Source organism: Bombus pyrosoma, linkage group LG7 (assembly GCF_014825855.1).
Source record: "Bombus pyrosoma isolate SC7728 linkage group LG7, ASM1482585v1, whole genome shotgun sequence".
Classification (NCBI taxonomy): Eukaryota; Metazoa; Arthropoda; class Insecta; order Hymenoptera; family Apidae; genus Bombus; species Bombus pyrosoma.
In genome coordinates, this window is record NC_057776.1 from 6639852 (window position 1) to 6742399 (window position 102548).

The 102548-nt window shown below is 33.4% G+C and overlaps 13 protein-coding genes and 1 long non-coding RNA gene across 33 annotated transcripts; 6 read left to right on the forward strand and 8 right to left on the reverse strand.

Annotated features, from left to right (window-relative positions):
* Positions 1-10351: 10351 nt before the first annotated feature.
* Positions 10352-12179, reverse strand: LOC122569640. The gene is made up of 3 exons (XR_006317532.1): positions 11614-12179; positions 10790-11186; positions 10352-10728 (listed from the first exon to the last, which is right to left on the reverse strand). It is a non-coding gene; the product is annotated as an uncharacterized LOC122569640 (long non-coding RNA).
* LOC122569629 lies at positions 10816-13639 on the forward strand. The gene is made up of 3 exons (XM_043730963.1): positions 10816-10877; positions 11796-11890; positions 12123-13639. The coding sequence occupies exons 1-3, from the start codon at positions 10854-10856 to the stop codon at positions 13630-13632; spliced, it is 1629 nt and encodes a 542-aa protein (XP_043586898.1). The 5' UTR covers positions 10816-10853; the 3' UTR covers positions 13633-13639.
* Positions 13640-15504: 1865 nt separating this feature from the next.
* Positions 15505-21759, forward strand: LOC122569627 (methyl farnesoate epoxidase-like). Of its 15 annotated transcripts, none has more exons than XM_043730954.1 (14): positions 15746-15756; positions 16000-16122; positions 16264-16927; positions 17228-17337; positions 17416-17492; positions 17594-18327; positions 18514-18765; positions 18870-19158; positions 19288-19526; positions 19605-19816; positions 19939-20025; positions 20096-20237; positions 20577-20778; positions 21174-21374. In XM_043730954.1, exons 6-14 carry the CDS (start codon positions 18240-18242, stop codon positions 21208-21210), a joined length of 1548 nt encoding a protein of 515 aa, XP_043586889.1. In that variant the 5' UTR covers positions 15746-15756; positions 16000-16122; positions 16264-16927; positions 17228-17337; positions 17416-17492; positions 17594-18239; the 3' UTR covers positions 21211-21374. The 15 variants fall into 15 exon arrangements, 14 of the variants coding, with proteins under 14 accessions (XP_043586896.1, XP_043586889.1, XP_043586884.1 ...); XM_043730949.1 differs by lacking the exons at positions 17416-17492; positions 17594-18327 and having other exon boundaries at positions 16264-16504; positions 16582-16670; positions 16764-16927; XM_043730950.1 differs by lacking the exons at positions 17416-17492; positions 17594-18327 and having other exon boundaries at positions 16264-16504; positions 16582-16621; positions 16764-16927.
* Positions 21525-26864, reverse strand: LOC122569630 (probable cytochrome P450 305a1). The gene is made up of 8 exons (XM_043730964.1): positions 26594-26864; positions 25357-25611; positions 23979-24216; positions 23355-23514; positions 23149-23260; positions 22705-22882; positions 22230-22486; positions 21525-21901 (listed from the first exon to the last, which is right to left on the reverse strand). Exons 1-8 carry the CDS (start codon positions 26682-26684, stop codon positions 21723-21725), a joined length of 1470 nt encoding a protein of 489 aa, XP_043586899.1. The 5' UTR covers positions 26685-26864; the 3' UTR covers positions 21525-21722.
* Positions 26865-27340: 476 nt separating this feature from the next.
* On the reverse strand, positions 27341-37134 carry LOC122569625 (small subunit processome component 20 homolog). The gene is made up of 11 exons (XM_043730945.1): positions 36972-37134; positions 36624-36904; positions 31271-36523; positions 30944-31199; positions 30258-30863; positions 29622-30185; positions 29346-29528; positions 28944-29271; positions 28442-28872; positions 28087-28356; positions 27341-28005 (listed from the first exon to the last, which is right to left on the reverse strand). Exons 1-11 carry the CDS (start codon positions 37014-37016, stop codon positions 27856-27858), a joined length of 8367 nt encoding a protein of 2788 aa, XP_043586880.1. The 5' UTR covers positions 37017-37134; the 3' UTR covers positions 27341-27855.
* Positions 37135-37273: 139 nt separating this feature from the next.
* On the forward strand, positions 37274-38868 carry LOC122569635 (telomere length and silencing protein 1 homolog). 2 transcript variants are annotated; one of them, XM_043730973.1, is made up of 7 exons: positions 37274-37356; positions 37550-37665; positions 37729-37837; positions 37909-38054; positions 38123-38341; positions 38434-38567; positions 38660-38868. In XM_043730973.1, the coding sequence occupies exons 2-7, from the start codon at positions 37550-37552 to the stop codon at positions 38824-38826; spliced, it is 891 nt and encodes a 296-aa protein (XP_043586908.1). In that variant the 5' UTR covers positions 37274-37356; the 3' UTR covers positions 38827-38868. The 2 variants fall into 2 exon arrangements, with proteins under 2 accessions (XP_043586908.1, XP_043586907.1); XM_043730972.1 differs by having other exon boundaries at positions 37303-37455.
* Positions 38869-39663: 795 nt separating this feature from the next.
* Positions 39664-43631, forward strand: LOC122569632 (flotillin-1). 2 transcript variants are annotated; one of them, XM_043730966.1, is made up of 11 exons: positions 39664-39864; positions 40184-40259; positions 40403-40493; positions 40586-40729; positions 40826-40945; positions 41183-41191; positions 41510-41725; positions 41820-42007; positions 42069-42279; positions 42365-42529; positions 42600-43631. In XM_043730966.1, exons 1-11 carry the CDS (start codon positions 39813-39815, stop codon positions 42615-42617), a joined length of 1290 nt encoding a protein of 429 aa, XP_043586901.1. In that variant the 5' UTR covers positions 39664-39812; the 3' UTR covers positions 42618-43631. The 2 variants fall into 2 exon arrangements, with proteins under 2 accessions (XP_043586901.1, XP_043586902.1); XM_043730967.1 differs by lacking the exon at positions 41183-41191.
* Positions 43632-43913: 282 nt separating this feature from the next.
* On the forward strand, positions 43914-45353 carry LOC122569808 (ADP,ATP carrier protein-like). Its single transcript, XM_043731410.1, has 4 exons — positions 43914-44070; positions 44135-44393; positions 44450-44681; positions 44744-45353. Exons 1-4 carry the CDS (start codon positions 43917-43919, stop codon positions 45026-45028), a joined length of 930 nt encoding a protein of 309 aa, XP_043587345.1. The 5' UTR covers positions 43914-43916; the 3' UTR covers positions 45029-45353.
* A 140-nt stretch (positions 45354-45493) lies between these two features.
* Positions 45494-47048, reverse strand: LOC122569807 (uncharacterized protein CG1161). The gene is made up of 5 exons (XM_043731409.1): positions 46394-47048; positions 46204-46322; positions 45990-46104; positions 45789-45929; positions 45494-45692 (listed from the first exon to the last, which is right to left on the reverse strand). Exons 1-5 carry the CDS (start codon positions 46451-46453, stop codon positions 45543-45545), a joined length of 585 nt encoding a protein of 194 aa, XP_043587344.1. The 5' UTR covers positions 46454-47048; the 3' UTR covers positions 45494-45542.
* A 297-nt stretch (positions 47049-47345) lies between these two features.
* LOC122569806 (syntaxin-7) lies at positions 47346-50793 on the reverse strand. 2 transcript variants are annotated; one of them, XM_043731408.1, is made up of 6 exons: positions 50439-50793; positions 49733-49857; positions 49598-49667; positions 49352-49526; positions 48421-48633; positions 47346-48347 (listed from the first exon to the last, which is right to left on the reverse strand). In XM_043731408.1, exons 2-6 carry the CDS (start codon positions 49839-49841, stop codon positions 48099-48101), a joined length of 816 nt encoding a protein of 271 aa, XP_043587343.1. In that variant the 5' UTR covers positions 49842-49857; positions 50439-50793; the 3' UTR covers positions 47346-48098. The 2 variants fall into 2 exon arrangements, with proteins under 2 accessions (XP_043587343.1, XP_043587341.1); XM_043731406.1 differs by having other exon boundaries at positions 50445-50791.
* Positions 50794-51572: 779 nt separating this feature from the next.
* Positions 51573-63745, reverse strand: LOC122569803 (adenylate cyclase type 2). 2 transcript variants are annotated; one of them, XM_043731402.1, is made up of 20 exons: positions 63444-63745; positions 59211-59345; positions 58382-58602; positions 57540-57696; positions 57123-57272; positions 56929-57050; positions 56599-56846; positions 56162-56511; positions 55709-55989; positions 55446-55622; positions 55190-55370; positions 55024-55107; positions 54847-54945; positions 54600-54743; positions 54416-54511; positions 54208-54331; positions 53923-54132; positions 53664-53844; positions 53456-53591; positions 51573-53373 (listed from the first exon to the last, which is right to left on the reverse strand). In XM_043731402.1, exons 1-20 carry the CDS (start codon positions 63549-63551, stop codon positions 53209-53211), a joined length of 3369 nt encoding a protein of 1122 aa, XP_043587337.1. In that variant the 5' UTR covers positions 63552-63745; the 3' UTR covers positions 51573-53208. The 2 variants fall into 2 exon arrangements, with proteins under 2 accessions (XP_043587337.1, XP_043587336.1); XM_043731401.1 differs by having other exon boundaries at positions 54208-54327; positions 54834-54945.
* Positions 63746-63757: 12 nt separating this feature from the next.
* Positions 63758-77471, forward strand: LOC122569809. Its single transcript, XM_043731411.1, has 3 exons — positions 63758-64219; positions 77128-77251; positions 77408-77471. The coding sequence occupies exons 1-3, from the start codon at positions 64096-64098 to the stop codon at positions 77460-77462; spliced, it is 303 nt and encodes a 100-aa protein (XP_043587346.1). The 5' UTR covers positions 63758-64095; the 3' UTR covers positions 77463-77471.
* On the reverse strand, positions 69224-75325 carry LOC122569804 (importin-4-like). 2 transcript variants are annotated; one of them, XM_043731403.1, is made up of 15 exons: positions 75165-75325; positions 74705-74791; positions 74526-74633; positions 74306-74458; positions 74056-74241; positions 73685-73979; positions 73452-73609; positions 72776-73373; positions 72471-72706; positions 72175-72386; positions 71763-72103; positions 71525-71700; positions 71240-71442; positions 70836-71146; positions 69224-70738 (listed from the first exon to the last, which is right to left on the reverse strand). In XM_043731403.1, the coding sequence occupies exons 1-15, from the start codon at positions 75216-75218 to the stop codon at positions 70614-70616; spliced, it is 3243 nt and encodes a 1080-aa protein (XP_043587338.1). In that variant the 5' UTR covers positions 75219-75325; the 3' UTR covers positions 69224-70613. The 2 variants fall into 2 exon arrangements, with proteins under 2 accessions (XP_043587338.1, XP_043587339.1); XM_043731404.1 differs by lacking the exon at positions 75165-75325 and adding an exon at positions 74869-75107.
* A 138-nt stretch (positions 77472-77609) lies between the features above and the next one.
* LOC122569805 (forkhead box protein A4-A-like) lies at positions 77610-85532 on the reverse strand. Its single transcript, XM_043731405.1, has 2 exons — positions 83221-85532; positions 77610-79828 (listed from the first exon to the last, which is right to left on the reverse strand). Exons 1-2 carry the CDS (start codon positions 84425-84427, stop codon positions 79566-79568), a joined length of 1470 nt encoding a protein of 489 aa, XP_043587340.1. The 5' UTR covers positions 84428-85532; the 3' UTR covers positions 77610-79565.
* Between the last annotated feature and the right edge of the window lie 17016 nt (positions 85533-102548).

Sequence of the window (102548 nt, forward strand, 5' to 3'; positions counted from 1 at the left end):
AAGACATATACGATCACATGTATTACCCAATAGAAAGCGAATCGTTCATACGTTGGATTTGTGGCAATTGCGATCTATCAACATTTCCATCATAGGATTAATGACCGGTTTGAAAAAATGGCAAGCATCTTATCAATAATTTAACATTTAAATCTTGCGATATTGCTCTCTTCGTCAAGTCTAAAAAGAATGTTACTATGAGATGAATATGATAATGTGATAAATAATACTGATAACCAACGAAAAATAACTACAATACCTATTTTATAAATTTGTTACCTTACCTTAATTTCATTTTATATTTTTCTTTCAATAAATTGTATTTCAATAAAGCTGACATAATTTCATTCACGTGCCATTCAAAACTTTCTGTCATAATTATAACAATATAATTGCTTGTGTATGCACCCAACTACAATTAAATGCGGTTCTTTTGAATCTTTTCTTCGATGAAAAGAGTTCAAGTGTTTCTTTCGAAAGCTGAGCCTCGGTGCCTTTTAATCATTGATCAATTTTTCGTTCACTACGCAGAATGCGAAAAGGCGAAAAGTACGGTGTCATGATCAGCGTTTACTCGGCAAGGCCACTTTCACATGGCTTGCCGCGATGAGGACGAGCAGGTATATATTTTTCCTTTGTTCATCCTCGGATTTTTTATTGACAGCTCTTTTTAAATTTGCTTATTCCTGTGGCGAAAGTAGGATCCATAGATTAACGCATTTAATACGTATTTATCGAAGATTTAAGTACAACTATAAATGTCTTCTTCTTGAATTTCTTCAATTACGTAACATGAAAACTGAAAGACTATAAAACTTTGCTTGTAAAGTCAAGTATCATAAAACTTAAATACTTCAATATTTAGGCTTTATAAGTAGATATTCCAGAATTCAGCCACAATTAATGACTGGAAAGTACAGGTATCTCGACATTTGGATATCCTAGAACTTACATATTTTGAAATTTAAATGTTTGAGGTGCTTTTATATGTAGATAGAGAATTTGAGTACCTGCCTATTTAATGATTCGAAGATTCATTATATATCTTGTCATGTAAGTATCCCGGAACTCAGGCATTTCAATATTTTTAAATTCAAATATGAATTGCGACGAATTTTATTCTATAAAAAATTTCGCAGTTGATGTTTGCGACTTTAGGTACCTTGAAATACCTGGAAATTTTTAATTTTTAGTTAAGCTGTTGTAATAGTATACAAATATCTCATTTATAAAATGATTTGTTCCCAAACGTTCAGTCCCACAGTAGAATAGACACAAAAGGACTATCGATAGGATAGTTACGTGAGCTGTACCGTAAGCGGATAACTAGTTTATTTGGTTTTGTATCACATGTAACGTGGAATCATTTTGTAACGTGTATGAAACATACAGGTCAATGGTAATGATAGCTTACTTCGTTGCCCATTAGAAACGTAATTTCACCCAGATAACGCGCATCGCTGACCGCGAATCGAAGTAAATTTCACTTTCGAATTGAGATCAAACGCATTCTACCGCACGACCGTGTATCGTAATATAGTCGTCTTATTTGCTATTTCAAGAATTATCCACTCTGGGTTGTTACTTGAATAATTACATGTCCGTAAATACTAACTGAACAATAATTACGTCAATACTTGAGCTGTTGTACTGCATACAATTTTTTAATAAATAGTGGCAATATGTTTAAATCGTATTGTCTTCGACCAAGATCAGTATATATATGTATAGCCTACTATATAATTCGAACTTTATTTAAAATGGACTTTGGTGTGGTAAATTTATAAACTTATAAGACATTGCCCCACACTCATGCATGCCCTGTCTTCATTTACTATGTATAAACTACTTTACTAATATTGCATGTTTCCATTCGTATATCTTGTTTTCCGTTTCTATTCCTATAACTATTTTTATTCTTTCTTCTAGTACTTTTTTAATCTCCTTTCTTTTTTCATCTGTTCTACCTTTCTCAATCACTTTACCAAGAGCAATATTTGTTCGAACGTTTCATTATTTAATAGAAAATAACGACAACCCAACAGTATAATTTATTACTTTCTTATCCTAACGCTAATAGATCCTTTAAAACGTTTCTTTTTGTTTGTTTTCCTATCAACATAGTACATCAACGTAATGTAAAACACATATAATCTAATTTCGACGATCAAACAGAATTTCTAGATCAGAACCGTTCTGTGACATCCAACTGAACACCCAATTAAACATCGAGATTTCACCTGCTCAGGGCACATCGTTGATTACAGGAGTTGCATTTCACTTTCGAACTGAAATCGTCTCGAACGCATCGAGACACTGTGGGTCTATACGATGCAACCGCAGCTCTCTACCCGTATATGTGAATATCCCGGAAGTTTGACTCTGACAACTCGAAAAATAACTGAAGACAGGCGTTATAAAAAAGTTACAAGAAAATTCGTAGAAATTCCGGAAGATACTCGGATAATATTTCCGTCGGAATTATACGTGATTATATAAGTAATCTGGTAGATTTATAATCTACGTAAACATGGGAAAGGTTTACATTTGCTTGCATACAAGCCACGCGCTGTTATGCATTATTAATAAGTTCCTTTCAGAGAAAGCGATCTTTATTTCTTCCTCGAAAACATTTTTTTAACCATTACTTGCTATTCATGTAAATTGTAAGTTGGTTCTAGGTTAAGGAGATTTTGTTCAATGCTATCGAAACAATGAAATCGAATAACTATAAATAATAAAAAGAACCTGTATAAAACATATTGAATATTGCCTCAAGCTTGAAAAATTCTATTCTATTTTCTATTCTTTCCAGATTAAGTGAAAGCTCAATTATTTAGTTCTACATCAAAGTTTATGTTATTTAATTTAATATATGAGGTTAATTAAATACCTAATATATTTTTTAGTGGTGAAAAAAGCCTCCAAAGCTAAACAATTATCAAAAAATAAATTGTTCTTATATGTGATTGAAATATCAAAGAAATATTTTCCAATATTTTTTAATATTTTCCAAATATTTATGAGATATTTTCCAGTACTTTCTATGGATAATTCGATCTTTTTATTGCACGAAAGTGCCATTAATTTCTTAAGGTACCGGATGCATCCATGCGTACACCAGATCGAAAGCTCATGAATCCAGGCGATTGTTAATTGGTTCGATCACATTGCCGCGTTGAGATGTAAGTTTCACTTTCAACCCAGCACAGCCTGCAGCGTCTTCAGATGCATCTTCAGCTCTCTACTCATTCGTTATAGCGGAAGCATGCACTCACTCGTTTACAAGTCGAAAACCGAAGGCAGGCACGCGTTGGTTTTTTCCTTGCCTGTTTCATGCTAAAAGGATGTACCACCATTGTGACTTTCCCATCGTGGAAATTGCCTGTTCGGCTGGGAAGCAGGAAAGAAGAGGCCTAGTCACATGAGAAAGGGATAACTATCTGAACTTGGTGACCTGCAGGATACATGGGACACATTTCCTTCTCACTCAGCTGTTTCTATTTTCAGTGGCGTCGAATATTCGTAGAATTTTCTATTTTTACTCTGCAATAAGGTAGAATATAATATTTGATGTTTCTTTCCTACATGTTTACTCATGTGTTCTTCTTTATTTCCGATATGCTAAGTCATGAGATATATAAAATTTCCGTAATATATTATTTCCTACATAGTAAAGCGTGTATTTATTACAATCACTTACAATCACATTTGATATCACGAAGTAAAATAATGGTAGATTAGAAAGCAGGTATTATTCAAGAGTTTAATGACTGCGCCAATGCCTCTTATCCTTCCACACAGCTTTACTTCCACTGCATGAAATGTCAAGGAGCAACATAGAAATTCGCCAATCGTAAACGGGAAGATTTATATCTGTCACTGGTCAATGTCTCCTATAAAACTATTCTCCGGACAACTTCGTGATTAACGATATTACCACGAAAAACTTAAAAATACATGGAAGAAAGAACCTGAAACTGGAAGAAAAAAGATACAGTAAACTTTACCTTGAATCTCGAACCATGAAGTGAAATCCTTGTTACTTAATTTCGACGTGTTCAACATATAGCACATTATTTGGCATTTTTTTCATTTCACTTGCGCTCTTAATAAGTATCATGTACGAAGATACATGAGTGATTTAGTCGAGCGTTAAGTACAAGATATTTTAATACTACTCGTGAAGGTTAATGACAGGAGAAAATTCCATGGAATCGAAGCTTATTCAAGCGTGCTTGGGTAACCGGCCGTGATCTTAATAACTCTTCCTGCTCTCTGAGAACATTCCAACGTTCATATAGCTGTTACAATATGTGAAAGTTAATCTCGACGATTAGCGCATTCTGACACTCTCCCCTGTCAGTTCTAACAATTACGTTTTACGCCTTCCAGCGCTCCTTTGTTCATCCTCGTTTTCCGATCTCATTCAAGATCTCAACAGACAAGAGAAAAATCTTCAATGCTAGTTTCCTAAAATGTCGCTGGATTTCTGTAGAGAGTGGAACATCCGGTTTCTAATTTACGCTGCACGAGGATAAAGATATCTATCTATCGAAGTGTACGCAACTGCGTGCCAGGAAATCGAAGAGGATGAATACGTAACCCGTGGCCCGAAGAAAATCCATGCAATTTACTTTCAAACAAGGATGTGACAATACCTAACGCTTTCTAATGAATAGAACAGATGCTTGTGTTAGACGTTTATTGTCTACAAGTACTAACTACATGACAGCAACTCAGATACTTACTTTAGAATTCAAGTAATCGAAGATTCGGAAGAGAATACATACACGAGAACTTGTACATTGAATATTCAGGCACTCTTGGATTTATGTATTTGAAAGCTCAAGTACCTACTTCAGCTACCTCTGACTTCAGACATTACAAAAATTAAGTATTCTTGGATTCAGATATACGTGAACTCAAGTATTTTTTGTACCAGGTAGATCAAAATTGATACATCGGGAACTGAGATACTTTGGAAATTCAGATGTAGTACTAGCAACATTCGTACCATATATTAATATACAAAAGTAGCAGAAAAATACATATCAAACTTAAGAATCCTTTGTAATCAATCAATGAGAAGTTACGATGCTGTAAATTTTAAACAGTTCCTTTCATAATTTTCTTAAGTATGTATCTTAATTCTAGGATATGGACTATGAATGATGAAACACCTTTCACTGACTTACCCACTTATTAACAGGGGCGACCCATCGTAGTTCTAGAAGGCATTACGATTCGTAATGGAATCCGTCATGGAAGTCCAGAGTAAGGCTGTTACATCAATTGCCCGGCGGTATTTGTTACTTTCACTGAACTTCTACACGCCGGAACTGGCAGATATTCAAAGGATCTAACATTAACCCAACTATATAATGAACGACAGCATATACCAAGCGTCCTAATTGAACATCAAACACAGTTTTAGTTAAGTAATACTTGTTGAACGTTCGGTGAAAAAAAAAAATACTATGAAGTCCATCAACCGATAAAACCCTACAAAATGTTTCGAAAGTTTACTAAAGTTTTCCATGCAATGAGAAATAAATTTTCGCAAATAAGTAAATAAGATTAGTTCTGATTGAAATAAAATCTTAACAGAGATACTCCACATTGAGTTGTTTTCTAACACATTCCGGTGTCTTCACGCACAATTTTTCTTTCAAATCACGTGTGCCACCGGATAGTGCATGCTACTATTATACTTATCTGACAAGCGTTGAAAATGTCAGAAACATGAATGGAAAGTTCAGTGTGTACTGAAGACGATACACGTGACACGAACCCTGTCAAAGTTCATATTGAGCACTACATGAAATTTGGAACTTAAAACGTGATAGAACTTTTGAGTTAAACATAAATTTCTTTGTTTACTGCTAGCTCAAGATCGTAAAATACCGTTACAAATAGACTGCGGGTTTTTATGTAAATTCATATTTTAGAGACTACAGTAATCACAAAAGTAGAAAAAATAGCAAAATGGAAAATTGTTTTACCTATCGAATATTATAAAAAGCACTATATTTTATATATGTTTATATATTTATATATTTTATATATTTTTTTATATTATGTAATGTGCAATTATGTACTGTGCAGTTTTGTATTTTCTAATTCCCTATATTATTCGCGTGGACACTTTAATTGGTGAAAATCATGACGAAGCATTAATTGTTAATGGATGTCAGGTAACAAGGATTAGGTAACGTGATAATGTTTGTTTATATGGACATGCGAACGTGCGTAAACGAGCGTACGTGTATGTGACCATGTAGTATGAAATCACCACGGACACCTTTCACTCCCGAGAAATTAGATGGACAAAAAATCAAAGACAAATGAAAGATTTTCGAAGTAAAGAGACGTAATTATATCTTGAAGAAAATGATACTGTAATCATTTGATTTTATCGACAGAAAAAAGTTAGGATCGTGTACGAAACATCGGAATGTGTTCTTAGACGACTACACGTGTTCTTGTAAATAGAGTAACATTCTGATAGAGCAAGTTTTATATCTCTGCTTTTTAGAGACGAATTATTCCTTTAGAAATTCTATTTTCTTCAGTTTCTTAAAAACTAAACATTTTTAAGAATTCTTTGAATAATTAGTAATAAAATTCACTATAATTTTTATTTTTTAAGAAAATTCATATGTCCTTTTCTACCGCTAATAGAAAGCAAACACATTGTGGAATCAGAAGAGACTATAAACTCGAAAGATATCGTGCATAAAGTAGGAAGGATAAACTTTCATCTTGCATATCAGCTTGCTCGTTTCATCGATTATTGCCGACTATTTGATATATAGATGCAGTAAATAACACGAAGAAATCACCAGCGTAGAAATTCGTGTAAAGATTTAAACCGATTATCCATTACTTCAACGAAGGTGGCGGGAACATCTTTTCGAGTGAACTGCTGCACAGACAAAGTAGGACAAAGTATCACGCAATGAAAAACGTATTTTGTTCTAAATGAAACGAATATCATAAATACTTACATTACTCCTTATCATAAAGAACAATTTTCTAACAATGTGAGTTTTAGAAGAAGGAGACAGGTATTTACATCTCCACACTGAAAATAAGTAACGTAAATATTAATATTATTCTTAATTGTAGATTAATTTGTTAATAATATGGTACCAATTCTTTTATCTCTCGTGAATAAAATTTTTCTTTCTAACTCTCAAAGAAGAAAATAGGAGGAAGACCTAGTTTTACTTCTGATAAGAACTAAACTAAGACACCGTTTCCGGGAACATGAAGCAATCGTTTGTTTTTCGTAAACCTTTTTACCAGAGCACGTAACCCAAATATCGAAGAAGAGACATTTCGAGGAGCGAGACTACCTCGAGGGACGAGACGTTTAGAAAGCAAGCCGTAGGTATTTGCCCATAAGTCGACCATCTAGAGTGCAAATACAAATTTCTAAAATATTTCGATCCTCTATTTACCGTCGCGCCTTTGGAACGTCTCAAACGTCCTTTTTTACTTCTACCCACGCGCCAAATGATGTATGATATATTTCATATCATCTTTTCCGTTTCACACTCCTAGACATCCTTGCTATAATATATATGTACATACATCAATATTTGCGATTGCTAACTCACCTTCTAAAAAATAGGAAATTAATTAGCGAAACTTTGCCACATAACAGCCAATAAGTATTTATTCCGCGCCGGGCTTTTAAGTTGTGACACGCAATTATAGACGTACGAAGAACTGAAAGTTAGAACTTAATAAGAAATTCCAAGAATGATGGCTTTCAGCTTTGAACGTTTCAGGTTGGGCCTTTTTCTCAGGTTGGGTCAAAAGAAAATGCTAGTATCAAACGGAAACTAATATCGCAGACGCGGAGGAATGGTGAAACGTCGGTCTGGATTGTTCTCGCGTACGGGTTTGAAAATCTGGAGCAACCGCGCGACCAAATGATTTACGAACCGGAATAGTTGGAACATATCCTAGCAGTTTCGTTTGCTTTCAAGTGTTTGACTTCGTAGAATAAAGAATTCACTTTCATCCTGCGAATACGTGTACCTGTCGTTGCGTATTTCGCGCGAAGTTAGACAGTTATCACTTCCAGCTTGGCTCGCAAACCCAGTGGTGTAGTACAACATATTAACATACGAAATAACTTTGCAATACGTTGGATGGAATCGATATCCACTTCAACCCACTTAAGGAAATACCTAGATTAAGTAAAATAAAGACTTCATTGTCTAATTTACAGAGATATCTACTTTATCACATTTATTATTATTTATTATCATTCACTTATTCTTACCATATTTCAGGTTTTGCATCATTTGTGATGATCAAAGTGCGTCATCTGAAAATGGAACCAAAATAAAAGAAATTATCATTAAAGTGAAAGAAATATTTTTATATCATTTTTATTGAATATGCTTTCTCATAACATATTTCGTTTCCTACCTTCATCGTCCACTTTTGTTTCTCTGACACCCTCATTTGTGCTATTATTCTTCTAAATTACATATATTCCATTAAATTTGGAATGTTGACATATATTTCGCGATTACTAATGGTTAAAATCTCAAAGAGGTAACACGAGTCGTACTTTTTGCATTGTAATATTTTTCCCCACTTTAGCGTGAACTTTCACTGATGCAGCCGTCTGTGATTATGAGCTTTTCAAATAAAACGCAACGCCACCATAATCCGCGTTCGTTGTTTCGTTTCAGACAATTAAATCTTGCGAAAGTATGTAACATATAGGAATGTGAGTCCCTCTTTCAAGGAGCAAAATTGTATTGTACATAAAATTGTATATCTTAGACATATTTCAATCAATGACCTTGAGATGAGATATTAGATTAAATAAGAGATTACTATATTTCTGTTTGTCTCGTGACTGTTGAATAACTGAACGGGTAGTAAAATTGCGTAAACGGAATCTCATTCGGAAGTTGATCTACCCAAACCGTATGCGTAATTAATGAAACAGAACGTATTAGAAATCATTAATGAATAAGGACGCATCAGGAAATTTATTTTCACTCGATGTAAAGGCGAAACTACGATTGTGCCTAGCAGCAACAATTAGTTCCGCGATTTTCTATACGACATTTTTATGAATATGTACTTTTCCTTATTAAAAGAAATTACGGATTAAAGAATATAACTAGAGATTCTATAATTCATGATACAAATTTCTATTTCCACATTTCCATTATTCGCAACACTTTTTCCTTCAGCTCTTAAAAATCCAATTCCTTTTAGTCTTTTACAAGTGGAGAAACTTTTTCCTACTTTAATGTATGCTTCTCAATCGCTGAATCAAGTGGCAAAATTTGATGTGACGTCGATCGTACGCCTTCCGGCGCTTATCAACGATGACAGGATATGTGAAAGGAAAAACGATGCTGGTCCAGCCGCGGGGCCTTCCAGAAGAGAAACCAGCAGTGGACGTGAAATGGTTGGATGTTCCGAAATCGATCCGATCATACAAAGGGAAAAAATTTACATGAAACACAAAGTGGTACTGATCGACCTTTTTTTGCCACCACTTTTCCCTTCTCAGGTAATCTGGAACACCAGGTATAACCTTGCTACATAACCTTGCCTACCCGTGAACTTCGCCTTCGCTGGACAGAGCCGCGTAAATACCAAGAGAACGAAACCGTCAGGCTCGCCCGACCGGATCGTGTTCCCGATCACTTTCTCCGGAACGATAGCCCATCGTGGTATAAAGTAAGATCGCCAGTCTGGTCGTGGGAGGTGGACTGCGGCAAGGAAGAAGGAGAGCGAACGTAGCGATGGGATTAAGTCCCCTCTGAGCTTTGCAAATTATATTATGGATGCTTTTTGTTAGCGTTACTATGAAATATAGAATAGGATACTAATTATAGAATATACAATATCGATTATGAGGAGCGAAGGATAGGTAGAACAGATTTTGTAGCGAAATTAATTGTGGAGATTCCTTTTGAATTTTGTAAATAGTTGGGGTTAGGTTGGGGTAAAATACATATCACGTACAATATATAATCAATATTCTAGTAATATTATAGTTAGGCTAAAAATTTGTGTGACATGTATAACGACATTTTCTATCATATTAATTTTCGTAAATAATATAGCCAGTATCTTTATATTAAATGAAATATATTTAATTAAATTAAATTATATTAAATTATGTGGTAATATATTTTCATCAAAGAAAAATTGGAAATTTTAAATATTTGCAATATGCTAAGTGGAAATAATATATGATATATATAATTTAATTGATTAATAAATACAATATTCAAAATAGAGAAACTCTTACTCAAAAGAACAATTTATTCTATTAATTCAATTATCTCAAGTTCTACATAATACATAATATAATATATAAATTACGTTTTCCTCCTGATTATCTCCAAAACGACTACTTAGTTTAAGGAAGGAAATAGCATTGAAATTTGAAATATTGTAAATATAGATCCACAAAAAAGGAAAATCTTACAAGGACATGATAGTACTTTCATGTAACAAACTGTGGTCAGCCAACAGAAAAGAATAAAATCGGTTCCATCGCTAGGTAGTCAAGTTACGGGCTTTCCGTAACGTCGTCCCCTCGGAGCCCACCACCATCGCGTCTCGATTTCCTCTGACTATGTGGACTGCCTCCTCCACCAGGACGATTTTACCACCACCTTCACCACCTGGCCCAGGCGCACCACGTCCACGAGTCACCTTCCGACGATAGCACTGGGGGAGAATACGCGCCTATATAACTACGGCGTTCCGCTGATTGGACGAAGTAACTTACGTTTTCCTGCACTTAGGGAACAAGAGTACGCGGCCCGAGCCCGACGGGCGGCATTGCGAAAAATATGAGGATTCGCCCGGGATGCGTGGTTAGTTTTTCTTTCAAAATATTCGTTTCGATTAAGTTTCTCGATCTTATCTACAAATCGTGAATCTTTTAACTATCGCATCTGAGTAAGGTGGATGTTCTCGAACGATTTCATCGTAGCAAGGGTGCAAGCGAAATAATCGGTGATGTCTTTGAGATTCGTCATATCTGGAGTAAGTAGCGAGTGTCATGATTGAAGAATGGTGATCGGCTTGACTATTAAGATCATCGTACTTCTGAAGTTTCTGGTAAAGTAATGTTGATTACCATTTAACAATTGGGCCAACGTTAGACGCTCCACGTTATTTATCTGAAAAATAGAATCTATGGTTAATTTATATGGTACTATGTAGATCGTTTTTAATCATTTTGTTGTCTAGACATAATATAATAAAATATAGGTAAAATGTGCATATCCTTCATGAATAATTATAAATCTAGAAAATAATATCTAATAATATAATTTAAGTTTTAAAATATTTAATATTGCAGAAACATTGAACTAGATATTTCTGTTATTTATTATAATTTTAAACGATTCTGTTTTCTTCAATGCTCATAGTATTTCTCCTCAATGATGTATAACAATTTGAGAACAACGATGGACAGAACCGGAACTGTAGGGCGACAGTCACTATTTGTTGACAAACGTGTTACTTGATTATCGATCGACAACGAGTTTCGAAAGTGATGTACCATAAACGAACAGCGGTTAAAAGTCATGACTAGAATATTACCATTAAAAAAATCGAAATTTCCTCGTGTCTTGTATTGTATGTTTCAGTTTTCTTATCAAGATTTAAACGTGATTATATCTGGAACTCAAAAATAGTTAAGGCAGACAGCGTTAAATAGTGACATTTGCTAGTATGTTACTTATAGAGAAATTCTGTAATATCTGCAATTACGTTGTTCACAGGCTGCACTAGTAGTGCTACTGCAAGCCGCACTTGTGGCGAGCAAGGCAGTGGATCAGAATCAACTGCAAGAACAGAAGTCTCAGCAACAAATTCCGTAAGTGCACATTTTATTATTTTTACTAAAAACATAAATAGAATTTCATCAAAATCATTCTTACTATATACTATTTCTATGATCTTTCAGAATAAAAATATTTTTCTCTTAAACAATTCAAATACTGTAGTAAATGTCATAGTAATCCTATAGCAAGTTTACTAGTAAATTTAAATTGTATCAAAAAGTATTTTAAAATTATTATAGTTTTTTAAATAACTTTTGAACATAGATATGGCACAGCGGCACAGAAGAGATGGGGTGATGATTTGGGAGGCCATGGTGGCGGTTTAGCTACCGGTTACGGTGGAGATCTAGGTGGTCACGGTGGAGATCTAGGTGGTCACGGTGGTGATGCAGGAGATGGTTTTGGCCATTCTGGAGGAGGTGGCTTTGGTCACTCTGGCGGTGGTGACATTGGCGGTGGTTTTGGTCATTCTGGAGGTGACATTGGCGGTAGTTTTGGCCATTCCGGTGGAGGTGACGTTGGTGGTGGTTTTGGTCATTCTGGAGGAGGTGGTGGCGATGGAGGCAATGGAGCGCTCGAAGAACACCATGACGATCATCACCATCATCACCACGATCATGGCTATTGGAAGAAGAAACTGATTTGGAAACCAGGATGGAAGAAAATCTGGAAACCAGCAAAGAAACAAATCTGGAAGCCCGCGTGGAAGAAAATTTGGAAACCCGTGTGGGTACCAACGCAGAAGGCAGTATGGAAAGACATTCAGGTGCCAGCTTGGAAAAAGATTTGGAAGCCTGTGTGGAAGGAAATACAGGTCCCAGTGTGGAAGGACATTCAGGTACCAGCCTGGAAAAAGATTTGGAAACCCGTTTGGAAACCTATAAAGGTGCCAGCCTGGAAGGAAATTCAGGTGCCCGCGTGGAAAAAGATCTGGAAACCGGTTTGGAAGGAGATTCAAGTACCAGCGTGGAAGGAGATTCAGGTACCAGCCTGGAAAAAAATCTGGATCCCTGAATGGGTGAAAATCGGCATTCCTGGTGAGCACTTCCACGGAACCGATAACCATGGATGGCAGTACACTAGTCACGATCTCTGGAAGAAGAAACTGATATGGAAACCACTATGGAAAAAGTATTGGAAACCAGCGAAAAAACAGATCTGGGTACCAGACAAGAAGCTGGAGTGGGTGGAAGCCTGGAAGCAAATCTGGAAGCCGGCCAAAAAGCAAATTTGGGTGGATGACAAGAAGCTTATTTGGAAGGAAGAATGGAAGCAGATTTGGAAACCATCCAAGAAACTTATTTGGGTGCCTGATAAGAAGCTGGAATGGAAGGAGGCCTGGAAACAGATTTGGAAGGCTGATAAGAAACTTGAGTGGGTACCTGATAAGAAATTAGCTTGGAAAGAGGCTTGGAAACAGATTTGGGTACCAGCTTGGAAGGAAATTTGGGTTCCGGCATGGAAGAAGATTTGGAAACCAGTTTGGATATCGGAATGGTTCCCTGCGGACGACCACCATCCCCATCACCATGGTTGGGAAGACCGAAAAGATACAGAGACTCAAAGTTCTCAGATAGTTCCTTATAGTTCTGATGCTGCTTCAAAGCAGAACGCTCAGGCTCAACAACAGCAACATCGAATCGACGAGAACAAGGTTAGATGGGATAGATCTTCGAAGACTGAAGCTCCATCGATCAGTCAGGACCTGGTTCCACCACCAGCATCGAAAAATCAAAGCGGTCAGACAGTCAACTTTGGGTTTACCAATCACTGATCGAGCAGTATAAAAATCTGTAGCTTGTATAAAAACCTATTCAAGAGTATTGTAACATAAGCCGCTGTATATATTATCTTAGTCGTATAATAAGTTGTAGAGAGATAAGTTTTCGAAAGATTAATCGACTGACACGGCCCTGACCCTAACGCGTTCTATCTTTATGTATGTATATTTTCTACTCCCCCTTTTTATACAATGTTGTTGTTACTTTTGTTAACCGATGCCGTTACAAATAAAGTTGATTAATATTTTGTTAAGACAATTTTGTTATTATTTCACCTGATTATCACACATATTTTTTAAACGTATTACGAACGAAGATTATAGAAAATTATAGTAAGTCTACATAGCAAAGAAAGAAAAGCCTAATAAAGAAAAACTTCCTATTATTACAAATTTTCACATGGCATTGCTCCACGTTAACTAAGTAATATATAAATTCTAGAACCTACTCAAGATTAGAACATTCCGCAAAAAACAACTTTAATATTTTCTTATAGTATTTCTTCTCGCTTCTTTTTCAAATATCCTACATCCAAATCGTAATCTACACTAATACGCCGCTATTACCAGTACAGTTTGTTAATACATATTTCATTAACACCATCGCATTACTATTTCGCTTCGTCGTCCGAGGATCCACTCGACATGACGCAACGTGGCCACGCGGTTGTAGCCGCTGCTGCTACTGCAAAACCGGAGAAAGTTCGAATCTGTATGGAAGGAAGTCGTGTCGGGTTGTATATGGGAGACCTCGACCGTAGAGAAAGTATCCGTGCACCCACACATATGAGAGTAGTGCGGCTCACATGTACTCAGCGACATAAATTAATTCCTATAGTATACTGTATTCTCTTTGAGTTATCCAATTGCTTTATAAAGCCGGGTCTGCACCTGACGAATGAACGCAAACCAGTACAGTAATTCCACATTAATTGGTTGATTGGATTTTCCTTCTTTAACAGGACATTGCTACGCCCACCAGTTCTTCAATCCACCTTTGAGAAGTAATCCAATATCATTAAAATAAACAAACATAGATCAGGTATTTGTATACATATAATTCGTATTTAATACGGAAAAGCTACAGTCTCAGAAAGCTAGAAGTCTTATAAAAGTACTTGAACATCAACTATAGAAAACTTTTATGTAGGTATACATGTTATGCCAATTTAATATATTGTACCTATTAACCAATTTAAAATTTCATAGGCAATACGAGACCCGACTATTCTGATTATATTTGATAAAATATGAAATCAATCTAAAAATGCATATAAAAGTTACAAGTCTTTTATTGCAAACATATATTTAATAAAAAATTAGTACATACACATGAATAAGCATTTTAAACATGTAACAGGTGTTAAACATGCTCCCATTAGACACTGAAGATTATTAATACAATAGATAATTCACTGTTTAAACACTTTTATGATCTCTACGAAATATATAAGTACCCGCAAGACAGAATGTTTTGTAACTTCTATGTATTAGTTTCAGATTTGTTCAAAATGTATCAATATAATCATAATAGTCGCGTTTCATCACTTTTATCAATTTCAGAATCGTTTCGCATAACAAAAGAAGGTTTCTATAAATATTCAAATACTTTCGTAAGCAACTGTATACTCAAGGTTTTTTAGAACTCCTTTGTTAACTGATAAAGTTCACAGCCTAACCTAACCTATAACTAGTGGAAGCTTCATTGCAATTTAAATCACACTTAGTGTGTCATCTACTAACCAATCATGTTTGTTGATGCTTATCACGTTGATTCATTGATGTCGTTTATGTTTGTTCGTATCTGTTCATCAAGTATAAACTTGGCTTAATAGGTTGTATGTATGTGTACATTGCGCAGTGGAACCGGCCTCAATGTACGACGAGAGAAACTTTTGCTTTAATCCAACTATACCGCAGGGTCAGACTTTTCATCCAATGTGTTTCGCTCGGGGAAGAAAATAGAATTGGAGAAATGTCGTACATATATATTTTCTAATCGATCTCTTCAGCCGGCCAATGATTTCCACTTTCCTCCGGGTCTCTTTCTCTCGTTCGTTTCGTCACAATTTGCAACAACGTTTTATCTCCTTGACGTCCATAGGTTCGACGAACTAGGTGAGATTTTGTTAGGAAATAATATATTTGATTAGAAACATTTACCGAAAAATTTTTGTGAACCTAAAATATTTCATATTATTTACTTCAACTTACATGTAAGAAACTTTTTAATGCTGTTTGGTTTGGAATGATTAAGAGTTAGAAAAGATTTAACTAGAATTAGATTTTTCACCGTTTGTAGTTTCACAAGCTTTTCTTAAAAAATTGTTGACTTTTCTAGTAATGAATTCTTTTAAATAGCTCCTATAGGCTCTCCTAGAGTATTTCATCCCTGACCTATGTATTTGGAATAAGATGTGTAAAGATTATGATAAATACATAATAATGGAACTATATTATACTTGGTGAATGAGACAGATAGAGGTATGTATATATCTTGGTATGTATATATGAGATTTAATATTGTTTTACTGAAAAAATGAACCGGTTTTATTAATTAATTTTGTTACATTTCCTCTTAATTTTCTTTAATATTCAATTAACAGTAATAATATTATTTGCTAGGAATTTATAATAAAAACGAAACGAACCTTTCGGAAGAAGCCAATAGATACATATTTAGAATATCTTTCAGATGAAACGATTAAGTGACCAAGGTTATTTCCTTAAGAATATATTCTTTTCTACGTTTCTCAAAGTGATTTTATGGTTAAATGGAAATCTTGCGAATTCAATACCAACGATTACCACAATAGTAAGCAATTTTACGAGTTTACGAAAGCAACGAGGAATTAGGACATATTAAGTAAGTTTCGCGCGCATAAACAATGATCCATTTGCGCCGCCTTCGAGTAATTTCTAGCTTAAATTATGATTGGTTAGGATTGACGTGAATTTAATGACGGCGAAACCAAAAGTGGCCGTAAGTGATTTTTTCCTAGCAACTGTACATTTTACTCTATTAGAAAGCGGTAATAAAGAAAGTATTTCTATATATAAAGATTAAGTCTACATTCGTAAATACATAAAACTTATTATATTATTATTTTTTCCAAAAAAAAAAGAAAGCGAATGAATGAAGATTGAAAACATTTATGGAAAAGTTAAAAAAAAATGTTTATTGCCACTACTTCATCGACTTGTATCTGCAAACATTGATCATAAAACATACGTGTCCAAGCGCACGACGTCGACTTATGTTTGTTTTAAAATACATACTCGAACACGTGTAGGTATATCAATGTGTAAACGATTGTCTAAAAAGAAAATTACGATATAACATCTTGCATGATCATAAAATCTAATTAAGCGTCATATTAAATAATCACATGTGAAGCAATGAATATATTCCTATAATATAATATATTATTATGAGTAGTAATATATCAAATGATTAAACATAAGAGAAACATCATTGATCATTTTATATAACACTATTTTTGATTATAATATTTTTGATGATCGAAATTTGATCTTTGATTTAGAAAAAAGTTGTAGGTTAAAGTTACTTTCGAAAACTTTCCAACAGAATTATTCGAGATCGTGGGTGTATCAGAAAGTTTCGTGTTACTGCCACTTCATGTTACGGAAGATCAACAACAACACGACATTTAAAATACAGCGGATATGATATAATTAGTAGGTAACCATAAATTGCAACTTACAGAAATGTAGAACCTGTTGGATCGGTTAGTTTCAATTAGTTTATTTAACCAGGAAATAATTCAGCAGTAACTTCGAAAGTACAGTTTCTATGGCACCTCTTTTTTGTAAACTATAATGAAAATAAACAGGTAGTCGGTTCTTTTTATTTCAGTATGTTTCATTGACCTTAGTGAGCTGAATATAAGCTAATGGAACAATTATTATTTTAATTATCCATAATTTTTTTCAGGAATCGTATTTGAAAAGTAAAAAGAGAAAAAATATCTTTTTTACTTGTGGTTATTCTCTTTCATTTCGAGAGAAATTTAACCTCGTGTATTCAGTATTCCAAGCATTTTTCATAAGTAAACTGCTTATAAATAGACAAGTAGAAACCACAAGTAGAAGTATAGACCATTAACAACCACCAAATTCACAGATATACCGAAATACAATTTTCATTCTTCTTTAATCTTTTCAAAAATAGCGTTTCAAATTTGAAATCGTTGCTCTTCTTAAATAAACAATTCACAGTACTTTTCTTATGATCGAAAGCGTGGAGACTTTCGCCGAAGAATTTCTTCTACGATATTACATAAACGACGATGATTGTTAAGTTCAACTAAGCGATTTATCTCGCGTGGAGTTTTTGTTGTATCATAGTCTAAAAAAAAGAAGAAAAAATACAGATAACATTTTTTCAAACGGAGCACATAGTGAGAAGAGCACCATGAAAAGGATGTCTCAGACAAAAAGATATTTTTGTCAGAGGCCATGGGTGTCACGCCGATAATATCACGGAGTGCCAGTAGAATCGTTTTTGTTACAATACGTATATATGCTTGGTATAGTAGCTGCATTTGAGGTCCTGAGCTGAAGTATCAGTGCATTTCAAGATGCTCTACGCGACCATCTCTCTTCTTCTTATACTCCTTTTTATATTTGGCGTTTATGATTGCATCAAACCGCACAACTTTCCTCCTGGTCGGTGAACAGTCAATGTGTAATTAATAGCAAACATATTAATTCCTAACTTTAACGTTTTTTATAAAATCTAAGACAAATTTTATGAGAGTAATAACAATTGCTTAAACTTACTTAGTTAGTCTAATAAATTAAAATACTTCATCAGTTTCTTTAATATTCGCATTTTATTCAATATTCGGATAGGCCCAAAATGGTTTCCAGTGATCGGTTGCTTCTTCGCGTTTCGACGTTTGAAACTGAAACACAAGTACACTTACTTGGCTCTTCAAGACCTGACGAAAACCTATGGGCCGATTCTGGGCCTGAAATTAGGGAATCAGAAGGCCGTTGTGATTTCGACGTATGATCTGGTAAAAAAAGTTCTTCTTCAGGAAGAATTCAATGGAAGACCGGATGGATTCTTCTTCCGAGTCCGTGCATTTGGAAAACGAAAGGGTGGGTAATGTTAGTCTTTTTTTTCATTCACAATAAAATTACTTTAGTTATATTTAGAATATTCACTTCAAACTTAGCATATTCTCATTAATAAATTTTGATAGGAATTTTATTTACGGAAGGACCAATGTGGTCTCAGTGTCGTCGTTTCACGATGCGCCACCTCAGAACCTTTGGCCTAGGTCAAGCAATTATGGAGCAACAGCTGATTATCGAAGCTGATAATCTTGTGAAGTATCTTCTTCGTGCCAGTGTCAAAGGTCCAGTACCAATGCATACAGCTTTCGATATTGCAGTTTTGAATTCTCTTTGGTTTATGTTCGCTGGACACAGATTTGACTATGCAAACGAAAAATTAGTAGAAATTCTCGAGACCGTTCACGATGCCTTCAGGTAATTTGAAACAGATTTTTTTTTAATATCATCACATCGTAGTTAAGAGTGTATAAGGTGTATGTTATACGAATGTAAATATAAATTTGCATACTTCTCATGAGTATATTCGTATGCTTCTTCTCATAGATTGATGGACACAATGGGTGGCATCGTTTCACAAATGCCATTTCTACGCTTCATAATACCAGAATTATCTGGTTACAATGATTTAATGAGAATACTTCAGAAGCTTTGGAGTTTCTTAGACGAGGAAATCGACATTCACGAAAAACGACTGTCTGGAAATCAACCGCAGGATTTAATTGATGCTTTCCTTTTAGAAATTTCTTCAAAAAATACTGAACGAGGTGATTCCATTTTTGATCGTAAGTATCTCCTTTTATTTATACGTTTAAAATATGATAACCTATTTGTTACTAAACAATAATTTAATTGTTTAAAAGGGGAAAATTTATTGGTCCTATGCCTGGACCTCTTTTTAGCCGGTTCGAAGACTACGACAGATATTTTAGCGACCACTTTCATATTTTTATCTTTACACTCTGAATGGATTAAAATACTCCAGGAAGAACTAGATATCGTCGTAGGCAGATTAAGATCCCCTACTTTAGAAGATTATCCATCGCTACCTATGATGGAATCGTTTCTTGCGGAAGTAATTGATAATTGGAATTAATTATACTATAACCATAAGATACCGCGTTTTTTATTATCGTAACTACTGATCCATTGCACTTTCTTCTTTTGAATTATATAAACAGATCATTATTACGATAGGTACAGAGATATTTGATCTTGGCGCCACTTGGAGTACCTCACAAGACCATGAAGGACGTAACTTTCAGCGGATATAGTATACCCAAAGCAAGTATTACAAATATAAATATCCCGAATAAAAACATCAGCCTATGTATTCTTTATTATGTTATTTTAGAATACTATAATTCTCCTGGATTTCCATAGTGTGCTAAATGATCCAGCTTATTGGGATCATCCAGAAGAGTTTCGACCACAGCGATTTCTCGACGCAAATGGCCGATTCTGTCAAAATAATGCTAGCATACCATTCGGTTTAGGTTAGTCTTCATACACAAATCTTTTTCACTATAAAATTTGTATAAAATATTCTGTAAGAACTGGAATTTCATCTTGATAAATTTGATTCGTTTCTTTTCACTTGAAACATTTTCAAATCTCATATATGTATGCACACACGTATATACACACAGCTCATTAATCCAGAAATAATTCATCAGATAAAATCAAATTTTTTTAAGTTTATGTAGTTCTTATTGCTAAATAGACGTCATTTAAATAGAAATTCAATGGATAATGTTGTAGATGTAAATATTTGAAGTCTTTGCATATTCTGAAGTAAAATGTTCTAGAATTAATGATGTCGTTCTACCTTTTAGGTAAAAGACGTTGTCCGGGTGAAATGCTAGCCCGAACATCCTTATTCTTATTCTTCGCCTACGTTATACATTACTTCGACATTGAAATTTCACCGGAGCACGGCGAACCCGATTTAAATGGATATGATGGTTTCACTATATCACCGAAATCTTATTACCTCAAGCTTACGGCTAGATCCGACATTATAAACTGCACTACAATGTAAATATTATAGATAATTAGACTAAAATGTTAAGTGTAATATGTCCTATATGTTTTAATAATTTTACTGAATACAAATATGAAAACTGGAAATTATATAACTGAAAATTGTGAGTAGTCTTCTAAAAATTGCTATTCTGTGTATAATAATTAGGATATCATATGCTTAGACGATGGCGATTCTAGATAATTCATTAAACACCAAAGTCGATAAATGTGTTTTATATTATTTAATAGAGAAATGTTTTATTCTATTTAAGTAATATCTCCGGGTGTATGATTTCCTAATTACTTCAAATATATAATAAAAAAATTTTGAGAAGAAAAAGAATCATCTTCAATATTTAAATACAAACTACATAATTTTTATTAGCTTTGCAAAATCTATTTTCCAGTGACACGGAAATATTTGACAAGCATGTTGAAACCTAATATAAAAGGACCGAATCGCCACGTGGCGTGCGAGCGAAGGTACATTTGGACTTCTGCGAAACGAACTGATTTCGTCGAACACGTAAAACGACGCGTAAAGCGACTTTCACGCGGTAGAAACAATAAACAATATTCAAGAGAAAAATTTGTTGAAGTCAAACAAACCGAGCTTCTATCTACGGGTGGAGCTACTTCAAAACAGAGGAACGTCACATTTAACGTGTATCGGCAACATCTTTATCATTGAAACAATAAATCGAACAAATAAAAATAGGTATATCTAGCTTGGATACTAAAACAAATGTACAGAACAATATATTTTACCTTGTCTTTATTGTCTTATTCTTTATACTGATCAATTAGCATTTTTTTTATTTACCATGAACATTCTATTGAAATTTTCTGTAGGAATAGACGTACTTCCTATTAATCACGTGATACGTGGAAGTTATAAGTGTAAGAAATTTAGCAAGAAATTATACATATATCAAGAACGAGGATTGCAGGTATTATTATCGTGGCGTCACGAGTACCTCATAAGGCTTTGGGGACGATGTCAAGCCATATATAATTTCTATAGAATTTGGTCCTTTGCCGGGAACTGGACGTAGATTATACTTCTGCATTATGCCCGTAAACAAAATGAATAGTGCGGACTTCGCCAGTACTTCGCCTGGACATCGTCTTCTTCCTGGAGACAAACACGTAAAACTATAGAAAGTATCGATAAATAAAATCATCTTTTTGATGGTCATAATGAAATCAGTTTCTTGTGTCACTGTTTCGTTTGGCTCATAATGACTGCATTAATTAACTTCGTGAAAGGTATTCCTAACTTTCATGGAGATATCCGGAAATATGAATGAACAGCGCTATTATCTTATTTACGTTGTTATGTGCCTTGATAAAATGACATTGATGTGGACTACATATTTTAAGAAATTTTTACAATTCTACAATGGTAGAAGATTTTTGGATATTTGTAAAATACATTCTGCAAGTTCTAATCTATTTTATACCTCTTCCAAATTGCAGAGAATATGTATCTGGCTCGAAGACGTCGTTTTTAATAAACCTTTCAGGCATGAACTTGTCTGGCTCTGGATAGATATTAGGATCCTTATTGATGGAGTACATATTGACTAAAATAGTGGTATCCCTTGGTACCGTGTACTTGTCAAGAATCGTATCGTGAAGAACTCGTCGTGGCCCAATTATAGGGAATACTGGCCACATTCGTTGCACTTCGCTTATTACAGCCTCCACATATGGGAGCCTATAACAGTAAAAAATTTCATTTTTCTCGCATACTCCATTACTCTAATCCCCTCATCGAACATTCAACTTTTACTCTTCTACGCAGGAATTACAACAAAAATTGTACAAGAAACATAAGATAGAAGATTCAACGAAAAATTAAAGGAATTAGTAATTCCAGCTAAATTTACATTTTTACATAGATAAGTTCGAATATTTAACAGAAAATTTGATTACTTTGCTCTATCCTCCACTTCAGGAAGTCTGTCGTGTATCACCGAGTCGATTTCCTTTTGTACTTTATGCTGCACATCCTGATACACCGTCATAGTTAATAACAGAAAGTCCAAGGTTAGACTCGTGGTCGTAAAACCAGCAAGGAAAAGATCGATCAACAGTACCACCAATTGGTCATCTGAAAAATATGTTATGTAAGAAAACGAACTTATACGTTTGATAGGATTATACGTGACAACTTCTAATACTTTCTCTTTCGTGGATATTTCTATTAGTATATAACATCAGTATTCTTAGAACCGAAGGGAAATTTAAAATTATCCATTTTTCAGTTCCATGAAAAATACTAAAAATATTTTTTACACTAGATGAAATTCTGATAGAATTAAAAGATATGAATGTGTTTACGAATATAAATGAAATAACTTATAAACTTGATCGCACCAGTGAAGATAGGGCTAGATTCCCCATGGTTTTTCATTTCATGAAGGAACATGTCAATTACATCTGCTTCACTTCCCGGCTTGTATTTCTTCTTATGTTCAATGATAGTTTCCTGTACAAAAAAGACATTCACATATAACAGGTTGATTGTTAAACAGCGTATTTAATAAATGTAAAATTATAATTGATTTACATCGTGGACACACCATTAAGAAGTTCTTGAGTTCTCCGTTCAGCGTACACAAAAGATTGTATCCTGAGAACTCAGGTGCAATGTAACGAATCCAAGGGAAAGCGGAGATAAGTCCGCCCATCATGTCAAAGACTTGTGCTCGAGTTTCCATCAACTTGATAAAAGAATCTACTCTGCATTGGAAAGAACAATCAATCAGGATTGAATGTATTTCAAGTACGTGACCTACTTTATGTCTCGCTTTTAAATTCTTGCGAATCATTACTTTCGTTTCTATAATGATTTATTGCGTGATTTTTGTCCTTTCTTTCAAAGAAGAAATATAAAGGAATAATAATTCTTCCTAAATGAAGCGAATTTTACAAAGCAACAGTAAAATAAAATCATTTCTTTCCTTTCTTCTGTTCTATTTCTGTCTTTCGAATTTCTTCAAAAGATTTTGTAACAATTCTAAATGAAGAAAGTAAAACATGTTCTCATGAATAATATAATTAACTTACATTACATAGAAAAAAGAGGAATTTAAGCAAACGTGTAAAAGATTTCAACAAGTCGTTTATACGCATGGGAGACCAAATACGTGAAAATGGTGCTACACAAAGTAGAGAAATCCAATAGAACACATGTATTTATGTACCTTTTGCCCCGGCTGAATGATTCTCCCGTCGTCAAAAACCAGAGGACGTTTATCACAGTCGGTGTAATCAATGGTCTTAGTATGTGTGGACCCTCTGTACTCATCTCATCCAAAAGTAAGGTCAATTCCTTTTTAATCATTTGCGCCATCTCGCGTTTTCCAAAACCGAACACCCTCATGGTCCGCAACATCCAGCTCCGCAATTCTTTCCATTCTCCTCCGTCGTTCATTGTGATGCCTATCGATAATAACAGGAAACGATAATATCGCTAATATTCGAATCAAGTTGCATCTATTTCGCACATCTGCTATATTGAGAAATATTACAATACGTAGTTACAGCAGGACGTTGATTATCCAAATTAATAAAAATAAAGTTTCAACAAGCGATTTTTCATATAAGATAAGACAATTGGAAATAAAATAATTTTTAAAGATAAATGTTTATGGAAAATTAATTGTTGTAGCTAAATTTCGCATTCCATTTGAAATAGATATTTGTATGGCTATATATTTATTTGAGATAATATATTTCTTCTTGCGGTTTTTATTTTTATCGATATCGTAATCTCATTCGTAAATTTATTTTCTGAATATCTTTATAACTACAACTTAATTTTAGCATTAGAAGTATGAAGTATATATACCAAAATAGAAACATTAGTAAATAGATGTAATTCGGAATAGATACATATATACATGAATTTGAACACTCCTCATTTTTAAGTGGAATTATTATTTATGCAAAGTAACAAAATATAAAATTATTATTACATAAAAAGAAGATAACATGAGATAAATAATATATTTACTATTTATTCTACTTATTCTATTACTACTTATTCTACTTATTCTTTATGACTACTTATTCTAGAAATTATAAAAGGAAAATTCGAATTTTAAATCGTAACATTATGAAACCAAATATTTAAAATTTATTTATAGATTAAACGAATTAAATTTTAAATCAGGAAAAATAGTAAAAAGTAATTTTTTGCACAAAATTGTACAGAAGAAGATCATTAGAAATGAAACGTACATATTTGAAACTCGTGAAAAGACGAACGCTATTGTTTAAAGAAAGCATAAAGGGTCGAAAAACCGATTTTTCGCGTATTGAAAGAAACATAATGATTTTACAGAAAAGAGTTTCAATTGAGAAATGTAGGTATTGGGAAGATCTACAAAATGAGACCTATAAAATTAATATCAATCTATATGTTGACTTGCAAATGAATAAAAATCATCAAAATATGTTCTTTTTTTTATTTTAATGATCTTTCAAAATATCTTGTAACAAAAAATTGCTGTTTACAATTTTTTCCGATTCAAACACTAATTCAACAGGTCAATTATAAATAGTCTTCAACTCTGATACCTTGCTTTTTGCCCATATTTCGAAGTTTGATAAATTCGTTCCAAGGTCGTCCATCGAATTCCTCATTCTTCAGTACCGTTTCACACAGTTTGCTTCCGGAAACGATTAGTACCTTTTCATTGCCCATAGTGACGGTTATCACATCGCTAGCATACCGTTTCGAAAGTTCCAAAAACGCTTTGTGCTGCCCCCCAAATTCTCGAATCAAACGCTTCATTAGAAACTGGTTGCCGAAAATCGGCCACGAGAATGGCCCTAAAAAACAATAAAGCTTTAAAAAAAAGAGAAAAAAGGAATATGTTTCATGGTCTTACATAATAATCAATATATATACTATATACTATTATTATTATTAATTTTTTAAATTTTATATTCATTTATTCTTTCATAAAAAAATTCTAATTTCAGGAACAGAGATTAGAGCATTAAAAAATAATTATTTAAGCCTTAAGTAGAATAAAAAGAGATGAAAAATTCAAAGAGCTTTATTTTATAAATGCTATAGTAATTGAAAATAAATAATACTAATTTATTTATATAATAAAATAAATATGTACTAAATAATAGTAATAAACAATATTATAGATATCGATATTATGATAATAATATTTCGAAGATTTTATAATCAGTGTCGAAAACGTCTTATAGATCATTCTATTACTCTAAATTCGAATATATATGCGAATTTTAGTACAACATGTATTATTCTTTATATTTTGTATAAGGAATAAAAATTTCTGAAATTAATTCGCACAAAATTAGATAAGCCTCAAGAAGAATTAGTCTCATTAGAGGAACAATAAAGACGCTAATTTAAACCAGCTCAGTGACCCAATCAACCCGAGTAGTGTATACATCCGCATGATTTACATTCACCGCTAACCGCTTCATTGGTAGATTAACACTTTTAGTTCATTCATCTTGATGAAATATTAAATTAATGATTTTATACCTCAATAAAAAATTATAAAAACTTATGATTAATAGTGATCTAATATTTTTAATCTTCGTAACATAACACATTATTATTGTCAATTTTATTTTACTGTAAAAACTAAAAATTATAAATATTAGCAAGATAAAACTCTTAACTATATTGTATATCCGAAATAAAGGTTACGTTAAAATTATTTAAAAAAAATACTGATTTGGTGTATAATGATCCATACACTAATTTTGTAGGATGTCGACTAAGCAACGTAATTCGATATAATTGATAAGAAATAACTTTGATTACCTGGTGGAGTTTTCCTCGTATGTTGTCCGACTACTAAATAAATAATTAATAATATCAGCGTTACTATAGCTAGCAACACGGTAGCAAACATCCTGCAACGTCTCACACGAACTTACGATTCGGTACTCAAGCGATCAATGAAAACGTTCGAACTAAAATTGGTTCTCCCGAAGAACGACTGAGCGATAGATCGATAGGTTGAAATTTTTCATCCACAACTAATATGTCAATTCTCACGTTTCAATTCCGGTTTCAGCGTTTTATACCGACCTACTGCCGATAACATGGATTACCCGATAAGAACGAACACTACTAAACCGTAGTTAACCCCTTGTTTATAAATATGTCAAAATTCAAGAAATAAAAAGATCCCGGTTACCGATACTTCAATACTATATAATTAGACAAAACTTTGCATTTACGTGCATTGTTTTTAATGTATTCATGTGATCATGGTCACTTGATAATAAAAAGCTTTTTAATTATATGTATCCTTTAAAGAAGTTATTAAGAGCGGATAAGTGCCTTATTACAATACACAAATAAACTAGATTTATGTATTGTAAAATTAAATAGGTTTTACGATGTTCAACAATGTTTAAAGATTATTAAAACTGTAAACAGCCTTTTGAAATTTTTAATTCAAATCATTGATCGATGTGATCCGACATTTATAAAATAAATTACAGCAATTAAATTTTGAATATCTTTGTGTATAAGGGTAGTTATATGTATTATAAAAAGGTCTGATTTCAATTATATCGAGTTGAGTAGTAAATTCGTTCATCCTTCATCTTCACCACATATGGATGTGAAAAAATTTTATAAAAATTTGAACAATGTAAAAATATGCCCCTCTGAATTTTTTTTATAGAAGACATGATATTTATAGAAATTATGTTTATAGAATATTTAGGAACAAAATAAGTTAGTTCTTCATGAAATAGATTTTATCACATCTATATAGCAAAATGAACTTATAACTCAACCTAATATTTTTTAATATAATATAAATTACTGTATTTTTTTATTATACAATAAATGTTCATTTAGTATTATTGAAAAATAATTAAAGACATATATACATAAGTACATATTTATGTATAAAATTTACATATTATCTATTTTTAAAAAGATATAGTATGACGTAAATTGTATATGTATATACATTAGATTTGCAATTATTCTGAAGATACCGTCAAGCTGACAAATAAATATTTTCTTGATAAAATGTTTTATGGTAACAATTACTTCTAAAATATTTATATAATATCCAAATCGATTTCTTTTCTTGCGCGTTTTTTTGTCCTTTTCTTCCCTGTCATTCTCTCAGATTTCCTTTTTTTGGCTTCTTTTTTTTTCTGCTGTCTTGCAATTTTACGTTTGGCAGCTAATTCTGGATCCGTTACAAACTGTAATAAAAAAAATTTTAGTACTCTTAATCATTTCTTGCCACTTATTTCACAGAAAAGATAAAAATGTAACAAATTTACCTGCTGCGTACGCATCATCTTTCTTTCTGCTTTTTTAATATCCAAATTCTGTTGTATTCGACTCAATAATCTAGTATATTCTTCGCTATCTAATCGTTTCTTAATCATCACACTCGCTTCTTTAGCTAATCGTCTTAAAATGGTATTTTTTTCTTCTGTAGTAGATATTTCACGCACAATTGGTGACATAATATTAAAAAGTATCACATTTAAATATTCCATGGGTATTGTAGCCACAACACCGCCAACCCACTTAAAGAAAGCAGTCCGCTGAAAAAAGAAATATCACTTGTATTCTAATTATTTATTTAACATTATAAGGAAGTATATATAAGGATAATGATGGGTACTGTACCACAGTTATTGACTTAGGAGCTTGGGTTATTTCTATATTTACAGCCTTTCTCAGCCTTCTAACAAGCCAAGGAAGTGATAACTGGTTCTTATCTTTATCTTTCATTTCATTGACTTGATCTGAGGCAGTATTAATCTGTTTTACAGACTTTAATATTCTCGCGATAAAAATTAAATTTTTAACAGTCTGATCGGCTAATTCTTCTAACGTCATATCAGGCTGTAGTTGCGCAATTAGGTCTAAACTTAAACTTTTTATAACGGTAGTAGGATCGGAATACATGTAACTGGTTTCTGCTTCACATTTTCCAGGGTTTTCTAAAAGGTCTATAATTTTATCAACGTCAAGAACGGCTAAAATAAATCCGATCAGTTGAGACGCTGCTAAACGCACCCATGTATGAGGATGTGCCAATAAGGACTGACTATATTCTGAAATACACAAAATTCTGTTAATATTAAACACTCACGAATTAGGTAACATAGTAATACATTACACATACCAGCAAATGAACGAATAGCATTTTTATATTCTTCACTTTTGAGAAATGCCGTACAATTTGCCGATATTTTTAGTAACAATTGCAACACTTGAAACATATGATGATCTTTCATTCTTTCTGGATCTTTGATATAATGCTCTTTCTTTAATTGCATTTCCTTTTCTGTATGTAACTTCACGAAACGACCAGGTTCATTGCTATCATTAAAATCTGCATGAAATTGTTTCAAAAGAAGCGGTAATATTTCATCTAAACGAGACTTAAAAGTGTCCTTTTCTACTGTTACAAATATACCGCATAACTGAGCACCCAATGTTCGATGCATTACCTAAAATAACACGTAATCAAGTAATTTTATAACGTTAAATGTGTACTCTTAAGATTTAATTTCGACTAATTTACCTTAAGATCTTTTAACCACGCTACAAGTATATCAAAAAGTTTACTTCTGTTATTGTAAGGTATACGTGTAATCATTTCCTTAATACATTTAGCGCACAACTTGCGACATGTTGGATTATCATCATTTATCAATCTTACACCCACCATTATAAAAATGATATCTGACTTCAAGACCAAAGTTTTCTGAAATTATAATTGATATAAAAGTTACGAGTTTGATTTGTTACTTTTAATCGACAGAAAAAGAGGAAGAATGAAAAAACTAAATGTACTTACTACTGGAAATCCTGTAACAATACTGTAAATCATCTCTAAAGCACTAAGGCGACCTGGTTGCATTTCATAGCTAACCTGCGCCAAGTAAAATGCTATATGTTTCTGTAAATGTTTACCAAGGGGATATTCCATCAGATAAGAATAAAAAACGGAGCGAGATTGTACTCTAACGTGTTCTAGTTCAGATGTAATGCTTAAAGCAGCAACTTTTTCCATAACAATATACATTTCAGGAAGAATCATTTTTCGAGCAATTATCGCTTTGAGTAAACCAAACGCTGTTGCTTGCTTATCAGTGTTGTGCATATCTTGTTCAGCATACATAATCAAGGCTTTCAACTGATCTATACTAATTACATACTGTTTCACATCACGAACAATTACAGACATACATTTAAAACCAGCCATCACTAAATCAAAATTATCTCCTTTACTTAGGCCGGCTGCAGCGTATTTATGCAAGATAATAAAAATAGATGAACAAATATCAGAAATTGTTTCTTGTATTGAAAGCAAATCCATTTTAAGCAACCAGTTTAAACACTGTAAAGCTAACGTGCTTAGCTGAAAAAATATATCAACATATCAAACAATTGATCACGATTATTATTTACAATAAGAATATAATAAATTTACCTTCATATGTTGAGATTTTATGCATTCACTTATGTGTGGTACAAATGGATCTATCAGGGACTTAAATTCTGTATTAGATATTTTGTCTCTTTTTAACAGAATATGGAAAAGTTTTAAACCAAATTCTATGATAATGTGAACATTGGTGTTCTTTGAAGTTTTTGAAGTAGCCTTTATACCCATTTTATTTTTTGGTTCTGGAGGTATGATAAAGCAATCTGGTTTCTGTCTACTGAGTATTTCTACTTCCTTTTCTGTTAATTCTTTATCATTCTTCACAGGCTTAAACTCAGGAATACTTTCAGAAATTACACCATAAAGGAATATTAACATTTGTTCCAATGGTATAAAGATATTATCAGCTAAACCTAGTACTATGTTTCTGAAACATTCCACAACCTTCTGCACAGTTTTATGCGAATGACTTCTTATAAGCACTTCTTTTAATGGTAAGATTAAATCCACCAAACATGATTCAGTAATATATTGTGCTAATATATGAAATATGTCGTAACTTTTTGTAGATTTTGCTTCTGATACATTTTTCACAATTCCTATTACTTCTTTCTCTTCTGCTGTTAATCCAAATAGATCTACTTTACATACCTAGTTAAAATACAAGAATATATGAATATTAGATATATCATAAAATTGATATTTTAATATGTATTTACAATATTACTTACAGATAAAATACTTTGAAGATTTTCATTGATATCAAATTTCTGAAAATATGGTTTCAGAGCAACTAATACTGATTGTACTGTAAAAGCGAGGACATGAACTTGAAAACCTTTTGTCAATAGAGTATTCATTTCTCTTAAAAGATGATGAAGATACTTCGGGCCAAGAGTTATCATAATTTTTTGTAATATTTCTCGAGTAACACGTCGTACAGATTCTAAACGAGATTTTAAGAATGTACATAACTTCATAAAGATTCTGAAACAATTTATTATAATATTTTAATAATCTTTTAATTTTATATGGAGGTGTATATACTATATACTTACCCTGGTAAATTAGTATCTAAAATATGCCCAGGTAATTTCTGTAGTAATTTAACAAAAGCGAGAGCAATTGGAACTCGCATTAGTTCTTCTTCCTCGTTATCTATTGCAATTCTTTTCTTGTTAATCTTGTGACTACTTTCGCGACTCGTTCTCGCTATAATGGAACAATGGAGTTGAGGTAACAATTCCTTGGATATACTAAATACGACTCGTCGTGCGCCATTCTGTGAAAGAATGATCTGTTTTTCCATCACAGGTACTTCTTTCTGTGTTTCATTTTGTACTTTTCCTACAGTTTCTTCCACAGTATCTATATTTTCAGAATTTAAAGATTCATCTAATTTCTCTTCTACTTGTTTTTCATTATTTTTATCATCACCTTCTGCAACACTTTCTTCTTCTTTTTTTTCATCAGAAATTATTTCCTTTCCATGATCCCTTTCAATTTCTTTGTTATGTTTTGGTACTGAAGATTCTTCTACAAATTTATATTTTGACAAATCAAAATGGAAAGAATCTAAAATGCTAACAATGACTCTAACAAGTTGTTTCTGAAATACAATAGAGTGTCTTAGCTTTTCCAAGTAATGTTTCAGAATAATCTCATATTGATGCCATGGTAGAAGTTTGCATATAGTACCAACTGTTCCTATTGCAGCATCAATAAGACTATTTTTATGAATAAAAGCTTCATTGCATAGATATGAAGAAGCAAAAGGAAGAACAAACTGTGTTAATGTTCTCGGATTGAACGACTTCTTCAATGTTTTTGCTGTATTACAAAATTTAAGAAATGCTCGAGCTCTCCTGTGCAGTTGCAAATGTTGCATGTTTTCGAAGAAATCTACTTCAGGATCCGCCTTATCAGTTAATACAGATAAATCCCGTAACACGGGATGGACGTCTGAACATTCCATAGCCAAATGTCCCAAAAATGCTATTGATTGAAGCCTTACAATTTCAATTTTGCTAGTTATCCCTTTTCTTATAAGTGGTAAAATTGTATTGTCCATTACATAACGTCTATCTGCTACATTTTCTTTATGTTTCTGCGCCAATTTACAACCAAGTAGCTTAAGACACTGTCCTGCATTATCTCTTAATGCTAGATCCGCTTCATTTTTAAGAATGTAATAACAATTATAAATAATAGCTATGCCAAACTCTAACGTAATCTCATCCTTTTCTATTGCATTATTAATTTCAGAAAATGCATCCAATCTTTTTTGAAAATCTGGTTGATCGAGCCACCTGCGATCCCATGCATTAAGTCCACTTATTAATTCGTAATTTTTTATTAATATCCCATGACAATCGTTTGTAGGCTTTTCCACAATTGTTTTATAGAGTTCCAACAGGAGTTTACGAGCAGGAATTGCAGATATTGCACCTAATAAAGGTAGAATTGCACGTATGTGCATTGTTGGTTCCTTCACTTGCTTTACAAGGTTTATTATGGTTGTAATCAATTCAATAATCGTTTCTTCTCCCTCTCCAGCTCCAGCCTTTTTAGTTAATATTGGTAAAGTAAGAGTAAGAAGTATGTCACATGCATGTGCATCTTTCACGAATTCTGAAATACGTGATAAAATCACAAGTTCTGATTTATTTATTCCCTTGGTTGATTTTTCAAGTTTACTTTTAATATATTGTAAAATACTGAACACGTGTGGGAGAAGAATAGTAGATCCATAGTTAACTCCATTAGATAATGCTTCTTCATTTATTTCAGATAAATTATTAAGTATAGGTGTTAAAGGAACAAAAGGTGTATCAACTTCCATATCATTTTCATTTGTCTTTCCATAGTCTTGTAGTGTTACCATTTTTTCAATCATTTCAACAATAGCACTGATAACAGGTGTTTCAGTTTTTGAACCCAATAAAAGTTTCATTATGTAAGGAAGAGAACTAACAGACTTATTATCTTCGCGATATTTTATAAATAACGGATAAAAACGTGAGTTCTGGCTCCATGCCATAAACAGCCTCAATAATGGAGTAGGACTGTGAATACCTTCTATAGGTAATTTCTCTAACCATGGAAATACAGCTACATTAAACAAGGCATCCATTTCGTATTTATTCCATTCATAATCTTCAAAGTGACTAAAGAACCTTGCTAATATTGAGATGGAAGTGGACCTTACATTTTTAATAGATTGTAAGAATCCAACATGAACTTTATCTGATTTCTGTAAAATTCCAGTTACTTCTGCCAGAATGCATATTACCAAACCAAGTAAGTAGGGTAACAATTTCTTTCCCATCTTACTACCAAATTGTTCTATTAAAATTGCAAGTAAATTTGTGGCGCTCAGCAAACGTTTAGGTGGAATAACGTTACTCAAATCTACAGTATTAATAATAGTTTGTGTAAGTTGTTTCAAGTTAATTTGTTGATCATTCATTTTATCTAATTCAAGCATATATTTTTTGAAAGGCTTAAATGCCATGTTGGTAAATATGATCATTTCATTCTCTTGAATTCCAGATAGAAAACGTAAGATCATTTTTCGTTTTAAAGTACCTCCACCTTTACCACCAGTTCTCATTCCTGTTTTTGCAATCATTTTAGCATAAATTATACGCATTAATATAGGTATAAATTCATTGCGATGTTCTTCCAGTATAATATTACTTTCTTTATCGACTTTAAAATGTGTCAATTCATTTTTCATATTTCTTTCATTAATTATACTAAGCAAATTTTCCTTATAAGGTATTAAATATTTCTGTTTATAAGTGAGAAGACAATTTAAAGCACCCTTTTGAATGTCAGGAACTTTTGATGACAGCAAGTCTAAATAAATGTTCTGCATCTCTGATTCCCTATATAATGTTCTTGGATTTGTTATCTTTTCAAATACTTCAAGTTGAGCAAGTAAGAGCTTCACTTTATAATTCTTACTTATTACAATCTTATTTATCTGTCTAGACTCTATATTTATTTGTTTCATTTTTGTATCTGTTGAAATAGTAGCTTCCTTTTTTTCTTTTTCCTCTTTCTCATTTTCTTGATTTTCTGTAGAGTCATTATCGCTTTCATTTTCTTCATCAATTTCCATGTTGTTATTAGAAACAATTGATTCTTGTCCTTTTAAGATACTGCAACATCTTGCATCTTCAGAATTTGACTTAAAAAAGTTGTAATTTACAAAATCAATGAATAGTCCTGTTATATCTCTATTCTTCATCTCACAGAAATGTGAAAAATTTGTCATACATTTCCATAAAAGAATTTTATGATTTTCATAGTCTGGTTTGTCACTGCATTTTTGTATAGTATTTTCTATTGCAGAAATAACTGTACATTCAAATAATGGTTTATAGTCTACAATTACTTCGTGATTACATTTTAATTCAGTTAAAAATATAGGCCAAAACTGTTCATATTCCCTGATTGCAAAAGTAGCTATAATCTTATTTATAGGTTCCCAAAGTAAAGAAAAATTTATATACAGATTTCCTAGTAAATATCGTAATGGAAGTTCATAATACTTCAAATCTAAATTTATCATTGCTTCATTTTCATATGACAATGCTTGCAAATGCAGCAATTTACTTCGATAACTATGTACTGATATAGGTTCACATTCTGCTAAATACATATGTTCCATAATACCTGTTTCCTTCTTCTCATTCGTAATAGACAATTTTATTTCACTAATATTGGAGAATAAAAGATATAAATGAGTTACTATTAAGCGAATTTCACTAAAGGGTGAACTCAATTTTTCTGCAATACTGCTGTTTAAGTTTTCAAACACAGTTCGATTTATATACATTTGTCGGTATTGTGATGTGCTAAAATATGTTACACATAAATCTACAGCATTTAAAATGAATTTATTATCAGGATACTTGATAATTAAATCTAATACTTTTATATCATTCTCTTCTATAAACTGATGCAAAGTTTCAGATTCCAATATGTGAATTGCGGATTCTAAAGATATTAAGAATGTCAAACATAATTTGATCATTTCAGTTTCTGTATTGGTATCATTTAATATCCGTTTATATAAAGATAATATTCCCCTTTTTAAAATATCCTTAAATTCTGCTGGTATAGGCTTCAGATGTGGTAAAATAATTAACATTTTTAATGCATTTGTTGATATACTATTATCCAATAAAACTTCTAACTCCTTCTGGAAGTAGTTAATACTATCAGATTTTACACCTCTTATATCTAAGATGTATTTTGTCCATTTGTTTAAATTGATACCATTGAGACATAAAGGAACTTTTGCATTAACTATCTTCGTAAACAGTTGTAAAGTATCATCATCAAAACCAATGGAAATACTATGTCGTATTATATGTGGCAATACCAAAGTTTCGAATGATGAATAATGGATTAAACTTTCAACAGCACCATATAATAATTGAATATCTTTCACAGACATAACTTTAAGTAATATTTGGCTAGATGTTTCCTGCATCAATCTAACATTGGCTGCCAAAAGAATAGCAACTGATACATTTATAACTTCTCGTAACACATTGTTCTCATTTTCAAAAGTATCTAAAATATGTGACAATTTTTTAATCAGAGGCACAGGATCTATAACCACTTTTCCATTCTTATGACTAACAATTATATTTATCAATTGCATCAAAAGAATCAGACTTTTCTCTTTTCCAGTTTTTGATTGAAACTGCTTAGTCTCTTCAATTGATTTGTCCATGACATTTAAAAGTACAGACCAAAGTACCTGGTATTTCTGTGAATGTATACTTTGTAGCATACAGTTAATAATTTCCTTCAATAATTTGAACATTAGACTTTGATTGAGAGAATCATTATTCAATCCATTGAAGTATAATAAAAGCATTTGTTCTGCACATGAATGAAATTGTCCTGGTATACCAGATATCACTTCAAATAATAATTTACCACATCCTGGTATTATATTTGGGTTACTTTTCAATATATGCAATATTGTCTTTAAGAAAGAATCTTTATCTTTAATCTTACGTACCACAAATGCAAAACTTTCAGCTGCAAAGTTGTTTATATAAGTTGGCTGTGTATCTGCCAACAATGGTAGCAACAGATCAAGCACAGTTTTTATATTTTTAACCAGATATTTCCATAAAAATTTAAATAAATAAGCTAATGATGTGAATGTGTATTCTATTTGTTCTATGTCTTTTGTTTTTAATAACTCGATGATAACACTTAAAAATTTAGGAAAATATTCATAAAAATCCTTTTGTAGATCTTTAGACATAGCAACAACTAATCTGCAATAAAAAATTTATATGATAATGCTTGTTGAAAGCTATTTTAATCCACATTTTCATTTAAGTTGATGATAGGTAAAACTTTTAATTTAATACTTACTCTAAAATTGGTTGTAGAAACAAAACATCTTTCTTTGCTAAATATTCTATCAATGTATCTACTACAAACTGCTTTTGATTAACCAATTGTGGAAGCGTTATGATATCACGAACTTTCTTTTTAAAGCTACAGTAACCTTCAGTAAGGTTAAGATAATTCCATTTCTGAAGTGTTTGATGAAAATACGTTTCGATTTCTTCATCGTCCTCCTCATTTCGATGTGCAACACGGTGAAATACATCGACATCAATTTCATTTACTCTTTCGGTAAATGTTTTAAACTAAAATAGAAGAATAGAAGGATAAAAAATATTTGATGAAAAATAAGTGATTATTTACGCTACATACTTGAAATGTATTTGATTCTTTATGACGAATTGGCTTATTCTTCATGTTGATAAAACTAGTTTCTAAATTAACTAAATTTAGTTTTTCATATTTAATGAATTCTTTAAAGTAATTTTAATTGACAACAATCTACTTTCACGTGTATTTCTCACGTGTAACTATGTAGCACAAACAACCGAATAGCTACATCCTAGATAGGAAATTTTTCTGTTAAGAAAGAACTAGGACTTACTTCTAAAAAAGAACTAGGATTCTTAAAAAGGAACTATAGAATATTTTCTAGTAACATTCGTATCTGATATCTCCATAACCTATGGAATACAAATGTTAAGTACTTTTACAAACTGCCTAAAAGTCTATAAGATAAAAAGTGTCACTTTACAGTGTACGATAATCTGTAAATCTTTATCTTTCTCTGAATGCATTCATCATTTATTTACAAACATTGTTGTTTATGATATAAATAGTTGTTTACATATGTAATGTAAGACATAAATCATTAGTTTAAAATCATATTTAGAAAAGTAATAAAATATGAAGTGTATACATTTTTTATTTACGTGTTTGTTTTAAAATAGATGACTAGTACAGAAGAAAAGAAAATAGAATTCAAAAAGAAATCAAGGAAACCGATAAGGAAACGACAGGTTTCATCAGATGAAGATGACAATGAAAATGAAGAAGCCTCTGTTAGGTAAATAACAATATGAAATGTAGTAGATTATACACTTTAGTAATAAATATAATATCTATTTAGGGAAAAAGTTGAAGAGATGAAAACTATACAAAAACTTCGTGAAAGACCAAAAGGTATAAATGTTGTTGGATTAGCCCTTGGAGAAAATGTAACACCTGATGTAATGACGGTAAACACTAATGAAATTAATAAATAAAATATAATAACTTCTTCCCTTCTGAAAGATTTTTCTTTCTTCAGTCTGACCCTTTTAATGTAAAAACTGGAGGAATGGTAAATATGACTGTATTAAAGAATACAAAATTGAAACAAAATGATGCATATGAAACTGGAATCGGCACACAATTTAATGCAGAGACTAATAAACGCGATGAAGATGAAGAAATGTAAGTATTATATTTATGATGTTGATATAATTCGATAAATATATAATTAATGATTTCTAATTTTTTAGGGTAAAATATATCGAAGAAGAATTATCAAAGAGGAAAAGCAAAACTGAGGGTACAACTGAAAATGGATCAAATAACGACAAAGGTTCTTATTGTTCACCAGAAGAAGCAGCTTTGCAAGCAGTACCTGAACATTTAAGACAAAGCTCTGCACACAGAAGTGAAGAAATGCTTTCAAATCAAATGTTATCTGGTATTCCAGAAGTGGATCTTGGAATAGAGTATATGATTTTATAATATACACTTGATTCTTTTTAACAAATTTCATATAAAAGAATGTTTTTTTTCATTTATAAATCATTCACCTTTTCAGAGCAAAAATTCGTAACATCGAAGCTACGGAAGAAGCTAAGTTAAAACTGCTTTGGGATAGGCACAGAAAGAAAGATGGACCCTCGCAATTTGTCCCAACAAATATGGCTGTGAATTTTGTACAACACAATAGATGTACACTATCTACTTCATTTTTTATTTTACCTAACTTATAAGTCAACTTCTGTAACATATAATAACATTTATTTCTTTTTTATTTTTTTTAGTTAACATAGAAGATACAGATTTCCAGAAATCAAAACAAGATTCTGATGAGAGAAAAAAAGTTGCAGCGCCCAGAGATGATTACAAGAGTAAAAGGAAAGATAATGGAGAAAAAGCAACTGATGATTATCATTATGAAAGATTCAAAAAACAATTTAGACGATTTTGAAATTATTTGTAAATAGAAATAAAGGATATAAGTTATATGTAATGAAAAATTTATTATTTATACATAATATGTATCGTTAAATTTATTACTGTAAATTTTTTGATCTATATTATAAAAATTACCGAATTATTAACCCATTTGCATCATGACTCTACTTAAGTTAGTGTATTCAGACAGCGTCGTCCAATTGACAGTTGACCTGTATCACGCGCAGCCGTATATCGGCAGTTTTATTATTTTCGTTAACTTCGACTTCTTGTGTATTTACAGTTACACCGCTCACGCTTGAAAAATTATGTACAATCGGCGTATGATTTTGGAGTTTCCATACAAAATCTCTATTTACAAAACTACCGCATTGATCAACTTCGCTGTGATCGTTTGACGAAATATAACGGATACATCTTCGAGTATATCCTATTTCTACATTTGAATCCGAATCGTCAAAATAATCAGAATCCATTCGGGCAACTAAATTTTATTTTAAATTATAAAATTAGGTTATTTTTTAAATTTAGATTTAGATTGACACTACTTACTCTTAACGGCAGTTAGAAAGATCTACACAATAATAACAAAAGCAAAATTTGTTAAGAACGCAATGAAAATAGCTCAAATGCTCGCAAATTGACAGCAAGATGTAAACGATGTCATACGCGGAATATTCCGGGGCCGGTGATAAAAGAAAGTCGCGGCTCGTAGAATAGTCCGTGCTCAGTGATAAGAGACGATCGTCATGCGCGGAATATTCTGCTTACGGATGCAAATGGGTTAATACTTTAAAATACAATGCAGAACTTTATTAGGTATAAAACCTTAATAGCGAGCGTGTAGCTATGACGTGTATTGTAAACTCGGCATAAGCTCGAATACGATCTCACAGAATGACGACATCGTAGCGACGTCAATTGACTATAGAGGGATTACACCGAAATTCAATCCCTTTAAACTTGCTGTAACTATTGTTTTTCTTTACACCTGCGACTATGAGTTGTGGATTCGTTACTTGTGGCCCAAACGAGGCTCTCGTAGTATCAGGTAATTATATCAACCGATTTCTACTGCAAATTATTTAGTTTCAGTACGCCTTATCAAGCCGACATGGGAGGAGCACTTTGTCAATTAATTGATTTGGAAAATTTAGTTCATAATAAAGTTGATAAATTAATTAAGTGGTATATAGATTCATTATTTTCCATTAATTTTGCCTGGTTGATTCTAAGTTATTTTACTATATGATTTAATTGTATATTTTTTCTTTAAATGTATTTTATTTTATATTATAATATAATAATACCAATATAAAAAGAAGATCATATAATACATTGAAATTTGTCTTCACTAATTTATTTTTAAGGATGTTGCTACAGCAAGCCTCTACTAGTACCTGGTGGTCGAGTATTTGTTTGGCCTATTGTCCAACAAGTACAAAAGTAAGTTGTTACACTTATTGAACAACGAAATTAAAGCTCAAAATTATATATAGTTGAATTTTGGTTTTTGTATTGTATATAAAGAAATGATGTAATAAATATTTGATAACTGTTCTATTGTAATTGAAATTTGTATTTTTTAGAATTTCATTGAATACTATGACTTTACAAGTAGAAAGTCCAACTGTGTATACATGTCAAGGTGTACCAATATCTGTAACAGGAATTGCACAGGTATTAATTTCTAATATAATTGAAGTATTTATATATAAATGTCATAGATAAATGACTATTTATTTACCAAATGTTTATGTATTTGTTCAAAGGTCAAAATACAAGGCCAAAATGAGGAAATGTTATCCACAGCATGTGAACAGTTTCTTGGGAAAACTGAAGAAGAAATTCATAATATTGCACTTGTAACATTAGAAGGACATCAACGGGCCATAATGGGAAGCATGACTGTAGAGGTATAATACATACCATTACACTAAAATTTTTTAGTTAACTTGTTAGATGAAAATAAATATTAATTCCATTTAATTTCTTTTATTTCTATGAAATAGGAAATATACAAGGATCGTAAAAAATTCAGCAAGGAGGTTTTTGAAGTAGCAAGCAGTGATCTAGTCAATATGGGCATTACTGTTGTTTCCTATACATTAAAAGATATTCGAGATGAAGAAGTAAGTTAATTTTTTCTTCCTACTAAACAACATTTGATTCTTATTAACGAATTCAGGAGCAACTTTTATGCAAAAATTACAAAAAAATTGAATATTCTAAAAGTCTTTTTGATATGAAAAGTCCCCCTTTAAGTGCAATTGTGCAATATTTATAAGTAATTTCTTATTAATATGAGTTAATGTAGTCCAATTCTTGTACATTGTAAATTGAATACATTTTTGTTTTGCTACTTGCAGGGGGCAAAGGTACGTTCAAATTTTGTTTTATCACTACATATAATGCTACTGCACTGCTGTTCAAAGAATATTAGTACAGATCATTAATATTCAAATAAGAGGGAACTAGAGCATATCTCAAGTGCTTGCTTCAGTGGTAGCACATATATTCTATACACATTTGCAAATTTCTGTGTTTCAAATATGTGTGATATTCTTATTGTATGCTGCCTTTAATTCAGGTTGAATTCAAAGTAATTGCTAAAATGAATGTTTTTACATAAAATTCGTAACGAAAATACAATATTATTAATCATATCATATTAAATGTTTATCGATCATTTATAGGGATACCTGAAAGCTCTTGGTATGGCAAGAACAGCTGAGGTGAAACGTGATGCAAGAATCGGTGAAGCAGAAGCTCGCAGAGATGCTCAAATTCGCGAAGCCATCGCTGAAGAACAAAGAATGGCTGCTCGTTTTCTTAATGATACCGAGATTGCTAAAGCGCAGCGTGATTTTGAATTAAAGAAAGCCGCATATGACGTTGAAGTGCAAACCAAAGTAGGTTTTCTTATCCTCGTTTTTCTTTTGTTCTTTCTTTTTATCTTTGTCATTGTTTCTATGAATAGCACATTGATTTGTATCTTAATTATAGAAAGCAGAAGCAGAGATGGCATTTGAATTGCAAGCTGCGAAAACTAAGCAAAGGATTATGGAAGAACAAATGCAAATAAAAGTGGTTGAACGTGGACAAGAAATTGCAGTACAAGAACAAGAAATGATGAGACGCGAACGAGAATTGGATGCAACTGTACGACGCCCAGCTGATGCAGAAAAATATAGGTAAGTTGAGTGACTTTAGTAAATTGATAAATAAGTGTTAATAAATATTATATATTCACAGATTAGAAAAAATGGCTGAAGCTAACAAACTGCGTTTAGTAATGGAAGCTGAAGCCGAAGCAGAAGCCATCAAAATTCGTGGTGAAGCAGAGGCCTTTGCCATTGAAGCAAAGGCTAAAGCAGAAGCGGAACAAATGGCAAAGAAAGCAGCTGCATGGAATGAATATAAGAGCGCTGCTATGATAGACATGATGTTAGATACTCTTCCAAAGGTAATTAAAAAAGAATTTGTATCTTAATTTCAAAGATTTTTTTAACTGAGTAATGTAAACGCTTCTTACACCTTATATTTTATAGGTTGCCGCTGAAGTCGCAGCACCTTTGTCACAAGCCAAAAAGATAACAATGGTTTCTAGTGGAAGTGGAACTATTGGAGCAGAAAAGCTAACCGAAGAAGTGTTTAATATAGTGACGCGTGTACCGGATTTGGTTAAAAATTTAACAGGCGTGGATATTGCAAAGGTATGCCTAATCATGGAAAGTAATCGTATTGAAATATACTTAAGAAATCATAATTATAATTCTTTTTCAGTCTGTTCATGCGGCTTAATCGAATGGTACAAGAGTTTTTAATACTTCCTGACCACATTCATACTCGTATTATTAAGTATTAAACGAGTCTTTGATATACACGTTTATTTTAATATGCTGTTGCATATTAGAGCCAAATTATAAGTTTTAACTTTAGTGACATTTCGTTGGATAAAACGTTCGGTACTTTCACTGCCAGTTAATTGAAAATAACAAATCACTTTCTATTAATACCAATTGTGAATGAATATTTTACAAGGAAATATATTCAAAATGGTATACATTTTTAAAAATAGATTATAAATTGTGAATATATTCGCACAACATCCGTATCTCATTACTTGAACCATATACAATATAATACAATATAAGATAGCAATGAATGCCTAAGTTATACAGGCAGTGAATGTGTGTTTTATTTAATGGATATTGGAAACTCATAGTACAATTTTTATTTTTATTTGACAAAATAAGTTAAAGTTGTACCAAGTTTCTATGTTTATTATATTTCTAATTAGTCCTTTATGCACTTAGGAAAGAAAAGAAACAAATACAAATATATCTTTTCGAATCTCATATTGACCAAAGATGGTCCAGTTTTGTCCATACATATATAACTTTGCCACTATGTGCCAGAACATTCCTCTAAATATGCTATACATACCTTTCAGTAGTATTAATGTAATTAATGGGTATGAGCATTTTAGAACTGGAAGTGCTAATATTTAACACTTATTCAATGTGGTTTGATGTTAAGTAACTATATCTAGTCCCTGAAATTTAAATATCTTTACTTAATGTTTAGTTATACTTCTTATTTTTCTTTAAAGATGCATTAATATATTTTGCGCTAATTTTAGCTAGAATTTACTGTGATCTAAAATTCTTTGTACGAAGAAGAATAATAGTCATATATAGTTCTTGAAACGTGTTTGAGAGCTTTGATGACAAAATTTGTATGACCAATTTAACGCCTTAAATTAATGAGAAGAAGATTCAATTTTATGTAAAGCGATTAAACGTTAAAACCAAATTTCCTGTGTATTAATTTGCCCATCCCATTACTATAAGTCAAAAACAAAAACAAAAAACAATAGAAGTTACAAACTAAACCATTGTAAAAAGGTTCATGACATATGTGGGTTAATATTTATTTATGATAGTTTCAATATAATGAAGATATGTTTTATGTCGAAATAAACTTATAAAATCATTTGATCTATGAAATTGTGTTAACATTATGATCCCTAATTTGAACCGATTTTATCTTTGTAAACTGAAATTTATCTCTAAAGATATGTCTTAAAAAATTTATAATATGGATGCATACAAGTCATTTATAATAGATTTTTTAGCTGGTGGGATATCTGCAGCTGTATCAAAAACTGCAGTAGCACCATTAGAAAGGGTAAAATTATTACTCCAAGTTCAACATACTTCAAAACAAATAAGACCAGAAGATCGGTACAAAGGTATGTTTCTCAATACAAAATAAAATAATATTTTTATGGTTTACCATGATTTTCATTTTATTAGGAATGATGGATGCATTTATACGTATACCGAAAGAAACTGGATTTCTTAGTTTTTGGAGAGGAAACTTAGCTAATGTAATTCGATATTTCCCAACTCAAGCTTTAAATTTTGCATTTAAAGACAAATTCAAAGCTATATTCTTGGAAGGTGTTCCAAAAGATGCATTTTGGAGACAGTTTGCTGGAAATTTGGCTTCCGGTGGAGCTGCTGGAGCAACATCTCTTTTATTTGTGTATCCACTTGATTTTGCTCGTACAAGGTAATACATTTACCTTTATGTAGCTCTAGATGATATAATAATGATGTACTTTGCAGATTGGCTGCAGATATTGGACAAGGAGATAAAAGGGAATTCAAAGGTCTGGGTGACTGTATAGTAAAAATTTTCAAAACAGATGGCCTTATCGGTTTATATCGAGGGTTTAATGTGAGCGTTCAAGGAATTATTATTTATAGAGCTACTTATTTCGGTCTTTATGATACCACAAAAAACATGCTTTCTGATCCAAAAAATACTCCCCTACATATTACCTTTTTAATTGCACAAGTAAGTCATTTTTTATTACTTTAAGATTATTTTCAAACTTTCAGATGTAATATTATTTATAGGTAGTAACAACAGTGGCTGGAGTTATGTCATACCCTTTTGATACAGTTAGAAGACGTATGATGATGCAATCAGGACGTAGTAAAAGAGAAATCATGTATAAAAATACATTAGATTGTTGGATCAAAACAGCCAAAGCAGAAGGTGTTGGTGCTTTTTTTAAAGGTTCACTGTCAAATATTCTCAGAGGTACTGGTGGAGCATTAGTTTTAACATTGTATGATACACTCAAAAACATTTTTGAAGATGTATTACGTGATAAAGACTCGTCTGCAGTGTCCAAATAATGCTAAATAATTTCATATTCAAATTTTGAATGATTATGAATTGATCTAAACAAGTAAAATTGTATTGATTTTCTACAAATTGAGTATTACTCATGCAATGGAAAGTAATGTTCCATATACTAAAATTATTTATGTAACAATTCATGAATACCAGGCTGTAAAATAGTTCAATTTATTTTTAAACAAATATTTCATAAAAATATATATACACTTACCAATAGAAATAACACACTTTAATATTTTACTGTTTGATACATTACTCAAAGAATTTAGAAATCACTAGTTATGTATTTGATGTAATATCAATATAGCATCCATAATCAGATTTGTTAGCATTTACAAATAGCTCAATTGTTTACTTTTATCATTTCATATAAGGAATTAAACATATTTATATATAAGATAATCTGAAAAAATTATATATACAGAACTGTAAATGTCATCAAATAAATGTCACAGCCCTTGTATTGTTATTTATTATATTTAATTCCTTCTATAAACAGAATTGTACACTTTAATTAAGCATAGTATGCCGATCATAAATGTTACGTCTCTGCTCACGAACTTGACGTTTCCATTTATCTTGTTGATGACCAACACGATTTAAAACATTACCTCTTTCACCCATGGCATGAAATGTTCCAGGAGCTGTTGAAGAATCATCCTATTAAAACAAAGATGATTTAAATAATCATAACATATCAAACTAAACATCTGATATTTTAGACTTTAATGTATGTAATAAACCATATTAACTTACATCTTCATTATTGTGTTCATGATAGCCAATATTTGTTGAAGCTTTATGAATTCTTTTATTTAACAATGGATCCAGGCAAATCAAAAATAACATATAAATTACTAACAGAGATATAACCCAAATAACAAGTATCACTACTATCTGAAAAGACAAATTACTTCATAAACTTTCTACTAAATGAGAAATAGTAAAAAGACTTACTTTGATAATGGTAGTATTCCTGTTTTCATATTTACAATCACATCGTGAACAAAAAATTTCTTCTTTACCTTTCAACTGATCTCCCACTTTTGACAATACAACATTTTCACATTTACTGCAGATTAAAATTTACATAAAGTTACATACAAATGACATTGATAACTTATGCATATTACACATATGGGATTAATTAAGTATTAGGAATTTCAATTACCATTCAGACGGTGGAACATTTATAATATATGTTTTTCGTTCTGACGATGATTGTGTTGTATTTATAACGGATGGAAGACTAGGACAAATGCATTTGCACCGTTTATCATCATACTGCGCCTGTAATTCGTTCATAGGGATTATGTACTATGACAATTAGATTTTGCTATTTTCTATGTTAATAACCTAACCTCAGATCCTGACAAACATATTAATACAATCGTAGTTACACCAAAAATGTGCTTCAACATTATATTTTTCAAACTTCTGTCTGGTACGTGTTCTTTTTTATTATTTCGATATATTTAATTTAGGAGCGCGAATGTCAAACAAAACAATTAATGCACTTCCATATTACGTGAACACAGACGTAAACCGTCAAACGACACGGATGTAACTGATGAATATTTACATAGGTAGCATGTACATATATATATACATGTATATCTAAGTAGTAAAGTAAGTATTAAGTACATATGTACGCACAATCGATGAGTCGCATCACATTTCGATATGAAACGATATAACACGCAATTTTATTTCAATTAATATTTTTTACATAGGGGCGTTCTGCCGCTGGCGCTAACTCCCCAGAACTCACCAGCCCACGGCATGGCAGGCACAAGCAGACGCTTGAATGGTGTCAAAAATAAACGCTTTTTCACAAAAGCACTGCGCCTATCAACGACGTCCTTTGTTCTTCCTTCTTCTGCCTCGAAACTTGATACTCGCAACACATGCTTTTCCTTTTGTTATGAATAGCAATAAGTGACGTGATTTCTTTTCACATTATAAATTATTCTTTTATACAAGATTAACTACTATAGTATTCGCGTACTATTTGCGAACTTCTGTCACTAATCTTATTGGCATTATTAATGAACTCGTTATAACAGCACTATCTATTTGTGCGGCGCAAAGCCTTGCCCGGTATTCCTCTTAGCACGCGAGAATCATCGTGAATCCTACACATGTATTGTAATATGTATAAAATAATAGACTGAAGATTAAAGTAAATTTTTTAATACATAAGACGATTTAATATATACTTTTTATATTACATTAATCAAATATAAAACAAAGTAAAAATTTGTCTTAAAATAATTTAATAATTGTTAAATTCAATAATAATAAATCATTTTGTTCAAATTTGATATATGTACTTCATTTTACATGATTTATTACATTTTGGCTAAAATAAATCAACATTCTTAAATATAATACAATTAGCTTACATTGATTTTTCATTCATATACTCTGCTGTTTCATAATATCCGCATTGATTTTTTTTTATCTTAATGTTTATAGATAAGAACAATCTCTGTAGTATGTTCGCAATTTGCATACTATATGATGATTATACCGATACATTCACTCCTTACCGATTCATACAATTCACACGAGATTCAGTTTTCAAAATGCAGACTGGCATCGTTCAAAATGAATCTCTATATTCACATATTATAATCCATAAAATAATGTTAAATTATTAATCACAACTATATCATGAATAGACCTATATACGTATATACGTATATATTTATATATTTTTCCTTTTTATATATATATTTATGCACTAATATTACACATTGAGTAATGAAACGTACAAATGGACTGGGCAGTCTTAGACTTGCCGTTGCACATCTTATTCGTAAAATAGATCTTGCACCATTTATTATCACAATTATAAGAATGTTATTAGTAAGATATAGTGCGATGCAAGTTTTTTCCGTTACGTTCACTTCCATTGATTGATAGTACTACTCTTCCCTCATATTCGTAAAGCGACTTTAATTAAATCAGGAGATTTTTCAGAAAATACACCAAGTATGGTACCTTGCAGTTAAGATGCAGTGCAGCTACGTCTTTTACCGTCATTTTGTACCATCAAATACTTTAAGAGCTTTGCCAAGCAATGATTCCGATTAATATAGACAGCACGAATGCTCCAATAAGAACGAGTATGCATTTTTTCTTGCGCAGTTTATTTTTATACATAGTTGCTTGTCTTACATGTGAAGAAGCTTCATGGACAGATACTTCTGTTCTTTCAACAGAAGCCTCTATGGAATCAATGACTTCTCTTTGATCATATACTAAAGCACCAAGATCTTTGAAAATTTGATTGATGTCACTAATATTATTCTGCAAAATAAATAAATCATTATAGTATCGACTCAGAAAATTCATAACATATCATTAAAGTAAAGAAATGTACCTCCAATTGTCTTATACTTGCTTCTTGTTCTTCCAACATTCGCAAGTTTTGTTCCTCTTTTAACTGCTGTTGCTGTATTTGCTTCTGAGTTCTGCTATCTTGTAACTCTATTAATGTCTCTTGTTTCTTCTCTCCAAATGGAGTAATACCTGCACTTGCCTTTGCTTTTCTAACCATTTCCTTCTCTTTAGAGGCTGCAAGCCTTTGCACTGCCTAAAAGATTTAATTTATACTTATTCCCCGCGTTTGATCCTTGTGGGTCGTTCGGAGTTTACTGAATTTTGCACGCAATATGTTGACTAATGTAAAACGACTCGAAAGAACACTCCATGTTGGAGACTAAAAATCATGTATTTCAACAAACAAACTATAACTGCTAACTAACTAAAGTGAATAACTATGGATGACAATGAAGACTAACTAACAAAAGATTATGACTATGAGTATGAGTTGCTATGAGTGATAGATAAATGACAATTAACTTATTCCTAAAGGCGACCAAACCGCAGTCACCCCCTTCCAATGCATTCATAGTGTGACCTGTCCTTGGAGCAGGGGTGAAGAAGTTGGTGACCATTACATATTGGCTTAGCAACAGGGTCATAGCACTACGAAGTACCAAGAATCGTTATGCTCGGTAACGAGCATCTATATCCTAGAAAACCCTCTGGTATATAATTGTACGATACTTTGCTATCTATCATGAAAACTATCATGAAAACGAACAATGACCGATTTCTAACAAACTTTTCACGAACGGAATGTACCACTGCCACATGTGGTATGTGGGCTACAGGCCAGCTTGCTAAGGAAATTTGCTGAATAAAACAAATTAGAAATACATGATGCTTCACTATATCATAATGTTCCTCCATTGTGTTTCCTAACAATGTAAATGAACATACACAGTAAAATAATAAAGTAAACATACTTGGAAAGAATTTAATGCACTTGTAAATTCATCTTGTAAACGTTCCCTTTGCATTTTACGCTGTCTCTGTTCACCAGGACTGGTAGATCCTGAATTATTAGCCAATATAGCCAAGTCTCTAAGATGCACACTAGTATCTTTTGCCAGCTGTTGCGTATAATGTTGTATTTGATGCCTAAAAAATACATTATATAAAATATGTATTCATAGAATGCAATTGATTAATACTTCTTGATAACAACTTACAATTGATTCCGTAGCTCTTGAGAATCTGTAGAGCTACCCAATTGATTAACCATCTTTTGCATGGAAGATACTGTCGAACAGAAATCAAAATGAATACTGAATATATGTTACAACAAATAAAGTTCATATATTTACCATTTTGAGATATCTTCAAAATTGACGTTCCAATTGTCTGTGATAATCTGCCAAAATCTTGTTCCCTTGCGGGTCCACCATTGTGATATGACGAAAAGCCAATATCCATGTTGACTTTTATGTTACTTAAACAAGATTAGAAATATATTAAGATACGATTGAACAGTACTTGTAGAAAACACTGTAGGTGCCAAAATTGAATAATTTTGATTTTGAATACTGTAATATAGAATTCAAGTGTAATTTTTCTTTCTAAATAGTTACTAATAATGCTAGAGGATGATGTCATAGTGCCGCCGCTATTGAAGAAAATATAAGTGTCAATAAACATTAATTAATTGTTTTTTGGCTTTTGTTCATGCCATCTATGTAAATGAATGGAACATTGAGTTTTCTTTACAATTAAGAGGTTGCACATACAGGGTTTTCTATGGATATACTTTTCTCTTTCGTGAATTTGGACTACATTAATGCATAACTTATTTTTCTCTCCTGAAAAATTTGTTTCTTGGCACTTGCAACGTTTTCTACAAGCACTCTTCAATTATTCTTTATGTGTGACAGTAACCTCCTTTTTAGAGGTTATACGCTCATTGATTAACGCATTAAGATAATCATTCGCAATAAAAAATCACTTTCGTAATTTACTCTAGAGGCACACAGGATTCGATTTGAAGGTAATATCCTTCGGGATAAAAATGATTACGATTACTTATTCTCCTGTCCAGTTTCTCGGCGTGTGAATCAGAGAACTCCAGGTTTTGTGGAAAATCACAGACGACACGATGCAGTTCAAACGTCAAAAATGGTAAAGGATTGTTATCTGTCTATCTTATTCCACTGTTGTCAACAAAATGACCAGCAAGTATGATTCGTTTTCAAGATGACTCATACGGTTACCACCGAAAAATTAACGATTTCTCTAGTAAAAAGACTTCACACGCATCGACCTTTTTGTTGTTGCTCGAAATAAACCAAGTTCACTATGCGAAGCTCCAAAACTTCGAGTAAATCGATAAACCCTAAGCCAAGTCTGAATGAATATAGTCGTCAGTGTCACCATCTGTCACGCTGTACACGTAGTCTTGCACACTAATTGTATCGAAATAAATAAACGCCACTCCCGATTGAAAAAACGAGGCCATTACATATGTGAAACCATCTTTGTAGCCATTTGCTGAAAAATTGGCGAATTATTCTAATTTGTATAAAGGAAAAATTCATAAAACATGCATGCATGTAATTAATGAATCATGTAAAACGTATATTATTACTACTATGCTTTTTAACCCTTTTATGGATGGGGGAATTACTTTTTCTATTAATTAGAATTTCATAAATAATTATTAAAAAATATTGTTACTATAAGTTAATTAAAATTTAATTTTATAAATATCTATAGTCCGATCCTACTGTGGAAGACTGTCCTCGTAGATTTCAAAAATGAAAAATCGAACGCGATAACCATAAGAAAATCTTAAAAACTGCTATATAAAAATGTAAAAATATGAAGGGTTGGTATCAAAGAAATTGATTTAATAAAATAGATGCATGATCTCTTTAATATTCTTTGTATTGAAATGAAAAACCTTTTATATAATTAATAATTAGAAATTTCCGTTTTAATAAAAATATCTCCTAATTATACTGTTGCTATGGGTAATATTTTTTATCTCAAGATCTCGTTCCGACAGATTGCACAAAACTATAGTGTTAAAAAAACTAAGAACATGTATAACTATAAAAAAATAATAAACGAAGAAAAAAGAACAATAGAACGGGGTAAGATATCACGAGATTAAAGACTTATATAAGGGAAAACTATAATACAATAGAAATATAAAGAGTTAAATATTAAGAGTTTTATTGGATTGTATATATAGATATCTGTTATAATGCTCTTTTACGTTTGTTTGTTTATAAATTACGTTTGCATCTTGTGTATGTAGTAATAAATACTTTATTTCAATCACATTGGTCGTTATTTTTAATATTTAAAAAATATATACAAAAATATTTACAAAGAAAGAAAGCAGCGTTTGTCACGCTAATAATATAGTCGATAGAAAAATAAATTCATAGTTCTACTTATAACCAGGATGGGGAGCTCAGTTTATAAAATGTGTGGTTCATAAATTAAGGAAGAAACGATATATTTAAAAAATTGCCGTATCTGTTCTACTGGGACGATTCGTAAAGCGAACATAATGATTTGGGCATAGTTCGTAGGCATTATTGTAAAAATCCATTGATATTACGTGACAAGAATTATTTTTACTTATTTATTAAACACAAATCTCTTATGTGTTTAGATTCGCGATTTGCGGGGCGACTTTATATTTCTATTAATCACTTTGCTTAGTCGCTAAAAAGCAATAACCTTTATATAATGAAAATTCCATCCCGATTTGTTAATTACTTATTAAGAATTTTCACAAAATATTTAAACTATGCCTGGAAACAAATTAATAATGAGGTTGTGATACCATCGCATGATCGTATTTAAACGAAAATTTAGTGTTCGACATAAACGAAATAGAACTTAAAGCTGTCCAGGTATTTCAAGGCTGAGTTTTGAAACTTATGAACATCTTTGATATTATGAAATGTTTTTAGCTTTACAGTGAACATCGTGAAAATATGTTTATAAGTACATCTATTTTCAAAACATTCGCCCATTGTCATGACCCTGGAAAAACCTATGTCAATAAATATTTCAAACTAGCTACCTTTTTGTTAATCAGATGCGGAGCATTGTATGTACATTTAACATACAGCTAAAGAACATCATTATCATTCGTATGCATCGATATAAATAAAATGTTATATTCTTGTTCTTTTGATTATCTTTCGAATTGTCATTTGCAGAGTCACTCTTGAAAATATTTTTATCATCAATTACAAGACTTTTATACTTTCAATGGGTTGTGTATTGTTTAGGATAGCGTTTTCCAAGATCACCATTTGGAAATTATTTTACTTATTTACAATATGAATATTCAAATGGCCGAATGAAATAAAGTATAGCGTTAATAGATTGTCACGTAAAACATTTTTCACGTAAATGAATTTGTTCACAAATTGGAAAACGCTAATAGAAGATATTTTAAATGTATACTATTATGTATAAAGCTGTTTTTACATATATAATGATCATGTAAAATCATTTTCAATTTCTCTATGTAAAAAAAATGCTATTAAAATTAGCATCTTCGATTTGTAATGATGATGCATTTATCATTTTGTCGATAATCGGCCTTATGGCATATAATTGCAAACATACTTCACATGTGTAATCGATTGAATAAGTTGAGGTATTCCATATAGTGACGCAGTCATTGATTGCGTTCTTTTCCCTTGATTCTTTGGTCTTTTAAATTTCTTTGGTTTTTCTCTTGTGTCTCTATATGTTCACTTAGATACCTAATATCTCACTTTTCACATTATGACCACAGTAATTGATCAGAGCGTTTCGATCACAGACTAGTCTCCTCGATAGAATCCGCTCTTTGAAGTTGTCGGTTATCGTCGATACCAACAAAGTATGTTGTAACGAATCCTTTCGGTTTGACATACGTTTCTCCTCGAAGGTGACACTTAACATCTTGCTGTTCAAGAACAGCTGCAGTCTCTGCCGTAACCTATGTAAATGATCGTTATCCAAAAAATGGCTTTGAATAACAAAATATACTTCTTTAAGCTAAAATTTAGTTTTAATCGAACCTGTATTTTTCCTGGAACACCTGTCGTATCCATTCTCGATGCCATGTTCACAGCATCACCCCAGATATCATACAATGGCTTTTGAGCGCCTACTACTCCTGCTGTTACTTCGCCATGTGATATTCCAATTCTTAGTCTGAAACAATATTTTATTTTCATAAACAATTCAGGTAAATGAATATAGATTTATACAGACATAAGTATGTACCTATAAGGTTTCGATGTATAAAAAGATTTCCTCTTCAATTTATCTAGTACTGCCATCATCTCGGCTGCGAACTGAGCCATAACTTTTACCACGTTGTCGTTGAAATTTTCCTCGCTTACCGTGCTACGCATCGAATCTCGTCGACCGGCTTCTAATCCACAAGCTGCCATATAGGTGGTACCTAAGACGATCGTAACGTTCTTCCATTATGTCTTTACAACACGTTTTAAAAATTCTTATTTTCGTTCTATTCATTTACCAGCAATTTTGATCTTTTCAATTCGACAAACGTAGCATGGCTCAAATAATAATTTGTCAAATTCACATATGATCTCATTTAGATCTGCCAGAGTATTACTTCCATCAATGGATACATCCGTTAATGAAGCAAACATGACGGCCACGTTATTATGAGCTTCGTGATAGGGCTCGTTTTCTTCTGTTCTGTTCATATTCAAATAGAACTCCGCTACATAAAATTTATACGTGATATAATTATGATCATAATTGATTGCATTTTGATATTACTTAAAAATTAACATACCAACATGTTCTGGTAAAATATTACGGAGTAGAAGTTTATTAGCGTTCCTTGTATGGAATGCTTCATCTTGTTCCTTGGTCAATTGACGTTTCCATAAGTAGTCCAATCTGCTCAGATATTCTGCCTGAATAAATTTTTGCTCGAGTTAATATATACGAGCAGTGTATTATTGAAGAAATAATGCTCTTGTCAATTTGAATACGCTCACCTGACGATCTATGAGATGCAACGAAAAGGCAAGGAAAACTATGCTTAAAATGTGAGCCAGTCTTGGTTCTAAATGTGGATTCCATCTTTCGCTTGACTGTGAAAGAAATTGCAAATAAAAAAGACCTACCACTAATTCACTTACAAATACCGTAACAAATTAAAAAGACTCTGATTAGAATTACCTGAAACAAATTTGAACGATACACCCAAACATTCCACGAATAAAATATCACTACTATGATGCCTATTACTAACTTTAGGATATAATGGAGCCTCAAAAACAGAAAGCTTGTCAGAATTGCCAAGGAGCAAGTTTGCGTCATTTGCTAGAAATAGTCGTTGAATGAAATTAAAAACATTGTTTGATGTTCTGGAAAGTTAAGCTAATAGAGAATCTACAGCATACAAGTACCTACTAAACAATCTTACCCAAGGTGTAGCCACGCAATCAAGTTTCGTACCATCAGGATCCAACACGCTGGATGTTATATTATTACTTGTAAGTTCATTCACATTTTTGCATTCAAACTAAAATTATATAACAATTGAATACTTTAATTAATAATCTAATATTTAACATAGTATATATGTATACTGTCAACCTACAATCATGTCAAACATGGCGCACGTTGCTAGCATTATCGTTATTACCAAGTATAGCACTGTCCTGAGGAATGCACTCCAAACAACCTATAGTATAATGTAAAAAATATAATATAATACTCAATACTATAAAAATCACATGAGAGATAAAATATACAAGAATATTAACCTTTATGCTAGTTTGGTATAGAAAACACAATAATTTATTGCGAGGATGTGGTATATGTCCTTCATGTTCATCATGTGGATCCTTATATCGGTTCCACGCGAAGTGCATCCAAGCTATCGGCAGTAAAGCAATCAAAAATAATATCGCCGTCGCGTAACTAATCGTTGTGCTCAAATGCCACCTATAAATTAGAGTTTTGAAAACGTTCCCAATCTTATCCGTATTGTTAATAAATACTCTTGCAAGGAAAACGTACTTAGAAAGAGAAAATGTAGGCACCAGGTAAATGAGTCCCATAAAAATCAGAACGAAAACAGCGGAACCGATATAAAATTTGAAAAGTGGGTCTGGTTCTTTCAGAAACGGTATCTCCCAATTCCATTGTTGAAATGTTAAAAATATTGGATTCATCTCTTCCCACTTGCACCATTGCCTAGAAAATCATCAAAAAAATTCATCTTCAATTTTATATAGAACGCGTCAGAGTTGCTGAATGAATCAGAAATCGAGAGTACTTACTTCCACTTGGTGAGAGGCATTTTCTTAATAGCATTCTCCATCTCCGCATCTGCGGCTTTGAGCATCAGATGATAATCTCGCAAACAGGAGTCCATAAAGTGTGTACGTCGTCTGCAAGAGCCGGCGAACATATCAACGTGATTATTTATAGTAGCAGTAAGCCGTCTACTGCTTCTCGAAGCAGCGTTAGTAACGCTGCTTCGTACGTAGAATCTCACGTAATGCTTGTTGGACACCGGAGGGGTGCTTGGAGTCATGACTGTCAAGGTGTTCTCGCTGTTCTGCAACATGGTTCGCCTGTCAACGATGCGAAACCCTCGACGGAAGTTCGTTCAACGATTAAGAAGATATTGTCAGTGGCGTAGGAATTTGTTCGAACGTTGTTAAGTTTAAACGAATTTTTCATTCACATTCGCTTATCACAGGCTTCCTACGCCACTGGGAAATACGCACCTGCGTAGACGGAGGATCTGGAGTCGAAGGTGTTATCAAGTAACTTCGAATTCCGTATTTCTTGAGAACCTCGTCATTCAAGGACTCCACCGGAACGCAATCGTATTCGTTAGCGTTCACGAGGTCCAATGTTTGCTGTGTAACATGAACCTTTCCGGGTTTTCCTGTTTGCTCCATTTTGTTAGCTATAACGACGTCGCGTGACCAGACATCATACTGCCACTTGTTGTTACCCAGGATTCCCGATATTATGTTGCCCGAGTGAACTCCTATTCTCATATTTACATCCACACCGCTCTCGCGACGTACTTTTGCTCTCACATCTTTGATAATCTTTATCATATCAAGGCCTAATTAATTAAGCTTTATTAAATTTCTAAGAAGTGAAAGTGAGAGGAATGGATAAGAATATACATATTTTAAAATGAATAATTTACCTAAATCTACGCAATTTTTTGCATGCTGAGAATTCGGAGTCGGTACTCCGCTTACGCAATAGTAACAGTCACCTAAGAATTTGATACGCAGAACATTATGCCTTTCGGAAGCCTCATCAAAACTACCGAACAAATCGTTCAATGTCTCTACTAATTTTCGTACGGGCAATGTCACGGTTAGTCCGGAAAAATTCACTACGTCAGCATATAAAATGCTTACGTTGTTGTGCGTTTCGACGCATAGATCACTAAAAATCAATGAATAATACTTGTTACAAGTTTGAAGTCTTTGCGATGAAAGATATTTACTTATTATGGAAATAAACATACTTATGAGGACGTCCTTTAGGAGGAGGTTTTTTATGTTCTTCTATAAATCTAAAAATGTCCCTAAAATCTTTCTTTATCTTTGCAGCTATATGTTGAGGCAATATACTCCGCGTAAGTTGCTCCTGAAAATTGTATTTTGTTTTTATGAGAAAATACCTAATTACGTTCTAAGAAACTCGTTTATAGAAACATACTTCCTGGTCTTTTTCATAATTCAACCGCAGTGTCGATTCCACACACTTGCGGTGATCTAGGAACGATCGTCTGATAACAATTTCATTCATAAATCTGAAGTACAATCCGAGACCATTCACGCAAGCAAAGTATATAGTGTCTGTAATGATCTGAAATATTTATAAATCAAATTAAAATATTGCAATAGAAAATTTTTTGATAACTCAAGAGAATAAAATAATTTTTAAAAATGTAGCTCTTTATACTTTGATTTTAACTGTTGTTCTGTGAAAGATACCAAGACTATCTTTCAAAATGACAAATTCACTCTGTCAGCTGATTATTTAATCATTCCGAACAGTCTGCTGTTTGAAGATACATTTATACAGTTTTTAACGATCCGACGTCAATAAGCAGCAAATGTATGATATTTTTACCTTTGTGCCATAATCGAATGTGTTTCTGTAAGTGATTAACAAGAGAGTGGCTAGGTAACATATGGTAGCCGTGATCCCGAGTACGAAAGCGTGTAGATTCTCCGTAAGAGGCAGGAAAACGTAACACGCCAGGAGCGCGTGAGTCGCGTACGCAGGTCTGCAAAAAAAAAAAAAACAAACACAATCACATGTATATAAACGAAACGTATATAAAAGTTCATGGTTGTGCATTCATTAGCAGCAAAGGTAAAACGCAATTAACTGATCGCTAAATGGAATCTGCTAATGAGAATTGCACATTAGCTTAATCCTGGTATCGACTACTCATTATATTCATTCTCGAATCCTCAAACGGATACGTACAACAATAAAAGAAACAAATTAGAACTAAAAAAAAAAAAAAAAATAACGGAGGGCAAGAAATAAACGATGCAAGGTATCAAGATATAACGCCAGCAACTTCATTAACTCGATCTGGGTGGAATAATGAAAAGATAACAATTTATGATACTAGCCAAGCTTTCTTATCTGTTCTGGAACATCTATTTTTAACACAAAAAACCATTACGATTTACCGATAATATAAAGATAAACGAGGATACGACCGCCTAGGGAATTATCTCACGGAACCTCTTACAAAATGTTTCGCGCAACGAGATTAACATCAATTTTGTCGATCTTTCACAACTATTATACATACTAACAGTTTTGAGGAAGTAAATCCAAAGTACGAGTTACAGAAAGCCGACTGTACCAATGAGAAAACCGAAGGTTGCGAATGATAATTACGGTGTCCTTGTCATGATTAGCCGGGAACTTCCCTGTTTTCTTATCGGCGTTACCTTATCGGTGGTATGTCGTCGTTAAAGAGGAGGGTGTAGTACAAGGGAACGGCCAGGTCACCGACTACCAGTAGCACTACGATCAAGCAGGACAACATGACCGGTAAATAGGTGTTCCTAGCGATAATTTTCGACCTGAACGAGATCGCGATTAGCGGGCATAGTAGCGCGCTCACCAGACTGCAGATCACCACATCCGGCACACAATTCTCTATGTTGACCTACGAAAAAGTAGAGTAAATTTAGTGTCTCTTTTTCTGTCTCTCTCGCTCTCTAGATACTTAAAGCCTAACTGTATGTTTAACTTTTCTGATTAATTTCTACATAATTTGAATGTATCCCGTGGGTAACTATTATTAGGAATGAAACTGGCCACTCCTTACCAATGAAGATTATCGATTCACTAAGAACTACAATTGTGACCTGAGTATACAGAAGTAATTGCGATTGCACGATATTTGCAATGCTATTGATGGAATTTAGAGGAAAATCTAAGTCCGATAAGTTGCAGTTTTTAGTACGCCTTTTTTTTAGTATGAAAAATAAGTAATATATGGAAAATTAAGTATCGCTGTTTCTCTATCAACACTATGTTTTAATAAGTAAGATATTTTACAGATACTAGAATTAATTGTTTATAAAAGCTTTTAATCATTATTTGAAGTAATTTGTAGAATCGAACGAATGCGATAATCTAATTAAAGATGTAAGAGGAAGTTTTAATTAATAGGATATATTCTTCATAGTGTAGACCGGTTCCTCGATAACAACTGGATACGTAGCTTCGAAACGGAGCGCCCTATTGTTTCGTATTCTGTTTCTCACTTACCATTCTAATTAGAATCAAACAATACGTGATTCCGAGGGCCAATTGCAAGAGTACGAAGAGCGACAGATAACCATACTGAATCCTCCTTTGGTAAACCGTGAATAGCTTCTCTAGGCCCTTGTATTTGAACTGTTTCTGAAAGTGAAAGCTCACATCAGATTATGTATTCGGTGTGTGACCGGACGATTGTTTGAGCTTTCTAAATAAGCTAACCATTATCACCGTCAACGCAACGATATTTTATCAATAATTATCTAATTAATTTTCTAACGTTTTTATAATAAAAATTGATGATAAAACCTATGCATCGTCGAAATTTAAAAAACAAGGTACATCATTATTGATAAGACGATATTTTATCGATAGCGATCTGATTAATTTTCTAACATTATTATAGGAATAAAACTTGATAGCAAAAATTATGAATTGTCCAAAAGAAAACATGACTGTTTTTTAAAAAGCATCGTTTGTAAAAGAGAGTATATTACATTTAAGTTAAAAATAATGATTAATAACTGAAATAGCTGGAAGTACGCGATACACATTTTGCAATGCATTCCATCGACTTTCACCCGCGATCATTTAAATTTAACGCCTGATATAATACATGATTGCCTCGTTAGCTTCCCAATGACTCGGAAATTGAAGTTCCTTAGAATTCGACTAATTAAAGTTATTAACAATAACGATCAAAAAACCAAAATAAATGTGCAGAGATAGAAAAAGCGGGAACGATAATTAGTATGTATTCGAACGGCTGCAAATATTGCATTCCTGTCGAGTGTTTGTATAAAATAAGACTCGTCTGTGTACTCACGATGGATGTACAAATACACGGCGAAAGAAAGAAAAATACTTAAAATCGAGGAGATTATTGATTTTAAGGAAAACTCGTTTTATATTGTTCTAATATAAAACCAGTTGAAGTACATTAGTAGCAGTAACACTTTTTACGCAGACGAGTATAGCATTCAACAAATAAATCTTACAATTAGAACCACACGTGCTTGCCACATAGATCTTTCGAAGAACGTGACATTTATATATGTACCTATACGCTATTACATATCATTTAGTGAAGACCAATAATGGAAATCTCACACGATTCTTATTCTCCTAGTAAACATACATTGAGACACAAATGAAGAGAGACCACAGTAAAATTCCAGTCCTGGAAAAATACAAGAAAGATCCTTCGATGTTACCTACGCTCGGACCGATATGGAATCACATGTAACTGCGTCACAGAAGAAACACAGCATCGCGAGATACTAACTTAAAAAGGTGTTTAAAAATTTACAGCAAACACAAGTAACGATATTACAAACTAAAGATACTAAAGATAAATAATAAATTATCGAAATTTGATTAATCATCTCTAAAATAAGTCACTATATAAAATCACACCTTTCTGTCAAAATGGTACTTCCTCTTCCTTCTGTTTTATCAAACAAGACAGTATCTTAAATCAATTCTAAACTTTCTCAACTTGTAATTTTATATTCCAAGAACTTGGTATATATAAATAGTGGTTTTGCGCGACACGATTAAACAGTATATATCCTTTTATGAAGAATAACTATTATTCGATATCGAACGGAAACCACAATAGCCACAGTAGCCACAATTTCATTGATGGAAGAGTCAAAAAACTCGGCGTTACCAACGTGCGCGTATCTCCGACAGTCACCGGCTGTCTGATGTAAAATCACGGTAGCTGACGTGAATTATGCGGCTCGTAAAGCACGATAAAAATCGTAGCGGGTATCGCGGAGCGCAGCCGCGCCTCCGCACGATACGGCGTGGGTCTCCTTTTCACGGTTTCCTGCCGCAGGAAAGCGACGATGCCCGGCGAAACTCTCGAGGCTCTCTCCACCGGGAAACGAACGAGTTCCCGTCTACATTTCGCGCGTGCGTTTTCGTATCCCGCGAACCTTTCGTCCGGTCCGGCGAATATTGATCTTCAATCTCTCGGGCCCGACCACCTTTTTCTCTGTCCCTATTCTCCTTGTGTGTAATCGTCATAACATTCCTGTCTTCGTTTCTCGATCATAGTATCTAAATTGATTGTGAGTTAGCAGTATGTATATATTCGATGTAGGCAATATGTTTGTGAGGATTTTAGTGAATATACCTATTGCTGTTCTTAATCGCAATGTTCTGTTTATTATTTTGTAGCATTTTTGTTTTGTGTTTTCTATGTTCAATTAAATTTTGTAACGGCCCATATAATATATCTTTACTTAATAAAAAAGTTAAATTAAAAATTAAGTTAAAAGTGAAGTTAAAAAGTAAATAATCGTTTCTAGGATTACTATAAATTAATAAAGATTCAGTATATCGTTAGTTGTTCTTAGAATTATTCCAGTAGTATCTTGAGAGAGCATTTCAGTCTGTAAATCAATTGAAGTTTCTGTAATTGGTATTTCGCGTAAGTTAACAGGAAGTACTAAGTGAATTAAGAATCATTTCTGAGAAAATTTCCGAATAAAAACAGTGTTCCAGTATCGTTGAGATTCCAAGTTTCATTTTTTGGCACAAAATATACTATACTAGACAAGGGCGACATAAATCTTAGATATAATCGATATTGCGTGAAGGGATTGGAGAGATCAGAAAATATTTAGCATTCCAGTGGCAGCGAGATTAAAACTTTCGATAACGTTGCTCGTCGATAACACGACCGTCGTAAAATGTTTTGGAAGTTAGCAAGAACATAAGACCGTTTAGAAAAGATAATCGTGTACTTGTTTATGAACTAAATTCCTTAATATATGATAGATGTATGTACTTACATATATCTTCTAGATTGACGGGAAATGAAATAGTTTTTCTATTTGAAGGATACGAAGACGAAGATAGATAACGAAAAATGATATTATCTTTGATATTCCTATATCGTTCAACGAGGAAATGTTTCAATGATTGCCAGGAAAATGGCGTCAGTTTGGAAACTCGTAACACTTCGATATCAAACGCTTCCTCGCATTATTGAATTACCACGAAGGACGTGATCCAGATTGAATAAATTTTTCTCTATTGCGATTATCAAAGGCAGTTGTTGATATAAGCTCGATGATATTGTAACAAATAAACTGTTCGAACGATCGTTCGCCATGAAAAAGTCCAACTTTTCCTTGTAATCGATACAATGAGAAAAAACATGATATAACATCGGACTACTCTTCAATTTTTAGCGTTAGCGATTGCATGCAGTTGAAAAGTTATCGAGACCCGTCTTCAATAGATAAAGCCAACGATAGTCAGTCGCAATTTCACGGAAATCTTGGCGACATTACTAGATAGTGATTTTTCGCGTTCACTAATGCTTCCGTGGCCTTCTCCTTTCATCCTAATGTCATCCTTATAATTCAATTATCGTACGCGTCGGGAATGTTTTGCAAAATGTATGAAACACGGCTAAGCAGGCGGAAATGTTTACTTACAACTAGAATGATACGGAAATAAGACGGATTATCTTTTGGTCGAAGTACATATATCGACTTTGAGCCGAATGCCATTACGTGAAAATACATTAGATTAAATTCGTTGCTCTCTAATTATCTCGTTTATATCGCGAATATAATCATCGGCGATTACGAAACGATATTTCATAAACATTTTTCAGACGCGAATGAAATTAATAGAATTTTCTAGAAATGTCCTTCCATCCGTTGAATTCTAATGAAGCTCGCGAGTAACTTTACTCGGTTTAATTCATTCCGCGTATCAGCTTCATACACTGATATATATGATACTACCATCGTAATTGAAATATATGATTGAAATGTATGATTAAATACGTGTATGTATTCCTTTTCTGATGAAAAATAATTCATTTATAATTCTAATTAAGATCACTCGCTTATTATGCAGTGAAATGCTTAATCGCAGAGTAAACAACGCGTTTAACCCTTTCGTTCCAGGTGGTAAATATAAATATTTTAAATTACTAAAAAACTAGGAGGAATATTATATCACTCCATGATTTTGTGCTATCGTTCTCAAGTTAATTATCAATATACAGACAATGCACATTTGCACATGTTACTAAATAGATAACCGTTTCAAAACAGCTGATTTTGGTCTTATCTTTGATTTAGGAAAAAATATTTATATTCGGAGATGAAAGAGTTAGGTGGAGTTGTTCCCGTTCTAGAATATTCAATATTTCTTGCGACGTTTGAACGTTACTGGTCACGATCACGATCAGCAAACAATTGTTGCACTCACTCGCAAACTGGAGCAGGTCCACTCGTCGAGGCTATTCGGGGAGACGATGCGGCCATCGCCCATGTGCAGAGAATTCAAGGATGCACGAGTGACCAGACCCACGTCCATTTTCCTCGAGAGATTGTTCTCGAGTCCTGTTCCTTCTTTTCTGCCAATCAAAGAGACACAATCGACGACGATGACCAGGACGACGGCGATGACAAGGGCAACGACAACGACAACGACAACGACAACAACGACCACACAGTTGTTCGATCCATCGCGGCTACAATCCACGATCCGACTGATCGTATGTGAAAATGACTCACCCTGAATCGACTCTCGGCTCACTGGCCGTGTGCTTCGTGTTCTATCGTGCTATTCGTGTCGCCTCTAAAGTACTACCGCGTTATACAGCTATGTCGTTTTATCGTGATAAGGGAAATGGGCCACTCTAAACGCTGCCTTCCCTTCTCTGTCTATAGCATTTCCCTCTTCGACTTCGTGGACGTTTAACGAACGCGTGGTCACGCTTTTCCGAGCTTTCAGCCTTTCAGAGGCGCATACGAGCACGTGATGCCTCGCTGCCAAAGCGATAAAGCCACTTGTCCGTTGTCCGAGATCACACTCGTGATTTCATTCCGTCGGTTTGTCCTTTTAAGCCGCACGACCGATGTTCGCCGGATTCGTTAGTCGGGTTCCTTTCGATTCCGCGAAACCTCCTACGTTCGTCGTTTATAATTCACATGTGCTTGTCCGGCGATCGTTCACCACTGAAAATAAAATGATAGATTCGTGTGAGTGTCTTTGTAAGAATGTAAGGCCGTTTAACAAAGAGATTGTTAGTGAAATATCATGGATCATACAGTGCTATTTTAAATAAGCGTAAACGTAGAGTGCACGTGAATTAGACGCAAGAAAGATTGAGAAGAGTAACATAGACATGTGTGAGCTTTAATGGTATCCATTATCGTGATAGGCAACTTTCTCTGTCAGATTCACGCTCGATGCATCTTCATTAGAAGCGACTCGTGATTAGGAAGAATGAAAGATCCTTTCGAAATTTTATCGAGCTCGAGTTTCATCGAGACTCCTTCCATATTATCATTTATCCTTGATCGATCTCGATCCTCGGTCGATAATCCGGTAGTCTCCTGGTATACATATATACTGAGAACTTGATCACCTGATTGTGACGCAGGTTTTGTACAGAGGTACGCAACTGATGCGAAGTTCTATGTTTATTTTCTTCTATCGTGTAATACATAATTTCCCTACTTCAACGACATTTTAAAACTATTCTTCAACAGATTCACTGATAATCTTAAATCTATTGTAATATTCGTCAATCTGCAGAAAGAAGAGAAAAAATTATTTAACAATAAATTTTATAGATAGAATCGATTCATCTCGTATTAGTATATACTTATTAGCGCGAAAATGATATTTGCAAGGAACAGTTCAGTCATTGCGTTTGTTACCTCACGCTTGAATATTCCTTGCTGCCGGAAATAATGCATGCATCTATGAATTAAACTCCTACCGATAAGTGTGAATACGTGTATTCTAATTTGCATCGAGTCATTTAAGAAATGACACAGTCTTATTTTAAACTACTTGCAAAGGTAAATACAGAATATGTATATATAATCTTGACTAACAAATTTGTGATTTTCGAGGCTGCAAAGAGATGAATGAAGACACTAAAAATACTAGCCATAAGAATATTTAAAGTATCATAATACTTTAAAATATATTAAAACTTTCAACTACAATTGAAAATATTCAGCCTCTAAATCCCTAATAAAAATTTACACTTGGAAATATTGTTTAATTATTAATTATTAATTGATTAATACAAACTATGTAATATACTTGATAAAAATAGCAATTATGGAGCGTAAGTATCGTTATTAAAACGATAATGATTAATGTCTAGACTTGTACAAAAGTCTTTAAATGCAGATATAACAGATCTACTCATATACGTGCGAAGAATTGCAAATCATGCATGCTGATTCAAAAACTCGACGACCTCCCACCGCGTCTACAACGAGTCAGACCATCAGACGTCTTTTAATCGTCGTGTCTTAATTACATCCTGCTCTCGCTCCTTCGCATGTGAGCGAAGCCATGGACGCTTCACGTAGCCCTTCGGGTCGTTTCAACGACCAAATCCAATCGATTCATTAAATAAATGATGGTAGAAGAAAGGATACAATTAGTTTGTTAGGCAAGCAGGATATTTTCCGCACTAACAAATAAACCACGAAGGAACGAATCGATTATTATACCGTTCAAGACAGCTAGGAAATTATTTGCTCAAATGACTTCATTAGTGGGTAAGCATTCGATGCTTAAAGAGCTCCAATATTTCATACAGGTAATCACCAAATACATATAATCTAACATAAAATATTGTGTACAAATATATTTTTTATAATGATTTATAAGCATAGCTACTTAATCCTCCTTTTCGAACAGAATCTGCATAATAATTGCGAAAAAGCGAAGTTAGTGATCGTGTAGACTCTGATCTTTCATCGATCATACTTTTGTCAGAAACATCGACTATTGTTAGATTATTAGCCGGATAATCGAGCAATCGACTGAGTCATGCTATTGATCTCAGTTTGTAATTACAGTGTTAAAAAAAAGAACGGTGCCTATCTCTTTGTAATTTTATGACAGGATAAAAAGCTGTTACGACACCATCCGTGAAGATAATCAGTTCGTTTGTTCATCCTGTAATTCAAGAGAATCGAGCATCGATAACCGATGAAACTGCATTGTTGAGGATCCTTTATTCATGTGCAAATATTTACACCAATATGATGTGCAATGATGTGCAAAATAGAATGTAAAGCTCCGTAGATAAGATGCGTAATGAAAGAAAGAAGTGTGCACGATGATCAAGTATGGCACCAATACATCTAACGAAATATTCTACAACCCTAATAAATTAGAGATAAATAGTTTGAATATGCACGGACCTTCAGAATAATTACTAGAGTATTATGACAGTTTTTCTTTTATATTTAAGTAATAAGTAATAAGATTAACATGATCGATGATCACTTACCAATATTATTAGAACGATATCTCCCTATGATTCTAATTTCCGCCAAACTATCCAGTATAGTAGCAGACGATGTACACGTTTCCACTATTTAGACACGTTGCTCGGACAATTCATCGGTGGATCACACGATTTAACCGCGTTGAGCCGCCGCGCGCAATAAGCCACTTTCGTCTGACGAAACTTTCCACTAGCGATATCTCCATGAAGCATGGCAAGCTCGGCAGGTACACAGTCGGGCCACGGACATGGGTCGTACACCTACGACTCCTTTTCGATTCGAGTCATGGTGGAGAAGCCAAGGACACAAACCAGCATCAAGCACTCGATATGCGTGCACGTATAAGGTGTCCAAGAATTTCAGTACTCTCCGGATTTATGTATCTACTTCGACGCCTTATTGTTAATTACTCCTTACAATACGTTCCTTTACGATCTATTTCTTATATGAGTTGCCCAAAAGTCATATTAATTAACTCCATAAATTGACAAGTACAAAGATAAGAATTTATGCTTATTTACGCCACTTCCCTACGATAAATAAGCTCATGGAAATACATAATTTGTTTCTTCGGGTCGTATTATTATAATCGGTCGTACAATATTAATCACGTATCTAGGTAGTCAAATTGAGAAACTTAGAAAAGATGAAGTTGATTAGTTCGACTTCTGCGAAGCTTGTATATTTATTATATATGAATTTATTATATATTATATATGTATGGTCCATCGTAGGAATGAGAATATTGATTCATTACAAGATTTCTCATGAAATCATTGAAATTTAAAAATTCCAGTTTAAAAGATTGCATTTTGTATGAAGTATGAATTTGTCTGTTTTCGATCAATAAGTCGGGATTTGAGTACAGATCGAATATTTTAGCGTACATATAAATAGATGATGATATCGGAGTTTAGTTATTTGTAGACCAATCGATATTTCAATTTTGAATATCTGCTTCTGAAAATTCTTCCCGCCCGTTCATCGATGCATTGTATCGCGAACGAAATCTACGCTTACGCAACTGGCATAGCGGGCATTCTTATGCTTTCTAAACACGAGAAACATCGTTAGAATTAGTCTGAATTTAAGAAATTCTACATTCAAGAAAAGGATAACATTTATGGAAAGTTTGTACATGTGCATAACATATATGCTCATTTTGCCAAACAGGTTGACACACCAAAAACAAAAAATATAAAAATTGATGAAATTATATGAGATAAATATCAATCTAGTGCTTTGGTATTAAAATTTCAAAAATTTCAAACAGTGAAGTTAACCACTTTGGCTTATGATGTACATATACAAATCAACAAAGGTATATCAGAATTTTAATACACCGTGTACGTAGGTGCGTATACCTGTGGGTACGCACACAGTCAATTCATCGATGACTAACACACTCGGCTCAATGGCATGAAAAGAACCTCGATAACACTTTATGACTTCCGTCGTCTCGCTACACGAAGGTCGTCGTTCGACAAGTTTGTGTGTCAAACTGATATATAAAAACGAGACATCATCTGATCGCGAAAATCGTTATGACAATATATGGAACACTTTCTCAAAACGAGTTGCACCCTTTATAGGAAATACAGTCGGAGACAAAAATAAATGCACAGATGGTGAAAGTAAGTATCAATGAAGTTTAATGAAACTAGTGCTATTGTTATACATACCTAAAATTTATCTATTATATGCCGTCATAGTACGTAGATTATTTAGTAAATAATTTAAATTAATATTTACATTTTTGTGTAAACAAACAAAACATTTAACAAAACATCATTGATATCTATTTCCACTATTTGTACACTTATTTTTGTTTTCGATTATATGTTTTATGTTTCAATTTCGATTCTCGTTTGAGGGATCGTTTCGATTCTCATTTTATGGATTGTTTCGATTTTTCTTTTAGGAATCGTATCGATTCTCGTTTTAGCGATCATTTTGATCATGTACAAATCAATTTGATCGATAATGATATATTTTTGCTTCTTGGGATAAGTATTGGGATATATATTTACTCATTATTGAAATTATTTTGTTATATATATATATTGTGTTTTTTATATATAAAATATCTACTAATAAAAACAGAATGTAATAAATAGATAAAAATTAAAAGAATGAATAAATAATAAGTAAATAATAAAAAATAAGATACCTGCATTATGATGCAACTCATGTAATGTTTGTCTATGCAATCGTACACGTATCATTAAACATAGATATACATATCTATATACGTACGTAAAAGTGATATTTTTGTTTAATGAATATGCAAAAAATTGTATATTCTAGTTTCTCCAGTAGGCTATTTTTGAAGAAGATGGGCGTCATCGTAGAATATTTTAATTTTGAAGCACATGTATATAACTGTGAATTGTATTCCAACATTTCTATCAATTTCTATCTGTGCTATTAATCCATAGGTAATCAAGTTTCCTACTTCGATTTCTGACAAACCTATTTCGTCAATAACAACAATCTCTATTAGATTCCTAAACCTTTGATTTGTAATTGTGTACTTTTTATATAAAAAAATTAAGTAATAACACTGACGATTTAGAGAATTTTTTAAACGGAAGAGAAAGATTATAATTAAAAAAATTCGATTATAGTTCATGTTGTTAAGAAACATAAATTTTTATCCAATTAAAAATTGCCATTCATTTCTTTCGCGGTTACAATTCCGTTTAGGATTTCGTACTCATATTTCCCACACAAGTATTAATTTAATGCATATATCATAATGTACATATGTATAATCAATATAATATACAAACAAACATATACATACAAACTTTTTTCCTCTTAACACTATACAGTGGTGAACATTGAAATGCTAATAATTCGCCATTAACATGATTCTCTCCCTAATCTTTGCACAAATATACCATAATTATATCTTATACTTTTTATACATTGAAATAGTATGTGATAAATTAACAAGACGAATATTTGATAATTTTATGAGGGTACAATGGCTCGTTAAGTTATCTCGTACTCTTAAATAAAGTATTAATAATGTGATAAATTCAACGTCTACTATAATTTTGACAATATACGTTACTGATTGCAACGCTCATTCGCTATATTTATATATTTTTAATTAAATTAAATCAATATAAAGTTATTCACAATAGTAAAATATTTCGACCAATTGTAGTAGTACAAACATAATAAGCATATATAATCTTATGTTTGCCTAAATAAACAGCGCAATAAATCTTCTGTCCTCTGTTAATGACTCATAATAGCAATATCGAAGAAATTTTTAACTCTTTAATAAATATGAACTTCGATAAAATTAAATGGAAATTTATATAGTTTAATAATTATATAATAAAAAAATACAAAAGCTGTTTGTAAAACCAATGTAGTGCAACAATTTTATTTGTCAAATGATACATTTGTGTTCAATGTGTACACATAATGCTTCATGTTATACGCACCACTTTTGATTAGAAACAAACACAGAACGTAATAACAAATGGTTCGTTTCTAGGTATATATAACAGCTTTAAAACTTAGTTTTCAACAAGTAGATGTGCAATAAATTAATTCTTTTAATTAGTAATTAGTCTGATTATATTTTTATATCAAGTTAATTTGTGAAATTTAATACTTATTATTCAATAAGTCTGCTTGTATTTATAAAAAAGAAATTAAGAAAGAAAAAAAATTGTGTAGACTAGAATTTAATATATGTTGTCTAGAAAAAGGAAAAAGTATTTCCATACTAGGTGTATTTTTCTGTAAAATCATACAGTATTACAAAATATGAGCACCAAAAGCTTTAATAGTATACTGTTACTATTGATGTGATTAATTGCACTTATTGACTGTTTGATATTATATAAAAAGAAATATAATTTCCATAATTATGATGTTTATAAATAATAGACACTGTATGGATGTATATAAAATTGTTAACTAGTATAACTAGTATTGAAATCTTCAATTCATTAGATATAACTTAAAAACATGAGATATATGGCGCATATCACTTCCGTTGAGACGCAAATGTCTTCATCTATCAGTCTGAATGTTTGTTACAATCCGAAACAATCAAAAACAATAGTTTTCGAATCCATATTGGAACCTAAGAAAATATGTACTGAATGTTCGTGGCAACTTCCGCTGAAAGTTCGGCAAGTACAGAATTCCATTCATCTGGAAAGTCCCGCTGGGCAGATTTAACGAACTCCATAACAGTATTTTTCGCTTCTGCATGAAAAACAAATATAACATAATTTAATATGTATTACAATAATTTCATAATATTTTACTGCGTAAAATAATAAGAAAACATAGCATAGCATACCATCATCTGTAGTTCTATTTTCATGTAATACACTGACTGCAACTTTGAGTAATACTTCCATGTATGATCGTAAAATGGGATGACCAGCTTGATATAACGTTAATATACTTCTAAAAACCGCCTTATTTTCTTCAAAATCTTCTTTTAGTGGCAACTGCTTAACAAAAATTGGAAATACTTGATCAAGTGGCACGTTCATATAATTAACGATGATAAGCCGTGCAATTGCTCCAACTATATTATCACGTACTCCTGCATGTGATTCTTTATAAATCGCATTTGACAAAACTGTTAAAATATCGGGAAAATGCCTATTAAATTGTTGTTAAGAAAAAAAGAAAATTGTATAAAATATTATAATAATGATATATTAGATAATTAGATAAGATATATTAGAAGGATACATATAAGAATTGCTATGCAATGCAAGTTCGCCAATTCCATATATTGCGTTATTTCGAACTTCAGCGTTTGGATCATCTACAAGTTTCAAAAATGTAGGAAGCAGGATATGTATGAAATTAGATGTTTGTTGTTTAAGGGCTGTAAAACATTCTGAAATTGTACCAACTGCAAAAGATCTTTGAGCTTCTGATTTGTTTTTTTTCTGAAAAGATTGTTTAATTTTTAAATTGACATAACAATTGATATTAATAAGTGCATAACTGAAAATAGAAAGAGCCATGTACCAATCTTTCTAAGAGCATTGGCAACACAGCTTGGAAATAATGCCCAAAATCTTCTGGTGGGATTACTTTTCCAAAATTACAAAATACGTCACCCGCACATTCAACTAATAATTCATCCTGTTCAGCTTCAATATCTAAGTCTTCTGCTTCTTCTTGATCTTGACATTCCGTTTTTCCTGTCAAAAACAATTTTCTTTGTATAGTTGAAATAACAAAAAAATCTACATTGAGTCTTTACCTAACATGACATCAGTGACACAATTCATAATAGCCTCTTTATGACCTTCTCCGATAAGAACATCTGATTTTATTTCTTTCAGAAGTTCTGCATAAGCATCTAAGCCACTAATAGCTACTGTTCGTTCATCACCCAACCTTATCAATTCAGACAATTTTGGAATAAATACAGAGAGGGCTTTTAATAATGCTTGTTTTCCTTCGTTAGTATTAATATCTGAAAAACTAAAACAAAACTGTAGAATGGCATCAATGACAGCTTTACGAATATCTTCTTGTGGATAATTGATTAATTTGAATGTTTCCTCAAAAGATTTTTCGAGATATGGCAGAAACGCTTCTCTAAAACAAAAAATATGAAACTATTAGAAAAAAATATACGATCAAATATGAGAAAATATTAAATATTTTACCCTGTATTTTCCGCAATTTCTTTTAGGGCTAGAATTGCTTCTTCCTTTTCTTCAATGTATGCATTCTCAACACTATAACCCGCCACATCGTCGTCATCATCATCTTCTTCATTATCTGTGTTTTCAATATCTTCTTCATCATTTTCATTTTCATTTTCACTAAGGTCATCATAAACCGGGAAGGCAGAAGTTTCGTCCTCCTTAAAATGAGGCTGTCAAAAATAGAACAATATAAGTATGAATATAATTAACTTGTTTTTCCTTATATATACATATTTCACAATTTGCTTGCATACCACTATGCCTTCTGAACTTTGTATGCTTGTAATCATGTACTCAATGATTTCTGGTAAAGCACCTGCTATTTCTTTTTTCATTATCGTACTAATTGATGCAAACAATCCATAAATTGACTTTTTCAAATCCGGATCTTCTGTTTCTTTCAATAACTTCAATCCAAAGTTAAGAGACCTACCAGCCAAAGGTGCAAAATTTTTATCGCCTATTGTTCTTGCGATTACTCCAAGGGTATCTACAATATCAATTAAATATTAATATCATTGATAAAAATTACATGAAGTTTAAATGTTCTTATTCATACCAACTGCTTGCACTTGAAGACACATAGTTTCTTCTATTTGTTTTTCTGAAAGATAACCATCGAGAATAGTAATGATTTTTTCAAAATATGGCAGCATGTGCTCTTTACTCGCCATAGCAGCTGAACCTATGGCGCTCAGAGCAAGTTCTGTAACGTGAACTGGAGTATCCGCACTCAAAATTTCAAAGAGTCTTTCCATTAAAGTTGGTAAATACGGTAAAAGACTTTCATTCAAATTTTCACAAAACATTTCCAATGCATAAAACATACGATCAACCGAAGGTGGTTCTTTCTTTTCTTGCTTAATATGCGCACATATTTGACCAAGATATTCAAATAATACTGGTAATAATTCGGATGAGTATTGAGAAATATTTGGCTGTAAATGTTCGGAAAACTGCCCAAGGGCAAAGAGTGCAGCATTACGCACTACCGGAATGGGATCACTAATTCCTTGACAAGTGCAACGTAAGAAGGATTCGAGATATTTAGTGCGTATATATTCTGAACAACCTTCCGCTAATACCGCCATTGCTAAGTATGATGCTTTCTTTGCATATACATCTGTACCTTGCAGGCTAGGTTCTATGTATTGCAACTATAAAAATAATATAAGAATAAAATATTAGATATATTTTACGAAACAAAAAATTGTTACAAATATTTTAAGTCATACCAGTTGTGGAATTAACTTCTCTGGGGGTAAATGAAGTGCAAGTAAATCTAAAGTTTGAGTAGCATATGTTACAGGAGTATTGTTTTCATTATCACCAGTGAAGTAAACCTCATCATTGTCATCCTCAGGTCGTGTGGACATAAGATTAAATAGCATATCTATAAAATTGAATTCACAAAATATATATTATCATACAAGCAAAAATGTTTGTTTACAATGTAAACACATTTTACCTAAAATTGGTTCAACAAGTTTATGTTTGATTATGGCTTTCTTTTTTGTTCTAGCTAACCAACCAATAAAACCAACTGCTTTAACTCTGAGGGCATCATCTAATGCTTTGTTACCAGCAATAACAAGGCACATAGTAACAAGAGCTTTGACATGTGGTGCTATCACAGCAATTGCATTTTCACATAATTCATCTAATAATTCAAAACATTGAATAGCTTTATCTTCATGAGAAGTAGTAAGAGATTGAATTGTGGTCATTATTTGTGGCATCATTTGATGATAAGCATTTACCATCTATAGAAATTGTTTGTCATTAGATATAATTTTCTATACTTTCAGTCAATATATAATCATTATATATACAACTCACCATTTGATTGCCTTCAACTAAGGGAACAAGACTCTGCATTATTTTTAAAATATAATATGCTACAGGATTTCCTAAATCTTGTAAACTATTTAATGTTTGTCCCAAAAGAATTGCGAGTGATGCAGCATGTGTAAGATAGGCATCAGGTGCAATTTCAATCATAATTGACAAGGTATATGTTCCCAACTGTAACAAAATTATATATTACAACGATCTTACAATATATAAAGTAATTATTATCATTTCATACTTCTTTATTCATTAAATTTTCACTAGTAATCAGTTGCTGTACAAATTGCAAAACTTCTGGCCATCCATTATTAGGCAATTCATGTTTTACAATTGTGCCTATCAACTGTGCAATCGCATTCTTTACCATTTTTTCTGGTTCATTAACTAATGCCTAAAAAATAAAAAAATTATATTTGTTTTCATTAAAATAATATAGTTTCAAAATAATAGTTTCTTACCTGCAAAATTACTGTCTTAAATTCATTGCGTATATGTTGTGGTAATTTCAACCAATGTTTCCCCTTAGCGTAACGCTTTCTTAGCAATATAGCTGCATATTGTCTGATCTAAACATAGATAATTTTTTGTTATGAAATATGGCAGAAATAAAACATTTGTAGGAACTAAAAATAAAAACCTGTAAATTTGTTGATGATACAATAAGTTGACATAATGCTGGTATACTTTCTGGCTTCTTGAAAGCTTCTCTAAGTTCTGCAGTTCCCTGCAAATATTGTATCAATATATTATCTTATATATCTACTTATGTGATGTAGCTATTAATGACTTTGAAAAATATACCAATTAGCAAAGTGTATGCTCATCCTTATTTAATAAAGAAACTGAAGGAGTACATGACATGCATATTAAAACAGTAATGATAGCAAGAAAAATGAAGACATAAGAAATAAAATGCATGGTCACTTGTGTAAAATGATTTATAAGACAGAAGTAGTTATTTTTGTTAAAATATTAAATATAGATTAAATAAAATAAACTCGGTCTTCTGCTTTAAATGGTTAGCAATAGAAGCGAACACGTGTTTCGAACATTACAAAGTTTCCTTTTTTTATTACACGTCATTTCACTAAATATACCTGCTGAATAGATGTGTTATCCGCTACAAGTAACTTTAGTAATATCTCCTCCATTATTAGTTTAATATTAGTAAACAAAATATAGATTTGGCAGTATTTCCGAACAAAGTAGCCGGCTGTCTACTACCGCTTTCTGACCTGTTGGTGACGTAGTGACGTCTTTATAATACTCTAATGCGCATGTGCGACATTCTGCTATATAAAATATCTAACAAAAATTTCTAAGTATCAATTATTTCTATCGTAGATTAGCTTAAAATAATTGTAAAATATACCATATTCCATAACACCAATTCTTATTAGAGAACAATTACAACACTTTAAAGAATGTTCATTTTCTACGCTAAAATATCATAGCTGCAATTCAAGAAATTTTTAAAATGACTGTACGAGATCCGAGTGCTGTAGATGGCATTTGAAGCGTTACGCATCACCGTACGAATACAAATTTGTTGTTTTAGAAATTTCAAGGTTTCAGTTTAAAATAATTTATAATTTTATATATTTAATTACAATATTAAAATAATCATTAAGGGGATTAATTTAATTATCAAGATAAGTAGGAGGTAAGAGAGCAAACGAATTAAGCGTTAAAAAAGAAACAAATTTAAATTTCAATGTAACCCCAATTAATAATTATTAGGATTTTTGGCTATTAATGCTTTTCATATGATATACAGATATTTATCATATATTTAAAAATGGACAAAAATTAAATACATTTATAGATAATAACAAAATGTATAATATTAATATAAAACACAAGAAATGCAAATATTTTTATTTTTATAGGACAAAATATTACCAATATTCCCCTAGTCTATTCATGCTCACCAAAATGAACATACAGAATATCCCACCAGCTCTGTCTATTTGAAATATCCTCGTTATTTCAAGTAATAAATAAAATTTTGTTATTTATTATTATTTATACTAAATATATATATATATATATATATATCTAGTATTACTTATAAAAGCTGTAAGGTTTAAAGTAATACATAATATAGTATATTATATATATATAATACATATATAATATATAATATATATATAATATATATAATAATATATAATATATATAATATATAATATATAATAAGAAGTTGAGAGAATTTAGAACAGAGAAAATTTAACCTTGTTCTTTTAAATAGTATGATTTTTATGCTCAAATTCGATAGAATAGTGAATTCTAAGTGTAAACGTACTAAGGTTTAAATTTGTCCTAAATGTTATTGTTCCTTGGATATTTGATCTTATTCATTCTATTACTTAAGCAATATTTTATTATTTGATTGTTTGATAATTAATATTTTATTTTTTATTATCTGAAATTTATATAGTCTTTATATATATGTCCATAGAAATAATTATTGCATAAATTTACAAAAATCATTGAAAAGGGAGAATTGAGAATTACAAAAGAAATAAATCTAAGAAGCAATGGTATTAGCGAAGATAATTTATTGTAAACAATAAGATTCCTTTTTATTATCGACAATTTATGGTTGAACTTTTTGTTTTCTAATCTATGTAGTGTAAGTTGCGGAACGTTTGTTCCGACTTCGTCTAGCCTCGGATCGCATCGAGCAGTTTATTATTTTAGAGCGAACCCCTTCCTCTTGTATTCCTTGTCTTTCTTTATTCTTCACTCACCCTTCTTTAAATTCGTATCCTCTCTCTGTTACTTCTTCTCTTTTTATGAACGCTTCGATAGCAAGGAGCTTTGAGATAATGCAGTCTCTCGAATTCTTTGGATCGCAATTTTAAAAATCCACGTACATACGGCATTTCGTAGAAAAATCCGACTATCCTTGAACTTACATTGAAAGTCATTACTCTTTATTCTTCCCATTACTTTTGAATTTAGTAACAAGGTTTTTTATTTTATTCCACTATGCAGGATTTTGAAGAACATATATGGAATTAAAAATATGTAAAATTATGTATATGTTCCTTACAGATCAGGAATCATCACCCATTATGGACATACATGTATATGCGCTAGAAATGGACTGTCTAATTATTATGATAGGTCTTATTAATCTAAATATAACTTCGTGTGAAAAAAGTCTACGATATGATAGGTAGGTATAGTTACTATAAAAGGAAGTTATTATGATAGATAGATAATATTTGAATTTAACATTAAAATTGCTGAATAAAAATCTTTTTCGTTTATCAGATAACAATAACAAAAAATAGAGGGATAAGCTTTTTCCTTAGACAAAAATGTATTGCAGAAATGAGAACAACATGAACCACGGGCCAAAGATGGCCTGTCAACGGCGTCATTGAGTGACTTCGTTTACACCTCGTGCATATTCGTCGTCTGGCTTACGTGCATTCCGGATGACGCGGTGAGAAGTGGTTCTTTTTGTACCACTTTAGTATCTGGACCACTCGTTATTGATTAAGTAAAAAATCGGTCAATAAACCCGCCGACGAAACGGGACAGAATATCATAAACCTTACTTCATAAAAAATGTGATAAGTAATATATAATTACAGTAATATTAATTAATCCATTATATTATTAAGAAATAATCAGTTACTTAATAAAATATCCAAAGTTCATTATAGAGAATGGGAGAAAATTTTAATTGTAAAATAGTATGACAATGAGATTTGAATACACTACTAAAGGAAATCGGAATCATTTTCATTCCTCCACGAGCAGAATCCGATCTGCGGATCGAAGAAGAGAAAAATCTTAATGCGAAATTAATGTCGGTTATGAATCTGTTTCGTGTAAGCCGACACCACATGCGATCCGCCATCTCGCATAACGTTCTCTAATTTATTACATAAGCAATCCCGCGCCTCTTGATTCTCTAAGCCGATTCAAGGAAATCATCGATAGATAGCGAGGCTTGAATCGTCAAAACAAAGGTCCATCTATCTGTAAGTGACGACGGAGCAGTGAAACTCATGGTTGCAATTATATTCAAGTATACCAGCACAATATATTTTACCCTAATCGTAAGTACATTGTAAACATATTTACCATATACTTGTATATAAATACAAATTGAAAAAAAGTAATAGGAAAGAAATGATGGAAACAGTATACTCGAATTTAACATTCTGATTCATCTGCAAGTTTCCCAAGCTTCTTTGTATCTCCTCCCCGAGCGCGATAATAAAACCTGGATCAAGTGTCATCGTATTATTTTTGGACGTGACATCGAGATCGATAATCACACCAAACTTTCGCGGAAAAGTGTGGCACGTGATTTATAAGAAAGCTGATAAAAGGAACCGGCAATATTTAAACACGTGACAAGAAAAAACTTTCCGAAGAAACTCCATATTACTCAAATAAGTGCATCCTGGCTAGCCGAAAGGAGCTTCTGACTTGTCCTTGTCATTTTTATGGCAGGGACCGGCAACAAGCTGTTCCAATAGAAATCTGTGGCATTACTACTGCATAGAGCACGTAACTATCGTTCACGACCATATTATCTCTTTTTATAACCTTCCTAGGAAAGATCCAGGACTACTGGTTCGTTTTTGAGTCCTCGAAAGTAACAGTAGAATCTTTGCTGTTCGGTACTTTTTACATCGTTTTTTTACAACGAAAGGATAAAAAAATGAAGCAAGTTTCTGAGATCGTAAAACTCGCTCTCTTCTTTGAGTCTTCTTTTTCTTTTTAAGTAAAAAATCATGGAAGTTACCAAGGATTTAAATGAGTTTTATTTTAAATAAGGAATGATCGAAGCTATGGAAATGAAAATCGTAAAAACTTTAATAACAATTTGTCATACGGGCTAACAAAAAGCATAATGTTGTTACGCAAGATGACGCTAACAAGAGCCGGAATTCATGGACGAGAAGTAGGGACTAGGAAAGAGAGTTTGCTGCTATCAACAAATCCTTTATCGTCACCGCAAAACCATTATTTGCCGTGATTAATATTTAACTCACTCTGATACATCATCGGCAGTTATAGATTGTCTTAATTCGTAGAAATACCTATTTCAAAATCACAATGTATCATCGTCGATCCACTAAGCAAGATGAAAAAGCGACAAAATGTGATTCAAGCAACATAGAACTTTCTCCTACTGTTTTTTTCCTTCTTATAGCAAAGGATACTTTAATTCTACAACTTTGATTCGCGGCGAACGGCTTAAATTAGTAACATTTATTCGTAATTATAAATATAAATAGAATCTCAATCTACACTGTTATCGAAGCGATCGTTTGAGAAACAGATTTCTTCTTTTCTTTACAAACTTGTACATCTGCACTCGAATAGATTTCATTCGCAATAGAGTTTCAATAATGAATATCGTTAAATATTCGTTTTACCGCACTGTTTCGAAATTTCATCAACACTAACGTTACATCGTTAATAAAAAGTACGTTGTTCCTCTTTGTTTCAGATAGTCACACGTTTCACATACTGTATTTGATCTGATCGTAGTACGTTGGCGGTGTTGTAGCTGTATGATGAATGTTCGACGAAACTGTGCCAGGTATATTTGATATACTCAAGCCACTACTCAAGCTGCCGATATTGCTCAAGTTAAGCGAGCTTAGAGAGCTTAACGAGCTCAAAGTAACCGATCCGGCCGGATGACCAAAGTAGGATGGTTTGCGATCAATGAGCCCACCTCCAGAACTGTTTGAATTGGAGTTCGAGCATTGCATCTTTATACCTGAAACAAAAGTAAAAGAAAAACAATTTTGTAAATAATCTTTTAAGTATTTTTTAATATTTGGAACTTTGTGACATTTCTAAATTTTACGATATTTCAATGGAGAGTGGAGGTGGACCACACATGAAGGGACAAGAGGAAATGAAGAGGAAAAAGTGAAAGACCTCATGATACGAAATCAGTCCTTGTATAGGTATGATAAATCCGAAGCTCCGGCAGCTCTCAAGTAGTTCTTCAAGTACGCACTTCACTCGTGTCTCGACTCCTATCTTTGTCTCTTTATTTCCCTCTCGTACTTGTTCATCTTTTTTCTTTACAAACTTTTCTGCATACCTATATTTTACATCTTTACGAAAACTATCAAATTCTACCTTCATCAAGAAGATAAAGAAAAAATGATACAACAACGACATTATATATTATCCAATCTGAATTACCTATATGAAACGTAACAATGCATACAGAAATCGTTATACTTAAAAGTAAAATTATGTATGAGTTGGTAAAACCGAAGTAAAATCGCTGATAGATCGGTTTTGGAGGTAGCACGATTAAAAGCGAACGATCTCGATGGCAATTGGAATTTGGTTTAATTCCAGATCGAAGGCAAGTGTAACGAGCGTCTTAAAACAGCGTCGTGTGTGGTCTCAATGGCAGTGCCGTCAGTCAAAATCTCTCTCGACCTCTCTACCTCCGTCGAATCCAAAGTTTTCTGGCTGCTTGAGCGATCTGTTTCTGCGCTCGTGCGCGCGAATTGCTCTGTTCTTTTCCTTTTCTTTCGAACACGGGACACGTACCGTGAATCGAAATACGATGGCAGTAAAAGAAGAGCACAGAAGCGGTTGCCTGAGCGAATATCAGCGCCCGTCGTTGCCAACAACGATGCCATAGTCGCGGAGTAGAGAGATCGGCTCCAGAAATACATCCCGAGACCGGGGTAGAAGAAAAAGAGAAAGAGGAAAACTGGGGCCTACCGAGGCGTCTGCAGATTGATCTCGTTTACACTTTACTGACTGAACGAGAAAAGAGAAGGAGGAGCAGGAGGAAGGGTGCGTGGGTGGTACGTTTATCCCTTGTCGATGCCATGGTGTATCGAGGTAGAGAGAAGGAATAGATTGTACTTATAAACGGGAGTGCGCGTATGAGAACGATCTGTTGATCCAGATAGCAAATATCGATTCTAGAGTAACCTCATCATAGATATCAGAGTTTTTAACCCTACTTACAAATATTCATTATTCATTATTCATTATTCATAAATATCAAAACTATAATGAGGAATTGTATATCTCAATCATGAAAACACGTAAAAATTAAAGTTTCCATGACAAAAGATTATCGGGAATTATGAATAGGCAATAAAGAGCTACTATTTTTAAAAAATAAAATTTAAATATAAAATATACGGGGAGTACAGTATTCTCTACAGTTAAAATTGATCTGTATGAGTTTGATTTAGAAGAAACATTATTTAATTTTTAAATGAGGAGTTGGATAAAATACTATTAGAGTCGTATAAATTTCGCAGAAGCTTACTATTAATTCATCATCATAGGTAATATGTCTACATTGAGACCGCGGAACCACAGATCGAAGTCAGTTCCGTGGAAAGGTTTAATAAACGAACCAGCTAATGTTTGAGGTAGCTACATTCGATGTACTTAGATTAAAGAACATCTTGTTTACCCCACTTGTAAATGTTTACACGATAAGCGATTTGAGACCTCACTTACCAGCACGCGACTACCGGTAACTGATACAAAAAAACCGTGTATTTTCGTTCACTACGATCATTTGTTTATCACGCGATCGAACGTAGTAACTGTAGTAAGCTTTTGCATTCACGAAATCGTTTCATTCATAAACGTAATGAATAAAACCAATGACTCTAGAACATTGTTCTTAATACGTTAATCGTAGTAGGTAAACCTTTGTAACTCATAATACAACACGCTTAACGGTACACAGAATATTACAAGGTTGAACACATATATAGAACACTTAGAATATTACAAGATTGGTAGAATATATAGAATACATGGAATACTACAAGATTGTACGGTACCACGCTCGTAGTGAAACATTAGACACTAGCCATATTACGACATAGTTAAAGACTCGACGAATTTCTCTGAGACTTTTACTGCCGAAAAAAGTGGATGTTTAACGAATGTGTAATTGCCGCCTCTGTGTTAACCGAGTTTCTACGCTAAATTAATCTAAACAGGAGACAAGCTGAGATTTCGTGTCACGCCCCGTTACACGTATAATGTTACGAGTTACGAATTACGACTTCTCGCATGGGCGTGACAGAAATGTCACCCTGGCTAATAGGTGCTGTCAGCTACGGTGATTTCACGTCTGTCGGCTCCGCGCGAAGAGTACTTTCGACGGTGCTATTAAACGGAACTTGACTTTCAAATTTATTGACTTTTGAATTTTGGCTTTGACTTTTAAATTTACGCTCCCAGGAAGTTGTTCCTCCCCTAATATTATTTTTCATATTTCCTTACGGTGTATAATTAATAGTACTTATAATTAATATATAATATTTAACTATTAATGATGATAAAAATAATTTTCAGATAATTTTTGGATGCATGAATTTCAAGTGGATCTTTTATTGGATTTCAAGCTTGGAAAATGTTCAAGACGGACCGCAGTTGTTCTTGTGAAACTCGTCGAAGAACTTTTTAAACGACTAGACTATAGTTCTAAGGAAACTGGCGCCTGTATGGTCGTAAACAGTCTGCGATTTTCCATATGGCCCCCCGACTGTCGTGAATTGTCATTGTTGCCTTCAACTTAAGAAAATCTCCTGCTAATCTTGCAACTCTTGATTACAAGATCAATATCTACATTTTCAGGAACGTATAAGCGGGACCTTTAATTATACTCATTATTTATATTTAACCATACATTTCTCCAACTATCTTTCTGATCTGAAAAGTAGTACCTATTTTTTTATTTTATTTAGTATTTTATAGCGAATCAACCATTGTATTAACAAGAAGAATTGAACTTATAATGAATCAATCATTCTATTACCTAGGAGAATTGTAAAAGGAACAAAGAACGTAGCTGGTATTAAAAGAACTAGGATTAAAATTACCAATGTAATGCATTCAATTCACCATGTTATTTCATGTGCTTTTTTTTCAGAAATCTCCTCAATTATTGAAGTCTATTATCTAATTTCGACTTAAGTAAGTATACTGCTGACAGAGAAACCCAAACTAAAAACAATTTCTTAATATTTCAATATCGTCTGATCCTCCAAACAAAATATACAATTTTACTTATTTTCTTCTTTCGTATTATCTTCATTATATCCATATGCGTATGTACTTACAACAGCTAAAAATTACCAAATAATATTAAATAAAACTTACCATTATCCGTTACAGGTGTCTGGCACCCACTGTGCGGCGAACTGACGTTTCCTACGGGACTGTTGTTGCCTGTCTGTTCTGGGATTCCCTGCATAGCGACGTTCACGTTGCTTCCAGTATTGTTGACTCCGGCGAGTCCGTAACCAACGTAGTAATCTTGTCCAGGTGCTTGAGTGGTCGGTGCGGGATTAGACGGGCACTTATAGGTCATCATAGTTTCATTCTCCTTATAAACCGTCTCTGGATGATGCTGTTGATGATCTTTCACGGAGAACCCGTCCGTAGCTCTGTACGTTAACTGCTCCTGACTCCTCGCCGCATATCCAGGCTCGCTCTTAAATGCTACTATTTCTCCATTTCTGTATACAGACGGTTCTCCAGTTTTATATGTGACTTCCGTCGTCTTGTATGTTACTTCCGATATGGGCGGTGTCTTGTATGTGGCCTCAGGATAGGACCAATCAGCGGAGACCGCGGCACCAGGTGCTGCGTACATCGCATATTCTTGATAATTTTGATACTGATTTTGATATCCATTCGCGTATTCCATAGCTCCAGGTGTTAAATTTTCATATCCGGGAGTCTGGACGCCTACTGGACCACTCGCAGAAAAGTATTGAGGATACTGAGGCTTCAAGGCTTGGCACTTGCGACGGAAACCTCGTGGTCGTCGACGAAAGCTTCCTTCTTCAAACATATACTCTGTCGAAGGATCAATCGTCCAGTAATGACCTTTGCCTGGTCTTCCTAAACCCTTTGGAAGCTTGATAAAACACTCGTTCAAGCTCAAATTATGGCGCACTGAGTTCTTCCAGCCTTGATAAGCGCCACGGAAAAAGGGAAAGTGTTGCTGGAGAAACGAGTAGATCTCTGAAAGGGTTAATCTCTTTCCTGGACTCGCTTGAATCGCCATTACGATCAGTGCTATGTAAGAGTACGGAGGTTTCTCTTGGCGTCGCGCTCCAGGCTTCCTAGGTAACTCTGTACTGGCAGGGTTACACATCAACGGATCTAAACTCTGATCTTGGTTCAGACTGTTGGACATCGACAAATTGGTTCGAGGTACCACCGATGTGGAATTGGAATGAGCTACGGTAGACTGGTCTTGGATATGTAGATTCGAGTCACTTTCGTTCTTCATCGTGACTCTCGCGTTGTCCACGTTGCTTCCGCGAGGAGTCGACGGGACGATTACCGTTTGATCCATGAAGTCCGTCGAGACCAGTCGTCACGCTGTAGCGAACATTCTAAAACTCACAACTATAGTCCATTCACCTCACTGCAGCTGAATATCCTTAGAAATCTAAACAGTTGTATATCTATGCTACTCTAACCACAATAATTTCACGAATTTCAATTCCAACGTATCTCGTACCACGGTAAATATGATTTAAAAAATGATCCGTAAAATTTTTAATGTCTTCCAACAGTAATTTCGTACGTATACTGTCCTTGTCACTCTCACTATCAATCGCAACTGCGAACACGATCGAGTTTCGCTGTATTTACCGTTTATGTTTGCTGCATCGGCCGTTCCCACACGTCGTGGACGAATTCGTGTGGCGGCCACGCGTTTCCAAGCGTAATCACAATAAGGAGGAAAGAGGCCGTTATTTACGTGTACCCGATGTAAATTGTTTGCACGAACGGTGGGGTCAATTATTTAGACTTGCCACTTGGCAGACGTTGCACTGATGCGCCACTAAGTGTTTTCGGATGACTGGGCCTCGGGATCAACTTCGGACCTGGTGGAAGCTTGGTACGTCGCGATGACGCGAACCACGCCGTCACGAGCCAGCCTCGTCCCCGGTAGGCGTGATGAACCGAGGGGACGTGGCTTGACTCTTCATTGGTCGATCAACAGTGTACGATACTAAAGCTCGCGTTCACGACCAATAGCGACTGGTTTCCACTACGATGTCACGCCTGATAGAAATAAGCTCCGGATACTGAGAACAACAATCGGGCACGCTGTGATTGCTTGATGAGAGATTGAAACGAAGAAGATTGCATAACTTTCCTCATTCTCGTTGTTGCAGTGAGATATCGATGGTGTTTGTTAAATTGGAGCTGATTTAATTAGCGAAAGAACATGAAGATTTGAGCAAAATGTTTGGTGTTAATTCTTTGCATACCAGTGTTATATGAACGATATTCTTTTATCAAGAGGAGTCCTACATGGTTTCTCTTCATTATTGCATTAGTTCCTGTTATTGTATTTTTGTTGTGACTGCAAGCCTGCAAGTTCCATTAGTATTATAGATGTATTCTGTTATGGTTTTTGAGTGATTCTACTTTACTTGGTATGTTAAGGATTAACATTGAATGGAACTTTGATGGCCTAGGAAGGATCCCATCTTTGACCTGTATATGTATGTTGTAACTATATATAATTGCTTCAATTAGTTATACACATTATGGACATAAAAAAGAGTATTTCAAGAGAAGTTGCTTCTCAGTGTGATATATTATTTTCACGTAATGCAAATGGAATTGGATTTATCGATCTTTCAATCTTTATAAAGAGATTATAATTAATTTCCGGATAATTTTACTCATAATATGGTACTCGTGAGTTAAATAAGACGTTTCATTTTATTCTCTTGTATTTTCTGATAACTGTTTTCGTTAATCCTAAGAAAATGTAGGTACTCAGAAAAGTGGAAAAGATATTGCATATATATCTTAGTTAATAGAAACAATACATAATTGACGATATTCATTTTTCGGTGGAAAACTACAATTTTAATGGTATCTACAGAAGCGACTAACTCGCAAGCAACGAGTTTTAGAATTTCAGGATACACGCTTGCAGACGGTACGAAAAAGCTCGAAGAAACGATTGGTTCACCTGTTGACCAACGAGAAGTTAGAGCTATGCTCCGCCCGATCATAGAACCGCCCTCCATTTTCTGTTTTAGGTTCCTCTCGGAATTTGTACATCATCGATTATCCTGAAATTAGGGCTGATTATCTGGAAATTTTACTCGTGATGTCAGTCCCCGACAGATCTTAAGCGTCATCACGCATTTCCGTTCGTGGAATACAAAATGTCGGACTTCCATTATACCTTCTCATTTCAGTCGAATTACATTTCGATGAAAAAGCAAGATTGTTCTTAACACATTCGCGATTTCAAGAATTAATTGTGCTTTTCATCTGAAAATTGTGTGAAATTTTCTGGCGAGAGGCATAATTAATTCCCGAAATCGCGAAGAGCTCCACATTTTGAAGATAAAGCGAATAGGTGAATAGGTAGAAAGTCTTTTTACAAATTTCTAAATACTGTATGCTACATAAAAAAAGATATACATACGTACTTGTCAGTATTAATTTTATACTTTGAAACAAAAGAAGTGTAATTCATGAAACATGTACGAATGGAAGGCGCAAATGATCTTCAAGGCCTTCGACGTGTTAACATTATGTTACAAACCGTGGATATTGCGTTGGTATCGATTCCTGAATAAAAATGGAATAAAAATGATCCGTACTTTATTTTTTTAATGGCGTTATGTCAGCTTGTTATGATTATTTACAATTACGCCAATGAGTCAAAGTGTCTTATCGCATCTGGTGAAGATATTATTGTCTATTACAGGAGAAAAAGTATTATTTTCTTTTATCAAATTAGATTGTTAGATTATTGCGTAGATATGTGCGAAATCTAAAATTATACAACCTTCTGTTATTAATGATATAGATAATATATAAAATACGTACCTCTATATAAGTACCTGCATATAATTCATTCTGAATTTCTTAGTCGATAACGTAAGACGTCGCTTTATAATATTTACAAAGGAAGTCTCTAAACTTTCTTATCGTAGTGTTCTCGATCCAATGACCCGCTGCGCATTAACTCGTTGATCGCAGTCAATCAAACCAAAGTGTTTACATATCGATACACGTGACGAGGTATCGGGTAACTTGTCCTGAAAGAATTGAGATCGACGTTTATCAACGATCACGATTCTAAGTACGTGCCTCATTTCATTAGAATCTCCTGATGGTTTTGATCCATATAGGCTCTTCTATATAGGCCTCTTTATTTAAAATCATGTAATTAGTCAAACAAAATTGCAATAAACTTTATACGAAATTAATCTTAAATCATTCTAAAACCACTGTATAGAATAATAATATCCAATAATAGTAACAATAATAGCATATAATAATTACAATCCAAAAATAAATATATAACAATGCAAACATTGATAAAAATCTCTCTCTTGAATTTTTATCGTTATCACATAAGTTACGCGATATTTAGAATGGAAATTGTAATTTAGTGAAAATCGAAAACGAAATAGCAGATGAAATTACGAAGAACGAGTCTGAATATTTCCTAGCAATTGTTCTCTATTTATAATAATGAAATTCCAAGAAACATATGGAAACCTGGAAGTGGAGCATCGAGAGGGCAATTATTTAATGTCATCCAACGTCTATCCGGTGATATCGTACGCCCTGAGCTCTCTAGACCACGAATTCTCAAGAAGTTTGTTTGCCTTACAGCGAACGAACCGACGAAAGAGAAGCGTCACGGCCATCTTGTCTTTGCCTACTTGAAATCGTGCAACGTGTGTTTCGTGGTTCTGTTAACTCTTTGCCACACTGCTCTGAATGCCTCTCGCTACCTACTTCTTCTATAAATCCAATAAAAATTAAGAATTAACAGAAACGTACTTCTAAAACGTATATAGCTTCTAACTATAAAAAATACTGCAAAACAAATTATCATTTTTTCAGTTAAATTAACTTGAGAAACTATTCTGACAAATTTAAACGTTAGCCTGATTTAGAATAACGTAGCTTTTAAAATATCTTTACACTTATAAAGAAATTAAAACAGAGTATTTTAGTGTACTCTTTCAGATTTATAGAACATTTAGCAGTGGACCTCGTGGCTTAAGGGTTGAAAGTGAAGTACTCGCTCTTCCTCGTTGAGAGCACCCTCCGAAGATAATGGCATTTAGAAGTGTTTACCATTTTACTGCTTCCAAGATTTCCCCGTGTCGTTTTCTGCGACAGCTTCAAGTGCCACTTGAAAAAAAAACTTAATTCAGTTCTTCGAGATATCTAAGAAAAAAGGAAAGAGCACGTTAAAGCGCAGAGACTAGAGTCTATCAGTATCTCTATATGTAGCTACATTACAAGAAAGAAGATTATTGTCTATGGAAGGATTTAATAATTATCGTTCACCGTAAGAAAATAAGCGTCTTAAGTCTACGTAGCGTCCTTTGAAGGCCTCGAAACGACCATTTCTTTCTTTCTCAATAAACAACGCCACTCTTGGGGCAAATTGCGACAGTTCCGGATCAGTTTTTTTAAGATAAAACGGGGTACAAGGCGCCGACGACCAAGACCACCCGAAGAAAACCAGTTTCGGTCGCACGTGTTCCCGTAGGAAAACCGCAGACCGGAACCAGACATTACAGGCTGTCTGTCTCACGTGCACGTTACGAACTTTCTCGTCTGTTTACATCCGGCGTTGCGGCCATTTTGATTCCTCCGGAGATTCGCTTTCTAAGCGAAAAAGCTTCAAGTTTCAAGATCTAGCAAATTTTGTCCTGGTCATATAGATCTCTTAATAATTGTAGGATATGGAAGAATAGGATTCTGCGACTTCTTCCGTTTGCAGAACTTCCATTTAGATTATGGGAACATAGATTCCATATGTGTAGATTAGAAATTATCGTCAAAATTTTCATTAAGTTGAGCAATACATAAAGATAGAAATATTTAAGATTGGATACTTTACATAATAAGATTCCAAACGTGAATTCCTATGAGACAAGTTCAATTTGAGGAATTGAAAAGAGATATTCTTGTTTCTTCCTAATCTCGGAGAGATCTCAATAGGTAGCAAGTAGGAGAATTGTTTTTGGTCAGTGATGTTGGTTAATTCGTTCGCGTACTTCCGTTTCGTCGATTCTTCAGGGATTTACGCGATCCGGCTACACGACGAGACCGAAGTTAGAGTCTCACTGCTTGTGGAGAACACGTGAGGCCCTGACGGCCACCCAAGCGGCCATCAGACGCGCCGACGATATTCTCTGTTTACACAATACCGTAATTTTATACCGCCGATCGTGGGTGTACGTTACGAGCCTTACGTTCCTGTCGCATCTTCAACCCTATGCTCACCACCAAATCTGTTCGCGTACCTGTTCAATCCAACAATCGTTCTTTTTACGCTGTGGATTGAAGATTACAAAATTTATCGAAAATAGTTTACATAACTCAATCATATATAGTATAAATTAAAAATATTACACTTGTTTCCAATTTCTGAACATTCGTTTGTTGATCAAGTGTGAGGAATGATGATACTTTGCTTGAAAAGTATACATTAAGTATGATGTATGGTTGAATACATTAGTTGCACCTCGAAGTGAAAACAGCTCGGCTTCTTTTAAGGAAACGGATATCTTTTTTCTGGTAACGTGTCCCTGTTTTGATTGGGTCTTAAACTGTATTCAAGGCAAACAATTTTGTCTCTTCTCTCTTTTGTTGTGCCTCGTCCCGGCCGCGAGGGAACGTGACGCCCGGTAAGTGGAAGGGGTAAAATGGAGCAGCACGTGGTTGCCATACCCGACGCCTTGCGTTCGTTCAGTACACCAATCTTCGAATCCTGTTAGTTAACCAGAACGAATGGAATTTCCTTAATTTCAATAGTTACAGTTTATATTATATCATAACTTTCTTCGATTAGATCTGAATTCTGAAAAGAATGGAATATTATTTAGTATAGGGTTTTCCAAGCTTTTATGGTTCGAGAGCCGTTCTTAAAAACGATAATTTCTCGCGACTCACTGGAGGATCATAGAAAGCGTAATTGTCATCGAGAATTGATTGATAAGCAATTCGAAATTGGTTTGATATAGATCTACGAGTTGAGAAGAACTAGGTAGAAATAGTATGATGCTTAAGTGAAATGACTTTGAATTGATGAGTAAAATTAAAAAATCTTCTAATATCAAATGATATGAAATTATATAAAATTTTCATTAACTCTTAACTAGTACATATCGTTAGGCTATTGGGAACTATAGCAATTTAGGGATAAATTATTTAGTTTTGGAATGTTTAATTCAATTTAATGTTATTACTAATCTCTACTACGGAGAATGTAAAATAAATGAAAAAATTGAATATCCTAAATTTTACTAATCTATTGTGAATTATTTATAATGGTCTATAACCCAACGATACCATTTAATACGAAATTATTCTGGTTTCAATATTTATGAATAAAAAATGCTTCTCTTTGTCCTTATCTCTTTAACAAAATCCTTCCAGACGATACGACGTTACGACGTTTAAGATACTTCAAATTTCTTCTATATATTGTCATCTACATGCTAGCCAGCAACGTGAGTGTCACCACCCAGGTCGTAGGTACTCGATGGCGACACGCTTTTTCCCACGAGAATTCTTGAAACGTTTCGTAGACAGTAGGTAGACTGTTTTCACCACTTCAGAAGATCGATTTGCATTCAAGAGGCACAGAGACATTGGGTGAAAAGGTACTACGTCTGAGTTGGAGGTCGCGTGCAAATCATCCACGGATCGATCTATCCAGAAGCTCGTAAATTTCCGTTGAACCGTTGGTTCGTCCTGGTTTCTTCGGGCGCCGTATAACTCCCTTAGATTTCTGCAGTCCATCCTTGGCGTACAGTGTCTGGATAGTGTTTCTTTTGCGTAAGATCAGGCTCGTCGGTGGAACAGGCAGAAGAGGAACGAAGAGAGAAGACCAGCTCTCAAAATAAGACATGTTTATCCGCTGATGCTGCTATTTTGGAAAGCGCGCAAGTCCCTCTCCTGTACGCGTAAGTTTCTATCGGAAACTCCCCTTGGTTTCCTGCGGATACTCCACGAAAGCTCGGATTTCACGGTGTTCGTACGATTAAACGGCAATTTTCTGAAAATTTTCATATTTCTTTTCATTTGGATTGTTCCTATAAATGTGTAATTTTTCTTATATTAGCAATTCATTTGATTTTCTCATGAATACGTTTAATCCTTTTTAGTTTCCGAAGGAATTGCAGTAATATTTTTGTTGATTATTTTTATATCAAAGTTCGTTGGAGGTGAGTAGTAATAGCGTTTGTCTACGAATGAACGCCTTCCTGCTGCGTAGAAATTTTTCACTAACCGGGCCGCACCCCCGTGGAGACTGGTTGTTTATGCAACGTGTGTACCCCACTTAATCCACTGTTTTACTGTTTAGATCTCGACTACCGTAGGGGGTTGTTCTGACACGACCTCTCTGAGATTCCGTCGTCTTGGGTCTTCGGACTCTTTTTTCCCCTCCTGTTTTTTCTTTTCCCGCGAAAAAGAAGAAAGGCAGAAAGAAATGGATACTTGTGTACACGATTTAATTTTCCATAAGTACCAGTAACGGAATTACATACAACCAGCCAAGCATTGGGGTTGTAAACCATAATGAGTTTAGGAAGATATAAACAGAGATAGCAATACTAAACATCTTACTAACCTTGTTTGAAAATTTTAACAAAATAAGGAACGTTTTATAATATCTTTTCCTTTCAAAATTTTGTTTAATATTTGATCATGTTTTGCTCATCCGTTAAATTTTATATTCTCTATAAAATGAAGTACATAAGTATATCATTTAATGTTTTGAAAGAATGTTGTGCAACGCTTGATTACGATGATATAAATCATGGTATACATACATTCTTCACAGAAACTTTCTCATCATATAATTCGAACGATTTACTGTTCGCACTACCACAATGTTTAGGCAATTACCATTCGAATCTGTAGCCGGACGCTTTATTTCATATCATTCACAAGGCTACGATTAATATTCCCTCATAACCTGGAAATAACATCTTGACGCGATAATAGAAAACGAATAACAGGTAATCGCGAAATCTACGGAACATAAATTACGCTCGCCCTCTGATATACCCCTCTCTTCGTGCTTGTTCGAGTTAGAACGAAGAGCGTTACAGCTGCAGCCATCTTGCCGGACCGACGTTTAACGGCATCGTTAAAAATTAACGACCGTTTGTTAAAAGACTCGGTCTACCGGAATAGAAACTGAGCACCGTGAACATACTGCGGCCTGCGTTACGAGTCGATGGTAACTACGCGCGATTTTTCAATTTATCAATTAGCCAACTGAAAATCATATTGGTGTAAGATAACATGTTGAGAGTTTGGATATAATCATATATTTTAACTTACGATCTTGGGATACCTCGTAGAATTATATAAAGAATCCTTTGCAATATTTCTGTTTAGCAAATCATATATATATATATTGCAAAATCCCCTATTTTTTATTTTAATTTTTCTTCTCTCACAATTGATTATTTTATACTTGGTCGTCTAAAAATCATAAATAATATCAGATATGGTTTAGCTTTTAAATGTATTATGCTTTTAATTTTATAATAAATTAAATTATAACTTTATTCTGTGTTACGACACATTTTCATGATCTATAAAGGTATAATCAATTTTTTACAATAATAAATGCAGAACAATATTTTATGAAGGCTAGTGGTAAATTGGCTTACATCACTATGTTTCTTAACCCTCAAATTTTTAAACACCACTTCGGACGAAATATCTTTAAGCACGGAAAAATTATTTATTTATTGATAATTATTAAGCAATACAGATTTTGATATCGATAGTAAATAAAAATATGATAGGCTAGATAAATAATAATTAAGTAATAATTAATATCAATATATGTAATATTATAGACATGTATATACTTACTTATTTAAAGATGATCTAAAGGGGCGTAAATATTATATAGGTTAGAAAATTCTATGAGTTTAAGCATTTAAATCGAGTGATGTTCTCTTCATAGTAATAGTTTGAATCGATCTTAAATCGATGGTTTTCAGCAACCGCAATCTTTGCGAGCCGAACGCCATCTTCTAAGAATCTTCTTCGATGAACCGGAAGTTATAAATCTTAACTCTTTCTTCCACCATTCGCCCTTCCTATCGATGAAAATCTTTAAGGCAGATCTTCTTAAAGACGCTGGTTGTAAAGTAACTAAGAAACTGACAATACTTTCTCCGCCATCTTATGTTTACAAGACAGAGTATCGTTACGAGCTTTCGGACGTGAACCATCTGTTTGGACTGTCCAGCGGGAAGATGATACCAAAAAAGTATCTTTCTTTCCTGCATCTTAGTTTTTGCGTTATTCTCGTACGATTCTTCAAGGAAATAAGAATAAAAGTAATTTTTAGCTTTTTTTTACAATTCTATTAAATTGTAATATTAGTAATAAAAGTTGTTTGCTTCCTGAGTTCATATATGTAAATGTTTCAATCAGAACCATATAAAATGCTTCACAGCAATATAAATACGAAATAAATTACTATTAACTGAATGACAAGAAGAAGCTTCCTTTTAGATAATCTAGATTTCATATAATCTGTTATCGATATAGTAGTTCACACATTTTGAAAGTGAGTTACAGTCGACAAAGTAGAAACAAATAGTGATAGCACTTGAACGTTGGTAAAGTAACTTTCATTTTTCCTCACTGCATCACGCTGTCTAGGGAAATCTACTTTATCGACATTATAAGATAAGTTTCCACCTTTAGATGTCACCGAATACCTGTATTGATAATAAATTAATCTAATCAATATATAATAATATGATATTTCAATATAAATCATGAATGTAAAAACAGGCAAATATCATAATAACAATTATACTATTTGAATCTTATACAACTTAAAGAATAAAGAGATATGGATTTCAGGAATCTGTCAAGAAAACATTCAATTTCTCACAAAGACTTAACTCATTCTTACTCTGGATATTGAAAAATTAAAAGATTGCATGTCGTAAAAATTCATAAAATTATGTGATACTTGGCATAATACGCAAAGTTGAGTTCTTAAATACTTTATCCCAGACTAAATAAAAACATCGTTCGAACCCCCTGTTTCAACCTGTTCACCGACTGATTTCGTATATTTTCTGAATCAATATTGAACCTTCCGCGTGACCTTGGCACAACAGGTAGGTTAGTTAGATCGAAACAGGTCTTGCTCATCGCTTCTTTTTCTCTTTATATTTTTACGGACTGAACGAATTATAGTCATTTGTTCTCGATATCAAATTTATGTCCGTCAAAATCTTTCGTCTTAATGATCGATGGGCCAGTTTTCAATACCCAACCAACTATAATGCGCGATGCAATTTACATATGAATAGAAACACAGTGAGTCGACGAAAATATTTTTTCAGTTGCTGAGTTGCAAGTTCGCTGAAATAACCCTTTGCTTAATTCTACTCGTTCTCCTTTTTCTACCGATTATCAGGTGCAATTAAGAACTCTTTTTTTGCGTCAACGTTTTGTAATACGTTTTGATAATGATACTATAACTCGTTATGCAATCTTTTTTTTGGGGGAATGAAAAGATTTTAACCCATTAAAAACCAACATTACGTTAACGCAACATTTTACTTTCAAATCTTCAAATTTTCAAGTTCTCAGATTTTCAGTTATTCAAATTTGTTATTTTATAGTTACCTATTTTTTACATATTACTCCATTCCTTGTTCCTTAATGGTTTAATACTAATATTTAATGATTTAACAATAATTTATTAATCAAAAAGAGAAAAAGATAACTACATACTTTACTTTCTAGCAAATGTGGCTTCTATCATTTTCCATCTGTAATTCTCGATACAGAGAGATCGTTATCAATATATTACGATCTTTCAGAGAGACTTGTAAAATAATGAAAAGCGGAGCCATTGAGAATGAAAGTAGTCACTTCACAGCTTAAGGATAATTTCGAGGAAAGCGTCTCAAGAGTTTCAGTTGAGATGTGAAGGATAAGGTAATTCTGTAGGTAAGGTTGCCAAGAAGGTCGTGGTGAAAAAATAATCGAAACGTCGTGGAAGCCATCACAATTAACATAGCTGGCAATAAAATAGAAAACGTATGAGTACACATGTCACGCCAAGTCTAAATATTCGATTTCGTTTCTGCCACTTACGAATCCTTCGAGTGTTCTCACTCTTGAGCTAAACGTTGCCACTTAAGGAATCAACTTGCGCCTCTTTCTGCTCCAAAATGAAAGCATTTTTCTTTTATCGAATATTTTCCCTTAATGGCGTAAACGATGCATATGTAAGCACAGAATAATTTCGACAATAATCGAATTCATGATTCAGTTTTCACCAGTTGTTATTCTTATTTTTAAATTGTGTAGTTTCTTCATAATTCAGTCAGTTACATTAAATTTTTATTTTTAGATATAGAATTCGTAATTCCAACAATACTTGGAATTTATTATGCAACTTAGCTTTGTCACCTGATATGGTTGCGTTTCTAACCTCTCCAACATCCAATATTTTGGAACGCACTGCAACTACATCTATATGCTTGTTAGCGAGTACAAACATCATCCGTGAATTATATCGTATTTTTTGTTATCAAACAAGAGAGAGAACTAATTTGGACATCTAAATTTGCTTTCAGTAAAACATGCTGCGAAAAACATTTGTTTCTGCTCAGAAGGGAATCTACACCCTGTAGGTAGGTGGTTGCCACGAGAAAACCTCTACTCTAGCCATCTGGAACGACTTAAAACACCAAAAAGCACGAGAGAAAAGAACGAACCAACCATCCATGGTCCTTTTCTTTGGCCTCGTGCCCTTTTCCTATCTACGTTCGGAGATGTACGTGCACAGAAAGCGACGAGTCGGATCTGTAAGAACGGTCAATGTTTCCATTGACAATGCGGCTAGATTAACTTGTAAATGGGTGTAGATTAACGTCTGGATTATGGATTTGACATGAAACAATGCTACCAGTCGCTGAATGAGAAAAAAGGACAATTTGAAAGTTGTCATTTAGCATAACCTACATCAATCTTTGGACTAGACGGATTTAGTCGAATAACACCACCAGTCGACTTGACGAATAATCCTTTCTTATCCACAACTGCCAGCTTTATTTAGGAATTTCGAATTTTTACTTATGTTATTTTTTAACGGGATTTTTGTTAAAGATAAGTAAAATGAATGAGGTAATTCACGTATAGTCTATTTACATATATATAATAAATATAAATAGGAAATAGGTTACAAACACAATTATATGAAGTATTTCCTTAAAGGAACCAAGAGCCAAAACTGGAGATGAAAATAAGTGTAGATGCAAAATGAATAGAAATAGATAGATTAGTAGACCTCATTGATTCCGACAACGAGCCCCAATTTCCAAGACAGATTCATACTATTCATACAGAAAAGATTCATACTAGCATATTTGGGTGAGTACAAAAATGATGTGAACAGCCGTCAATATTTATAAACGCAACAAGATCTGCGAAAATCCCAAATGACTGGACGGTTGTTAACAAGAAAATTGTTTATAAAATTCAAGAACACAAATAAAAGAAATAAAAAGACGTAATAATTTACATTATATAAATTATAGTGTCCTTCAAGGAAGAGGAAGGAACAGAGGAAGTCTAGAAGATCCGTGAAGAAGACGGAAGGAGAGAGAGGCCGGAAAGAAGGTAGAGAAGGAAGAGAAGAACATCAAAGAGAAGCGACAACGGATACGCGTAAACCTTGAGCTGCGAATGCCGAAAAACCGACAGAGGTTCGAAGTAACTGACGCGTTCTCGGGAAAACTCATCAAAGAGCCGTGGATGGATAAATGTAACCGCCCGTTTAGCGTGAAACCCCTCGCTAATTTTAATTGCTGCCTGATTTACGTCTCGATACGTTCCTTTTCGCTCTTCTATTTTTTTCTTCTCTCTCCACTTCGTGCTACGAAGATCCCCTACTCCTTAGTGCTTTTTGCACATATGGATGGACGTGGACGTCGCAGCGAGGAACTCGTTCTGTGGCCGCGAACGCGACGGCTCCCGTGAAAAAATGATAAATGCTTCGAAGACAAGAGGATACGGATTACTGTGATTTGTCGGTACCATAGGGCGACGATTTGTCACGGAATTTAATTACAGATGCCGCGAGAAGTGGTCTATGTGTTTATTTGACATACGACCTCATGCAACTGTGGTTATATGGTACAAGACATAAATCACATACTATAGAATTGTTCTCTAGTTCAAGTGTTTGTAGATGTTAAACGATACAAAATTGAGAGGAAACAAGACATAGATACATCGAATTTTTATGAATTTTTCAGAAAGCTCAAAAACTACAATCACTGAGTTAATAAGGAATGAAACTGACATGTGCTCTTATTGAATGAGAAATACACATAGACCTGAGATGAACCTCTGTACATAATTCGTGAACAAAATCTCTTTTGTCTTAAGATTTTTCGCTATGAATTCTTACTTCTCATAAATTCTATTTCTTGTAAGTCTTGCATGTAACTTACATCTAACATAATAAATTTAATTTTGGAAAGTAAATGAAATGGAAAAAAGGAGAAGAAAAAAAGCGAATTCGTGCATTGTGATGTTGTGCATTGTCAAAAGGAGCAAGTCTCATCGATATCTAAGTTCCACTTGCTTTCTAATTCAGGCATATATATTTCAGTACAGAACTAGATTCCATTTTCCTCGCACGGCATTCTACCTTTCATACGTACCCAGGGGAACACGGAAGCGACCTAAGTGCGGACGCAATATTCAGTTTGGTTTGATGCCACAGTCCGTCACCCCTGCGGCTGTTTTCAGACAAAACAAAGAAACCCATCCCCCCCCACGTCTATATTTCCTCGTTCCTGTCATCGTTGTGCTCCCTTCTCGTAGGGCGGTACTCTACCCCACCTAGCCATCCTTTTCTTCGTCGACCTGCGCCTTTCTTCGATCGTGGCACTCGGAAGTTCGGGGCTGCGGATGCGAACATTAGGGGAGACAGTAGCGTCATTACCATTGGCTCACCCTTAGACATATAATTATAAAAATGATGGGGCTTGGAGAACGATGAGAGTAGAAGTGTCATGTACTTTTTATCGAAGTGAAGGAAGTGACTACTACGTTAGCAAGAATACACATAAGAATTAGTATATTAAAACTAGAATATGATTCTGGCACAAATATTTATGAGAAAGAGAAATATTCAGATTTATTTTGTGTTTCGCAAAATATAGCGTCAAGCTGGATTATATTATTTGAAGCATAGAATGTTTTAACAAGAAAATTTGTTGTTAGAAAATGACACATTCGTATTAAAATATTTTGTGTTTGTGAATGCAATCATATTTTATTTCAATATATTGTATTCTGTTTTCTTCATCCTAATAACCATGCATTGAAACAAACGTTTTATGTAAACGCCACTTCTTACAATTATTATGATGAATTCAAGGAAATCAAGGATATAAAACATGATCCGATAAAAACTATGGAAAATAGTACTTTTAGGTATTATCGGTTTGACCGAGTTACCAAGGATTTCCAAATATTCCCAAAAAAGGAAAGAAAGACAAGGATCAACTGTACTGTGCGAACGTCGCCGCAGAATACTGTCTTTGGTAGACAGCGTGGCACCGAAGGTTCTCTATCCTCGTTTTTTTCTCGGGCATGGCAATAAGGAAGTGGGCCCGCTGCTTAAGAAAACAGAGAGCCGCCAATATCGGGCAGGGCCTGCCGACTGCCTGAGAAAACAGTGAACCGTTTTCGGAATCCTGTCAAGGATACGGGGTGACTTAGCTTTCCATCATGAATGAAAACCTCAATGCTCGCGAGCTGTCACGAAAAACGCCGAAACGTTCCCCAAGCAGCGGATACGGGCAGGAATATTTTCGTGAATTGTACTATGCTTGGACTACTGGATCTCCTGAACCGCATATCTTAAATATAGATTGTTCCACTATTGAAACTTTCAACATAGAAAAATAATTAAAAAATGTTTTGCAGAAACTTTTAATATTTTTATTACTTTACATTTTCATTCATTAAACATTTATATAAAATAAAATAATATAAATCTCTATAATTCTTATACATTTCTAAATATATATTTTGGTTTATTAACTATTTAGTTATTTTATTTTAATTATTCTGTTCTCATAGTCATCGCCCGGATTAACGGATGAAAGAATTTATATGAAAATGAAGAGATAAAAAAGCGTTGTAATACAAGGCATACAATGAGATCTGGATAAAAGGTGGACTTATTGCCTCATAAAAAAATGTAAGCTATCGTCTTTTCGGAATGTTTGCCACAAGACAGCGTGGCACCAGTGGCCAGAAAATCCGTCCCAACGCTCAGAGTAGGCGGTGACCGCTTAATTAACGGCCTGACGAAAGGCAGCGGCAATTAATATGATACCAGCTTCCTTCCAGGCTCGGGACCCCTTGGTCCAACTTGCACGTGTGAAAAATCCAAGGACAACATTTATCACAATTTGTGACATGATATTCTTACTGTGACCTTTTCATCGTTGCATTGTCGTAGCATGTAAAACAATATGGTAATTAAATAAACAAACAATATCAGGTAGTGAACGAGGCTTTACTGACAAAACAAAGTATCATTAACATCAATCTTATTTGTTTTGGAACAAAGCGTATTTGTTTCAGGACTTAAGGGACACTATTGACACATTGGAAAACACATTATATTTTATATAGCAAGTGGCAATACATCTAATCCTTCCTGAAGATTTAAAGATTTTATCATAAATTTTATAGATTTAAATAGTCGATAACTCTATTTGCTATTAACTCTGCTACTTTCTTTCGATCACTTTCGACCTAGTTATATATATTTTTATTATAACGTTAGAAAGGTACGTTCAGTTAAGACAAAATATGGAAAAAATGTTATCAATATGCATAATTTCCAATTTTAAGTTCTAATTATAGTCCCAATTTTAAACATTTTATTAAAATATTACAAATTTTTTCTGATTTCTAAACTGAGAACAAAATTAAGATATAAAAATTCGACTTTCTAGCCGGGTTAAGTAGCACTTCCGATTCGTCCAGCAGTTTGTACGCACCTTATCGATCTCAACCGTAAAACAAAACTCGTTATCATCCCTGTGAGCGACGCCAGTCCTGTCTTCTGATTTAACGAGTTATCTTGCGACCAACGAAAAGTTCGGTGAAGGTGCAACGCGAATATTGTGTACTTTTGCGTCGCGAAACCCATAATGGGACTTAATGGAGCTGACTGTCAGTGCAGAGTTTCTCCTTGTCTCGGTGGCAAAGTGTGACTGGACAATATGTGCTCGGTAGTCATGCTGCCACCGTTATTTGACAGGACGTGTCCGCGCACACGTTGACATACGTACATTGTATGTACCATAAATGCACATAGTAGCAGAAGTGTAATGGTCGAAGGAAGCGAATGTCAAAACGGTTGAAACTGCGTTGTCAATTGCGACAAGTAAATTGTAGGTAACACAGTGAAATACCTATGCATTGGATAGTCTGATAAGAAGTTTATAATTGACAATCACTTTTAAATGAAGAACATAATGAATAATGTATATATAAAATTATAATTATTTATAATGTTGACGTACTTAGTAGATATTGAATAGTTTCTGCTTCATACAACTTATATTCATTCCTTACATTATTCCAAATTTATTATTGTCTCATTTATTAATGTTAAATATTTCTTTATACCTTTTTTCCGTTGACAGCCCAACAATTGGCGATTTCTCTTCTCTTCAACTATTCTGTGGTGGCGAGTGTCGAAGTCAAAGTATTCTCAGAGGTTCAGTGTTTTGACACGATGGCACCTCCAAGGATAATCCTTTAAACGACCTCAACGGGTGGTCCTCGCGAGTCACCTTGCTAGGAGGACCTGCCTTGTCGCTTCTGCCTCTAATCCCGTGGGCCAATCCGGCACACGAGCACTTTCTGCCGTTCTCTAAGCAAAGAAAGTCTGCGGCTAATCCTGCGAAAGTCTGGGAGCCTTACGCTGCGCGCAGTTCCTATGTACCTCTACCGAATTAATGTATCTGAAAGTATGAAAATTGATTATATCTCAGAGATCTCTTATTTGCTTTATCTTATTGAATTTTTATTGTCGTATTCAATAGTATATAATCTATAGATGATAATTTTTCGTAAGAAAATATTTGACATATATTTTCTCTATCGTAGTTGGAGCACAATGCCATCATTGTCTTGGAATATACACGAATACTGTTACAGTCACACATATGTTCCATGATGATGAGCATCCTATAACCTGATATTCGAACAGGGATTCGATTGTCAGGCCGAGAATCGTAGAAACGTATGAAGTTTGAATGGAACTATAGGATTTGCATTAGATTCGATAATTAGGAACTGAAACCTAGTACATACATTCCATTTTGAATATTATTCAAAATTAAGTATTTGAAACTTGCAAAAATTAAGATCACTAATAAAAGAAAGCTATGACTATATTCTTTTCTTTAGTTAATAGTAATAGTCGTTTAATTTTGAGTTTAATTTAATTTTATGAATTTTATTTTTATCAGGACAAAAAGAAATATGTGGAAGGATAAAGATGAGAATAAGAAGAAACTTATCGGCTGCTTGGCCTCTCCAAGGCTCGCGTTTTCTACGGGTGAACCTTTGTCTTCATTTCTCGGCATCCGGTTCCGGTCCTTATCTTACGTTACACATGTAACCTTCTATGCTATTTGGTCCATTGTTGGCCACATGTGCCTCGTCTCAAGAGGTTTGCTTATGTTGGCCCACCTAACATAGCAAAGCTATGCCGAGTCTCGAGTGTAAACTCCGCCGACAGACCGATCCTGGAATTCGATTGCATCTAATCGTTCTCTGGCAATGATATGACTCTATTTAAGTAACCGCAATAAGTTCAGGGCATGGTAAACGACTTATTTCGCTATTTCCTACAAAATATAACACTACATAGAATTAACTTCATTATGGTAATATTTATATTCCTTCATTCGTAATTATTTAATATTCTCTTATTTGTAATTATTGTCTTTCATAGTTTATTTAATTCAAATTTAATGAAAATATCAATCCAGCGACTATATATATTTTTTATTTAGTAGAGAGATTTTTGCGTACATTGTTTGATAATAAACGTTGCAATTCAAGACGAAACTGTTTGTGTCCCGAGAATATGGTTACTCAAGTGCAAGCACATGTATACGAGATGTCATCATAGAAAACAAGATTTCCACGAGATTCGTGATCCTGTGGTTTCCGGATCGACAGAGCGAACGATGTTCATCCTCGCGTGAGTTCCAAACTCCTGGAATCTCGTATAAAGTTTCTACTACCGTCGAGTTTCCCAGAACGTACCTGCTACGAGATGAAATTAATTCCTGGTTAATCTCCGCAGAATGACTATGAAAAATTCTTCATGGTCATAAATCAAA

What these genes read in the sequence shown, in the direction of transcription:
- LOC122569805 (XM_043731405.1), bottom strand. Translation starts at nt 84,427, where the DNA reads ATGGATCAAACGGTAATCGTCCCGTCGACTCCTCGCGGAAGCAACGTG. An exon ending in GACACCTGTAACGGATAATG is followed by an intron (nt 79,829 to 83,220) that starts GTAAGTTTTATT and finishes CTTTTGTTTCAG; the next exon opens with GTATAAAGATGCAATGCTCG.
- LOC122569804 (XM_043731403.1), bottom strand. Translation starts at nt 75,218, where the DNA reads ATGGAGGAGATATTACTAAAGTTACTTGTAGCGGATAACACATCTATT. An exon ending in AAAGTTCAGAAGGCATAGTG is followed by an intron (nt 72,387 to 72,470) that starts GTATGCAAGCAA and finishes TATTTTTGACAG; the next exon opens with CCTCATTTTAAGGAGGACGA. An exon ending in GAAATTGCGGAAAATACAGG is followed by an intron (nt 72,104 to 72,174) that starts GTAAAATATTTA and finishes TTTTTGTTTTAG; the next exon opens with AGAAGCGTTTCTGCCATATC.
- LOC122569630 (XM_043730964.1), bottom strand. Translation starts at nt 26,684, where the DNA reads ATGTTTGCTACCGTGTTGCTAGCTATAGTAACGCTGATATTATTAATT. An exon ending in TACGAGGAAAACTCCACCAG is followed by an intron (nt 25,612 to 26,593) that starts GTAATCAAAGTT and finishes ATTGTTTTTTAG; the next exon opens with GGCCATTCTCGTGGCCGATT. An exon ending in TTCTCTGCAATTTGGAAGAG is followed by an intron (nt 21,902 to 22,229) that starts GTATAAAATAGA and finishes GTTTGTCTCCAG; the next exon opens with GAAGAAGACGATGTCCAGGC.
- LOC122569806 (XM_043731408.1), bottom strand. Translation starts at nt 49,841, where the DNA reads ATGGATATTGGCTTTTCGTCATATCACAATGGTGGACCCGCAAGGGAA. An exon ending in TTTGAAGATATCTCAAAATG is followed by an intron (nt 49,668 to 49,732) that starts GTAAATATATGA and finishes TCTGTTCGACAG; the next exon opens with TATCTTCCATGCAAAAGATG. An exon ending in CAAGTATAAGACAATTGGAG is followed by an intron (nt 48,348 to 48,420) that starts GTACATTTCTTT and finishes TTTATTTTGCAG; the next exon opens with AATAATATTAGTGACATCAA.
- LOC122569808 (XM_043731410.1), top strand. Translation starts at nt 43,917, where the DNA reads ATGGATGCATACAAGTCATTTATAATAGATTTTTTAGCTGGTGGGATA. An exon ending in ACCAGAAGATCGGTACAAAG is followed by an intron (nt 44,071 to 44,134) that starts GTATGTTTCTCA and finishes TCATTTTATTAG; the next exon opens with GAATGATGGATGCATTTATA. An exon ending in CTTGATTTTGCTCGTACAAG is followed by an intron (nt 44,394 to 44,449) that starts GTAATACATTTA and finishes TGTACTTTGCAG; the next exon opens with ATTGGCTGCAGATATTGGAC.
- LOC122569809 (XM_043731411.1), top strand. Translation starts at nt 64,096, where the DNA reads ATGTTCGCCGGATTCGTTAGTCGGGTTCCTTTCGATTCCGCGAAACCT. An exon ending in AAATAAAATGATAGATTCGT is followed by an intron (nt 64,220 to 77,127) that starts GTGAGTGTCTTT and finishes TGTTCCTTACAG; the next exon opens with ATCAGGAATCATCACCCATT. An exon ending in AAAAGTCTACGATATGATAG is followed by an intron (nt 77,252 to 77,407) that starts GTAGGTATAGTT and finishes AATGTATTGCAG; the next exon opens with AAATGAGAACAACATGAACC.
- LOC122569635 (XM_043730973.1), top strand. Translation starts at nt 37,550, where the DNA reads ATGACTAGTACAGAAGAAAAGAAAATAGAATTCAAAAAGAAATCAAGG. An exon ending in AATGAAGAAGCCTCTGTTAG is followed by an intron (nt 37,666 to 37,728) that starts GTAAATAACAAT and finishes ATATCTATTTAG; the next exon opens with GGAAAAAGTTGAAGAGATGA. An exon ending in TTTTGTACAACACAATAGAT is followed by an intron (nt 38,568 to 38,659) that starts GTACACTATCTA and finishes TATTTTTTTTAG; the next exon opens with TTAACATAGAAGATACAGAT.
- LOC122569625 (XM_043730945.1), bottom strand. Translation starts at nt 37,016, where the DNA reads ATGAAGAATAAGCCAATTCGTCATAAAGAATCAAATACATTTCAA. An exon ending in AAGAATCAAATACATTTCAA is followed by an intron (nt 36,905 to 36,971) that starts GTATGTAGCGTA and finishes CTTCTATTTTAG; the next exon opens with TTTAAAACATTTACCGAAAG. An exon ending in TTAGATACTAATTTACCAGG is followed by an intron (nt 31,200 to 31,270) that starts GTAAGTATATAG and finishes AAATTGTTTCAG; the next exon opens with AATCTTTATGAAGTTATGTA.
- LOC122569807 (XM_043731409.1), bottom strand. Translation starts at nt 46,453, where the DNA reads ATGTTGAAGCACATTTTTGGTGTAACTACGATTGTATTAATATGTTTG. An exon ending in AATGTTCCACCGTCTGAATG is followed by an intron (nt 46,105 to 46,203) that starts GTAATTGAAATT and finishes TTTAATCTGCAG; the next exon opens with TAAATGTGAAAATGTTGTAT. An exon ending in ATGAACACAATAATGAAGAT is followed by an intron (nt 45,693 to 45,788) that starts GTAAGTTAATAT and finishes TTGTTTTAATAG; the next exon opens with GATGATTCTTCAACAGCTCC.
- LOC122569632 (XM_043730966.1), top strand. Translation starts at nt 39,813, where the DNA reads ATGAGTTGTGGATTCGTTACTTGTGGCCCAAACGAGGCTCTCGTAGTA. An exon ending in ATTGTCCAACAAGTACAAAA is followed by an intron (nt 40,260 to 40,402) that starts GTAAGTTGTTAC and finishes TGTATTTTTTAG; the next exon opens with AATTTCATTGAATACTATGA. An exon ending in TGGGAAGCATGACTGTAGAG is followed by an intron (nt 40,730 to 40,825) that starts GTATAATACATA and finishes TCTATGAAATAG; the next exon opens with GAAATATACAAGGATCGTAA.
- LOC122569627 (XM_043730948.1), top strand. Translation starts at nt 16,794, where the DNA reads ATGGAAAAGTTAAAAAAAAATGTTTATTGCCACTACTTCATCGACTTG. An exon ending in TGCATTTGGAAAACGAAAGG is followed by an intron (nt 18,766 to 18,869) that starts GTGGGTAATGTT and finishes AAATTTTGATAG; the next exon opens with GAATTTTATTTACGGAAGGA. An exon ending in ACCGTTCACGATGCCTTCAG is followed by an intron (nt 19,159 to 19,287) that starts GTAATTTGAAAC and finishes TTCTTCTCATAG; the next exon opens with ATTGATGGACACAATGGGTG.
- LOC122569629 (XM_043730963.1), top strand. Translation starts at nt 10,854, where the DNA reads ATGAGGATTCGCCCGGGATGCGTG. An exon ending in GGATTCGCCCGGGATGCGTG is followed by an intron (nt 10,878 to 11,795) that starts GTTAGTTTTTCT and finishes CGTTGTTCACAG; the next exon opens with GCTGCACTAGTAGTGCTACT. An exon ending in AAGTCTCAGCAACAAATTCC is followed by an intron (nt 11,891 to 12,122) that starts GTAAGTGCACAT and finishes TTTTGAACATAG; the next exon opens with ATATGGCACAGCGGCACAGA.
- LOC122569803 (XM_043731401.1), bottom strand. Translation starts at nt 63,551, where the DNA reads ATGGACGTGGGTCTGGTCACTCGTGCATCCTTGAATTCTCTGCACATG. An exon ending in ATGCCTCTCACCAAGTGGAA is followed by an intron (nt 55,623 to 55,708) that starts GTAAGTACTCTC and finishes ATGATTTTCTAG; the next exon opens with GCAATGGTGCAAGTGGGAAG. An exon ending in ATCGTTCAAATTTGTTTCAG is followed by an intron (nt 54,512 to 54,599) that starts GTAATTCTAATC and finishes TTTCTTTCACAG; the next exon opens with TCAAGCGAAAGATGGAATCC.